The sequence below is a fragment of the Anthonomus grandis genome, chromosome 12 (assembly GCF_022605725.1).
Source record: "Anthonomus grandis grandis chromosome 12, icAntGran1.3, whole genome shotgun sequence".
NCBI classification, from domain to species: Eukaryota; Metazoa; Arthropoda; class Insecta; order Coleoptera; family Curculionidae; genus Anthonomus; species Anthonomus grandis.
The window spans coordinates 22,605,916-22,732,166 of record NC_065557.1 but is presented as its reverse complement, the minus strand read 5'-3'; the positions used below and the strand labels follow the sequence as shown (position 1 = coordinate 22,732,166).

At 31.9% G+C, this 126,251-nt stretch overlaps 5 protein-coding genes and 1 non-coding gene across 10 annotated transcripts; 3 read left to right on the top strand and 3 right to left on the bottom strand.

The window, feature by feature from the left end:
* Nucleotides 1-11,432: 11,432 nt before the first annotated feature.
* Nucleotides 11,433-21,032, bottom strand: LOC126743326 (serine--tRNA ligase, mitochondrial). The gene is made up of 4 exons (XM_050450358.1): nt 20,262-21,032; nt 13,031-13,218; nt 12,031-12,242; nt 11,433-11,716 (listed from the first exon to the last, which is right to left on the bottom strand). The coding sequence occupies exons 1-4, from the start codon at nt 20,910-20,912 to the stop codon at nt 11,439-11,441; spliced, it is 1,329 nt and encodes a 442-aa protein (XP_050306315.1). The 5' UTR covers nt 20,913-21,032; the 3' UTR covers nt 11,433-11,438.
* Nucleotides 21,033-51,387: 30,355 nt separating this feature from the next.
* Nucleotides 51,388-53,582, bottom strand: LOC126743329 (uncharacterized). The gene is made up of 4 exons (XM_050450366.1): nt 53,406-53,582; nt 52,503-52,631; nt 52,272-52,419; nt 51,388-51,558 (listed from the first exon to the last, which is right to left on the bottom strand). Exons 1-4 carry the CDS (start codon nt 53,515-53,517, stop codon nt 51,513-51,515), a joined length of 435 nt encoding a protein of 144 aa, XP_050306323.1. The 5' UTR covers nt 53,518-53,582; the 3' UTR covers nt 51,388-51,512.
* Nucleotides 53,583-59,722: 6,140 nt separating this feature from the next.
* LOC126743325 (uncharacterized) lies at nt 59,723-74,271 on the top strand. Its single transcript, XM_050450357.1, has 13 exons — nt 59,723-59,865; nt 60,132-60,255; nt 60,490-60,636; nt 60,968-61,146; nt 61,785-61,991; nt 62,048-62,269; nt 62,342-62,548; nt 66,927-67,123; nt 67,414-67,588; nt 67,710-67,870; nt 67,951-68,049; nt 73,603-73,843; nt 74,024-74,271. The coding sequence occupies exons 1-13, from the start codon at nt 59,854-59,856 to the stop codon at nt 74,237-74,239; spliced, it is 2,187 nt and encodes a 728-aa protein (XP_050306314.1). The 5' UTR covers nt 59,723-59,853; the 3' UTR covers nt 74,240-74,271.
* Nucleotides 74,272-75,438: 1,167 nt separating this feature from the next.
* On the bottom strand, nt 75,439-82,758 carry LOC126743330 (transmembrane protein 60). Its single transcript, XM_050450367.1, has 2 exons — nt 82,434-82,758; nt 75,439-76,110 (listed from the first exon to the last, which is right to left on the bottom strand). The coding sequence occupies exon 2, from the start codon at nt 76,063-76,065 to the stop codon at nt 75,679-75,681; it is 387 nt and encodes a 128-aa protein (XP_050306324.1). The 5' UTR covers nt 76,066-76,110; nt 82,434-82,758; the 3' UTR covers nt 75,439-75,678.
* A 5,523-nt stretch (nt 82,759-88,281) lies between these two features.
* Nucleotides 88,282-110,718, top strand: LOC126743327 (RNA-binding protein squid). Of its 5 annotated transcripts, XM_050450359.1 has the most exons (9): nt 88,282-88,562; nt 91,048-91,088; nt 91,272-91,546; nt 92,256-92,387; nt 92,451-92,550; nt 98,371-98,529; nt 98,815-98,880; nt 100,629-100,732; nt 102,695-103,159. In XM_050450359.1, exons 1-8 carry the CDS (start codon nt 88,411-88,413, stop codon nt 100,706-100,708), a joined length of 1,005 nt encoding a protein of 334 aa, XP_050306316.1. In that variant the 5' UTR covers nt 88,282-88,410; the 3' UTR covers nt 100,709-100,732; nt 102,695-103,159. The 5 variants fall into 5 exon arrangements, with proteins under 5 accessions (XP_050306316.1, XP_050306317.1, XP_050306319.1 ...); XM_050450360.1 differs by lacking the exons at nt 100,629-100,732; nt 102,695-103,159 and adding an exon at nt 110,048-110,718; XM_050450361.1 differs by lacking the exon at nt 98,815-98,880 and having other exon boundaries at nt 88,284-88,562.
* On the top strand, nt 92,117-92,188 carry LOC126743454 (small nucleolar RNA snR61/Z1/Z11). The gene has a single exon (XR_007662879.1). It is a non-coding gene; the product is annotated as a small nucleolar RNA snR61/Z1/Z11 (small nucleolar RNA).
* Nucleotides 110,719-126,251: the final 15,533 nt, after the last annotated feature.

The window sequence follows — 126,251 nt, the reverse complement described above, 5'->3', positions numbered from 1 at the left end:
GAGGATAAAAATGCACTTGAAGAGACACTGACGCTGATGCTTGTAATATTCCAAGCACTTTAAGAGACGATTTTAAATTAATTACCATAAAAAATCCTATTCTTCCTATCTCTCTAAGACCATCTAAAATAATATATACTAAACATAGTTTCTTGCATTACATAGATACAACTTTAATAAAACAGCAACTTAGTAATATTCGAATACAGTTTAATAAATTAAAAAATCAAATTAATCCAGGAAAATCTTCAAACCCTGTAAGTTTTATAATAGGTCTTACTCACAGTTTAATATTAAGAACAGAATATTTAATAAATATTACACAAGATAAACTATTAAATCTTGAGCCTAATGATATGGTCAAAAGAGGACTATTTAATATAGTAGGCAAAGCAAGTAAATGGCTATTTGGTATGGTACACTTGGTGCAGATGATGAAAAATATTATAATGATGTAATAACAACTCAAAAAGACAGGGACTTTCAAATTTTTAAAAGATTTTACGCACAACTGTAGTCAGGTGTTCCAAATAACCGATTTCCTTCAAGCAATTTTCGTGGGAGGTAGCTCTGAGGGAGTTCATTTTAGGAATCCATGTTTATAGGAAAAAAAGTTTTATTTTGACTCCAACAATGCGCACTTAAAATATTTTCACCAAATTTTGAATACCCTGTACGTGTGCCGTGGCGTTCATAAAGTCTTTTAGTTAGGGTCAGTTAACATTAAAGAAGAATTAACAAATTGATTTTTGAACAATCATTTGTGGCATTTTTTGTCATAGTACCAACAACATTTCGCTCGAAACCTATATGTGTCCTATAGAATCTATATAAATTCGATAATGGTCTCAAGGTCAAGTCTGAAATGGTAAAAATGATATGGTCTCAACTCCATAGCTTGGATGCCTACTAGAGTTGAATCCGATATTCATCTAATATGTAGAGATGCACTTCCCGAGATACCTACTTTAGAACGGCAATAAGGCTATTGGGAAGAAATGTTATAGTGCATAATCTAAGGCAGAGATTTTCGATAAGGTTCTAACAATTTATATTTCATATAATTTTTTTAATTATATGCCTTAATCCTCTAGATTCCTCTAAATGTAAGACAGAATATGTGGCGCTACTTTGAGTTTTCGAATATATAAATAGTAGTGGAATAGATCTATTTCTTGAGGCCTCCTCGCTTCCTATATTCAACGATTTGCGATTTTTTTGTGGGGCTATTTGAAAGAATTGTTGCATCATGATGGAGCAATGAATATTCCGGAAGAACTTCAAGGGCGCACTAAAAATTATTGTGATTTATTTCGTGGACACCAGAATATTATTTTCGATTAACCCTTTAATAATGTGAAGTAATTCTCTTATTATGCAACTTTTATATAGGTGATTTTTGGTATATTTGACGAGTTCTACGTATTCAAATAAATAACTCAACTTTGAAAACACCCTGTATATCCTATTCTAAATATAATTAATTTACTCTATGGAATACAATATAAGCAGCTACAAAATTCGCTGTTAGTATTAAATGGTAACAAGACATGTAGAATTCAAAGCTTTAATTTTCCGATAAATTATTTTTTGTACATTTACAAATGGCCAAATGGAGAATCGATTACTTAGTGGCGTGAGCATTTTAACGAAACGCAATTAGTTTTTCTTCGGCCTCTGATTCCATTTCTTGAATTTGTAAAGTGCTCTCTCGTCCATGACACCATAAAACAAAATGTCAAGTCATTGCTTTCTAAGCATTATGACCCTGAATAAAAAACATCATTTTCAGAAACCAATAGAGGTTCTGTCGATTTATTGAACTAGCAGTAACTTTTAAGTCGTAATAGGTACTGGGCATAACCATACACTGAATAAAGTCAGAAAATTCGAAACCTACTTACCATTAACCAAGAATTACCCATAGCGTTAGGCACTAACACAAGATGGGCAAGATTCAGTAATATCATTGCTCCCTGAAATATAACTAAAACTCTGGAAACAACATATTTATTTTTGCGTTCTACAATTGTGCATATTCCTCCTATAGATGAAATTTGCAAAACAGGCTTAAAACACTGATAGATAGTCTTTTTTGTGTTTTCGGTCCGAAATAAATTTTTAATCAGAATTGGAAATTTGATGATATACATTCTCTAAACGGTCATCTCTTCCAAACTAAGCATAGGAATAAAAATTTCTCAAATATAAAACAACCATAAACAAAGATAAAGAGTCAACAAATGATCCTTTCATAAAAAAACATTTATCTTTAAAAAAAAACTCGCTTAAGTTTGATGTGTGGTCACGAACTACCTTTTAATTGCTATGCATATTTAAACGAGGTCTGCGTTTTCGAAATACTATAATATGTTAGTCTAACTAGCTGATTATAATCTACATGCGCATATATTAACCATCGGTCATCAAATTATTTTACCGCTGTTTTTATTACCAAATATATACTAGCAAAAGATTAGAATCTTCTATAATCATCATATTTATAAATTTATAATTATAAAAAATTTATTTCTTTCTAAAAGGAGAAATAAGATTTTTTCAAATGGATTTAATTTTAGTCGTGCACCATAGGTCAAAATATCATTATTACGACTGTTTTGTATCAAGTTAACGATATGAAATGTGACCGATTTATTGTAAATATATGTTAAAGTAATTCCATAATTATTCAACTCAACATTATTTTAGGAAAAATCTTTTTATGACATTTTAGCAGATTCCTTAGACCTAAAAGATTATCTTTTTTTATCTATTTATATTTTCTTTGGAGTTGCAGATTTGTAGAGTGTAAATGCCAAATAATCTGTCAAGTAATGCTTCTTTAGGGAGACTATAAAAATTAGCAAATCTACAGCAAAAGATCTACCTCTTTATTACTAAGTTTTGTATTAATTTTATTGTTACTTTTAACTTTTATATTTGATATTTGCTTAAGCACATGGATATATATGCCTATAAATGGAAAGGAAGTAGCGTCATCCCAATATACAAAAATGGTGATGAAAAACAAAAGTTATTAAGTATAAATCTATAAGTATCGTCTTTGCGTATTCAAAACTACTCGAAGTAATTATTAGCAATAGGATATATATTTCCATAAGGAACACGATATATCAGTTAAGAGACAAATCAGATCATAGCTTACGAGTAATCATAGCTCGTAATGTCTACAACTCAAAAATATATGAGCATCTTCTTTGACCCTAAAGTAAATTTTAACAATCATGTTATAGTATTTTTACCAGCTACAAAAATTCAAAACCAGCTGCATCCGCTCCACTCTACAATTACGTAACAGAGTATCCCATATTTTAGCACGGTATCTCAAGTTAAGAGAATTGTTAATATTTCGTCTTCGTACGCATAGACCGCGCCCTTAAGTTTTGATTTATTTATATGTTGTTTACTATTATATATGGTCGTTACTTACTTTAGATTTATTGCGTTTAAATGGTTTAGACGTCTTTCCTAAGACAGAATACTCACAACACGTCACCCATGCGACCAAATCGCATTTCTACTGGATTAATTTATTTACTAAAGTAATTTGTGTTAAAGTTGTTACAGAAAGAAATCTGATTTTTTTCGGAATCGGAGGAACTTGTCACAGACAGTGAAGACAGTCCCTCAAAACATACAATAATACAAAACACTGCGAATAATAAGTCCTGCAAAGTGTATTACCAGAATGTCCGAGGCCTAAGGACAAAGACAGAGACTTTCTATACCAACCTTCTGTCAGAGAATTGTGACATAATTGCTTTGACCAAGACTTGCTGGTTGTATGTTGGTATATTTTCTAGAGAAATATTTGATGATAGATACAGTCAGATGTATGAAGTTTGTATGGTGAAAATGAATCGTATGTCGGCCATCTTGCTTGGCAAAATTGACAGGAGCTAACAGAAATGACGTTGTTGACATTGACTAATAGAACATCATTTAAGATTGTTTTTAATTTCAATGTATGCTGGAAGCGTGGGTTGGGATTGTTTTAAGAATGAAGAAAACTAGCATCCTTAAAACAATCCCAACAATCAAATCAAATACTTTCCTAAAAAGTTCTTGTTCAATATCGAGAGTAATCTTTTAAAAGAGTAATGTTTTTAACTGATTTGCAGCAATTGATGTCCGGTAAGAAAATATGATTTCATTTTCATTACTGTTATTTTTTGTATTGTCAACTTTTAGTCTATAATAAAATCAAATTCAGTTCATTCAATCAAGATGCTACACCTTACAAATATTTAATTTTTAATTTGATTATTATCAATATATTTTACAAAATGCCTGGCCTCTCATTTTCTTTTCCACAATAAAAGAAAAATGATTCCTGTAAATATCCTTCAGGTAAAAGTAGGTATATTTTAAATGGTTTTAATAAACATAGTAATAAAAGATTTTTTTCAATTTCCTTCAGTGAGCAATGTATATTTTACACAAAAATATTACCTTAATTGTCTGTTAGCTGAATTATAAACTTTATAAAATGTTCACAATATTTTTTAATCTATTTGGATTGACATAGTTCAGTGCTAACAAAATACTTTTAAACATTTTTAGATTTATTCTAATTTTATATAATATCTCTAATATTGTATATTATGTATATAATTTTAAATATATATTTTTTAATTAAGCATTAAGCAAAATTAAATAATAAATGTATTAAAGAAAAACATTGTTTTATTTCCATTTCGAAATTAGTGATATGTTGTCACTATTGTTTATTTTATCCTAATCAGTATCTGATGCCAACACCTAATCGAAAAGTAATCTTTTTGATTGGATATTGTGATTAAATAGTGAAATTATGAGGTTTCTTATTAAATAAAAATCGAATTTTCCCCCCTTAAGTTTGCCACGCTTTTCTACCATTTTGATTGGTCCAATTAGGTACATCAAACTGTCAAGTTAGTTACAACAGTTTCCGTTGCCAAGCGAGAGAACGCTAGCAGATTTGTCAGAAGAATTTCGATCAGTTTGTATGAAACCACTATTTCTCTATATATTTGTTTTTTGTGGATACAGGGGTAAGAGCGGACCATAATGGTACGTACCCATTCACGTACAGGCGGACTGCAGTCCCGAACTGTAAACGATGTGGCAGTCACTTCAAATTTCACCATAGACGTACAAGTGACCAGCAGGTATGTACCTGCAGTTTACAGAGATTGCAAAAAGTCTCTACGTTAGTGCGTTGATTGAATATTTGGGAAGATACGCAATCCTGTGTTAAAAAGTGTACCCGGTCGACTATCGGATTGCCGTTCAGTTTCGTGCACCGTGTGGTGCTGCCGCGAAGCGTCAAATCTAGGAACGATTTATTTTAGCTGCGTGGACTTGGCTTTTGGCTTCTTTGAGTCAGGTTTATGCCGTTTATGTGGTGGTCAAGTGATAAGTGATATACTTAAGGGTGGAGGCATATTGAAATTTCTTAAAAGTTAAATTTTATAAACAAATAATTACTTACCAAAATTTGTTTTTAAGACAAAAATTAATACAAAAATATATATAAAAATTTTTACAAAATTACCAACAAAGTTTAATACAAGTTATAATTCCAACAAACATTATCTTTCCTCCATTTTGTGTTCAAGAGGGTCAAGTTTTTAAATAAAAAGCCCGTTGCACTTAATTAACTAAAAACTAATATACAAAAAATATGTGGAACACATTTTAAGAAATAAGTAGGTTTCACGTAAATATTATAAAGAATAATTGAAATAATTCATAAGACTTAATACCGATGGTAATATAACTTCTTGATCAATATTTTTTTGTAAAAAGTAACCCATTTTGTCATGTGATTCAATATCTGAAAAATTGTGCAGCGTAGTGAGATCTGTAAAGTAAGGGATTGTGAATGAGGATGTTAATAGAAATAGAAAATAGGCCACATTTTAAGTTTTAAGCGACACAGGAAAATTCTCAATTACCAGTTGTTACAACTATACTTAAAACTATAAAAAGATACCTAGTAACAAAAAAAACACATTTTGTTTAAAGACCCCGCATCACGGTTATACAGGACGTCAATAGAGGTGGTATAATTAGAGGAAAGTTGAGCAATATAGTGTCCTTTTATAGTAAAATCTAAATACTTCCTAAATTTTGCAAAAAACTGAAATTTGGCAAAATCATTTTCTTTTTTTCTAGCGTTATTTCAAAATATATGACAAAAGTATTTATTAAATGAATAAATTATTGTGCCCACTTTTTCTCGCCTATACGATGACACCTTTAAATTTAAAATACGACGTTCTGTCTTTAAAGAGCCATCATCAACTTTGTTTTTCTTTGTCGGCGCTATATTGACCATTTGCAGTTTAACGACGCGGGAATCTTTGGGCGCCCGGCCGTTTCGTTATTTTTTTAAGGCAAGGGCGATGATGATAACAGCGCTTTTATTTATTTTGTTATTGCCGATATTTAAATGCGCTGTGATCTCGCATAAATAACTAGATAAATGTGGTGGTCAAGTAATGTATTGGAAGGTGCTACCTCTTACAACTTAAATTTTATTAACAAATAATAAATGACTTACCAAAATCTTATTATTTTCATATACTTCAATTGAGCTAAAATATTTCAGACCAAATTTTAAGTTATTTAACGACGTGGGGTGTTGAGCAGATATGGGTCGTCTATCAGGATTTGAATCAAATAAAGTTCTACTATTGAGAGAGTCAAATATGGTGTTAATGTTGTTTAAAAAGTTTGCAGTATTTTCGGCAGTATCACTGTCAATTGCATGCAAGTAGAATAATGTTTTTATTGCAACTGCAAATGAATTTGAGAAAACCTGGGCAGCCAGTTTAACCCTCATTTTTTGCCAAGTATTTGGATTTATGTGGATATCTGTAATTTTCGGTAATGCTCTTGTGGTTTTGCTTTCTTTATCTAATAAGTACGTTTTAACAACGTCTTGCCAAGATACAGAAATTTATTCGAAATTCTAACTTTGGATTCATAAAACTATTTCTTAAGCTTTTTAGTAAGTGAGGAAGATCAAATAAGGTAAACACATTAGAATTGTTAATGGTAATAATGGGATTTCTTTCTGTTGCGCCTAAAATTTTAAACGCACTCCTATTGTTGGTGCCCTGATCACAAACTAGAGCGACTGGGAAAAGTTGTACATTTTGTATACCCCGAATAACATATGGTATTATTTGTGCCAGCATATTCTGTTTTATTGTCCCATTTGAAGTAAAGTAGCAAAGCGGAACTTTCCAATTCTCAAACACGCCTCTAACAAAAAAAACTAACGCGGAATTGGCAACCTCGCCCAAGAAATCCCAAATCCTCGTATCCTTCAATAAAATCATAATATTTATTATATTGTAACTTAGGCTCTAAATGAATTTCATCAAAAAGGACTACACATGTTCGTTCTCTTCTAGACATGGTTTCGACCTTTATTTTCAATTTTTTTGTCAAGACATTTTTCAGACCAGTTTTTAAATTTATAACTCGAAGCCATGACTGAATCGTACGAACCGATGGCAAAAAAAAACAACAATTTTTCTCTTAAAAACTTGTAACATCCAGGCGACTTATAATAAAGAGAAAGTGTCAAATGTCGCTCATTGGTCGTCCAAACTTTTTTCCTCGTTGGAGATAACTGCATATTAATTAGTGTTTTTACAGCTGTACTTTTTCCTTTAAGTAAATTTGCCAAAAAGTTTTTAGACACTAGATTTGCTTTCTTTTTAAGGCGTAAATATTTATTTTCTTGAGCTTTAAAGTTTTTTTTAATGAAGTTAACTTAACACTGATTTTTTTTTTAATATTAGATTTTGTGGAAGATGGGGTATCTGGATAATCTACAGTGAACTTTGGAACTGTCTGTGTGCTTTGAGGACTGGGACTGTGACGTACAAGTTTAACTTTTTCATGTTGGTTACCGACAATCTCATCTTCGTGAAGCCTCTTACGAGAATAAGTTTTTAATTGTTTATCTGAAATATAAAACAATTTATCCATCTTTTAAAATATTAAGGGGTCATTCGAAAAAGTTAGCTATACAGTGCTTTCATTTCAAAACGAACCATCCTTAATAACTTCTAAAAAAAAAACTTAAATTTACTTAACAACCTAAAAAAAAACACGTGAATTTAGATATACAGGAGGACGTAATTTTATATTTTAACTAGGAATAAATTTCTTAAATGGAAAAAAGTTTATTAAGTTGTATCATTATATTACAACCAGCCAGTTAAAGTTAAATTTGTTCTATATCACTAGAAATAACAGGTGTAGAATTATTTTTGGACAATTGCTAAAGAATATCATCATATTAAAAACACTAAAGTTTAAAAGAAAATTTTAACTTCCTTTATTTAGAAACATATGGTTTACGGTTGACCATTCTCATATATGCTTACTCGTTGACATATACTTGATCTATTCGAAGACCAGAATAGATGAAGTGTTACCAATTTTACCAATTTTTAAAGAAAATATATCTCCTTAAAATTCAAGTAATTCAAGTCTTATTAAGATTTTATTGCAAACAAAAGCAAATTTGGAAAAATGTACCAAACCCTTACCATTTTTTGGACTATGCTGCAAAATAAAATATCAAAAGTAATACCTTTCCATGAAATTGGTACAGCTGATTTTAAAAGTCTTTTTCGCTTATTACTTACTGCAATATATATTTTGTCAAAATGTTTCTCGCAAACCACTTTGTTTTTTAATAAATTTTCATCCATAACATATGCTTCCGCATTGCCTATATTTTCTATCCACTGGTTAAGCAACACTGGTTTTAAAATCGGAAATTTTAAAAAACTGAGAACATTGTTTTTACATTTTCTTACATTATTGCACCCACGATACGCACACTGATTAATTTTGCCTAAAGGAGCCATTGTCTCACAAACTAAACACATTTACATATATCTATCTATTTGTGTTTTTAATATCCAAGAAAATTCTTTAACAACTACCAAATTGCAATACGGCAAACACGAACCTGTGCAAAAACTCTCCCACACGACACAGGGATGATCGGCCGATTACTAATGAGAAGCGACGGACGAAATTATTTTCGCGCATACTGGAGAAAAATGCCATCTATTTTTCACGCATATTTGCGGTCACGCTTTAGCCCATAAGGTTGCGTATCTTCCCAAATATTCAATCAACGTCTCCAGTCTCTTCTGATTATATTCCCTGTGTCAATAATTTCGGTTTAAACATCATTTCTCGTTATATATGAAGTTTTAGAACGTCTCAAAAAATTATACAAAGCGCAAGCTGCTAGTACATTTTGTCAATTTTTTTAGATTGCATATTAAGTGCAGTATGGAGTACTCGAAAGCAATTAGCTAATATCCCGAACGCGTTCTCAACTGTGCGGCGCACTCGGCTAAGTTTATAATTAGAAATAGATTCTTCTTTTGTTAAATTGTTTCCTGGAAAAGGATTTAAAATATTTATTATGCTTTGTTACGTCATTAGAAGGCAAATTTACCTTTTTTTCTATAAGTTTATCGTAAAATGTTGTATATTCTAAGACCCCTCCATCAGAAACTCGCCCATTACAGCCTACGTTAACATATATGAATTCGTAATCAGCATTAATAAGGGCCATGAGAACTACACTGTGATAGCCTTTGTAATTAAAAAAATATGATCCGCTCTTGGCTGGTTTAACAATTCGCAGATGTTTACCATCATAATAGATCCTCCACAACTAGGAAAGTTCCATCTGGTTTCAACATTACAAGCTATTTCTTGCCACTCCTCTGATGTTTTTAGAAACTAAAAAAAAAATTATAAAATAAATTTTGCATTTTGTTCTTTCAGGTTGAGATGATGATGTCACCCAACATGATACTTAATTTTCACCGCTTAATGAAGATTCGTTGCAAGCACCATCTGAAATATACCAGCTATCACCACCACAAACACCGCATCAATCATCAACGTATTCACGTCCATCAACAAGAGAAAATGATGAATGTGACAGTATTGGAAAAAAAATGTGACCCACAAGCTGCGCCGATGGATAGCGACCAGAAAACATAATGCTGAATTATTACTTTACCGCCTTCTCTTCCTTGGTGTTCAAAAAAAATTATGCGAGAAATCTCATATAAGGATAAATAAGGCACAGTGTTGCATCTCATTATAATACTATGTTGCCAATGCAACTTGAATATAATCAACAGCCACAACTTTTTACTTCTTCTTCTTTCTAACCCATATTAATTAACAAATCAGCAACAACAAACTTTCGCTTCTTCGCAACACACATCAACTATTAGCAACAAAATTTCACTCTTTTACGACCCTCAGCAATTATTCCTGAAACACAAATGCAAAAGGAAAAAAACTCGACACAAATATAAACTATATAATGACATCTTGATAAAACTACCCCTGGAACAATGGAGGAAAGCAACATGTGGGAACGTAGAGGATCTTTAACTGAATTATTCGTTTTTAATCGATAAATTTTCAAAACTTCAATGATTTTATTTTTCAATAAAATAGTTGAAATATTATTTTGAAATGTTACTAAAACATAAAAAAATTACTTCAAATTACGAGAAAAGCGAAAATTTTGGAATGCTAGCATAAAATACATAATTTTTAATAAGTATAATAGCGAGGTATTTAGATTAAAAAATAGATAATAGGTACTATGTAAATGTACGCTTCTTAAAATTTTGCCGCTTTCAATCTCCTTTTACTTTTCTATTCCTTTCTAAAATATGCACTGTTCCAAAATCTTTTGAACTTACCTTCATATATTCATTTTTTAACACCTTGTAAATCTATTCGCAGGTTTCTGGAATAATTTTTCCTAGTGCTTGGGGAGAAATATTGGCAGAAAATTTCAAATCCTCAAATGTACGTCCAGTTGCCAGATACCGCAAGGTCACTATTAACCTTTCTTCAGCACTAATGGTTTTTCTCATTACTGTATTCTGTCGTTTTATGTGGGGTTTAACTAAGGTTAATAATTTTCTGAAGGAAGCTTCGTCCATGCTAAGATAATTTTTAAAATCTGCGATGCTGGAATCTTTCAATCGGTTCAGAAGTTTCATGTTTTCCGCGTTCATTAGTTAATAGCAAAGTCAAAAGTAACAAAATTCAAGTCAAAAATAAAAAAGTTTCTTTTTTCTTTCACCACTGGTTTATTGTTTTTTTGTCAAACCCACTACAAGCAAGAACTATAAAACTTTTGCGACGGACTGTGGATGTATGGCAAATAATGAGGCGGCCTGTAGTTCTAGGACTATCAGGTGATGACCTGCAGGCCGCATGGTTTGTATATAACTAAACGTGTGGTCTATCGCATCCCATGACTCAATAATTAACAAATTGTAAGCTGCCTTTGAATTTATGTAAGGGGAAGTAAGGTTTAGGGCTTTATCAAAACTTCAACTAAATAGCATTTATGATTTTTTATTCTTAATTAATTTTAAATCTGGTATTTTCTTTTGTCTAGCTATGGAGGTTTTACCTCGCATAAAGGGCTGAAGTACAGTTGGGATATTTACGGTTCCATTGGATTGTTGATGCGTCTCAGTAAGTGCTATTAGCAATCTTGGGATTGCACAAGCTGTCCCATTTAATGTATGGACATAACGAGTTGAGCCTTCCTCTGCTTTATATTTTATATTAAGTCTTCTGGACTGAAAGTCAATACAGTTTGAGCAACTTGAAATTTCCCCTAAAAATTAAAACTTGTATATGTAAACAAATTCGTGAAAGCAAGTTAAGTTTAGCTCATAAAACTTAAAAATAATATTTCTTCAATTAGCAAATATTCAGATATTGACGTTTTTTAAGGTTTTTTTTAATAGTTGAGATTTTTATATATTTTTTCTTTGCATCAAAAGGTTTAAAGAAAAAGTAGTACAACTAATTAGTTATATACAACATAAGATTTTGATGTTAGGTGTCGTCGATAAATGTCCTATGATAATTAACAACATTACCTACAACTAAGATTGTTTTCAATGGTTTATGTGCTCATATACTTACCATACATATCACGACCTGGCATCCAAGCTTCTATATCATATTTCCTGTATGCCTGAGCCCCCAGATCATGTGGTGGCATATCTAGTACTTGAAAATGAATATCCAGTTGCTTAAAAAAATCTTCTTGATAAGATCTAATATTCTCAAGAACTTCATCTGACTGATCTGGCTTCGCAGCAATAAACATCTCTACTTTAGTAAATTCGTGAACCCTAAAATTTGGTAGCATCTGGTATGTTATTGTCAACGAGAGTGGAACTATGAAGTGACGTGTACGCAAAATTGAACGATAATTGGCTTGGCCAGGTTTCAAAGCCACCAGGGCTGTTGGTCAGAAATGTACCTCGTTCTGATTGGCACTCTGCACGTGGCAGTATTCTATCCTTTAATTAATATTACTTTTTTGCTAACAATAATACTATGAACTGCGAAAAAATGGGTCGAGCCAATCAGAGTGATGTACACTTCTGACCAACAGCGCCGCTGTGGCTACTTTCTGAAACTAGTTATCTCTAATTTTGGATACAGAAAAAATTTGCAAATTATTTACTTGCTTGTAGGTCAAGGTCTTTTACCAAATAAAAATAAATTTTTTGAAGTTCGTTCTAAGCTTCAATCCAATGTTTATATCTTAATTAAATGGAAAAATCTTTTAAATAAAACATATTCGATTAGTCAGTATTCATTAAATATGTTAATGTACAGTTTTTATGATTGATAATGTATGCTAATTATTTTGATAAACCCTAAAAAGTAAATTGCATCCTATTTGTTTTTTGTGTGGTCTCTTGAAGAAAGAATGGATGATATGTTTCTAGGTTCTATTCAGATTTATAATTTTGATTAATACTTAAAAGTATTAAAACAGCAATAGATCAGTATCTGATTAAATACTATGTAAAGCTTTTTTTATTTCAATTTTTGTTCAATTCTTCTCTTTTTCGTTTTTTAGTTTAATTAGCCGGGTTTTAGAGTGTTTTGATTATTGTGTCAAACTCACCTAAATATACCTCTTTCTTCCAAAACAGATGAACTTTCTGCTCTGTAACATCTACTTACAGCGCACAGTTTTAAAGGTAAATATTTCTGGTCAATCGTCTCACTCCCCAAATATCCCGCTAGGGCTATTTCTGATGTCCCAGAAAGACAAAGATCAGGGCCATGTACGTCTGGATCTAAGGTATATACCTAAAATAAATAAAAAGCATTTTTGCAAAACAGGCTTTGTGATCTTCTTATAGTTACTTTTTCTAATTTTACACACTAGAATGACTGATCTAATAATAAATTCTTTAAAAAATAGGTACTTGGACTTAAACATTTTAATAGCATTTAATAGGCCAGAGAAATGGATAGGAATATGAAGTAAGTTTTTGTTCACGTGCTGACTTTTTTCGTTAGAAAAAAAAGTGAACTTTGTTTAGGTTAGCTTCCTAATTTATTTTTCTGTTCCATAACTTTGAAAGTCAAAACTGTAATTTTGAGAGGAAGCATCTCCCTAGCTTACCCATAATTTAGAGATACATTGGAAGAATTTCAGAAAAATGCACAATTTTCCAGTAATCATAAAAGTAGCATACTTGGAAAAGAATAAACTCTCTAAGCATTTTTGGCAAGGCCTGCGTTATCTAAAAAAAGCTTAATTATTAGTAAGGATATTTTAATAAAATAATCACAAATATTAAATTTGATCACATGCTTCCAGCAGTGATGACATTTGATTGCAAATGCTACAACTTTGTCTACCAAAAATTGTTGATCGTATTACAAACATTTATAAATAACATCTTGCCAACTTGACAGTCTGGCATATCTGGAGATACACAGTACTGCCATTGCTTTATTAAACATCAGTAATAACATAATAAGGGTTCTTGATATAAACTATGTGGTCTTCATGGTTGCCTTGGATTATTCTAAAGCATTTGATGTCCTTTATCATGATTTTTTGATGGCCAAGTTACAATGTTATGTACCGATCTAGTTTTATCTTCTTTTAGGTCATAAACTGGCATCGTACTCAACAAGTACGTGTAAAAATGTTATTTTGTTTGTAATTTAAGAAAATTTGATCATGTTTCCATACATATTTTTACCAATATCAGTGGCTAAAGATGCAATTTTTATTTAAATTTCACTTTCTAACATTTATACATTCCCTCTTTTATACATGAAAAATTTATTCCAACAAATGCAATACAGGATAGAAATATAAGACACTGAGCTTCACAACGAGCTAACACCAAGTCATCATTAATGAACAAGAAGTTCCTCATATAATGCTATAACAATTTGTAATAGTCTTAGACCTAATTTCCCAATTTTAATGTTACAGTTTAAAGATTATTATATGAGTTTATTTGAGGTGAACAGTTTGAAAAGATGATCATAATGCGAACGATGTTGATTTTCTCTCTGCTGTTATCTTGCAACAAATGTGGTTATTTAAATTATGATTTTCTTTTGCTCCATTTTATTTTCTTACCATATTTGTTTGTTTTTTTTTTCATATAAAATCATTGTTATATTATAGATACATATATATTTCTTTATTAAGTTTTGTACTTCAGTTTATATCAGGTTTAATGGTTTATTTTGTTAGGTTAAGAGTTAGAGTAAACTTCTAAAATAAGACTAGAGTCATGATCAGCTGCTAAAAATAAAATACCAGTATTTATGTGTAAAATTAATAGCTGCAATTTAGTTGACTACTGATAATTAGTAGTAGTTAAATTGACCAATGTGTTTAATATTAAAGAAATTAAGAAACTATTTCATACATTTAAAAGTATATTTTTTACACTAAAAATTACGTTAAAGCAGAATTACAAAAAAATCTCTGACTACTTAAAATATGATTAACTCGTGTCTAAATCTGTGAATGAATTTATTTCTTTTATTTATTTCTTAAGTATAGGAAAACCTCATTAGCTGTTACAAAAAACAAAATTAAAGGTTTGATTTAAAACTAAATAAAAATCTAAAAAAGAAAATAACAAAAAATAAAGGATATAACAACGAGAAATCAAAAAATAGCAATCCTAGTGGTGGCAGCCGAGTACATAAGCATTACAAATACCACTAATTAAATTATTGATAATAACAAATATATAATCTAAATTATCATGAGAAAGGTAACTTCTTAACTGATTTAAAGAAATATTAAATACATCAATCTTAAGATTATTTATTGGGGTAAAATTCTATAAAATATAGAATATTGGCTGGTAGCTTGGCCGTATGTACAATATATTAAAACCAATTGAATTTAAAAGGAGTCCAACATGCTATTCACGAGTTTAAACATAAATACAACTTTAATTACAACAAGTTTAATTACTGTTTCATCAAACTGTAATCATGGATCTCCATTCTAATGCCCTCCTTAAAAGCACATACTCTAAGGAATGTATGTTGAACACTCACTAAGGAACCTGTGTGATTTAGAAAATGTGCACAATGCATTTGCAAAATGCGCAGTAGAGCAATCATGTAGTCCTCACAGAAAATACCGACAATTTCTAAGAACAAACCCCAATATCTTTGAGCTTATTACAGATATGGAATGGAATTCAGTTAAAACGCTTCGATAACATTGCTGGTATTATTGTTTACATTTATCCGCAATTTTTGCTAAAAAACTAAGTTTTTCTACAAATTAATTTATGAAAAAGATCTTAATGAATTTAGTTAGCACTCATGTTGATGTGGAAGTGAATAGTTAGTGAGTGTCTTGTGTATAAATATTGGCACACCTTTCTTAAAAACGTGTAGGCATTTCGGCAAATTGGGTGGCAGGCGCTTTTATCAATTCGCGTAGAGCATTTTTCTTACGCATGAAGAGAAGTAAACAGGATGATACCTGCATAAAGTGCAAACAAAAACAAAACAAGAAGGACAAAATTTATGTTTTTGCCTGTGATTCTTACAAAACATATTATTGTGGAGAAAGTGCTCTGAATTAACCACATCTGAAGTAAGATTCATGCCTCTGGGCAGAACGACAACTAAAACACTGTAGAGAAAATGATTTCATAGAATGTCTGAATGACAAACGATAATTGATATGCTACAAAAACAAATAAAGAAGTTAGAAAGCACTAAATCTTATGCAAGTGTTGTCTCCACTTCTGGTCTGCCAAAACCGCCAATACGGCCTCATACTCCTAAGAATGTCTCTCCAGTGCTTACTAAGCTGAAAAATATGTAAAACGCGGAAGCCACTAAGCCAAATCTCAATTAGAAATTAATTTAATCAAAAATTAAGCCGAACGAGTTGAATGTTAGTATTAAATCGGTTAAAACTTCAAGGAACGGGGTTGTAATAATCAACTGTATGACGTTTAAATTATGACAACAAAAAATATGAACATAGATGACATCACAAACTGTTTGAAACAACAAAACCAGTTTATCCAAGATGACCATGATCTTAATATAAGATTTACTAAGGCAAAAAAAAACAACAAATCTATTGTTTTTGACGAATGCTCTGGGGACCTGTTCGGAAAACTAATGGCATGCGGAAGGGTGTATCTCGCATGGGAACGCTGTCCAACAATATACGAAGATACTCGTATATTGTCGTATATTCTAGATGTAAGAAATGCTTTGTATATGATCATAAAGAAATAGACTGTAAGAATAACCTTTCCTGTACATACTGTAGTTTAGAGCAGAAATCTGAGACTTGTCAAAGTGTTTAAAATGTTGCAACTACTCTCGAGCAAACGAGAAGTGCAATTTAAATCAAAATGTTGGGCATGAAGCATTTTCTCCTGATTGTCCTATGTATAAATATTTTCTGCAAAGATATAAATCGTCTATAGACTCAAAGTAGTAGCCTTTTTATTTTTATTCATGCATAGACCATATTTTTGTTAAAACAAAACTTAAACAAAGGCAATTACTTTAGGCAGGCAACTAACTTATTTTCTGCATTTATTAATAATAATACAACAGATAATTTTTTCGTATCTACAAATCTGCAAGAAAAGCCCCCTTAGAAAAAACTATTTTAAATTTTGACCATTTAATTTGAAAATCCAATCAGTCAAAAGTCTTGGATTTCTGTTTTGACAAATAATGAGGAAAAAACAGTGTGGAACTTATTTTTTTACACTTTTATTGAAATATTTGAGAATTGTACAACAACAAAGTGGTAAAGATTAAAAAATATGGTAAAATCAAACCTTGGATTACTAATGCTATTATTACTTCTATAAAACGCCATGACCAAATGAAGAAAAATTAATTAAAAAATAAGAATAATAATCTACTTATTCAGACATACAAGGCAAATAAGAATAATCTAAAAAGGATTATATATGAAGCCAAACCCAGATATTATCGGGAAACACTAAATTGTAACAAAAATAACATAAAAATATATAACATAATCAACGAAGCCACCAACACAAATAAAAATAAAAACAGTGATATTAACATATTAGGTGATAATAATAAACCATTTAAAACTACAAAACATATGGCAAACTATTGTAATGATTATTTTATAAAGATAGAACAGCACCTACTAATAACAGTGGCTCCAAAAATGGGCGCGTCTCAGAGCATGTTTCTAAATCCAGTTCATAAAAACCAACTAATTTTACATATATTATAGCGTCACTAAAAGGGAATTGTTCCCCGGGGTTTGACAAAATTAGTACTAAACTTGTAAAACATTATTACTTTTACATTACTAATCCGCTTGTACACATCATACACTCAATCTTTCTGCAGGGAACTGCTTCAAATGACTTCAAATAATTGGTGGTAATTAGTGGTCCCAATCTATAAATCTGGAAATAAAACTGATATTGGCAACTGTTGACCATTAAGCCTGATTAATACTTTTGCCAAACTGTTTGAGAAATGTTCTTAATGACAGACAATCTAATTTCTTTATTACAAACAAACTTTTAAATAATAATCAATTTGGGTTTCAAATAGGTGTTAGCACAAGTCACACAATATTTAGACTTGTTGATTCTATCAAATCTAAGATCGAAATGCTATACTTTTATAACATTTGTCTTTTTCTATACGGAAACAAGGACTTACAAAAAAAAACTTGATTTGACATACCAAACTGAACAAGTATCCAAACAGACTTTGAGACTATACAATTCCTTGCCAATTGACGTAAGAAATATCGCTAAATATGATACATTCAGCAAAAAATGCAAGCCAATTATTTACAACAATTACAAAACATATCTTAAACTAATGTAATTCTCAGATTCTGTCCTATTGGATAATGTTCCGTTAACACTGTTTATTTTAGTACATACAGGTTGTAAAATAAATTATTTTAGTCCATTATATTTTAGAAACTAATTTAACCTCCTTGGATTTTGCACATACAAATTGCTTGTAATCTAGGTGCAAGAATTTGTTTAAAAGACTTAAATTATAATGTGTTATTTAGTTTGATTATAGTATTTTACAGTTAATATTGTAAACTGTCTATAAATTATCTGAAATAAAGTAGTATAAAGTTATCTGAAATATAGTAGTATGTGGTCAACAAAGGTTAACCTACTATCTAAAAGGACACCCTGATCCTTAATAATAATGGCACACTGAATGGCTGTACCTTTAATAGAATAGAAAGATGAAAACATATTCACTTTGCGAATAAAACTAATAAATAAGCACTTTTTTAAGTTAAGATTCAGCTCATTTTTCACAGACTAAACACACAATCTATCAATATTTTGTTGCAGGAATTCCTGGTTTGATGGACTCATGATAGATCTCCAAAACTTTAAATCATCATCAAATTTAAGACATTTATTGTTCTCAAAATAATAAGTAATATCATTTCCAAATAAAATGAACAGTAAAGGGGAACAACAGTGTTCACCTTAAGGAATACCTAAATTGATAACTATATGATATCAGACAAGAAACCACCAATCTTAATATACTGCATAGGACCAAACACTAAACTGGAAAACAACAACACTACCTGCATGAGAGCCCAGTTCCACCAACTTCCCCAATAAGATAGCAAGGTAAACCTGATTGAATGCCTAGGAAAAGTCTGTATAGATAGAGTTTACATATTCATGCCCTTCTATGATCTTCAGAATATCTGATTGGTAGGTAATCAAATTCGTAAGAGTAAATTTCTTTTGACAAAAGCCTGTTGAAGCCAAAAAAATGTTGACTCTCATATATTACATTCAAAAAAATCAGCAATATCCCGACTAACAGAAGGTGACTTATTATTATAATAATATGTATTTGGCAGAGTATGGCCTGATCTCCTGTTATTGATATACATCTTTCCAAAAGGATTTTTGATACAACATTGTATCAAAACCCCTGATATAGTATAAAAAACACACATTTGAAAGAATTTTACATTCTGCCCACAGATCTGAGAATTTTTTATAATTTGCATATGTGCAATCCTGCATATATACAAAATGTGCTTTCTTTTTGTGCAGTTTTTTCTCAATTCTAAAACTAAACGATGTAGGCCAAACATGTGGCAAATATTTTATAAAATATATTGGTAGCTAGATTCAAATCATTCATTTCTTAAAACTCATGCCAGGAAGTTAATTTCTCTATAGTTTTCATTTTCTAAAAGCATAGTAATACTCATGGTATATAAAGTTGTTGAACCTTGTTCCCTCGGCACAAGAAACACACATTCAAAGCCAAAATGATACTACATTATTGGGTACCTCACAGATATTAGAGAATGCTAAATCTATGAAAAAATTTGTGTATTCTACTATTGTACCTACATTTAAACTACTGTGTATTTTATTAAGTTGAAAAAGCTTACGATAACTAAATGACTGAGCACTTTGAAGAGCCAGTTCCCCCATACAACATCACTCTATGGGATCTGTTGTGCATTCAACCACAGAAAATTGTTGAAATTTGCAGTGGAATACTACTTACTCATAGATCTGATCAATAGATTTGCAGTGCCATTCATACATTCTCTGGATAACTGTGGTAATACCTCCAATAATAAATGTAGTATTGTCTATTTGACAAAGAACAAAACATTGTTATATGCAATCTTCTTAATAATTGCACATGTAAAGAGATATTTCCTAAATTGACTTATTTATTTAAATTTATTTATAGCAATAGTCAGTTTATTTAAGGAACTATATTGATGTATCTAATACTTAATACACCGAAGTGTGACACTCCTAGATACATTTTAAAGGTGTAGGAAAAATAAATCAAAAACTTACTAGTGTTCTATCTCCTCTGGTATTTAAACCACAACTTTCAACTACATTCCTAGGAAGAATATCAGGAACAGAAATCAAATCAAATTTATTTTTTAACAGATTTTTAACAAAGTACTTTATAAGTGCTTGTTCCAACTCAGCCATCTCTCCTAACAAATAATAACTTTTGTTGCCAGACAAATTACCTAGGTGTTCATTTCTCATTAAGTTAAGCCGTTTTGCAATATCATGGAAATCCTTATGTTTGAAGTCAAATTTTGGTTTTTCACCTATATATTTTAGAACTTTTGGATTATCACCATAAGCCATTACATCTGGATGAGTTTTATTAGGAATTAATGCGCACTCATGTTGAAACTCCTGCTTTAGGCTCTCAAAAGTTTTATCACTGGAATCTTTTAACTTTATTTTTGAATATAATTCTTGAACCAAAGCAATATTTCCAATTCCTTTGCGGTTTTCAATATTATGTTTGATAGCAGAGAGGTTATCTGGATTGCATAAATACTGTTCATCAAAATCTATTGAAGTTGGTATGCTCCATGTGGCTTTACTTTTGGTGTGAAGCTTTTGATGAGTTGCTTTAAGGTAAAAAGTTAAGTTTAAAATATTGCATTTTTTTACAACCTGTATCCTTGTAAAACCTAACATATTACGTTTTTATTAATCAACTTTATGTAACCCCATATACGTTCCTGTTCCTGAAACCTGGAATTTAATTAAGTTCAACGTTTGGGTTTTCAACACAAAACACAAATATATAGTTTTCAAAAAAAAAGAGGTTTTGTTTATATTTTGAATTTTGACGTATGCATTAAGGTCCGTTTTCACGTTCATGCCACTTGCGCAAACTAGATTTGCACATGCAAATTTGCGCAAATAAAACTTTGGTGTATTCATTTTCGTTCATTTTAAATTGCACAAGTAGTTACAACAGTTGTGATGTGTAGTAACCAGTGATTAGGGTGTGAGTTTGTAAGCATAAAAACATAAAAATAAAGTAAAGCTATGAATCGGGAAGACGAAGTACTTGCAGTAGCTGCCGTTTTAATAATCAAGAAGTTGAGAGTTGAGAGCTAAAAAAGCGGAGACCAAATAAATCTTGGATTGAAAAGAGAGCAACTTACTCTCATATTAATTTAATTCGAGAATTAGTTAATCAGCCAGACGATTTTCGCAATTACCTGCGCATGGACGAGACGACTTATCGAAATTTATTACATTTAGTTACACCAATAATACAAAAAACTGATACTGTTATGAAAAGTTCTATCACGCCACATGAAAAATTAACGGCGACTTTAAGGTTTTTGGCAACTGGTAGAATCTATGAGGATCTCAAGTTTTCTACGTGTATTTCTAAATCCGCCCCCAGCAAGATAATTCCTGAGACGTGCGATGCCATTTACACAGTATTAAAACAAGAATATTTAAAGGTATGTAAATTATTATATCTATTGTACGCTAGAATTAGTAAAATTCGCTAAAAATTGTGCAGCAGTTTGGGATTCACTGTCTTCGTCTTGTTCAGGAGGAGGTAATTCAGAATTTCTTGGAGCTTTAGGTTGCTGACGATAATTAAATCCTGTTTGTGGGTGTGGAGAAATTTGATTTTGATGATAATCTAGTTGATAAGACGTTTGATTCTGATGAGACACTGGTTGTGGAATTTGTTGCTGATGATGCCATGTCACTGGTAAAGGTGGCTGATATGATGATGCAGGTTGCATTTGGTGAAAATATTGTCTTGACACCTGTGATTGTTGTTGCAGTTGTGTATTTATGGCACAGTGGCGATTTAGAGTTCCTAACTGAGCCTCATAAAAAACATCATTAATTAATTTCTCAGCGTGAAGGCGTTGCTCATGAGAAAGTTCTTTTAATTTTGATGCCCATGCCAATCCAATATGATTGAACTTATCATCAATATTTGAAGGCGCTGCAAAACGTCATCATATTTTTGATTGCGAATTTTAAAAACTATTTTAATAGTAGTTATGGTAGTGTATCGTGGCAACATAAAATGATATATAATCAAAATAATACCGCAAATTAACTAGGTATAGGTATAAGTACATAATATATAGGTAAATACGGCAGCCCTATATACTTATACGAGTATACTATAACTAACAATAAATTGTAAATGTTCTTAAAAAAAAACGGTTAAAAAAGTTAATAAACGAATGTGTTTTTACCTGAGTTTTATTTATTCGTCCATATTTGATAAAGTGCCTCTTGGAGTTTCCTGGTTCTGTAGGAAGCTCAATAACTCGTAGTACCATAAATGTGGAACATATATTTCTTCTGTTCCGGCACCGGACCTCTCAGATTCAAGAACCTTTTTCTTCTATATTTCTTCTATAAGTTCTTTTCTATATGCGGTTCTCATTGAATTCATTTTCTTAACTACCGTATCCCTGGTTGCCTTTCTATCAACCGTTTGCATTTTTTCAACAAGAATTTCTTATGCCTGTGATTTTGCATTTCTATCACTGTATTCTTTTGATTTTACTTTCCAAAGACATGGAAACGATTTATAAAGCTCAATAAACTCCCCCATAAACTCTCTCTCTTTAGTTGACATCATAAATTTACCCAACATATCCACAAACCCCAGCGAAAACACAGAGCAAAAACAATAAAACAATACCGAAATTTTAAACCCGGCGGAAACCTGTGAAAACAAGAAAACGGCGTCCAAGTACATGCGCGCGATCGAAAACTGTGTTTAAAAAGTTGGAGTGTCGTTTATACGCTCATGCATTTGCGCCAACCACATGCAAAATATCGCGCTAGATTCACTCAAGTCAGGCTTTTTAGCTTGTGCAAGAAAACGATTTTGGTTTTCATGCAACAGTTTACTTGCGCAAATTGGGCATGCACAAGTCAATTGGCGCAAATTGCATGAGCGTGAAAACGGGCCATTACATAAGGGATTTTCGACCTTCGAGCAAAACCATACGTGATTTTGAGAAAAGGCTGAATTTTTAGTAACGCTAAAAGTACTATCTTTTTCTTTGTTTTTGGCAGTACATACTATTGGAGACGTCATTAGTAATACATTCTTCTTAAATATAATTTTGAAAAATTATTATTTTTTGAAATATAACAAATCCAAAAATGGACTTATTCGCTTTTGCTCAAAACTATTGGATTTACTTAATTTTGCACAAAATTTAAACCTTTACCAGTAATAAAAAACATTGTTTTGAACAAAAGAGAAAGCTTTGTTTCCCATAAGAAAAAAATAAAAGAAAAAAAACAAAAAAATATTTAACGATCTGTAGGTACTTACAACATTATGGATAATAATATCTTTTTAGTATGTAAAAACCAACATTTTGATATCCAAAAAACAAAATATTAAAAAAGAAGCAAATAAACGTTTCAAAAGCTTTACTTAGCTATTAAAAAAAAATATATTAAAACATAATGCACTTGGTGGATTAAAAAATTAAGCAACACACTGACAAAAAAACAAAATATGAAGTGCGTATTGCTCTTCCAAGCAGTCGCATTGATTCCTAATATTATCTTCTTCCTGAAAAATTTTCCTCGTTATTTTCACCTTCGTCTATGCATAGCAGTTTTCGGGACCATTCAAATTTTTTTCACTTTTCCACTCTTTTCCAAATTATTTTTCCATCAATTGCTTTACTAATGCAATCTGTTATTACATATAAAAAATTAAATTTCCTGGATTTATTCGCTTTTGCTTGATATCATCGATTTCCATTTCGTTGCAAAATTATCTGAAAAAATTAATGACTATTCATATAAATTCAACTTAGTATCTAATCTAGAAATTGTAGCACCAATATTGAATCAGCAGTATCAGCACTCTCAGGATTATATGTTAATAAAGGGGATGTGCCCGACTATATTCCGAACAGATTCTTAAAGGATTGCAGTCATTGTTGGGAATGCACAAATAAATGAACGCCAATGAATCGAATCTGTTGAATTGACTAAATTAATAATATTAATAGTTTAAACTTAGTTTGTTTTTTATCTGCGGGGTAACAAGAAACCGTGCTATTTTTGGACTTTAATGTTTTCTCAAAATTCTAGCCGTTAGCTGAGTGGGAAAATACGCCCGACAAAATAATGTGAGTTCACGACACATTATTTTGTCGGGCGTATTTTCAAAAGTTTAATAAAATTACCTTCGTGTTAATAATAAACTGTGTTTTATTATTCGAACCGAGTTACGAAAGGAAAATCGGGTAGGTTTTTTACATCGTGACGCAAAAGCCATTCACTTAATCAGCAAAAACAATAAATTTAAAAGATACTCCGTAGGACTCTTACTCTTACAGAGTGTCTAACACGGCAGGCACAGTCTTTTTCTGCTTCACATCCTACGGAGTATCCTTATGAACCTATTATTATATACCACTACACCTAATTTTTAATTAATCATTAAATGATTTTGTCAAAGTAAACCATTCCATTCTTGCGTCTCGTCTGCCCAAACTAGGTATTTTTTGTCCTTTGTTGTATTGGATTCCTTATAAGTTAATAACCTTATAATAACTAGGCGCAGAGACCCACTCCATCATTCTGCCTTCTTTGAAAGAGGAGCATATTTCCGAGCAATAAAAACTTCAAATCAAAAGTTACCCCAAAATATTCTAAATTTCAATCCTTTAAGAAAGCAATAATGTATTTATTACTAAAAAGATGTTACTCCTATTCCAATAACTTCACGTAATAATCACAAAATGTGTTGTTGTTTTATTGTTTATATTTTTCTTTATATATTGTGTTGTACACTTACATATTATTTATTATGATTTATTAAGATTATGCAATTAGTATATTGCATAATCTGAGCTGGAGTGAATTGTAGTGAATTAAGGACAAACTTTCTGGTTTGGAAGACATTCGATAGTCTTTTAAAAGGGAGTGTTCACCATTCTGGACGTGGCCACCAGGAAAGTCAAAGAGGTGCCGAAGACTGAAATAATCATTTATTTTGACTTAATGGCCATCCAAGCACCCAGGAACAGCTCCAAACTGGTCCAAGAGTGCAGCGATGCGCTGAACGCATCGGGTAGGAGGAAGACGGTTCGAATATGTTGGGTTCGCATACACAGCGGAGTGGAGAGCAATGCGCGACTCCGCGATGCTCTCAGCTCTCCCACTGATCCCTACCTTGGACTAAGTAAGAGAGACATTTCCCATATCTTAGGCATTACCAACAATTAGGCATCGAAAAAGATTAGAAAAAATTGGAATAGGAACAGAGGTTGTCGGCAGGCTGAAGAACTGCTATCAAAGCCAAAAAAAGTTAGGAAAGCGTGGCTGCTGTCCCGGCATAGAGGGATTCTAGTAGACCTGACCAGAGTCCTAACAAGTCACTGCAGACTAAACCGACATCTGCGTATATTAGGAGTGGTGCCCAGCCCGCTGTGCCGTAGGTGTGGCGTGGCGGAGGAAACGGCATATCATTTTATATGGAAATGCCTGCCACGAAAGGAATTAAAGGACTTTAACTGGGAAGCCTTGCTCTCCTTCATTAGGAGGACGGGTCGCCTGCTTAGGAAGACTAGATTTTGAGGGTGATCAGCAATAATGACGGGATTTTAGTATAGTGTCCTTCAATTATGTATTATGGTGAAAATGTAGGTAGCGGGATTAGGGACAACAAATCAAACCCCAAGTTTTTAATTGGCCGACGTTTCGACGATATATATTTTTCGTCTTTATCAAGGCTAAAAAGAGATAAATTTCCTTTGTTGGTTTCATTAAAAATAAGTTCCTTTCATTCCTTTTCCCTTTCTTTAATAAATATATAGAGTTAGCAAAGACACAAAAAAACACAAGGAACCAAAAAGAGAAAAAATATAAATAATAATAAATTATCCCACAACTCATACCCTTTGTACATTATAAAATACAAATTAAAATTAAACAAACATAAATGTAAATAAATCGGATGCTGAGGTTAATTTTCAACAATATTCTAATTTGCTATGTATATTAAAAATAAAAATAAAAAGTTGATGTTTTATGTATATACACATAAAAAATAAAAAACCACATAAAAACTATCCAATGTTCAACGCTTAGGAACTTACGAGTATGCAACAAAACATACACATTAAAATAAATAAAGAATAAAAAAATAAACATAGATAGGCAAAACATGACCACAATTATTAATAAAATTTCTAGTGAAAACCTGTTGACTTACCTAATATAAAAAATTTAGAGGTTTTCGTAAAACGTATGACTATTTCGAGTATTTATTAATAATTGTGGTCATGTTTTGCCTATTTGTGTTTATTTTTTTATTATTTATCTATTTTAATGTTTTGTTGCAAGCTCCTAAGCGTTGAACATTGGATAGTTTTTATGTGGTGTTTTTTTTATAGGTATATTCATAAACTATCAACTTTTTATTTTTAATATACATAGCAAATTAGATTATTATTGAAAATTAACCTCAGCATCCAATTTATTTACATTTATGTTTGTTTAAGAAAATTTATCTCTTTTTAGCCTTGATAAAGACGAAAAATATATGTCGTGGAAACGTCAGCCAATTAAACACTTGAGGTTTAATTTGTTGCCTAATCCCACTACCTAAATTTGCATCATAATACTATTTTCATATACTACTATCTTTTATATTTTATTGAAGGTATTGTTAAGTTTTATTTATTTTTTTCTATTTGATGTTGCTTCGTCGTCACGTCGTCATTGTATTTCTGTTTATAATTTGCTATTCTCTTTTAAAGTAATATGTATTAAGTAATAAAATGCAAACTTCTGAACCGTTAGACTCCGGAAGCGTTACTCAAAGTGTGCTCCGCAGAACCCCGGTGCTCCGCGAAACCTCCGATAGGGCTCCGCTAGCAGTCATAATAAATGAACGCATATATTAAAGTGGACCTGTATCTTTTTTTTTGTATAATTATTAATAAACAATTCACGTATAACTGCTTTTGCTTTTAGTTTACAGTTTACTGAGATGTTGAGAGACTGTTTAGAGTAACACTGCGTTAGAGAAATCGAGTCTTATCAAGTATACCTTTTATGTAGCAAATGCCTTAATTGATCAGAATTTTGTATCCAAACCCTTTTTGTCTTACTATCTTACACGTACCTTGTTCAAACCTTGACTGACAGTTGCCAGGCGATTGACAGACGAAGGACAAAGACAGAACCAAAAACAGTCAAAAGACGGCGAGAAATGAAGAAAACGGAAAAATCATAATTATAGTGATTTGCACATTTTTGTTGGAGTTTTGCAATTTCCTCGTTATCTGTTTCAGCGAGTGTGCATCTTCACCTTATATCTACCAAAACAACTCCAGTAAAAGAAACCCTGTCGTTTTAAACTAATAAAAGTCCATAATGTCTGATAAACCAAAGTTAGATCTTGGTGTGCTGGAAGAAGATGATGAATTTGAGGAGTTTCCAGTAGAAGGTAAACGAGTTTTAAACATTAACCAAACTCCTTTAGTATACTAGTATTTCTTCATAACTTATTCCATCTAATGGAAAACCTAAAGTATAAGTTCTAATTGCTCAACAGAATCAGTTTTATTTATTGTTCAAGTCATAATTAATCAGAGTTCTATTGAGTGATGCTCTGTATTTTGTAACATTTTTTTTATCTCTAATCTGTAATGTTCCTTTTTTATATAGTGAGCTTATTTTAGTTTTATTTTATTACCATCTTGACTCAAAAATACTATGATATATTCTGATTATCTATATATATTGTTCGTATAATTAATTTTTACTTTACTCTATTGCAAAAATAGGCTGACATATTCCCTTGTAGGACAGGACATATCCCAATTTTCCTTGTTGTGTTGTGTTAATAAATTTTTCCTTGATGCATATTCATAACTCCTATATCACAAGTAATCTCTGTAGGGCCTTAATAGCTGATCACAAGATGGCTTGAGTTTTCTTTGTGACAGATAATATATATAATTTTGGATTTTTAGTTATTTTAATAGTCACATAAATAATATGTTTTAAAGAAAGTGCTTTTACAAATCTATTAATTTTCAATACAAATTTAAAAAGTAGATGAACCCGTAATAAAAAAACATGATGCTGGTGAAGCAAATATTTCTCGCATTTCACAAGAGTCATGTGCAAACTTGAAAGACTGGACTGTTTCAAACAGATAATGTTTCAACCAAAACCAAACAGATTATTTTTTCTCTTCACGATATTGGTTCTTTCCCGCAGACTCACGGTAAAGAGTCTGTATCCACTGGTACTTTATCAGAAATAATGACTCCTTAATTCCACCTTTCCATTGACTCTCCAGATCAAGAACTGGGGTTTTGCACTACGGAGTAACATTTTTTAATGCTCTGCCAGTCTCTGTAAGGGTTCTGCCATTTTGTACATTTAAAAATAAAGAAAGATCTGTTAATCAACAACCCTTTTTACTAATTTGAGGAATTTCTTCACTCCACTATGCCTTTTTAGGAGTATTGTGTTTTTTTATGTTTTTATTATATTTCTGTTAAAGCTGCTCTGTATTTGTTAGTTTTACATTATGCTTAATTCTTGATGTATTTTTACTTTACTTATGGATTATTTTATTGTATTATATAGTTACTGCATGGGTTTTATTATCGTAATGTTAATTGTAATGCTTTTTTTTCTGTATTTTGACTTTTGTTCGAGTTTCTACTTTTTGGCATAGACTCAAGAAGTCTTTTGATTATTGCAGGATCTATATTTTCTCAGGCATCATTGAAAACAACAAATAATTCATCTTTATTTTTATAAGTTTTTGACCTAATTTGTTAATCTAGTATTTCCCAAAAGTTTTCAATTGGGTTTAGGTCTGGGGATTGAGATGGCCACTCTAAAATGGGGGTCATTTCATCTTATATAAACTTGTTTTACCAATTGGGATGTTTTACCATGTTTTAGGTCATTAATATGCTAAAAGTGATGTAATAATGCCATCTTTTCTTCCAGATAAGGTAGCAAAATATTTTGTAATATATCTTTATACATAAACCTATTTAGTTTTTTTTTTAAGCAGTAGTTTCTTTGCTTGTCTTCTTGAAAACGGCTGCATTTCTACTAGTTTCTGCCACTTGCACTTACTGGCTGATATCCCATTTGGTCAATTTTATCTGTTATTTTGCTCAATGACAAAAACCAATTTTCTTTAGAAATTCTTCAAATAACTATTTTAAAATTTTGTCAAAGTCAAAATATACATTGCTTTTGCAACATATTTGCTTGTGCTAAAAGCTTCCTAATCCTAGAATTTACAATACCAGTAGTTATTTGGTTAAACTTAAAACAGGATACAGAATCAGTACAGTTTTGATTGTATATAGGAGCATATTTCATATCATCAAAGAAGAAACTAAAAAAAGAAGAAAGAAAAGGCAAGAACTAACATAAAACAAGAATTAAAAAAAATCTGATCAACAGATATATAATTAATTTTAAATATTAAAATGAGTTTTTAAAATACTCTTCAATGCTGTAGTAAGCTTTTGGTAAGATTATTTACTTTAGTTCCCTCCTAAACTTTTTAAGGTCAAAAAGGAACATGATTTTATTATTTTTTTTGACTAATAACTATAAGAGAGTTTCTCATAAGTGGGGAGATGGGGATTGGAAGAGATAAGTTATTTACTTGACGAATATTGTGACTAGTGCAGGATGGTGGACTAACAGACTTATGTATGAATAAAGCAGTTTCCAATATAAAGAATGAGAAAACTGTTAAAATTCTTTCAGCTACAAAAAGACATTTACAAGAGACTCTCAGACCAACACCACACAGATACATTAATGCTTTTTTCTGAATAGTAAAAATTATGTTAAAGAGTCCCATGGAGCACAAACCCCAAAATGGCAACCCATACCAGATATGAGAGCCCATTAAGGCGAAATAAACTGAACGAGCAAACAACCCCCCTCTCCGAACTCATGCCTGGCAACTCTCACTGCAAAACAACCAGAATAAAGTTTTAGGATTTAAAATTTTATTTTAATTTTCTAGATTAAAGTTTTAGTAGGCCAGCGAGGCCCAAAACATGGTTGTCAAACCTTAAACTCCCATCAATAAAGAGGCCGAGAAATTGACAATAATCCTCACCATGTAGAGGGCTCTGCTCATCAAACAAAAAACTTTCCATATTACACTTAAAGCCCAGAATAAAAGTCTTATCAACAATGAATACAATCTGATTGCAGATGCACCACTCTTTAATTTTGTGAAGGTCCTCTACTATAAGAGATTTAACTACTTGTTGATCTTTTGTATGCCACAGAATTGTAGTATCATCGGCAAACTGAACCACTAGTCCATGCAGTGGTAGAGAGCTTAAGTCATTAACACATAATAAAAATAAAACTGGACCTAACACGGACCCTTGAGGTACACTACATTTAAGGTGTGCTATCCATGAAGAAAATCCAGATGCAACCACCCTCTGGGTGCTGAAAATGGCATCTTGTATGCCCTTAGATGACCGAAATCCATACTGATTAGGGGACAGCACATTGTATTTGGTCAAAAAGGAGACAATTCTCTGTTTTGCAAGCCGCTCAAAAACCTTAGGGAGAGTAGACAAAATTGATGGAAGTTAGAGGGTCGGTCCAAGCTACCACCTTTATGAAGAGGGATAATCATAGCTTCCTTTAAACAGGATGGGAACTCGCCCTGAAGCAATGACATTGATTGCCCAAACCAAAGCACTTAAAGTGCTCGCAGGCAGAAGTGACAGCAGACATGAAGAGATACCATTGGAACCTGAAGACCTAATGGTTCTTCAAGCACTGAATTGTTTCAAGTACCTTGGTGGCATCTACAGGGTGAAAGAAGAATGATTGGTTAATAGCAATTCAATTAAGATACAAGCTACTCTTAAACTCTTAACCTTCATAAAAAAACTAAAAAATAAATTAATTAATTAAATAAATAATAATTGCAACTATAATTATACATTATAGTTCACTATGAGTAACAACAACCAACCTCCATACTAGCAGGCCCCCAATAAACCATAAACAAGATACCTCATCCCATTGATTCTTTCAAAAATAAATTTCTAAAATTTCTTTTAAATGTATAAAATGTCATTAAACATCAGTTTTTGACTATTATAAAAAAGAACAATATTGTACGTAAAAGAACGGGTAAACAGAGCAGTTGAATGGTGTGGCATAGTGAGGGTATTATGTCTAATATTTCAACTATGTACTTGATTTCTAGGTAAAAGTTTTTCATACAAATATTTGAGGCTTCGGGTATTATATAAACGCTATAGAAATGTAGACAATAAAAACTTATAACTTAAACTTATAACTTATAAATAAATACAATATTTTGAGCCATTTTAAATTATAAATGCCTTGAGAGACATGATCAAACCTTCTTAAATTAAAAATAAATCGGCAACAGGTGTTTTGAACACGTTGTAAATGGTACTGTATCTGTTGATCTAAACAGGGAAAATAAACTATTAAACAATATTGGATAATGGATAAAATAAAAGCTTCAGTAAGTTTTTTCCTAGTCTTATAATTTAAAATTAATTTGTTAGCATGAAGCATACGCATTCTCAAATAACACCTTTTTAGCAGAATACTGATATGTTCTCTGAATCGTAAAGAGCTATCTAAAGTCAATTCAAGAACCTTCATATTATCAGAAAAAGAAATTAATGTGTTATTCAATTGAATTTTAACTGATGAAACAATATTTTTACGAGGTTTTTTATTTGAAAAAAGTATCATTTTAGTTTTGGCTGGATTAATGACTAACTTATGCTCCTTTGAGTAGATTGAAATTGAATTGAGTTCAGCATTTAAATTATATTCAACTAAATTATCGTTGGGATCGAAGTAGTGGAGAACCTGCGTATCGTCGGCATACTGGTGAATTTCTGATAAATTTAAAACCTTTGGTAGGTCTGATGTGTAAACAAGAAATAAAAGAGGCCCAAGGATAGATCCTTGAAATACCCCTGATATGTTTTGACTCAGAACAGTTGGCATGTATGCGTACTCTTTGTGTATGATTCCATAGATATGTTTTAAAAAAAGATAAAACTATATTGTTGCACCCATAATACTTCAGTTTGGCAATGAGTAAGTCATGGTCTATTACATCAAAAGCCTTTGAGTAATCAAGAGACACCTCTCAAGCACTTGCATTATATTATCAGTAATATTTAAGAGTGCACTAGTTGTGCTATGTCCAGTCCTAAATCCCAACTGCTCAGCAATATTAGAAAAATAAACTTCTCAGCAATATTAGAAAAATATTCATTGAAATCATCAGGCCCCAAGTCCGGTTCAACCAACCGCCCACAAGAAGACATTCTAGTTTACCAACCAATTATGATTGACCCACTTAAATTCTGTCTGTTACTGGCCGAGTCTAAGCGCTCATTATAATACAGTTCCTTTCTGACTTCTATCAGACGCCGATAAATTTTCCGATAATCCTGAAAATAAGACTTGATGAATTGATTGTCAATAGATTTGCGAAGTCTTGCTAAGAATCGCAATTTTAGGCAGACGATTTTAGTCCCGCGGTGATCCATGATTTTCGTCTCTTGGGTTTAAGTCTAACCAAGGGAAAGCAGATATTTATTTTGTCACGCAATGTATAATGAAATAAACAAAATGGTTGTGGAGTAGCCTGAATTGCATATTCCAGTTAACAGCCGAAATGTATTGAGAAAATAAATTCAAATTGTTCCCACTAAATACTCTCCCAAGGCGGCGGCCAGATTTGTTTTTAAAATCACCAGGGAATTGGACATACACAACCTCATGATCCGTTATATCCACTGAGTGCACTGAACAGGTAACACCATCCAAATTACTACAGAAATAATCAATAGAGGACGAAATACGAGTGGGTGCATTAACACGCATGGTGAGTGCAAATGATTTAAAGATTCCATCAAGAGAAATTCTTTCTGCTAAGGAAACCTCTGAATAATTCATATTAAAATCTCAGACAGAAGACAATCTAACCTATCAAGAAACACACTGATATCCCCAGAGGGCGGACGGTATATACAAATAACGTACATATGAAACAATTTACAAACACACACCAAACACTTAAAAACCTGTTCATTTGAGGCATCACCAAACTTATCAACAGTTCAGAAAAAGTTTTTGAAAACGTCTCCTAATTAGAACAGCAGTCTCTCCATGCCGAGAGTTTTGTCTATAATAAACTGACAGTGGTACATACTCATCAATACAAAAACATTCATTAAATCTAAGCCAATGTTCTGTTAATATAACAATGTCAGGTAAATTAAAATAAGCAAGCAGAAGTTGAAGCTCATCCACTTTATTCCGAAGGGATTGAATATTTAATAAAAATGCACTACAATGCTTTAATTCTGGTATTGCAGTTGAATGAAAGGGAGCTTCAACCTCTATGGTCTCACCTATAAAAAAGAGTCAGTCACACCCTTAGATGTAGTTTCCATGCTTCCCACAAAATAAGGTGATCTATTTAGCTTTAGATACTTAGAATTATGCAGTGGATTTAGAAAATATTTTTTTATGTGACATAATATACAAGCCAAATCGCAATGATTAGCATAATTGCATTCAAGTATTTGACTTAGGTCAATGTTGTTTTTATGGAAAGCTTTATATAATGACAGATTGCTATTATATACAACACTGCAACTTGGTCCAAAACAAGAGCTTGTCATAACAAGGAAAGTAGTGTTTTTACGGGGAGTGATAAAATCGTTAATAATATATGTAGGAGAATATGTTCCGTTTAACCACAAGATCATCAAATCGTTTTTGGTAAAATTGGAAGCTGAAGCAGTTAGTACCAAATCACGAGTCAAGCAACCAGGTTTTAGAAAACATTGAATGTTGTACATATGTCCCATTTTGTTACGTAAAAGCTTAAGAAACAATGTATTATATTTTCCAGCCACAAAGCTTTAGACGAAAATCATCATGTTTATTGATCTCATTTAAATTGACTTTTTTGGGACAACCAGATTTGGGTTTGAGTATAACATTTTCTCTATTATGAAATCTTTTTAAAATGTAATAGACGGCTGATCTTACCATTTGAAATTGTCTTGAAATCTCAGATTGCAGAACTCCTCTTTGGTAGGCCGCAGATCTTCAGAAAAATTAATACTGCATGGCATAATGGCAGAAAAGCTTAACAACTATTTAGTGGCTAAAATGATACTGAAAGCAACACACAAATAAAAATGTCTTAGAAAGTTACAGGTCCTTAAAGGCAGTACTAAGATACATACCAAAATAAAATAAGATTGATAGTTTAATAATGACTAGAATAGAGGATTATAAAATTAATAAGTAGTTTCTCTTTAAGATGGTATTCTCTTTAAAAGTTAAAACATGTATATTAAAAATATCTAGATCACAGAGTTGGATCACTTTATTTCACTTAGGGGGTGATAGACTAGCCAAATTCACATTAAATAATTTAGTATTTGTAGGTCTAACGGCGGCTGCCTTGGGGACATTAAAATCTATTCTATTAATTAAATTTAGATTACTATATTTTTTGTTGTTCACTGTATTATATACAGTGTGACCCATTTGTTTTCGGGTCACTCTGATAAAAAGTTTATTTTTGGTGCGATTTTGCTTGGGTTTTTTTTAAATGTTAGGCCCAGAAAAACTGCATCATTATAACAAAAAAAAATTCTGCCATGCAAATTCCAAGGCTTACTAATGTCAGTTTTTAAGGGCCAAATTTTAAGAAACCATGCTAGGCATTTTTTAGCAAAAAATTGTGCACACCACTGGATTCGGCATCCCTCAAAACGGCCTTATACCAAATTTCACCAAAAAATATTAAATAATAACAGTTTTATGATAAAAAAAAGAAATGCGCTTTACATCTAAATTGTCGCTAAAAATTATTGAAATATTGAATTGTCACATTTGACATCTAACTATCAAAAGTGGTAATAGAACGTGTTTAGATAGTATAAGTAATCAATGGAAAATTTAAATTTAAGAGAAAAAATTGAAATTGTTCGTTTTGTTGGTGGTAACACGCGTTCGATGCGAGAAGCTGCCAGAGAATTTAATATTAGGCATCCTGATAGACCAGTAAGTCTAAGTACTGTGCAACGTGTTAATAAAATTTTCAATGAAACCGGATCTGTTTCGAAAAATCTACTTAAAAATAGACATAAAGGACGGCGTGGGCTCAGAAGAAATGAAAATTACATTTTGGAATATTTTAACGGCAATCCTCGAAGTAGTGTCAGAACGGCTAGTTTGGTCCTTAACATCCCCAGAGAAAGTATAAGAAGATGTTTGCAAAAAAATAACATAATAGCATTTAAGCCAAAATTTTTGCACACCTTAGAGGATGGTGACCAGGCAAGAAGATTAGAGTTTTGCTATTAGCTTCAGGGAGAATATTTAAACAACAGAAACTTTCTAGATGAAATCCTAGCGATGAAGCCACTTTTACCACAAATGGCGTAGTCCCCAGTCAAAATTGCCGCCACTGGTCCGTGCAGAATCCAGAATTTATAATAAATGCAAGGAGACAGTATTCGCAAAAAATTAACGTTTGGTGTGGAATACTAAGCGACAAAATTATTGGCCCTTTTTTCTTTAATGGTAATTTGAATACAATTGAATTTTTGAATTTTCTTGAGAATTAATTTTCGAACGCATTAGAAGATTTACCCTTAAGATATCACCTTAAATTTGAAGTTTCAATTAGATGGTTGTCCTGTCCATAATACTCGTTTAGTAGGAGACTGGTTAAATCAACATTTTCAAAAACTGTTGGATAGGACGAAACAGTCCTTTCGTTGAGTGGCCACCGAGATCCCCTGACTTAACGCCACTCGATTTTTTTCTCTGGGGCTTACTTAAAGAAAAAGTGTACAAATCAAGACCTCAAAATTTAGAAGATCTACAAGTCAGAATAATCCAGGTTTGTTCAGAAATTACTCCAGAGCAAGTCCGTAAAGTTATTTTAAATGTAGGCAAAAGGAATGTATAATGCATAGAAAACAATGGTGGATTAGTAGAAATTTCAAAAATTTAGTAGCGGTTAATTTTTAATTTTTTTGTTTGTTGTTTTTATTTTATTTGTATTTATTTTTGTTAGTTTATTGTTTGTTTTTATTTGTATTTAGTTTGGAATTGTTATTTGCTTGTATTATCTTTGTTCAATTTGTTTTTTTTATGACTATCTACACATTTTTAAATGTAAATAAATGTATAATTTCCCTTTTTATTTTTTGTTATAAAATTGTTATTACTTAATATTTTTTGGTGAAATTTGGTATAAGGCCATTTTGGGGGATGCCGAATCCAGTGGTGTGCACAATTTTTTGCTAAAAAAATGCCAAGCATGGTTTCTTAAAATTTGGCCCTTAAAAACTGACATTAGTAGGCCTTGGAATTTGCATGGCAGAATTTTTTTTTTGTTATAATGATGCAGTTTTTCTGGACCTAACATTTAAAAAAAACCCGAGCAAAATCGCACCAAAAATAAACTTTTTATCAGGGTGACCCGAAAACAAATGGGTCACACTATATAAAGATAATAGACTGAGCATCTCTCCTTTGACTTAAAGATACTATGTTGAAATTAGTCAACATACTTCTGTACATACAAGATGCTTCTAAGACACGATATATGGATACATATTATATTGTTTTACATAACAATACCTTAAAAATCGCTTCTGAATTTTTTCAATGTTGCAATGAACCTTTTATTGAGGTGACCTTATTATAGCAGCATACTTAAGTTGAGGTCGAACTATTGAATTGAACAGTCTAATTACAGTATCTAGTTTAAACAACCTTGAGTTTCTAATAACAAAACCCAGTGCCCATATGTTTTTTTAATAATAATATCCTAGTGAATATTCAGTTTTTCTACTAATTACAATATTATTTAATTTATAGTCATATAATATAGCGCTATTTTTTCGGGTAAAGCTGATTACATGTCACTTGCTGATATTAAGACACATTTGATTTTCCACAAACCATTTGTTGATATTATGTAAATCTTAAAATCAAATTGTTTATTTCCATCGACATCATAACATATCATATAACCAGACTGAATGGCTGAGAGATGTCTATATAACATTTCCCCACTCAGCAGCATGAGCAAGTGGTGAATTTCTGTTTTCTCATAACTTTTTCCCTATAGTTTTGCTGCATGTTAATGCCAAATGAAATACAAAACTAGCTTTATTATTACAAACAGAGTTTTTGACAAAGCCTTGCTATATGCATATATATTTTAGGCATCCAAAGATGAAAATTAACTGAGTGTGCATATAATATTCTTTATTATATTATAGTGCATATACCTTTTTATATAATGTCTTAGAAATTCAATTTCTTCTTCAGATTGGACTGGAAAGGAAAAAGATGATCAAGATATTAGTGTATGGGAAGACAACTGGGAAGATGACAACATTGAAGATGATTTTAATAAGCAGTTGAGGTAGGTGTTCCTCTTTAATAAATTAACAAATTATTGTAATATATAACAGTAGATTTAATAAATATTCAAAAGGTTTGCAATTTAAGCAACTTTTTTGTAATGTAATTTTACTCTATGTTACCATATGTTTAGAAAAAGATGCTAGGTAAAACATTTATTGTTGGTTTTTTATATTTTATACATGTGTAAGACTGTTGAGATTGTAAAAGAAAGTATAATACAGAGCTAAAGAAATAATGATCTACTGAATTATAAATATACTTTTCAATTTCTAACCCGTTTTAATCTATAGGTAAACTTAATACTGTTTTCTTTGTCAGAGATTGTGAAAACTAATTTGCTTTTTAAGCTTTACTTATGTATTGGAATATTCATGGGATAAAAATGCATACCAAATAAATGCAATTGATAGAGGATTGATATATAGCTCTAATATACAAAATACTCTCTAACCTCTAATATATAAAATAAAATGAATCAACTAACTTTAGTTGGATGTAGAGCAAAATAAAAAACAATTAAGTAGGTCACTAAAGTAATATATTAAAACAAATCATATTTGTATTCGAAGTGAGACTCTGATGCCTAAGTTTTTGGAGTGTAGACCATAAAATAAACAGAATTGTATTGTTTTTTTTTTATAAAAGTTGTTTGAGAAAAATAAATGCTGTTTTTTAATAAATAACGTTTATCACAATATGGAGTGGCACATATAAAGACCCGCTACCTATTAATAAAATATACATACTTACCTACAAAATTTTATCTTTCTGTTATATCTTTATTTCTTTTTTTTCAGAGCACAACTTGAAAAGCAAAAAACAAAGACTCCAGCCAAGTAGTATAGTTAGTATTCTAACATATGATTTAATTTTTTTTAAAACTGTAATCGACTTCTTAACGCTAGCAGTTGAGAAAGTTGTATTTTTCATTTAAAAGTAAAAAAATATTTTAAAAAAATTAATAGTTTCATTTAATACTGGTTTTGTAATCATTAGGCAGATATTATACAGTGCTTTGATTTTAAAACGAGCCACTCTTAATAACTTCTTAAAAAAAAACGTTTAGATATACTGGGGGACGTTTAATTTTATATTTGAGAAAGTTCTGTCAATCACCTCCTCACCTCCAGCTAACCTCAGTTTGAAATGCCAAATGGGAACCCCCATCGTGTGACACATCATTGTAAGCAGCATAAAAATGGCAATGTGTATTCAACAGTGCCAACAAAATTAAATCGGTTTTCGCACCTGCGAATAATAAGATTATATTACTAAGATGTCTGGTAATAATGAATATTTTATCGATATGTATGTTAAATTAGGAGTGTGATGCATCATTTTAAAGGACATACAATCTACCACCCAGCGAAGTATAAACATTTTCTTTAAAAAGTAAACAATTTAATCAGTTTTCCCAGAATTTATTTTAATAAGTGCTTAAAATGTGCGCCGTTATTCTCGAGACAATAATAAAGTCTGTTTTGAAATTCCTAAGGAACATTGACAAGTGTTTGTCCGTTAATATCAATACATTCGCGAGTATTGATATTAGCGGACTAAGGCGAGCATTCATATTTTCAGGTGGGATTTTATAAACTTTGCTTTTTAAATACCCCAAAGGAAAAAATCTAGTGGTGTTAAGTCTGGCGACCATGCGGGTCGTTCAATTGCACCACGCCTGCCAATCCACGTCCTCGGAAACTTTTCATTAAGCCACTGTCGGAACTGTCAAAGCGTAGTGCGGGGGACATTTTTCTATACGCCACACGGGATCTCGAATCGGCTCATGCCGAACGTGGTATTCTAAACGCCACTTGCGACCGCAAAATCTCCATCCTAAATAGAACACGTTATTGCAAATCATCTTATACTCGTATCTTTAGTCAACACTGGTATATAATTATTTTTTAAATTATAGATATGAAAAAGGTAATTTTTTATAAAAAGTTACATGGCGCAAAACCTAAAATACAACTATATGATATCAAACTTGTATCAGTTGTATTATTGTATATAGTTCGATTTGGTCAAAAATAAGAGTATTTTAATCTTAAGAAAAAATAATATTTTTTCATAAACCTCGTATATACAAAATCGTTGTTAGAATTTTATAACTAATGGTTGCATTTTAGGTTTTGGACCATACAGAGGTTTTTATAAAAAATATCTTTTTTTCGTAAAATTTATAAGAAAAAAGTTTACCACATGCTGCGAATATAAAAGAATGTGTCCATTTAAATTATATTTATTATATAAAAATATATTTATTTTTTAGAACGTGGAAAGGCTAGAATTAGTAAACAACTTTGTTTGAGTTCAACATGGACAAGGGGGATGTTTTTACAAACGTATTCATCGATTCTCTGTTTTCAAGTTTACACGCATTTTCAAAAGAGGAAATTTTCAGCTATATATTAACACATGTAATAGTGTTAATTTAACTTATTGATTGGAATAAAAATAAAAAGTAGAAATAGACATATGTTATTCTAACCGCAAAAATAACAACTTCATAGCAAAAAAAAAGTTATTATAATTCTTATTCCTAAAACCGCTTCTAAAAAATTTGAAATGGCAATACCGCAGATAAAAGCTGATGTCAACTTGCAAATGGCTTTGTGTTTACATTCGGTATTTGTGAATTTCTGTGTTTTTTCTTTAGTTTTTGATTGATAAAGGAAAAAGGTTGAATCATCTTAGTGTTATTGTTAACGATAGTAAAAACTTGTGCCGCACCACGGGAAAGACGCGATTTAGGCCAATCTTTTCACAAGTAAATACCGATATTGTCATAACATCATATCAAGGGACATCCGTCGTCATAAACGTAGAATAATAAAAACTTTTTAAAAAATCTATAATAATTATAGAATATTTGATTTCCATAAAAATGCTTTTTATTAGATAAGTACCTTTAATGAAGTACGTTAAAAAACGCGGTAATATTGTTTATAATTTAAAGCATATTCTATTAATAATAAATATTTATCATGTACATATTTTTTGACAACATCACTGGTAAAGATAAATTGTGTCGGTGGAATCAACAATGCGATCCAGCGGCGTTGCGATGTTGTTGTCTTTTTCTCTAATAGAGGGACGTTATCTACATTCATTTAACTTTAAATGTTGACTGGTTTATAGAGTATCTTATATGGAAAAAGGCTTCATATTTTATTAAAGAGGAGTAGTATTATTTTGCGCCTGTCCAAATAAGAAAGAAATTTTTATAATATTATAAAGTGGGTTTTTTGCCATTTCTACAAAAGCATTTGGCATCATTACATCAAAGATGTTGGAAGCAAATGAACTGCCCATAGTTGCACGGCAATGCTAATTCTAGCCTTTCAATGTTCTAAGGTTTATAAAGGAAGATGAAAGTAATTCAACACTTTACAAAAATATAGTTTTTTTTATTTATTCAAAAAAACAAATCACTTCCATAAACTACTTCAAAGGTAACGAAAAAAATATCGCTTTGCAATCTTTTGGCCTCCTAAAGCTCGGTTTTGTTTAACATAAATAGCTAAGATCTTTGAGGATCCACTTTTTCGTTTTTCCTTAATTTCGCAGGTTTTCTACCAGGCTAAAACCGTCTTCTGCCGGTAAACTTAGTTTTTCTTCTCATACCTCTTCCTCTTGTATGGACCAATTATCTTTTTAAAGAAGATTTAAATGCTGTGTACAGTCCACTTAATAGAACTTTACTTTTGTAGTTTTGGATGCAAGCTTCAACTCTACCTTGAAAATTTTCAGGATGATCTTGAAGGTTCTTTATTACGTTGTTGTCTAAATCACTTATGAACTTTTCCAGTTACTCAATGTTATGGTAATTACTTAAGTTTACTTCACCCCTTCGTTTAAAATCCGCATCAAGTGTTTCATTTGCTACATTATCTACAGTAAAATGTGAATGACTATTATTTTCATTTGTATCTGATTGAATGGTTTCATTCAAAGTATTTTCAAGAAGTAAAGGGTGAAGTAATTGTAAAGGTGGTTTACTACTTCTAGCAATTTCATTCAAAATTTGTTTTTGCTGCTCTGACAAAATATTGCAAGCACTATTAATATTAAATTATTTTATGGCGCCAGCCTGAGACTTGCATATTTTTCCCGTTTGACACTAAGGACTTTATTGTCTGAACTCAAAACAGAATATCGCAAGTGACCTGTTTTAGTTATTTTATGTAAACCTGTGTTTTTGAGATCTGCGTCTTTTTCATCAGGCATATCGGTGTATAATTATTTTGTTTAGCACTAAGTCCAAAAGTCTTTGTAATACATGGAGAAACGCAATAAAATCGAGCTGAACCAGATTATAGGCTTTGGTTATTTCCAAGGGAATATGAGAATATCTTAAATAGTCGAAATATAACTTCAATGATATTATTAGTGTTAGGATTTCCTAGTTACAAATTGCTTTTTATAAAATATGCACCACATGTGTTTGCGTTAAATAAGTTTTAGTACGTAACTTTTGAATAATCTATACGGGTCACAATTTTCAAATAATATGGTAATATTCTCATCAACTTGTGACTTAACCGCTTCTAAAAAATATTAAATAATTTTATCTTAAACTCTTCACGGCTAGCTGAAAAACTTGCACCCAATAGAAGATTGCGTCACAAAGAAATACATTTTGTGATTTTCCACATCACGGTTACCTGTGGCATCAAAGAACGTGTTAAATAAAAAAAATAAAAAAATAAAGAATTAATAATTATAATTAATAAATAAAAATTTATTACTTTAATATTGCTTTAATTATACTTGGATTAAATGAAATTTGAATGGACGGATGGGTAATAACAAGAAGGAAAAAGGAGAGTAAAGGTATGGGAAGTGAGGGTTAGAAAATGGGTACAAGGGAACCAATGGAAGGAGGGAGACTTACTATAGTCTATAGAGACAGCTCAGGGGATCTTCTCAAAGGCAAGCCGACTAGCACTAACCACTTTGGTAGAGTGGCGTGGATTCAACAAGAGTTAAATAAAATATAAGCGCCACCTGTTTTATCCCAGATGGATAAGAAAATCCCGATGACCAAGAAAACAGGAAATTACTAAAAGCACTATACCTATAAACCTGAAAGAAAATCTCACAAGGAAGAACAGACAGTTTTAAGTGAATCTATATTAAAAGAAAAGTTAATATTCAAACTTATTATTTTAAAAACAAGTTATGTTGCCCTTCCTAAATATAGTGTCTATATCAAGACTAAAATCTCACATTACGTTGTTTGGGGCTAAAAGTTCGCGTGAGTACTTTCGAAATAGGCCTATTTATCCAGTTTACAAGATCTATACGGTCTATTTCAATAAAATAACTAATATGCACCTAGTTATTCTTATGAAACTATTCAAAACAACGGTGTGGTAGTAAAATCTAATAATGAGAGTGATAACAATGTAATTTTAAGGTTAGTACTTAGTCTAAATATACTACAGTAAAGCTAATGAATGTTGATAGGACTTTGGTTTACTGGTTAGGTTGTTTTACTGACTGCATGGTTCACTATACGTCACAAACATTGATCAAACCTGGCTCCAAAAGGGCTGCATGATTGCGATGGGGGACCTGGGTGGATCAGTTTAACAGTGAAAGTCAATGTAGATGTTGTGGACGTTATTGGAGTAGATGAGTGGAGATTTCTACCTCTTATAATAGTGGATAAAGACCATACCGGGGGATAAAAGAAAAAGCCTGAAAGTGGAAGAATACCCAGATTGAGGAATCGCCAATAGAGTAAGTAGATATAAGCATTGATGGTTAAACTTAACGGTATGCGTGAGTCTACTTATATAAAATTACATGTGTTATATGTAGATTATCATAAACCAAGATGCCAAATGAAAATATTAGGACTTACCAATGGAATTGCCCTTTTCTCGGGAACACAAAACTGGACACTTAAAGAATCTTGAAAAAGTTGGGATTTAACTACACCACTTATAATCCTGCACTATTGCAGTATGGCATTTAGTATCCACAAACTAAAATACCCAAAAGGTGAGTTTTCAACTTTTCATTGGAGTAAATTCATTGGTAAAAATACCAAGAAACAATCTTCTTCAAAGGCTTGTTCTTCAAGACTCCTAGAGGTCAAAGATTTTCGCGCCAGAAATGGGTTTAGTAGGGATATAGGAGAATGAGCTCGGATCTTATTGGCTAGGATATGACTTCTGACATTAGTGAAATCAAAACAATTAAAAAAATTAATGTTATGATTAATAATTTGAGTTTTATCATAAGGGTTGAAAATTATTGATAGAAAGAAAGAAAGAAAGAAAATGTGCTATATTACGTAAGACAACAAAATCTTGTGTACAAGCATCCTAAAAACTAAAAAATTCCAAATTCACTTTAAATTTTAAACAAACATAACTTCTAAAACACTTTACCATAAAATTCACACACATTACCAAAATTAATCATAACAAAACAGATTGAGAAAAAAAAGAATCTTTTTGATAAATTTCATTAAAAAATAAGTAAAGCTGTCAATAAAACAGAATTTAGAAGAAGTAAATTATATTATTTACCAGGAAACAAAACTAAAACACTAAAATGATGTCAGAGCACAGGTTAAAAGGTATCATTAAAAAAATCGTCAAGGCTATAATATGCCCTGGATAATAAAAGTGATTTTAATTCCTTTTTGAATCTCTTAACTTCTTAAATTTGTCTGATACATAGAGGAACATGGTTGTAAATTTTTTTGCTGAGGTATATAAGTGAGTTCTTCGTGAGGGAGGATGTAGGGATTGGTAAGGGAAAATCGTTAACCTGGCGAGTCATATGACCAGTGTTAGAGGGAGGTTTAGGACATTTATGAATAAGAGTAGCTGTTTCTAAGATAAAAAGAGTTAGGATTTTTTGAGATATAAAGAGAGGTTTACAAGAATCTCTTAACCCAGCGGAACATAGGTATCTAACTGCCTTTTTTTGAATCACAAAAATTATGTTTAATAATCCCTTGTTGCTTAAACCCCAAAAAGGCAAGCCATAACGAAGGTGGGACTCAATAAGAGAAAAGTACACTGAACGTGCAACTACCCCTCCCAGCTCATGCTCCGCCATTCTTACTGCAAAGCATCCAGGGGATAATTTTGATGCAAGATTTAGGATATGATCTTCGAAGCGAAGGCGACCATCAATGGTAATACCAAGGAACTTACAGCTTTCTTTGTTTTGCAAGGGGGAGTTTTCACTAAACATAAGGCCCTGAACGTCACACTTAAATCCCCTAATAAAGGTTTTGCCCACATTAAATACAAGCCTGTTTGCAGCACACCACTCCGATAAAATCTTAAGATCCTTTAAAACCTGGGCTCTAACATTATCAGAATCTCTATGATTCCATAAAATGGTGGTATCATCAGCAAACTGAACCACTTTGCCCTGCAGTTTTAATGAACCCAAATCATTTACATAGAGCAAAAATAATAGTGGTCCTAACACTGAACCCTGAGGTACTCCAGTTTTAAGGGATCTGGAATCGGATAAACATCCAGATACTGTAACTCCTTGGGTACGATTAGACAGATAGGATTCCAGCCATTTCAATGCCACACCTCTAAAGCCATAATTATTGAGCTTAGACAGCAGTATTCCATGATCTACACAATCAAATGCCTTGGATAAATCGCAAAACACTGCCGCCGCGGACTCTCCAGAATTTAAGGACACATAGACACTCTCCAAAAAGCTGAAAACAGCGTCATGAGTCCCTTTTCCCGTTTGAAATCCAAACTGATTTGCAGATAAAATGCAATTATGTTGCAAAAAAGATAAAATTCTGATTTTTGCAAGTTTTTCAACTATCTTGGAGAAGGTAGATAATATAGAAATTGGACGAAAATTACAAGGCTCACTCACATCTCCACCCTTATAAAGAGGGATAACCACTGCCTCCTTCAAACATGCTGGAAAGATGCCATTATGAAAGGAATTGTTTATGGCAGAAGCTAAGGCATTCAATGCTGAGTCAGGCAATCCTTTTGTAGTAATTTTGATGATATTCCATCAGCTCCAGCTGATTTATGGTTTTTTAAGCTTTTAATTGCATCTCTAACATCAGTAAGGTTAACAGGATAAAAGAAAAAAGAATTTTGAACTGACACTTGTTGAATATAATGCAAAGGATCAATATTAGTATTCACATCCTTGAGCAATAAATGAGGAATATTACAGTAATAATCATTTAAACTATTTGGTCTTACTTCTGGTTCTGAAACTTTCTTGTGAGAATGCCTGAAGTCATTTATAATTGACCAACATTCTCTCTGCTTATTTGAGGACATATTCAAGCGGTCACTATAATATTTAACCTTAGCTGCTTTTATCGTCTTTCTATATAGACTACGGTATTTCTGATGATAAAGAATAATGTTTGCATTAGTTGTAAACTTGCACAGCTTAGCCAAAAAACGGAGGTTTTTAGCTGAAGTTCTGAGGCCTGCTGTGACCCATGGTTTTCTATTTTTCATTTTAAGCCTCTTTTTAGGAAAACACTGATTGATCTTGTCACATAGCACATGAAATAACAAAGTAAACGGGTCAGGAGCCATTTCAACTGCATTCCAATTAACCAAAGCTGCAGTAGAAGAAAAAGCATTAAAATTTGCTCTGCTGAAAATTCTTCCTATATAATGAGATGAAGGAAATACAGTGTTGCATGGAATCCTAGCGAGAATGGTCAGAAATACCAGATGAGAGTACTCTACATGACACATCATTTAAATTTGTACACAAATAATCAATAGTAGTTGCAGATGAGGATGTTATACGTGTGGGTGAAAGAACATGCATCTTCAAGTCATAAGATTCCAATATACTTAAAAGGGATGTATGATATGATGGCAAGCTTACATCAGTGAAGTTAATATTAAAGTCACCAGCCAATATAACTATGGAGTGTAGAGACAATTGGGATAATAGAGAATCAAGTTTGTCCAGGAACATACCATTATCTCCTGTGGGTGGTCTATAAACACAAAGATCATATAAATTAAATCGCTTACAAAAACAAAGGGAGAATTCAAAAACCTTCTCCAACAGAAAGCTATCATACTTATTAATTTTACAGAAAAAAGCTTCAATTGTTTGTTTAACTAAAATAGCTGTTCCTCCATGTATGGAGTGTTGCCGACAAAAAATTGATATAGGAATATAATCAGATATTAAGAAACATTCGTTAGGCTTTAACCAGTGCTCAGTTAGTAATACAATATCAGGAAAATCACATGAATCAAGTAAAAGATGAAGCTCGTCCATTTTATTTCTTAGAGACTGTATATTTAAAATAAAACTACTGAAACTTTTCGCATGCTTATTTTCAATGTTATTTATAGAATGTGAGTGAGCTTCATCTTCTGTGTATTTATCTATAAAAAAGAATCCCTATCACAGTCAGTATCTAGAAGTCCAGATTGATTACTTGGTTTTATTGTGGACACATTTTTTGATGAAATGCTACTTTTGAAATGTTTTAAAATATGGGTATACAGTAATGATGCCAAATCTGATCCAAAGTTGCTGGCATGATTAGACTCTAAAATTCTATTTAGATTAATATTATTTGCGTGAAATATTCTATAGAGAGCCTTATTGCTATTATAAATTACATTATGGTTTGGATACATGTAAGGGCTTGTCATCACTAAACTATTGCTGTGTAAATGTATAAATTTTTTTTAAATATCGAATGATGAGCAAATACCATTTAACATTAAAATCAACATATCATTTTCTGTAAATTCCTTAACCATAGATGATGCAGTATAAATCAGTTCATTGTTTGTACTTCCTGGCTTCAGGAAACACTGGACTTTGTAGTTAGCTTCAAACTTCAGACGCAATTTCTTCAGGAACACTCTACTACAGTTTCCACCCACAAAAAGAAGCCTAGGTCGATTATCAACGGGTGAATTTGGCCTACATGGCAACTGTGTTGGATAATTTATATTAACGAATTTAGATATGTTTTGCTGTTCCTTTAATGCACAAATATCGAAATAGCAAGTATCTTTTTCAACTTCCAACACCTTTATTGACTGGATCATATTCTTATTCATCTTGGTTAAATCATTAACTTCCATTTGTAACATATTTATTTGCGTCTTATAGGTTGCAGATTCATTTTCTAATGTTTTTATTGTTACAATTAAATTTTCATTTAAGGTATTTAACTCATTGATTTCTATATTGAAATTTATTTTTTCCTCATCACATACTTTTAATAGTGACAGTAACTCACATTCTTTAGTTTTTAAATTTGTTAATTCAATTTTAAGTTCATCATTAAGTTTGTGTAGATTATCTAGGGAGGAAGAAAACTTCTTTTCGGCCTCTGACACTTCATCTTCAAACACCAAACTGTTTCGTCTCATTCTTTCTATATGCCTATCCTTTTCTTTTAGTTCAATCAATAATTCATGAATCTTCTGCTCGTAAGACTTCTTTTCATTCTCATTTTCATTAAAATTTATTTGACATTTTTCTGAGCATAAAATTTTGTAGCCTCCCATTTTTATGGCATCAGAATTTCTATCCAAACAACTTGGGTGGAATATAGACATACAAAAGATCCAGCAATAATTTGAAAACTCCTTTTTTTGACAGCATTTGAAATTACGATTCATTTTAATAAATTAAGGAATATATAAATACGGTTAGACAGGAATTGCTAGCCAAACAGGAACTTGAGCCTGAGCGTCACCAGGAACACGCGTAAAACAAACACACTAGCACGTCCTAAGGTTGAAGTTCTATGGTTTCAAGTTAAGGTCAATGCCAGCAAAACAAGTCTAGTTAGTTAAAACAGGAAATATTTATAAAACAAAAAAATATTGACCTGTTAATTAGGAACACTTGTACAGAAATATAGCACGTCGATGTGGTTGTAAAAAAAAATCAAAACAAAACAAACAAAACTGAGTACCGGCGTAGCCTCCTACGAACTTAAACACGACCGTCACGTATGACTGCTAAACTGATACTGAAATGATAACTGTTTATTTTATTAATTTTAGCACCAGATTAACTTAAAAATTGCCTCTTAAACTTCTATAATCGAGCTATGCTTTCGCTAACATTCTAGATTCATTTTATTTTCTTATTCTTTATGTATCTGACGAAAATAAACTGTAACAAACGAAAAAAAAATTACTATAGTTAAAATTTATTTATTTATTCCCTTATCGGCAAAATTTAAAAATGAAAAAATGTATGACAAAGTTGTAACTCTTAGAAATCCGATTATGAATTATTGCTTCGAAATTTCAAAAAAATACTTCCAAATTTACCTTCGGCCGAAAATTTTCAGCCGAATTATTGCTGATTATAGTTAACAATAATTTTAAAATACGTTTGCTTACTTTATGGGTTAGGCTTAGAAAGTCATCAGCTGTAATAAAAAAATAAAAGTTTTTTTGGTATAATTTTTTGGCGTGTAGACGGCTCTAAGAGAAGCCATATAATGAAATTAGAATGGGGATATATAGAACTAAAATATATAATAGAACTAAATGGGCATTCTTTAAACATTACATTAAAAATGATGAAAAAACCTAATAAATATATATACCTATTGCGAAAATTGTTGCTTACATATTAAGAACACTTGTTTAAACTGAAACTAATTAAAGGCCATTAGGCAGTTAACTTACCTCAACTTGTTCTTTGGTTTTTAAATTTATTCTGAAAGTTCTGAAGTTCTTTTGTAACTGTGACAATCAGGGAATTCTGCAAAAATATTTATTATTATTTTTATATTTTGTATCTATATGTCTTTTTTTATTTAAATTAAAACATATAGCCTATAATTAAAACATAACTTCTGCCACATGGTTTTATTAAAAATGCGTGCGGAGGAGCTCCGTCTTGTTGAAAATACTAATTATTTTCGTTTAGTATCACCATTTTAATCCACTTGATTTTCCAAAGATTGAACGATTGAATTATTTTTTTTTGAGTAGGTCTTAATAAATTTGTACAGTTAAATTTTCTTTAAAAAAAATGGCCCGATGATTTTGTATCATAAATTCTTGCCCTTCAGGATAGTGAGTGTGGATTTTCATTATCCCAGTATCTACAGTTATACTGGTATACCAGTCCATTTAGAAAAAAAGTTGACCCCTTACTGAAGCAGATGTCCTTTACTAAATGGGAGTCCTCGTCAATTCGCTGGCACATCAGTTCGCAAAATTCAATTCTACCAAAATCGTATTCTCTTAGTGGTTGAAGGAATTGAATTTTGTAGGAAAATTTTTTTTTTCAATTTTGTGTACAGCACCCTCACCTACAACAACCCTCCGCAATATTGAAGATATTGGGTCACAAACACGAAACTGAGAATAGGTAATCTTTGATTCATTGTAAATTGTCCCCGTACCTTACCTTTGCAGGCTTCATTAACCTTTCCTCAGTACACTTTTTATTGCAAACAGATCCCATTTCCTCCAATTTCTTATCAATTCTAGTACATATTTATGGGTTATGTTCTCTTCTAGTGTCTATCATTAAATGTCCTGGCGGTTCTACGAGGTTTCTTGTCCATGCCTCATTTTAAATGGCCTCGTATTTTTGTCGTTTTTACGGAATTGTTTTTTTTTTTGTTCGTGATGCTGCTTTAACTTTGTTAATGTTATATTTTGTCACACTATTAATAAATGGTCCAAAATACCAAGATGTTTTTAATATATAAAAAATCTGTACTCGAGACACTCCCTATACAAATTCAATAGTAAAATGAGTCTTTTTATTATGCGAGCCGTATCTCAACTTTTCAGAAGTCACAATAGCAGAAAAAATTTATTCAAATACATCCGGATAGATGATATGGGGAATAAAGCGATCCGTTTGCCGCAAAAAATATTGCCAAAATGTTTTTAAATTCGCAGGGGCGGCACAAAGATATTTGACTTTTTTTTAGCACCGACCTTCAGGGCCACAAAGAAATATAATTTCTATTCTTTCGGCTAGCAAGAATAGAAATTATATACCATTTTAAAGTATTCGCTCTTCTGAACTTTTATCTGAGCCTCAGAATGACAATTTTACCAATAAAATTCAACTGGTCGTTAAACGTATTAAAAATGCTAGTTACTGCAGTCTTATTTTTGTACCTATTAGGCACTGCAAAAAACACTAATAAAATAAATATGTCAAATATTAAACTGCCAGAAATGTTGGAAAGAATATCAAAATAGCATTAGTTATTAGTAGTATCTCCGACCGTTATCAAGTGTAAACTAAAGCAATTTCCTATTCTGCAGGCTTATACCGGGTGGTGCGTCGCCGAGCGGAACATAGGAACTCCCATGTAAATTTTAAGGGGGTCAATTATTGGCTTCCCTGTACATTTTACAGAAAAAATGTAAGATAACTTTTTAAAGAGACCAATCTGGCAAACCCTTGTGCAAAGTTTCAAAAAATTTTAATAAGCGAATCTTGAGTTATTCAATTAAATGTAATTACAAAATTACCGAACCGAAAATTTGGTAATTTTGCATTTTACTTACTATTGACATATTATACTTTTATTTAGGTTTTTGAAGAGAAAAAGTTCGTTTGGTAATTTTTCTAACTGTGACATATTTACTGAATAAATATAGAATTGATAAACAAAATGTAAGGTGTACATAAATATATTATGGTTGTTACATTGGTGTATATAAATATATATATAAAATTGTAGAAATTTTAAAATTTTTTAGTATTAGATATACGATTTCAAGAATGATTGGTTTTGAACGTTCACATCTTAAAATATTTGTCCATGGTCAGGCAATAATTAATAAATCTAAAAATAAATATTATAGTTAATCAAATTATTAGGCATTGAGGATGGATAAAATCTAAATTATATTTTTAATAATAATAAATAAATAACAAAAATAAATGATAAATTAATATTTTTATATATCTTAGTTTACACAGATCTTATAGCCTACTTGTTTTGCCGTAAAACGTTTTAACTCTTAAGTGAAAGTTTTTAATTTGGTTAATATTAATTTTCATAATTTTAATTTTTGTTATAATATCTAGAATGAAGAAGAGTAGTAATGTAGTAAAGTTAATGAAGATAAATATAGTTGAAGCAAAAAGATTAGACTCGATTTTTGTTATAATTTCTATGTGCAAAAACCCCTAAATAAAATGACTTTCAAAGGATTGTTAATATTTCTAAACATGATTAATAAAAAACTTTAGTTTCTTAGATTTCGCCTCCAGAAAATAAGTAGTATATCACGATACACATATATCAGATATACAAAAAACTTAGTAGTTAAAATCAAAAAGATTTTCAGGTTGCCTATATTTTTTAGTAAATAGAAGGTAACATAACCACCCTTGGACCTATAGTTACTTCCAGTTAAACCGTATGGCTCAATATCTTCCTAGTAACTATTTTGAAACCACTTCTTTATAAGTATGGCAAAAACACTTATAAGGATCATATTTAAAAAAAAAACGTTCTACGCTTTCGCATGCATCTAGTGTAATAAATGTTACCGGCTCATTTCCGAAGTTGTTATAGAGTGAGTAACTCTGGGCCGGTACCAATTTTCTTCAGCAGGCAAGCATGTTAAGGCCGGGTCGTAATTCCACCAGCCATAATTCATGGAGTTTACTCCAGGATACTTATGCATTTCAAATGGTCCTGTAATTTTAAATTAAATCAATATTTTTTAAAGGATACAATATAAATATTATTTGGGATTAATTTATATATTTTTGATTTACCAACTGGTTTCCACATGTATTTACGACGCATTCGTAACAGCCTGTCAGAAGATCCGTAAGCAAAACCGTTTGCAGTACCAATGTAACAGTCAAGTTCCTTTATTTTTTCACCAAAGCTCTTTTTCATTTCTGAAAGTAAAATGGTGAAGATACCTGAAAACTAGCATGAGCTTGTATTTCTTGTCAATATGAAAAAAAAACTAAAAATAAAACAAAAAAATCAAAAAACTCTACAAACAAATTACACCTGAACAGGTGTAGTAAAGAAAATAAAAATACGAAAAATAAGATTTTGAAAGGCTGCCAGTTTGCTATGAGTAGAAGTAATGACTTAATATTCTATGACCATAAAGAACTCAGAACTTATTTCATTTAATTTTCAAGTTTAAAATTTTGCAAACTGAGGAATTTCAAATTTTTATATAAACGCATTCAAAAGATAAGAGGGAGGGAGGACAATTAAGCGCCGCTTTGTATTATATGGGCACGTAACTCAAAGAGCTTGTAAGTTAGTTGCCATAGTCAGCTTAGCAACGAAATACAAGTTTTGCAACTTTTAACGTAATCAGAATGATGACATCGTTTATCATGTACTTTTATATGGGTCTATTATGTAATCGAATAATTAATGCAAACAATGGTAGTCAAACAAGTAGTCAAAAATAGTAATAGACTAAGGACAAAAATATAATTTTCAGTTTACTTATAACTGGAATTGGTTGACTTGGATTGCTGGTACTTGTTGTATCTCTCCTTGTGTAGGTTATCTGAATGAAGATGATCATAAAAACCATAATACTCATAGCAAATTAATAATATTACAAAATCAACTAAAAATCTATCGTTTAAAAATAATAGACATATGTAAAACAAGTAATATTTAAAAAAAAATATTTTTTTTACTTTCACTTTCTGCTTCCCCTTCTGGTGGTTTTTTAGGTTCTTTGTAATCATCTCGCATCATATCTTTTATAGGGTTACTAAATCCATATTGTGTTAAACCAAAGAACTCCATTAGAGCTACAAGAACTTTAAAAACAGTCGGATCTGTTAAAAGTTGTCAAATTTTACATTTGACTTATCATAAAACCAAGGCCATATTCACTAATTACGCGATTCTAAAGCTTTACAGAACCAGGTTTTAGAAAGAATGCGAAAAGTTAAATATATTTTAGTCTATAAACTAGTAAAAACTAAGATATCCATATTTAATTAGCATAATTCATATCGACGAGCGAAAAGCAGTAATTTCTTATAGGACTCTTGAACATGCGATTCGTTGGTTTATCCTGGTAGTTAAATATGTATTAAATAATATGTATATACCGTAGATAGAAGTAAGTTTTGACACTGTAAATTATTGTACCTTTGAGAGCTCTGTAGGATTAACTCCTGACACTAATGATAATACTTCCTTTTCCTTCTCTAACAGTACTAATGATCACTCACTCCAGTTTATTAAATCCATCTAACATCTCTTTGAGCAGCTCTACAGAATTAATTACTGATAATGTTAATAATCATATAGTCTCACCATCTGCCAGTAACATTTCTCACAGCTCCAGTAAACAAAACCTACTTAATATATGCTACCAAAATACAGGTTGAATACGATCTAAACTCACAAATTTTCTTCATACATCAATTAATCATCTGTGACTACGACATTCTGGCTATCACTGAGTCATGGCTTGATCAATCAATTTCTACTAACGAATTTATCTTTTCTGTCATCTTTGATGCTTATAGGCAAGACCGAGATCAAATAGCAACCGGCCTGGAAAGAGGCCGGGTACAGCAGTGCAGCAGTAAACCGGAAAATAACTTATTTTCCTCTAAAGTTAAATAAATAACTGACGGTTTATTATCCCATATGAAATAAATATCACTGGTACTAAATTATCACTAAAACATATGACTGTCTATATGTTTGTTGTCTACATACCTTCTCCACTGATCCTCTGATCGACTGATCTTGAATCGGTGTGTGACTATCTGGTCTCACAAAATATCTACATGGTAAAAATGTCTTGCTATACTGGGTGACTTTAATGTGACTGATTATGCCAATTATTTTGATAACGGTTCTCTGGTAAGTAGCCAGATAAACTCTCTTCCTAACATCTTTAGTACCTTTGAGTTTACGCAATACAATAAAATCAGAAATGAAAACAATCTGCTTTTAAACCTTGTCTTATTTAATGCGGGTCACTATGATGTTGTGAGATCTATTGACCTTCACACTCCACCTACCCCTCTATATTAGTGTTTGCTTAGGAAAAGACTACTTGCCTGGACCTAAAAATATTGAAAATCACCTATTTTCAACTTCAAAAGAGCAAATTATAATGGTATGTATAGTGACTTACTGTATACTGATTCGTCTCCCCTTTATAGTTCCATAGATATAAGCCCCACTTGTGATGCATTCTATTAATGTATTTTTACAATATTAAATAAATGGGTTTTCAAGTATACTCTAAGGCATAAAAAAATTTTATCCTCCTTGGTATAGTAATGAAATAATAAGAAATATATATCTGAAAAATAAACTACATGGTAGATATAAAAGATCCAAGGATAATACGTCATACCATGTGTTTTCTACATTAAGGACTAAAATAGAAAATTATATCATAGCAACACACAAGGAATATATTAATCTAACTAAAAAGCAAATAAGCGATGATCCGAACAAATTCTGGACTTATATAAACTCTAGACGCTCCACTTTTAGTTGTATCCCTGATACCATGATTTATAATAACGCACAGATTAACTCCACAACTGAATGTGTAAATGCCTTTGCAGATTTTTTTAGCAATCTTGTAACGCAAGAAGTAACCCTGATGCAATCTTACTGATAAGTCAACAATAATTTATCCTATTATTAATATCCAATCCTTTTCAGAAGACGATGAAGTTTTTCGCACCTTAAAATCCATGAAAAATAAAATGACAAGTGATCCAGATATCTTACTAGCTTTTCTTTTAAGAGATTGCGCTGCTATTCTTGCCAAGCCACTTACTTTTCTTTTCAACCTTTGTTTGTTAGTAGTAGTAGTAGTAGTAGTAGTAAGGGGGAGGGGGGGGAAGCTAGAGCTCGTCAAATAGGCCTAAGGAGTCCCTTTTCGTCAACTTCAGAATCACCCACCCCTACGCCTCCACTCCCAATGTGCGATCTTCACTGAGTCGGCCCGTCCTTTTAATAAAGGCTTGCACGTTGTCCCAGTCCAGACCTTTAAGATCTTCCCGTTCTCCTTGTTTTCTCCCAGTTTCTCTATCTTTCTTCTTTCTTCCTTGTTTTTTCTACCCGTCTCCGTTGTCCGGAGTTTCGGGAGTGGAGTTCAGCCTTGGTCCTCCTTATCTCAGAGATGAGATGAAGCCTTCGGCGGTCCGCCTCCTCTTTGGTCACTCTCCCGCCTTCACTGTCCGACCTAAAAACGAGCTGGTTTGCCCTGTTGACTGCCCCGCTGTAGGAGCCGGAACTGGCTTGGTCATTTGTTTCTCGTGGATGTCCTGACTGGGTGTCTCCCTTAGGAGAGGAGACGCGCCTATCTTGGCATCCTTTTGGGGATGGACCTGCCCTGTTGCCTAGGCTTCTTATGCTGGCGGTCGGGTGGGATGTCTTTTTGTGATATGCCTCTTTCTGCTAGAGGCGCCTGTGCTGGGTGTCAACTTCCCTGATGGCCCGGCCTGGGCCTCCTGGGTGGTTTCCTGAGAGCGGCGAGAGCCGTGGGAAGGATGATTGGCTTCAGCTTATCTGCCTCTTGCCTTACATCTCTTGCCCTTGGTGCACGCCCCTTTACTAGCTGGCGACTCCTCTGGTATTGCCCGCTGTTAGAGGCTTTATTGGGTTCCTTTCCTGCTTCTTTTTTTCCTTGAGCCGCAGCAACTTTTCGGCTTCGGTAGCGTTAACTCCCACCTGATCAAAACCTTTTGGTTCTGTCCCGGTCGAGAAGTTTTCGCTTACCTCAGCTTCTGACTTGTTGAAGACTGGTGACCTTAGTAGCTCCTCCTCCTGTATAGATAAAAAATCCATCCATCCTTTTTCGCTGATGTTCCTTTATTTATTTATTTCCTGTAAATTCATAATCTTTTGGGTTGATGACATTGTGTTTTGTTCCTAGTGCGTGTGCATATGTATGTAAGTGTTGTGTTAGGGTGATGTATATGAGGAACTGAAGAAAAGCCGCACCGACAGTCGGCTCACTTACAAGTTGACGTGGTGGAGACTTTTCCTTTTAAGAGGATCCGGTAGCCGCAACTGTATCCCCCCGATGGCTGTAGCAGAGTTCTACCACAGGTGCCACCTGGCACAACTAGTGCATCTAGCGAGATTTTTCGTCAGTTGAAAGCTATGCAAATGCAATAAAGTGGGTTTTCTTCGAGCACTTGACTAGGCGGAGTTTTTTTGTTTGTTAACTCAATCTATTCAAAGCGCTCAAAAGTAAGTGTTAATAAATAACTTTACAAAAAATCTGAAAGGATGGATGTCATCAACTATAGACCAATAACAATTATTAACAACTTCGCTAAATGCTTGGAAATTCTTGTTCATAATAGAATCATTTATCAAGTAAAAAATAATATTTCCCCGCATCAACATGGCTTTCTCAAAGGACGTTTAACAACAACGAATCTCGTAATTACATCTCAACTGATCACTCAAATCTCAACTGAAACTTCGACTCCTCTTCCCAACTATACGTAATATAATACCTATTTTATATGACCAACCTAAAACCTTTGATAAATTGGATCATGACATTTTGTTGACTAAACTCGAGTCTTTTGGTTTCTCTAATAATCTGCTTAAGCTTTTGGAATCATGGCTTTAAGGACGATCTCAGTTTGTATGTGTAAATAACGTTTTGTCAAGCGACTGTCTCTCAATGTCCGGCGTTCCTCAGGGATCGGTTCTTGGTCTATATTCTTCGACATCTTTATTGATGATGTGTGTGGGAAGCTTAATTCAATGGTATTATTGTACCGATTACCTCAAGCTTCTCCTTCGTATTGACTCTTCTGACGACTATCTCACCCTTTAAGAAGATCTAGATACTCTAGTCACGTACAAACAATTTGAAAATTAACATCGATACATGTCAAGTACTTTCTTTCACATCAAAAACTAATCTAATTCTCTTTAACTACTCTATCAATTACACAGCGCTAACTAGATCCGACTCTTTCCATGACTTGGGCATATTCTTTGATTCCAACCTAACATTTACTAAGCACTACGAAACAATAATTGCTGAAACAACTAAAACCCTCGGTTTCATTGCCAGACTTTCGAAAAATAGAGACACTTAAAACATTATTCTTTTCATATAAGTTGTAATTCTATTATACAATAGTATTTTTACAAGAGATGGTCTTCCAAATTATGGTAGGTTAAATATTCAATTGAACGATAAGATTAGCTTATATTTCAGCAGTACCTAGCACAAAAAATATTAAGGAAGTACCATCGATGAACAACTTAAGAGGAATATTCATTTACAAAACGTTGCAAATACCTTAAGATCTTTATTAGGTTAGCTTTTAGCTGGAATATTAAGCATTTTGCGTTTAAAAATAATTTGCTATGCCTTGGTAGAATCTTGTCGTCAATACGGAATTTTAGGATCGGGAGGGGCTAGAGGCGTATTTTTAAAATGCCTATATAGAAATCGTTCAGAAAAAGCCTAGACTATATTCCTCAGATCTACTGTACAGTGAAACAAAAATTTTCGATATTCGTCAAATATTTTTTTATAATATTTTAAGATATTTACACAAATATAAGTCAAACATTTCATTAATTAGCCGTCAGTATAATACAAGAAATCGTCAACAGAATTCCTCACAAACCACTACAGCTAGGAATAGGACAACACAGTTTCACTTATCTTCTTACCAGATGTTATAATTTTTTATTAGTAGAAATGAGAGGTGTTATTCTAGGCAGCAACTCATTGGGCTTGGTTAAAAGCAGGATCAAAAAATTTATTATCCTTTAAAATAGACAGCTTATTGATGGTTTGGTAAATATTAGAAATTAACACGTCCACTTATATGGTCCTAATCTTAATCTGTGTCTTGCTTTGATGCAGTACGGTAAAAACAATTTTTTTTCAAAGAACTACAAAATACAGTAGGTCTTTAGTTTAGTAATCCTGTTAAAATTAAAAATGTTTTGTTGAATTGTTTGATTTTTTTTTTGGTTTTAATTAGTTTTATGAGCTTTAATTAATTTGTATGCGTTGGTATATAAAATAAAAATAGGATTTAATTTTTTTTTACTATGCAATAGATTCATAGTGTAGTTTAGTTTGTTTTGTTTAGCAATTTAGGTTTATATTAAGGCGAAAAAAAATACCAGCAAGTCCTCGCACAGCATACTAGCTCCTGAGGGCTTGGGGAATTATGTATTTATTGCCGAACCAGCCAGTTTTTTAAATTACTTTATATTTTTTTTCTTATATTGCATTAGAAAATAAACATTATTATTATTATTATTTGTTAGATCGAAGCTAGGTATACCTCGGTTGTCTGGTCTCCGGAATATAATACACACATTCAACAACTTGAAGATTCTAAAGCTCTTGTATTTCAAAACACATGGTCAAAAACCCACGCCAGAAGATGATTTGCTGAAAATTGTTGCTCTGCCATCACTTTCTACCAGGCGAAACTATTCTTCGCAAGTATTCTTGTTTAAGCTACTGAACGGCCATGTTGACTGCCCGACTCTTCTGAATAATATAAATTTCCTGGCTCCCCGCTTATTCTCTCGTCATAATCACACCTTTGCTTTATCAAGAGCAAGAACAAATAAATTATGTCTCTACCTCTTACTGGCGACGGGACACCATTTTGAAGTTTTGCAAAATAGGCTAGGGACGAAAAAGTAGTATTTAAGTTGCTAATAATGTGTGCTAAATTTTTATATAAACGCATTCAGAAGTAAGAGGGGGAGGGTGTACAATTAAGAGCCGCACTGTATATACATACATAGTCGTACTGTACATAGTGATAAAATATACTCAAATTTATGAACGGCTTCCAAATAATTCTTCTAAAATAACAGAGGAACCAACGTCGCACAATCCTAATGTTACCTCTTGCAGACTCGCATTTTAATACCAGAATCTTAAGGTATTCTTTTACGAAGGAAACCGTGTGATTAGAGAAGACTAGTCATTCACTGTACTTATGTCGAATGCATCCCATGTATAAGTAACAATTACCTGAAGTGTCAAAACTACCTTTACATTTAGATTTCAAATTTTGTTATTCTAGTTATGCCATTACTATAAACTTTTTTTGAATATTGGGAAGATAGGAAAATACAGTTTTCAAAATGCATTGTAAGGTAAGACTTATTATTAGTTCAATCTTACACTAAATTTAGTATAAAAACATTTTACTATCTTAACCGTTATACGTTCAACTACTTATAGCGAAATATTTTTAAAGAAATATCTGCAATTAAGTAATTACGAACGACAAAAACTTTTAAAACTTTTTTATGGCGAAATTTTAAATTAAAATAACTAATCCAAAAAGCAGCCTACATCGCAAAATTTTATTTAATTAATGTATTTATCATTTTTAACTTTTAACAACAAGGTTTTTTAGCAATTAAAATTAGGTGATGTCTGGAGAACCTGCAACAAAATCCGTGCTGCGATTTTCCGTATGGGAATAAACCTATCGGAATATTTTAAACCCTTAGACCCCCACAAAAATTGTCTTATATCAGGTATTTATTCAGCTTTTTTTATACTTTTAATTTAAATAATACATCTAATGTTTGTAGATATGTAGATGTAGTTTTTATATTAGTGTTAATTAGAGCTTATTTTATCTTATTGCTACTTATAATCATAAACATAAATATGGCCAATAAGAAAAATTTAACAGTGTCTAATTATCTAAAAATTAGTCAATAATAAAGTTTAAAAATACATGTTATTTATTGCAAAATTTATTTTAGAATCACAATTTATTTCTGTAATTCATGGACAATTGGGAGGAACAATTGGTCTTTCCGAACAAGAAGTCGCAGAGTTAGCAGACTATTTTCGAGTCCCCGATGGTCGCATTTACTATACCCAGTTATGTGATGTCATAAACGATAGCGGTATGTCACAACTGATTTGTTAATCGTTCATAATTTAGTATTTCCAAAATGTACCCAGTGTACTTCGTGGTGTATAAAGTAATTGACTCTTGCAATAGCTTGAATAATGAGTTGGACATGAGAAAAACGGTTACATTGAAGAATATGGGTACAGAGTTTATATATATCCTAGTGGACTTTTAAACGAAAGCGCATAAAAAAAAGTTGGTAGTTTTCATTTATAGATACTGCGTGTATATTTTAAGGATCATCTATGATTTACTCCTCTTTGTTAAACAGTTGTTCAAGATATTATTATCTAGTACTCACTTTATATTTTATTTGTTTTTAGTGCCAAAGTTTAGCCAAAACAGCTCTATAGTGACGGGTCTAGAATGGGAAGATCCTCTACATACCAACAGATTAAGTATTTCTGAAGAGAGGAGGTTAAACGTACTCCTAACTAAAATTGCTTCACTAGTCAACATGAAAAAACTCATACTTCGGCCGTATTTTCAAGACTATGAATTAGTAAGTAAACTATTTGTTTTATATGCATAGTACCCCGGCTTTAGTAAATTTTCATAGTCTATTATCATTTCTTAACAAGTCTAAGTAAAATGTAGCAAATGACATAAATCATAAAGTAATTTACGTCAAAGAGTGTCTACTGATGCTTTGATTAATTAAATCCAGTGAAGGCCAATAAAGTTTTTGAATAGAAGGATTTAATCATCATAAATGAGGGGTGAACAGAATTGAAGTAAAAAAATCTGTAACTAAGATAGAACTAATTTAGATAGCACTAATTAGGATGTTAGAGAATTGAAAATAAAATGTTTGTCAAGATAAGAAGCGCAAATGTAAAGATACAAATTCAGACTTTTTTTTGGTTATGGGTTTGGCAATAATTATTTTTGATTTTTTTAACAACGGTCTTCGTAAAGAGAGCGGCTCAAAGTTGGTCGAACAAAAATTGCTTTGTTAGTTATATTAAGAAGGTGACCATAATTCTTGTGAAAAAACTTCAGAGAATGCTTATGCGACAAAAGTTCTTAAAATGTAATAAGTTTATTTGTCACCCTTTTAAACGATGTAAATAATAGAATTTTAAAACATTGGCCTTAGAATTCAGATAGAAAAAAATTAAATATATTTTTGTTTTACAGGTTTCTAAGAATAACGGGACCGTTACAATAGCACACTTTGCAAGAATTTTGGCATATCTAAATATATTATTGTCAGCAGATGATTTTAACTTATTGGTCAAGAAATATCTGAAGGATAGCTATACTCTGAATTATATAGCTTTCATACACGCCATCGATCAAGTTATTCAGTACCTAGACAGAAATGGAATTTTGGATCTCAGCGGGGTAAAATCACGAAGGGCTTTTAAAAATAAAGTACATATTTTAATATTTCTTACTAGGATATAATGGCAATATTTCCTGGACGTGTTATTAATGCAGAACTTCCAAAATTGCCTCGTCCAGAAATAGGAAAAATAATGGCAGCTAAATTATTTGGGAAACAAACGATCTTTCACCCAGCTTTAGAGGATCCAAAGAAAATTGAGCATATTCTAACTACAGTATCAATGATACAGGAACATGTATTAAGAAACAGACTGAGAGTGGAAACCTTTTTTAAAGTAGGTTATCCGTTTGGAGGTTTTATAAATCAATAAACTACTTTTGTCATAACTTCTAAATATTACTTTTAGCATTTTGATCTTCTGAATTCGGGAAGAATCACTGTAGATCAGTTTCATCGGGGACTAGATGCATTAGCTTTAAGTGGAAAGCAGAGATTTTTTTTATCTTTACCTGATGTTCAAGCAGTAATCAATCAGTATAGAGATCCATGCGATCCAACCAGAGTTTGTTGGAAAACTTTTGAAGATGACATTGATCATATATTTACTGTAAAGGTAAGCGACTTTTTCTTAATGTTTAAATCAGAAAGCTGTATTAAGCCAACAATCCATTGCAGTTCTTCAAATATCTATGCTGTATTTATTGCTACCGTACATTTCCACTAATATTATTATACAAAATACTTGACCTAATATAAAATCACACAACTGCTTGTCAAGATTGCCCTAGAAACAGAAACCGTCTTTCACAGAAACCAGTTTTCACACATTTACAACATTGGTATTTCATCTTTGGCATATTTCATAAAATAGTGGTAAGATAATGATAATATAGGAAAAATAAGCTTTAAAAATAATCTCCTGCATGAAAATTGAGGATCTGTTACAATCTGTTGCAACAGATCAATATCATGTTCAATATCAGAGACATCTAGTCCCAGCCTGAATGCCAGCAACCTAATAAACTTTAATGATTTGAAAATTCGGGGAGTGGAAATATACATACACTAAACTTGGTATAACAGGAATATTTAAGTGCTTCAATATATGACGAGAAAATTAAGCGAAACTGCCGGTATCCCTTTCTCGCTATTATTGGAAGTAATCTGAATGTTGAAAACTAATCAGATCTAACCCTAAGATCTTTAAAGCTTCAACTTTTTCAGGTTATCTCCATTTACATTGCATACAAAATAGTTACCGTTTTTGTTCGTAGAAAAGGACGTTACACAGTTCAGTTGACACGTTCAAATTAAGACCATTCTAACTTGTTACAAACAATCCAAATTCTGATCCAACGGCCTTAAGAGTCTAGAACGGTCAAAAGCAATATAAGCAGTTTAAGGTCGTAATTAAAACTCTTCTCTTCCATTTAAAAAAAACAATACAACAGTCCGTCAAAGCCGATATGTTTAAATTTATTAACGTCATGTTTACGCTTAGCCTTTGGAGGATAGGTTGTGTACAAATTGGAGTCCATATTTCATAGATCTAATTAGCAAATTTGGATACCCCAAGAGGTTAATAAATGGTATCAATTAATTTGCCAATATAAAAAGCATAATTATGGCTGAAGTAATAGCCAATTAGCTTAGAGCTATAACAAGCTTATCAAAAATCTTTGCCATAACTCACTAAAAATATAAACACACAAATCATTCTCCAACTTTACCCTTTTATTCTCTTTGCAAAACAGTAAGGTCTCAGTTTTACTGTCATTTAGTTTTAAGTTGTGATTATTCGAGTATTCCACAATCTGGTTGAGAAGATCTCTTGCAACATGTGGGTTTGAAGAATTAAGTTAATGAAGTAATTGCGTATCATCTGCATAAGATTGGACATGAGAATTCTTGCAGCCTGGAATATATCAAAAGCATAGACAAGTAAAAGCAGAGGAACATGAATTGATTCCTGTGAGACCCCCGAAACAATATCCTCTGGTACAGAAAAAGAATTATTTCTTCTAACTATTAACTGCCTAAGGCTGTTGTAGTACTGTGTCCTCGCTCTAAAGATTGGTGCAATGGGAGAAGTTTATTTTCCTCAAGGTACTTTAATACCTGAGAATGAACAGCCCTCTCAAGTACCTTTGATACAACAGGTAACAAGCTAATTGGTCTAAAATCTTCAACACGAGATGATTTCCGAATTTTGGGTACTGGACATATGATTGAAGTCCTCCAGAGTACCGGGAAATACCCATATTCCAAGCAGACATTTATGATGTGAGTTAGATAGTTAATAACCCAGGAAGACTCATCTTTAGCATCTGCAATAAAATATTATCACCTGCAGCATCTGATTTTAAGCCACACATATGCTTAGAAATCGACTCTGGAGATTCCATTGAAAAACCAAAATGTAGCTCTCGGTTCAGATTATTGCTTGCGTAATGCTGCACTTGATCCTTACAGTTATCATTCTTTTTAAACCCACTTAGGAAATAATTGTTAACTATGTCTGGGTCATGCAAAAATGATGGAATATCGATCAAGCAGCTTTTCTTTTGGCATATATTTATTTGTCTTAATCCTTTCGATAGTTTTTTAGATTTTTTGATTTTCAAGGAACTCCAAATATATCAGTTTCTCCCTACGGACCGTCGCCAGCGTCAGATTTCGCAATTCTTTATAATTCGACCAATTTTCTTCACTTTTATTTAATTTATATTTCCTATAAACTCTGTCCCGTTCATTCATTATGCCTTTGATGCATGCAGGTGTTAGCCAAGGTGAACAGGGTTTATTCACTCTAACAGTCTTAAAGGGAATGTGTTTTTCAAATAGGAAAGTTAGTTTAGAAATGAAAAAGGCCACTTTATCATCAATACTCTGCTTATAATAAAGATCATCCCAACGGATGTGATGCAAATTCATTATTAATTTGACCCTCATCAAATTGTTTGAACTTTCTAAACGTAACGAGTTTTGAGATTTTTTTCTTCGCCGGTAATTTGATATGACAGTATGTTAACCTGTGATCACTAAGGTTGTCAGCATTTAAGGTACCTACAGAAGTTACAATATCAGGATTGCTTATGAATATTGGATCCATCCTCGATAATTTCACTAAATCCATAGACATCAAATAAGTCATTAATTGGGTTTGACACACTAGGAGACAACATGTCAATGTTCAAATCTCCCAGAACTGTTATACAATCACACATAGGCAATATATCTGGAAAGGAACTACCCAATGCTAGAGCAGATTGTGGTATGTTATTTGTAGTTATATAAATAACCCCAACCACAAGTGAGCACTTACAATTTACTTTCATTTTAACCCACATGTTCTCAAACCCATTTACACTTTCTTGTATATACAATCTTTCACACTAAAACATGTTTCTCGCATACAAACCTATACCTCCTCCTCTACCTTCCGTCCGATCACATCTGTAGAAAGAAAATCATGGAATAGAGACCACATCCGATATTACGTTTCCATTTAACCATGTTTCTGTAACTGCCACCACATCAAAGTCGTCTGACTTTGTAAATACCATATTTACAAAATTCTGAAACGTAGTAAAAACCGATCTAAGATTTAGATGTGCCATTCAAAAAACAGAATCTTTGTTATAACTTTCACTCATCCTAGTAGGTATAAATATAATGTGTATGCTCTAAGTTGATAATACAGGAAATTAAGCGTCACAAAAATATTCTACCTTATATTTTGCAAATGAATTGCCTTTAATAAACAGGGACAATTTTTGTCGAGGGATGAGTGATTTACATTTAAGTTTTCACCTTTTCTATTTGTTAACTTAAGACAATTTATAAATGCCAATGCCTGTGAAGTGCAGTTCTTATATATAGATGTTCCTCAAGAGCACCCCGAACATATTTGTTTGGATTTACAGTCCTAAGCAAAATGACCGAAATTCATACATTTAAAGCAATGAAGAACACTAACATAATTGAACACAGGGCATATGGACCAATAATAAGAGTCAAAGTAGGAGGACTTTCTCTAGTTTAAGTAACATATTGTGTGTTTTAAGATCTAATTCTAAAATAATACATGTTTTTGTTTCGATTTGAAAGTACTTTCATGCCATTAGTGACATCAATATTGTTTCCTTGCGCGATCTTATTTACAACTGATTCATCAGACTCTTTTATACCAGTATCATCCGGATTTACATGTATAATTTTTAATTTGGGTCTTTTTAATTTCGGTATTTCCACTGAGTAATTGCTACCAAGACTTACCCTGAACTGTGATTGCAGTGTTTTAACATTCTTTTTATTATCACACCCTACCAGAACAGCGCTCCTGCGTACTTCTTAAAATTTTGAAATATTCAGGGATGTTAGATCACCTGTAGTACGTTCGGTTCCTCGACGGGAGCCGGCACCTAAGCCATCACCTTGCGTAGTTATGGGCGTTTGCTGACCTCCGACCCAAAGAGTTGGTTAGTGGTAAAACTGTTTTGTGATTCGAGTGTCACACCAAAGGTTCCAATTATAAGGATACTATTATATCTAGTTTTATTAAAATAAGTGAATTATTGTACCAGGATAGAAAGATATACCAAATATTTTATCCGGAATAAAAAATTTCATAGCTGTTTAAACACATTTTAAGAATCTGTTTCCAAAAATCTGAGAAGCAAAGAAGAAATCCTTACCTATATAGCTATTGTGAAATTTATTATATGGTATCTCACATATATAACTTCCCATCGAAGTTATATATTTCTGTGGAAAATTTTTATTTTATTTTATATTCATACTGTTAAGAGATGTTATATGACTATTTTTAATTTGTCGGTAATCTTAACAGCTTTTAATAGATACTTACTAGCACTATTATCAAAACAATTTCCCTGATGTTTTCCCACCTAGTAATACCAACAACTTCCATATCTAATATTTAGCACACTCCTTTTCATTCTTTTATTTTAACATGATTTTTTCCTCAGGAGTTAGAAAAACATCCAGACTTAAAAGTAGAATTACCAAGGAGCGAAGAACTGGAGGCTACTAAACTTGGTGGAAAAAATTGGCAAAGTGTAAACACCGAACACAGAAACTTATGTGAGGATGCTGTTTATAAAGTAAAGCAAAAAATTATTCATAGACGGATTCTCTTAAAGCCCATGTTTAAAGATTTTGACAAGTAAGTGATTTTTTTAGTCCTTTCTTAAATACATTTTAATCGCATTCAAAAGCAATCGTTGTTAACATTCTATATGAATATTATAAGTATGCCATTGAAATACGTAAAATAAGTTTGTTCGAATATTTTATGAGTGTTACAATATTAGGAATAACTACGGCAAATTATTAGCAGAAATCGTGATTTTTGTTTTATTTATCCGTTTTACAAATTAATAGAACCCCGCACATTTAAACTCGTTAAATATTGAGTTTTAATGAGAATTGTTTTTTAGTCTACATTTTTTCTAGACATAACAACGGACATGTCAGTCGATCCCAGATGAGACAGGCATTGAATTCTAATGGCATATTATTGTCAGATGACGAACTGTTTGCATTAGAAGAAAGATTTAAAAACGATATGGGATTTAACTATGTCTGGTTTTTAAGAGAGGTTGAACCTAAGCCGACAGATGAGCCATTGGTATACATGCCTTATTTTTTAAGCACTTAGGTTTTATATTTTTTAAGGTTATAATTACACAGCCGTATACATAAAAACCTGGATTTACATATTCTTAAATTTATATGATTATTATTTATAGTATGTCCGATTTCTGGAAGACATGAAGAGACTTAACGCAGAACCCACTAAAAAACCTCCAAGCAGAGAAGAAAAGGATATTGTTCATATAATGGCTAAAATTAAGGGAAAGGTAGTCAGGGAAAGGATCAGAGTGTTGGAATTCTTAAGAGACTTTGACAAGTAAGAACCAACTGTGTAGCTGATGATTTATAGGAATAATTAACATCAAGCAAAATATTATAAGGTCTTTCTTTCTACAGATGCAATGAACAAGTTATAAGCAGAATAAATTTCCATCGAGCATTAATTACTTGTGGTTTCGATCTAACGTGTAATGAGGTGGAAACTCTAATGGACGTGTAAGTACTATAGTAAAATAATTTTATTTAATGTGAAAAATAACGTGTAAAAAGTAACAGAATTTCAGTGCCAAATTCAGCAAATTGACAAATAGGTGTTTTGTCAATTTGTTATTTTTGGGGCACCTTGTACACATCGAACTCGGGTATTTTTTGCCCTAAAATCTTTATACATTACTATTTAAAAAATATGCCACTAAATTGAGTGACACTTTAAAGATCCCAACTCATTTTAGATTGTAAATACGCCTTGAAATAGCGGTCTGTGCATGAAACGTATACCTAAGAATAGAAATGTTTAAAGTTACAATACATCTAAACTATAACCGATTTTAGGCGAATAAATAAAGCGTTTTGGTTTTTACCAATTTCCGATTGGTATTTACCAAAACGTTTAGGTGCTGTTGGTTTTTCAAAAGTGGCGTCATCAATCTACTGTCAAAGTTGCCACCAACATTAGCGGTAAATACCCAACTGCCTAGTAGTTTTTCATTTTTAGTTAAATGGTTATTTGAAAATCCAAAACAATCTTAAAAAAAAAATAAAGTCTGAATTTATATACGTTGTACTCCATTAGCCGAAGTTCTGTTAAAGGCACTTTATTAAAAGGGATATATTTCTCCTTCAAAGCAAGAATTATTTCTTGCGTTTCGGACTAAAGTGGTTGCCGTAAATATTATATAAAACCAACACGAAATTTTCATAAAAAAAACGACAGCCAGTAAGCACATAAGTGTTATTCTTAGATTAGCAATATCAGCATTACAAATAGAGTTGGTCATCATGGACAATCAAATTAATGTAACAAAAAATTCTTCCAAAACAACAAAGATGTATTATTTTAGAATTAGAAATTATAGGAACTACAAACACAAAAAATAAATACAAGAGATTAGGAAATATGATTATTTATAAAGGAATATTATGTAAGAAATGAGAATGCAGTACACAAAATAAAGTTGTTTCTGTTTATTATTTACTATTTATAATTAATAAACACTGGTTATACCAAAACGTTTACACGAAAATAAGTTGTGACGTCGATGTAGTTGTTTGGCGTGTAAAAACCAAGGATAACCGCGGTAATTACCAATAAATTATGGTTATCCGCCTAAAATCGGTTCTTCACAAGGCCACTTGTGAAGTTTGGCCTTGTAACATCGGTGGATATATCTACTTATACACAAACATTTGTGTTATTACAAGCTTTCAACATTATGTATGTACGCTACGTAGCTGCTGTTTAACTTTTTCTTACAGTACACTTTTTCGTAAACTCATCAGCGCCTACAAAAATTAGCAAATTTTAAAACAAGTACGCCTTGAATTTTGAATAAATGTTTAATTATTGAAGTATTGTTTAAAAATTACATTTGCGTACAGGTTTTCGTTTTGTTTAGAGTTTTTTATTAAAGATACGAAATATTTTTTCCTGCAATAACAACATTTGTAAATATCGCAATTGTAAAAATGGCGTTATTTACAGATGTTGAGTATGCAGATCCTAACCTGATATTTTGATTTTCTTAAATTTATATAGTAGGCCATGACAAAACGACATTAGCCGGTTAAACTTAATAAAATAAAAGGATACATTTTCATTGAATTGGTTAAAAAAAAAACTATATTAAATACAGAGTACTTTATAGCTTCAGTTTATATAAAATCAATTTATTTAGAAATCCCATTGATATATCTTTCTCTCTTGCACTCATGGAGTTCTTATGGGAAGTACTAGAAGGAGAAATGGGACATGCAAGTTGAATACCTCATTTTAAAGGCAATTAAAAATACTTTTTAAAAATGAGAACATCCAATATGGCGCCCATAAGAAAAAATAAAATTGATGATGATCGAAAAAAAACGAAACGTCGGATTATTTTTTTGCGTCATGTTGTAGGACATAAAAAGTGCCAATGAAAAACTGTTTTTAGTTTTCCGATGTCTCTTTAAAAAATAAAGTCGGTAGAAGGTAAAAACGATTTTGACAAATTTCGGTTTTTTGGATATCTCCGGAAATTTAAAATTTTTTAAACGTCGTTTTATTAAGCTTCAAATTGCGCAATTTTGCCTCCTTTTTAACCGACCCCGTAACTCTTACAGTTTCCGAGATCCCAATGGTCACGCTCGAATTTGGGACAGTTGTACAGGGTCAAGGTGTCTCACAATTAAGATGCCTTTGTGAATGTGGCAAAATAATTTGCATTGTGATGATTTTCCATGTTTTATACTTAAAGTCTTGTTTTGTTCATTGGTACGATCTCATTTAGAGTATTCTTAGTCAGTATCTGTTAGAGATCTCAGATTGATGCCATTGAAAGTGTACAAGATATGTTTTAAAGAAATTGTTCCTTTAAACTTAAAAGTTTCTAAATTTAATAGACATACTGACTATAAATTGAAAAATTACAAATTTAAAATTAAGTTTTTTCTTTTGTTAATTGGTTACTACTATTAATAAAGATAAGTAAATATAAATTTTAAAAAACTATATATTTTTATAGCATACTACATGCAATAATTGCTCCTTAATTACTTCATGAAATTGACAGAACTATGACTTTGCTATTCCCATTTACAGAACAGCTAAATGGATAATCAACATCAAAATATACATATTTCTTTTAGAATATTTCTGAATAAGTCCTGCAACTGTGGTACTAAATTATGACCAAAATAAATCTAAAAATTAACAATTTTTATTTCATGTATTTTAATATTCATTACTTATTTGAACAGATTGTTAACGACAGTGGCGGATTTACCTTACAGGAAACATAGGACATTGCCTGCGGCGGCAAAATTCGTATTAATTTACGTAGGTAAATTGGTAGAAGTATATTTTTTGCATTGCATTCAGAATATTTTCTCAACTTTCTATTTCAAATTGTAGGGCTGAAAGATCATGTTCTGTCGAAACATGTTTTAATACTATTATCAATCTTAACTGGCGAAAGATAAGTTAAATGGTTCTGCGTCCTTGACAGTAGTCAGATTAGTTTCTGTCAATAGATTGTGAAGAAATTTTCCATGATTTTTCATTATATTCCTCTGAAAATAATTAACAATTTTATTAGTTAAGCACTAACAAAAAAATGATCAAAATTGGATAAGAGCGGCGAGTTACAAATCGCCTAGGGGCGGCAAAAGTAAATCCGCCACTGGGTCAAAATGTTTAAACCTTTACAACTTGTCAAGAATAGGAAGAGACGTGGATCAAGCTCTACCTCCGATGCGCACAAAATCGCGGCCAAATTCTACAATATTCCTTCATTATTTCATGCATTTTTGAGAACGAAATATTTGTACCTACAGTCCGAAACAAATGGTTAGTATTAATCTATGGTGTTTAGAGTGTTCAGTTTTTCAAGTGTTAAAGTTGTTGATGTTTATAAGATAGTTTTGGATAAGTGTTTTTTAATAGTTAACATGGAATTTCATTCGAAATTAAACAGAAAAGGCTTGTCAGGACAAACGAGAGAGGTGGTAGCTAATGTACTTTTTTTATGCAAAAAGAGGCCGCACAAAATCAGCCTCTAAAAGATTTTAAAAAAGTTCAGGAGCGTGCTGCTTTAGCAACAGGAGTAAGTCTGGCTACCATCAAACGTATCTCTAGGGAAATGAAAAATATTGAAGAGGGTGCTTCAACATCATTTACAACGTCCAACAAAAACAGAATTAAAGCTGCATCAAAATCCAACTTGGACGATTTCGACCGCGGCCTTCTCCGTCGAATCATAATAAACTTTTTATGTTACGGAAAAACGAGTGCCTACCTTGCGACAAATAACTAAAAAATTAAATGAAGCAAATAATTACGCAGGGTCCTATGAAACTATAAGAAAAGTAATGAGAGAAATGGTATTTCGATGGAAAAAGGCTAAAAATAACAGAAAAATTTTAATGGAAAAGACATACAAGTGCTCAGAAGTAATTTTCTTAGAAGCATGAAGCAATATAGAGAAGAAAAACGCCCCATAATTTATATGGATAAAACCTACATTCATTCTTCGCATACCCATAAAAAAAACACGGGGAGACAATACTAATGAAGGCCTTCATAGTCCAGTATCAAAAGGGCAAAGAATGATTATTGTTCATGCAGGCGGTGAAATGGGTTTTATAAAAAAAGGGTATTTAAAATTTAAATCTGGAACTAAGTAAGTCGGGTGACTACCATAATGATATGAACTTTACAAATTATAAGAAATGGATTCAAGATAAACTCCTTCCGAACATTCCAGCCAATAGTGTGTTAATTATAGATCACAACGTTCAAGTGGAAAAATATCCTACTATGGCCTCTAAGAAAGATGTAATGAAGAACTGGAGACAACGCAATATTTCATTTTCAGAACAAATGTTAAAAGCGGAATTATATAGTTTAATAAAAATATATAAACCTAAGTATAAAACCTATCAAATAGATAAGCTTGGTCAAATGGTCGATGCAGGTCATTCAGTCTTAAGACTACCGCCCTACCACCCGGACTTAAATCCAATTGAGTTGGTATGGGCTGCTTTAAAACAATATGTTGCTGATAAAAAAATAGATTTTAAATTTGCAAATGTCGATCAGTATTGTGACGAATTTTTTTCTGAATATTTCCAAGAGAAGTGGACAAAATGCTGTGATCATGCGATTTCTTTTGAGCGTTATTTTATGCAACAAGAACCAGCTCTGGACCTAGTTGTGGATGAGCTACTTATAAATTTGCAAGAAGATGACAGCGATAGTGATTCGGATTTTTTGGAAAACAGTAGTGCCGAGTCAGAAGACGAAATTTAGCCGTCAATTTAATTTTAATATTTCAATAATTTTTAAGATAAAGTAAAACGGTAATTTTTGTAAATAGTGTTCTAGTGTTTATTTAAGTAATTAAGCTAAGAATAAAATAGTCTTAGTATTTTTTTTGTTTATTTGACCTTTTTAAGTTAAGATAATAATTATAATTTAAAGCCGTTAGCAAAATTTCATAAGAAGGTATCATCATTTATTTCCATTTTAATTTTATTCTAAATTTTTACTCTTTTTAATAGGTATACAGGCCTACAAGTAATACCTCCTGAAATATAATATGTATGTGCCCATCAACATCAATGGGACATAACAAAATGACACATAACAACATTTCTTTACGTTTATTAGGAGATCGTATTATAAAATTTACTTATTAAAAAAGTGTATATTTTCTTAAATAGTTTAAGATTATCTATACTATTTATAAGTGGGTATAGATACTCTAACATGATATAATAGTAGGTATTAACTATCTACCTATTAGAATAAATTAAAACTAATAATTTTATTATTAGTAATAATTTACGAGCGTATAACACTAGTAGTTTAGACCCAAAGCGAAGCTCCGAATGCGTTCTCGCTTTGGGCTCTACGCAGATTTTTTTTTACCAAGTATCATCGTATTTTTGACGAGTAGTACCTTTAAAACTTTACCTTTTAAAAGGTAAAAAAAAGTTTTAAGAACAAATAGTATAAGAAGAGTAACTTATATCTAATTTTAAAAAAAATTACATGATATATTGTATGATTAGATTTGCGTCTCCCCTGCGGCGTGAGTGTATTGACTATCAACGATTCGCAAATGTTGTGGAAGAAGCATTCACCCAATCTTGTTTGGAAAGAGCTCCACTTATAGTACCGATTCAGCATGTTCCAACCAAGGATTGTGAGAAAAACTTCTTGAACTTCGACGAGCGGTTGGTTCTAGGAGTGGCCATGCAGAAATTGTCCAAGAAACCTGATTTGCAAATGAACCTATCATCTGTTCTTAAGGTATGGTAGCAAGTAGTTTTAATATGTTTTTCAAAAAGGAACTGTCGAAAAATTCATTTGTTTTAAAATTGTGTTTAACCTGAAATTCTACAATATTGCTGATTACAACACTATTTTACGAAGGAAAATTTTGACTTATTTGTCAAATAAATTATAATTTAGCTTTTTTTTTCTTTTTAGGACTTTGACAAAACGAATTGTGGTACAGTATCAAGAACACATTTCCTAAAGGCCTTAACACTACGCGGAATGTACAACTTGATATCAAACAAAGAGTTTGATGTGATCTGTAAATGTTTTGGATTTGAGAGAGGAATGCGGGACGAGGTTGATTATAGAGCTTTTTTGAAAGCTTTGGAAATACTTTATGCAACAGACAAATACAATCCGTTTTAAAAACTGAAGGAAATAAATACAATCTTTTAGAATGTCTTTTTTTTTAATTTACAATAAGGCAGAATAATTATGTAAACGCGAAATCTATAGTTGTCTAGAAAAGTATTTTAAGTTGTACCGGTGTATAAATTCGTGATGTACAAAGGTGAGCCACTATAAAAATACTTTTAAAAAGCATTTTGAATATTTTTCATCCACAGATAAGAACTGCAAAAGTATATGGTATTTCAGTAATGGTGGCGAGGTACCATATTTCAGCTATAAACAATCTAGGAGCTTTGGAAAAAAATCGGTTAATAAAAGTGATCAAAAGAAAAAGCTGTAAATAATTTTTCAGTTTCAACTCGATTGCTAGGTTGAATAATTGATATCGTCAGGAAAGAAAGCGTTTTTTTTTGAAGACATCACTTTTTGTGTGTTTTGAGTTTTTTAAATGACGTTCTTTGGCGGAGATCACAAAAATCAATGTAGTGATTATTTCTTTTCTTCAAAAAATTTAATTAAAAAAATATCAATTTTTGATTGTCGGTATATTTTAGTAAAATTATTATCGCAACATTTTTCTTCAACAACGCCTTTTTTCATGACCATAGCAATTACGCCTCTGTAAATAAACCAAGCAAATGAGAAGGACAAATATCTCAATTTTTATATTTTTAAATTAATCCAATAATATTACAAGTGCTTTCTTACAAATCAACAGCTTTTACCTCCTTTCATATTCATGTAACTATAGTTCCAAGAGTAACTATAGTTTTAAGAATTAAAAGTTGACTTCTAAACTTCACCAAATAAGGTATTTTATATTATATCATTACTGATTTTTTTTACACTAACCTGCTTTGAAACAATACCAAGTACTTTAAAACCATCTTCGATAGAAAACTCTCTTCGGGTCAATACATACTAGTCTGTAAAACCTCTCGATGATTTCTTACACCTCATCGACATCTGTCGACCAAGACAATCCTTCGGTCTAGATACTTTAGAATAAAGTACTTAAAATTTGTATTTTCTTTTTTATAGTAGTGTGATAATAACATCCTGAATCGGGAACTTTGACCTTTAAGAGTCTTTCTCTAAGGAAAATCATTCGTTTTTCATTAAAATAAATTAATTTTACGACCTATATAACTTTCAGTGGCAAATTTTATCCGGCTCTTTAATGTAAGGGATTCATAGCATATAATCTTATTCACTTGTATGCTAAATATATTTATTAGCTTTATTAAAAAATCTAAAATAATTTACATATCACAGTATTAAAATCTTGTTTTTCATGCATTAACATCATATTAAATCATTTAGGATTCCACTCTATGAGAATACATATGTTCTTATTTAAAAAAAACATTTTGAAATAAGGAATTCAACTAACGCTATCAAGTTGCGTACATTTTAAACACATTTTTTACATTTACACTTATGTGACTTATTCATTAGTAAACCCCATTAAATAATGTAGCAGATATTCTAATTATAAGCAGTGGTAACAAGATCCAAAATGGTATTAGTACATGAGTAATCGTCAGTCCTAATGCTTTGTATTCTAGTTTTAAGCAAAGCATTATTTCACCAGCGATTAAAAATAGAACTATAACTAAAGGTATCAGATTTTTGTTTTTTATAAGCTCTATAAATTGCTCATGTAAACATGCCGCAACAATGTGGAACAAAGCATCTATAAGAATTATTACATTATACACCCACATAGGTAAGAATATTAAGAACCAGTTCCAATGAGTTCGCCCTTCCAATTGGAGGCATAAAAGAATAAAAAACAGTAGAAGGATGAACCACGTGAACAAAGCTCTATGCATGACCATATTTCAGTCTTGGTTTTTCCACTTCTCCACTCAACTTGCTGTGTCCTGAAACAGAAATAAATTCTTCTGAAACTCTTTTTGTACCTTAAAAGTATCATTTTAGGTTATGCAAAAAGATTTTCTGATATTACAAATTGATGAGTAAATGAAAAAAATGATTAATAGACTATTTCACCTCTTTCTCCAGAATTCTTTCAATATTTTTTGCTATCATCCCAAATTTGTTTTTTATTTAGTATTTATGTAATAATTTAAATCATGTGTTATAAAGAGTATAACATTAAAATAAAAAAGGCATTTTTTCACTTTTTAGTTTAATTCAATTGGATTAGAGTTAAGATTAAAACCGTAATTTTTACTTTCTTTAGCCAGACCCAGACCTAAATAATTGGTTAAAAATTATATATTTCAAAAATTCTCATTTCGCTATAGCATACAGCTTACTAAACCGTTAGGATTAGGTAATATACCTTTTATTTCAAAATATATCTTTACAGCAAAGTAAAAAAGAATTACATTATATATTATATAAATATTAAATTATATTTTAAAATATTTTGAGACGACACCTTAAAAGATAGGATATTTATTTCGTTAAGCTTTAAGGAATAATTCTATTTTCCTACAAGTGTTATTTTTCTATCTACTTTTAAAAGAATAATTATGGTTTTCAACAAATGAACCAAAAAGGTCTGTATTATATTTTTTGTCACACAAATTTAGTCTTCATATAAGTATTGTACAAAATTATAACAAAAAAAATATATGTAATGTAAACCAATCTTTGATTAAAATTATATATAATATATTTGTCATGAAATATTAAATATTATTTATTTACCAATTCAATATCATTGCCACTACATATAATTAGTGTAGTCTGAAAACGGATTAATTATTCGATCCCTTTAGCATAATTAATATTATTATTTAAAAAATAAATATATTATTTATTTTTACTTATTTATTTACACATTTCTAGTACAAATACTTAACTAACCTTAAATTAGTCTCAGCAAGAGGCTTAAACCTATCTTTGGACAGATAAAGATCTATAACTAAATAAAATCTATTTATATTATAAGCTATACAATTAACAGGACATTATAAGGTGAAGTATTAAATGGAAGAGAAAAAGGCAGACATGACTTTGTGCGTTGCAACTTAAGTTCTTTTAACAGGTGCTTAAGCAACAGAACCCAAAGATTAAATGAAACAAGTTCGCCTAAAAGGAATGGAATTCGACTTGCCACAGGCCAAAGTTTGCGATCAAATCCTGTTTTTAATTTACACGAATGAATTACTGCATTTTGTAACACCTAATGACTGTCATAATAATTCCTCAGGCCCATGCAGCTAAATAAACAAAATATTGTTAAAAGATTATATTTAGATCAAATAAAATTCGTCATTACAGTGTACTGTGCAATGCTATACAGGTTGGGGTATTAAAAATTACGCATTTTCCTAAATAATGACACCTCTCTCACCGTTGATCGGCAGCTTACAGTCGTCTGGTAAGTATTTGCTGTTTTTATTTTTTACAGCATAACAATAATAATATCGGCATGCCTCATTGTGCTGTGAGTGCAGTTTTTTTTCTCAACTTACTACGGCTGTTTATAGTCCTTCCGATTGAGTTTAAATTATTAAATAATAATAATTGACAGTTTATATTTCCTCATAAGATATTACATATGCTCATAGACATAAAAAAGTTTACAATATAAATATAAATACAAAGAAAAAAAAATCCATCAGTGTGTATTAATTCAGCATGTAACCGTAGAGGAAATAAAGGTCATGTTTCAGCTACCCTCAGAAGAAGAAGCTGCTAGAATCTTGCCAATCGCATTGTAAACTGTACGAATAACATGCATACCTTACATCCATAACTAACCGAAAAGAAAATAAATCTAAACTCTTATAGTAAAAAAATATATAAATATAAAAATTCACATTTCCAAACGCGCGCCAGATACAAACACGGAATCCTGACACAAAAGAGAGCAGAACCAGGGCTACAGATTTACCAGAGATGTCAGTATTAACAGGAAATAACATAAATTATTTTTCATTGCACTAAATATTATTTTGTTTAAATGAAAGAACCATTTTTGTATTTATTAATTTTCAACAACTCAGTATCCCCAAAAATTGAATGTTTGGGCTTGTGTTTTGGCTGACCATATTATAAGGCAATTTTTTATTGATGGTATTTTAACCGCCCAAAATACCTTAAGTTGCTCCAAAATTAAGTTCTTTCTACCATTCAAATCCTCCCTGATTTAGCACTAGGATCAGTTTATTTTCAACAAGGCGGCTGTTTTCATGAATGGGAAATCTGTCGCGTGAGCCGTAGGCGAATGCAATTCCCATAAATAAAAAAAGGGGATTTTACACATAATTCACATTTTAAAGATAAAGATTTTTTTCTACTACCAAAGAAAACATAAAAAAATAAAAAAAAAACAAATTACTTTATTCACTAGTGTGTAAAAAATATGTTACGCACAGTAGTAAAAAAAACATATATTAGGATATTCCATCACTCAGGAAGCAGAAAAAACAAGGATTGTACTTTCCAACAAATAGTTTCTGCTTAATTGCTTTATCATTTCAAGGCAAGAAAAGGAATACAAAAAAAAGAATTTTTTTAGATATTGTTTAATATTAGTTTTTAAAATTTGTACAATTGTTATTGAAAAAAGTTTTAGTAAAAGTTATTCAATTTTTTCTTAAAGAGACTTATTTATTACAAAAAACTACAAGCCTTAAACTTTCAACATGGATTGACAAACAATAATTGTCTGATTTTTTAAACACTTTACACCCCGCGATAAAGTTAACAATGGAGAGAGAGAAAATACTGGTTGCTTTTCTTGACCTATTATTGATATGTAAAGATGTCAAACTTGAAATCTACAGAAAATGTTTACCCACTGACAGTATCATACAGTTTTCTTTCAACTCTTTTCATTCCCATAAAATTTCATTCTTTAATTCCTTATTTTCCAGGCTGTTCAATTTAGCTCTATCAGAAACTAGTTTCTTCAAAGAGTTTAACACAATAAAAAACATCGCTTTTAGTAATGGTTTTTCCCTTATACAGTGAAACTTCTCTAACTCGAATCTTCAAGGGACAGACTAATAAATTCGACTTATGGAAAAATCGACTTACAGAAAAAAACGCCTAATTAAGGGGTTATTGTTTATTAGTACCAAAAAAAGTATTTTCTTCGTATAAAACTAAAATTTTGTATGTTGTATGTGTTACATAATATGTATGCATATCAATATGTTTATAAATTTTTTTTAAAGAAGTCAGTTTATTTTGTGTGTGAAATTGGTCCATTTTTCCTTATCTATAAAATCTTCTAATAAATGTAAAGAATTGTGTATTTCATATGGAATATTTTCTCTGGATAAAATAAAACATCTTATCTTTTCAATAGCAGAAATCGTCTCGTCAATTGTAGGTGTCGGAACAGTCTCACCTTCGCTTTGGCCATCATCTTCATTTTCTTCAGGGTCTGAAACAATACAAAACAATTCTTACAATCTAAAAAGGCATAATCTAGACTAGCCTACCTTTTTTATTTAGAACAAGATTTTCTATTACGCTTTCTAGGATCTGTTCATCAGTTGGAAAACCTGTTGTTTGTACATTATCATCAATCGTCACATAGTCTTCAAATGAAACATCACTCATGTTTATAGCCCTTCTGTATGAGGTCCACAGGGGTTTTAATTCAGATAATGGAACAAGGTCATCCTCGTCCCAGTTATCAGCATCTTGTTGAACTTTATCTTTAACAAATCCTGCTTTTCTAAAGCAATTAGCAATGGTTTGTTCTTTTACGTCCAGAGTCCACGTTTTATTAAGATCTTGAATTGCGTCAAGTAACGTCACAGTTGTAGGAGTTGCCACTTCCATATGGGCTAAAACTTTCATAACAATCCGCTTCCTATAATGTTGCTTCAAATTTTTTTATAATTCCTTGATCCATGGGTTGTAAGATTGACGTAAGGTTAGGCGGAAAATATTCAAGTTTAATATTTTTTAACTTAGATTCAACAGACTTGGGATGTGCAGGACAATTATCAACGAATAGTAAAACTTTTCTTCTTTGGGCTGCAAATTTCTTATCAAGCTTTAATAGCCATTTTTCATAAATCTCACTTGTCATCCATGCTTTTTTATTAAACTCATAGTCCACTGCAAATGATTTAATGCCCTTAAAACAACGTGGATTCTTTGACTTACCAATGATTAGCAACCTAAGCTTTTCAGTCCCACTCATATTACTTCCAACCATAACTGTAATTCGTTCCTTGCTGTTTTTGCCACCATGGCATTTTTGTCCTTTAAATGCTAGTGTTTTGTTGGGTAAACACTTAAAGAAAACTCCTGTTTCATCAGCATTAAAAATGTCATCCTTATCATATTGACCGATTAGAGTGGGCAATACATTCTTTTGCCATTCTTCACAAGACACCAAATCTGCAGAAGCACTTTCACCACATAAAGACATTTGAACGATGTTATGCCTAGTTTTAAACTTATCTAACCATCCTATGCTAGCTGCAAAATCGTCCCGCCCTAAAGCAGTTGCAAACTCCTTAGCTTTTTCTCTTATAAGAGTTCCAGAAAGAGGGAGATTTTTATTTCGTGCCGTAGTAACCCACTTAAGCATTGCTTCATCAATATCTTCATACACAAGGTGTAAGCCTTCTCCTCTTACAGTTTGAAGCATAATCATCTTTTTTTTCTAAAAGTCTATCCTTGTTTTTTAGGATCGTTGACAGAGTATTGGGTGGTATCCCAAACTGTTCGGCAATATCCTTCTTTTTCTTTTCACCTTTTTCCACTTCAGCAATTAATTTCATTTTCTCACATAATGGTAAGCACTTTAAATTTCTCTTAGCCATAGTTATTTTTAATAAAAACAAATTGTCTTAATTCGCATACGCACCAAAAAACTGTAACCACAAAACCACCACGTCGCGATGAGAGCCTTTTTCCGTTTGAACTAATAAAAAGAAAAATGATGCAATAGCAAATCCATGTAACAAACAGATTTTTTCCTAGAAAAATGTCTGTACTTCCCCGCAAAATTCGAGTTAGCCATCGGCAATGCGTTAAACGTTATTTCGACTTATAGAAAAATTCGAGATAGAGAAATTCGACTTATAGAGATAAAATATCATATAAACTTGATGATACCTTTTTTGGTAGTATAAAATATTCGAATTAGAGGAGTTTTACTGTATATTACTTATTAACAAAAAAAATTCTCAAACAATATTATACATCTCCCAAAAAATACTAAAATTTTATATGTATTTCTTCCTTTGGAGATATATCTCAAGGTCTAAAAAAATATTTTAAAAATATTGATTTAACCATTTTCTTTCCAGACAACCAACATTCTAGAAAAACTCTATACTGAGCATGGAATCCCACACTACTGAGATTTTTAAGAACTACTGGTGTTTTAATTTCTTTGCCGACAAAACAAAAACAAAAAAAAATCTACTTTTGCTAACCATATCATAACACCAGTGTAAAAGAGATGTTAAACTAGATTTTTTGGAAAAGTTACAAATCACTGTAGGAAGTGGATCAAAGAGAAGTTTCACATATTGGGAAAAACATTGGTGCAAATTAAAACAACATTTATAAATATTTTAGATACAAATAACATACTAATAAATATAAAGGAATGCACAATATTTAAAAAAGGAGAGACATTCTTACAATACTATTTAAATGTTTTAATTTGTGGTAATGTGTTTCTGGCACTGTGTCTATGTGGAACCCCTGTGCATAACTGACAGCGCTGATGATGACTCATACCCCAAAAGCTCTAATATATAATAAACATTTTACTCTGCATATATCTGGTTTGATTATTTCATACTATCCTGCGAGAAACACAGCCATTTTAATTCTTTAATTTCATTAAATAATGAGACTCTATAAGAAATCAGTATGTTCTAATTTCCAAAACATGTCCCATGTGTGTGTAAAAGCACTTGCCAATAGAAAATATGCTGGTTTGACAGATTGTAAGTTCTGGCCCTGTAAATTACTTTGGCTTGTTACTTTTTTGTTTTCATTTTACTTGTTTGTTTTTGTTCTTGTACAGCTAAATAATAATATATATTATAACAATAAAATATTTGATTTATATATATCTAAGTGCACATCTTAAAGATACAGTTAAAAAAGAATGTAAAATTTAGAAGCTGTTGATCAGGTTCTTCTTTTATTATATGTTATTTTAAATGGGTTGGGTTGGGTTAAAATACATGTAAGCAACTCTTAATCTAAATAGAAGTTTGAGATTTTTGACCAAACTTACAGTTTTTTTGTATAATTTTTGCTATAATTTTCTCTCTATCTCTTTTCCCTCTGAGGGCCTTTTCATTTATTCAACCAGTATCATGTGGTAATTAAGGTAAGCATCTGTATGTACCCTGTGGCCTGTAAACTAAAAGTCTACTCTATTTTGTCTCCTACTATATCCATACCAGGAAGTCTTTTAGGATTGTTAACTTCATGAGTTTAAAAACTTCCATAAACTGTTAATATTTTTTTAAACCAAAAAGCATACCAATTACATAAAATGTAATATGTGCTTATTTTAAATAATTTTTTATTTAGTACATAATACTACATAACTTTGTTTATTTTGTTATGTTATAAAACTTATAAAAGAAAATGACAAATGTGCCAATGTGTGTTAAGCTAGCGTCCAATCGATACCCAGCAATCAAATCGAGAACGCAGCATATGTCGGTTGCCAACGACCAATTTCTAGTCCGCGCTCGCTGTTATTTAATCAGAATAATGGAATAATATTTCCAGAAAATTCCCAAGGGATTTTAATAATTTTTTTTCCTAGATATTAACAATAAATACCAAAATCGAGTTACGGTGGTACCAAACGCCTACAAACTAAGATTTGTAAAAATTAATTAAAAAGTCAAATGTTAAAGAAATGAAAAAGGCTCTAACTCCCAAAATTTCCAATGGATTTGGATAAAACTTTTTCCTATAATAGATAATATATATCTAAAACCATTTTAGACAGTTGCAAATGTGTATAAACGAAAGTTTTTTGGTGAAAATTTATTGAATTTTTAGATGTAGAAAAAAATTTAATAGCTATAACTGCCAAAACTCCCGAATGATAATAAAAGTTTTTTATGTAACAAGTAATAAATATCTTTACCGATTTCAGATAGTTGCAAATCTCTACAAACGAAAGTTTTTTGGTAAAAAGGTATTAAATTGTTAGATGTTAAAAAGTATAAACGGCTATAACTTCCAAAACTTCTAAAGAATTTGAATAAAATTTTTTATGTAATTAACAATAAATATCTAAACCGATTTCAGATGTGTTTTTGAAGGTAGTAGACAATGGTACAGTGAAAACATCTTGTCGAACTTGCATTGTCTTATTTATTTAATGTAACTGTAAATTGTTTTCGTAGGTTTCCAGGTCCATAATCACAGTTGCATTGCCCTTATCTGCAGGAAGAATTTTGAACAACAGAGATTTAGAAACAAGGTTGAGGAAGTTTTGAACAAAGGCGAATACAGGCTACTATCTAAGGATCCGACGACAACCATAGAAGATCGAATTTACAGAACACTTAAAAAGTACTCCTCAACATTGTCGGATGCGGTACGCTCTAGGCTGACACCACATTATAGCAAACCTCCACACCTATACGGACTACCCAAGATTCATAAGGAGCAAATGCCTCTGCGGCCCATCACGAGCTCTAGAAATTCGCCGACATCAGAACTCTCGAAATTCCTTTTGGAGATCATTAGACCGATCCAGGGAAATGCAGCGTCTTTCGTGCGAAACTCTGCCCACTTTGTAGACCTTCTTGGAGGGATCGAAGTCGAGACCAATGACAGATTGGTGAGTTTTGATGTCGAAAGTCTCTACACCAATGTACCCATAGGAGAGTCTCTTAACATCATCCGAGACAAACTAAGCAAGGATGCAGCTTTCTCAACTCGGACCACACTGCCTCTGGACGGGGTGATGGAACTTTTGGAGATCTGTCTTCGTAATTCTTACTTTCAGGTCAAGGATAGATTCTACGCTCAAGACGAAGGACTTCCGATGGGTTCATCTCTTTCCCCAGTAATAGCAAACATCTTCATGGAATGGTTCGAGGAACATGCAATAGATGCCTCCCATTGCAAACCCAAGCTCTGGCTTCGATATGTGGACGACACCTTCATCATCTGGGACAAAGAGGAAAAAGCACTTCAGGAGTTTCTGCTTCACCTCAACAACTTCAGACCAACAATCAAGTTCACGATGGAGACAGAGAAGGACTCAGCTCTACCTTTCCTAAATGTCCTCGTTAAAAAGGTCGGTGGAAATCTACGAACTTCAGTTTATAGAAAACCAACACACACGGGCCAGTATCTTCACTATGAGTCCAACCATCCTGCAACCACCAAAGTAGGCATCATAAGATCCCTCTACAATAGAGCTCGAACCATCTGTAGAAGTGACGAGGATCTCAAGACTGAAGTGGATACCATCTACAAAGACCTACAACAGAATGGATATCCAAAGAAGCTAATAAGTAGGACCATCCAAAGGACGCGTTCAAATCAAATCAGAGACGAGGCCACCACGACAACCAGACTTCTACCCATACCTTACATTAGGGGTACATCCGAACAAATCCGACGCATTGCCAGCAAGTACAATATTAGAACTACCTTAAGATCTAGCACCACTATCAGAAGCGTGATATCAAAGACCAAACCAGATGGCCTGTTGGATACCAAAAATTGCGTCTACCACATCCCATGTGAGTGCGGTGACTCATACATAGGTGAAACGAAGCGCCCCCTAGAAGTCAGAGCGAAGGAACATCGCAGCTGGACCCAAAGAGGAGAGGTTTCCAAATCCGGAATAGCAGAGCACGCGTGGCATAATGGACACAATATCTATTGGTCAGAAGCCAAGATTCTGCACAAGGAACAGCACTAGCGGAAGAGGAAGTTCGTAGAGGCAGTTTTCATTTCACAGAATCAAGGGATCTTCAGCCAGCCAAGCGTCGATGTAACCAACATCTGGAAGCCTCTACTCTCAGGACAGTGTAGGATCTAGAGAGAGGCGTGCCCTCCCCCCAACTCTTTTCACGGATGACTTTCCTTTCCACATCGCTGCACACATCTAGTATATAAGCCTATAGAATAGTAGTTTGCTGTCAGTTTACACTTGATAACGGTTGGAGATACTTACCAACCGAAACGTCGTGTTACATTAAATAAATAAGACAGTGCAAGTTCACGATTTCGGATGGTTGCAAGCCTCTACAAATGAAAGTTTTTTGATAAAAAAATTATTGAATTGTTAGACGTAGAAAAAATGTATGGCTGTAACCGCCAAAACTCCCAAAGGATTTGAATAAAACTTTTTTATATAATTATTAACAAAAATATCTCAATCGATTTCAGATAGTTGAAAATCTCTACAAGCGAAAGTTTCTTTTTTAAAAAATAATTAAACTCCTGTACTTTACCTATGTTTGTTCAATTTTGGAATATTCTTCTCAAGTCTGGTGGGCATACTATCAGAACCATATTCAAGAACTTGAAAATATACAACTAAAATTTCTTAAATTCCTTTTGTTTAAATGCGAAATAGTGTTACCGGAAATCGGCTTCTCAGGTGATCGTTTGCTTAAAAGATTTAACGTAAAATTTTTACAGTAAAGAAGGGATTCGGCAGATCTACAGTTCTTATATAAATTAATTAATGGCTTGATTGACTCGCCAGAGATATTGCGACCTCTAAATTTATACATTCCTCGGCTGTCACTTCACAGTCTTATTGGGGTATTATTGGAGTTTTTCTGTTGAGTGATGTAAATTAAAAAAAAATGTCTACATCAAATGATCAATCTCATATGATCATTTTCCCAAGGCTTCACTCCAATATATTTTTATATAATGTAATATATACCGTCCACCTTTTGGTGATAATTTGAAATTGATGTCTTAGAGCGTGCTGTTGCCACTGCTTTTTTTCTTAGTGATGAACTGATATGTTTGGGGGATTTTAATATTAACATGCTGAATTTTAACAGCTCAACGAATTTTTTATTCAATTTTTTGAATACATATTTAGCCTTAAACTTCCTTCGAAACTAGTTAAACACGTAAATTTTCGTGATTTAAAAAATTTTGATCTTAAAAAATTTAATTCAGATTTATATAATATTAATTCATTTGCATTTGTTGCACGTTAGCACGTAATAGAATTTCAAAAGACACACCTTTGAAAAAACGACACCTTTGATTATAGTTTTTTAATAAGCAAACTAAAATCTTACGGTTTTTCTGATGAGTCGCTGACAATTTTTGCAAGTTATTTATCCAAAAGATCCCAGGTTGTTAGACTTGATAACAGTTTACCTGATGTCGTAAGCCTAACTAAGGGAGTTCTTCGAGGATTCATTCTCGGACCGTTCATTTTTGTTAAATATACATGCGACATGGATACTATTATTACGATTGCATGTAGTATGCAGCGGTATACTGACGATACTCAGCTTTATGCCAGTTTTTCAAAATTAAATGCTAATGGTATTATTAATAAACTCAACACCTGTCTCCAATAAGTGCTTATATATCAAAATCTTCTGCAAATTTCTTGGTTCAAATAGTGAATGAGACACTAAAAACCTTCGTATTAAAATCGACCAAGAAGTTTTGCAACTTGTTGTCGAAAGTCTTGGTTTGATTCTAGAGACTAGACTTAAATTTAGATCTCATTTATCACAGGTTCTTCAAAACTCATATATATCACTCAGGAATCTCTATAAGAACAAAGACATGCTGCATACTGACCTCAAAAAATCCTCTTTTATCCAAGAGAGCCTGGATTTTCACATTTAAATTATTGCAATTTTGTGTATGGACCTTTCTTAGACTTTGTTTCCAGGTAAAAACTGCAACGTGTACAAAAATCTTGTATTTTATTCGTATATAATCTTAGAACGCGAGACCACTGCAGGTATAAACTTTCTGAGGTCGGTTCGCTCAATATTTAACGCCAAACCCTGCATTTCACTTATTTTGTATACCGCCTAGTAAGAACCAATTTGCCTGCCTATCTGAACAATAGATTCTCCTTTCGATATACCACACCCAATCGGCTCACTAGATTTAGCAATTTTATAAATATACCAAAATACCGTACTGCTCTTTTTCAATATAGTTTTTCTTATATAATCTGGGAAGTATAATTACTGTAACTATTGTAATTTTTTACTATTACGTAAGTGCTCTATTTGCTCTGTTAACAGCCTTAGCTGCCCTTCGCAGAGATATTCACTCCTACAACATATGGAGTGGGTCCGATTTTTTGTCCACATAAGGGCGGTCGGGCCAGAATGGCTCGGGATCCTGGACAGTAAAATTTTTTATTGTTAAATAGTTGAAGATCTTCCTCCATTCTTAGCTTTCAACAAAAAATGTATTTGAACAAAAACATTTTTTGTTCATGTTTCTTGTTTCCTCAAGAAACAAAACACGACATCTGGTTTTAGTCTGTTATAAGTTAATAGTGCCTTTTTTGCGGTATGTACATACCTAAATTTTAATGTTTTTAAATTGTATTTTATATTTTAACTTAACTGTTATGTACATTTATTTTATTTTCTAAAAGTCTATAAATATATAAGCTGAATTTTATATATACTATTAAACTTTCCGTGACTTATGTAAACTCTCTTGTATTAACCTAAATAAGCAATTGGAATTTAAATAAATAAAATGTAAGTTTTTGACAATGCGTAACAGATAGAAAACAATTATACATATTTTAATATTAAGCGTTGTTTTTTTAACATGATAATGATACTATATCGCCTAAAAAAACATTCTTACTCTAAATGAAAATTAGAAAAATTCTTTCTCTTAAAATACTGTAAATTACCACATTAAATATGTATGATTGGCCGATTTTGAGGCACAGCCAGAGTGGCAAAATGTTTTAATGCGAAACGTATGGCCGCACCTTAATATCTAAAGAGGTTAAAATCATAGAAAGGTCGGCGTTGACGGTTAAAAAGTACATTTGGCAACTGTGTAAAAGTTACAACCAATGAAACCACGTTCTAGGGACGCTGGGTTGACGCATGACGAATGTCCAAGGAGCCTCTTCTGTTTTCAGTTTCCGCCGTTTTCTAGATCTCTTGGTCTTTTCCTGTTAGCTTTCGTGGAGTTTCGACGTGTGGCGTGGGTGCCTATAAATTAAAAACTTTTGGTAAATTCTAAATTTAGTTATAATGGCAAATCAAGACTCCACTATGGAAAATGGTGAGGATTTCTCACAAGACGTTTCTACTGATCAAAATCAAGAAAATGGCCATAATGGCGGTGGAGACGCTCCACCCGCCGACAGCGGTTCTGCAGATAAGCCCGGAAAAGATGACGACAGGTATGTGGTTTATATATAATTTTCACTGCATTTTATGAATTCTTGTCGAATTCTTATTCAATTATGTCCAAACAAATCCTTGTATAAAAATAGCCGATCCGCCATGCTACAAAGTTACTATCAGCCTTAAAACCGTTTTAGCCGGTTTTTTAATCTGCTATCATCCAGTAAACGAGAATATCCTGAGAAAATTTATGTGTTAATAATAATTATTTAGCATGTAAATTTAATTTTCCAATTAATATTTTTAATGCTGTAGTTAGTGTTCTTTGTAATGTTGTCATTTTATTTATATTGTTATGGAAATGTTTACCAAAATGGCCGATTACGTTACGCGAATCGAAATCGATTATCCGAAAACGCAAGGTTAAATGTTATTTGCAAATTTTATTGTAAACATCTATTATAGTATTAAAAAGTAAAGACCCTATTGATTGTTGTACATTTATAATGCAAGTGATTTAAAACAGGTCAAGCTAAAAGGATTTTGCTAATTGTAGCATTTTATCAAATTAATACATTGCTAAACAGTTCAGCCAAAAGTAAGATTTTGTTCATAGTAAGTATTGAAAGTTCAGATTTCAAATCAATCAGCTGCCCTCAGAAGCCACTAAAATTCAAGTTTTTCATGCATATCGGGTAGTAGGCTGCCAGTTAATAGGTTTTCAAGATGCCATTTTAAACAAGTTCCTTTTCTCCAGGTGAATGAATACTCAGCAGTGGAGAAGAATGCAGAATATGGAACAGAGAAGGAGCCTTCCATGGGACCCATGGTATTTATTCCTTGGGCGCTAAATCTGCAAATGCCAATCTAATAGTAATAAAAAAAAGAACTATAGTAACTAGGACAAACTTAGGTCTTTTGTCTTTTTGTCAAAGATAATTTTTGGAGGGTGCTGGGTTATGGCTTCCTTGGTTTGAAACAAAATCTTGTTTATTTTGGTGTATTGTATGAACAGTTTTTTTCTACTACTTCTTTGGTATATACTTTTCATTTTGCTTATTTTATAAATTGTTGGTCAAACAAAAATTCCATTGTACTGGAGTTTGGAACTAGCTCTTCACTATGCTATATTAAGTAGGTTTTATATAAATCCTTTCCAGTAATTCATAATTATTTAGTTTAATAGTAAAATTATTTTTCTCATTCACTTATGTATTTGACATCTTGGATTATTTGAATTCAAAAAACTTTTTACTATCTCGTTAAAGAAAAATACAATAGGAAAGAGTATGGATTAGAGCTATCTGATAAACAAAAGATTACTGATATTTTATGATTTTCATGAAACAAGCTCAGTTAGTTTTTGTGTGAAATTACAAATACAATGATTAAAAAACAAAAACCTTTATAGTTATTCACTTTTTAATGGTGCAACTTAGTAATTATTGCTTAACATAGTTTGGGGTTTATGGGATTTTATTTGGCCAGTCAGTTCAAACATACCACTTCCACATCTATTCCATTATATCCATGAAGAAAATATAGCAGATACTTTTTTAAAGTCGCATCTAAATCATAATATGAATTTCTCACTCCACAGATTACATAAAGGGCATTTTTAATGGCCCAGTAAAAAATGCTTAAATTCCAAAACATTTAGTCCATATTACAATTAAGCACTATGAAAGGAAGAATATTTATCAAAATTAACTGACAAAAAAATACTTCTTGCTAAGTAACTTTTAATCTAAAAGTTGAATTAAATCTTAAATGCATTTAATCAATCTTTTAATAATAACTACATATTCTCATCACAACTTACAGCATTTCTTTTAATTTGCTGATATATATAATTCATAGCATGTTTATGAAAAAATATTTTTTCATATTTAAAGAAAAAACATACTAAATAAACTAACTCATAAGGTATACCCAAAAAGCGGTAGAAAAAAACTTAAACCGTAAGTATAGTCAATTATTTGTATTTTGAAGTTTATTAGCTGTAAGTTTATGTAAGTATAGTCAATTTCAGATATTTGTTTTAAATAAACATTTGCCACTAATGTTTAATATTTTTTATTTTCAGAAATTCAATTGTGCATTATCCTGTTCAGAGTTACACTTTCAATTTTATGATGAATTTGATTCTTGAGTAATATTTCCCTATGTCAATTGATTTGCTTCAATAAAATTGGTTTTTAAATTGTTTTCCTGTGTTTTTTCTTGTTCTTATTTAGCTGAGGAGATTTGGAACTTTTGTAGTCCTTACAGTGCACCACAATTTGCAAAACATAGATTCCTTGGAAGCCATAACTTTACACCCATCCTTCAGTCATTTAAAATTATTTGTTGCATAATAGCTTTGAGAAATTCGGAAAATAACTTTCATAATTTTATTGAGATTATTTTACACTTAAATCTTCAGAGTTATTGTATTCAATTTTTTACATTAAAAAGTAAATTTAATTTAATAAATCACTTAAAGTTTAGGAACTATTTCACAATATTAATTATACTGATTCGTTTATTTTTATATTTCAGAAAATTGTTTGTTGGAGGCCTTAGTTGGGAAACAACTGACAGTAAGTATAATAAAGTTGATTTTCAAAATTATTTGACCATTAAAAAAATGATGAAACATTCTGCCAGTTCTGCTTCTGATGGAACAGAGAAGAAACATTTTACCACTTCTGAGTCTTCCAAATATTATTTACTTAATTCATTAATTTATATCAAAAATTATATGTGGTCCTTCATCTTTCCAGAGGAACTACGGGAATATTTTGGCAAATATGGCGAAATTGAGAGCATAAACGTTAAAACAGACTCCATGACTGGTAGGTCACGGGGTTTCGCCTTTATTGTCTTCAAAGAAATTGAATCCCTTGAAAAAGTAACCTCTGCTGGAGAACACACTATTGGCGGAAAGAAAGTTGATCCTAAAAAGGCGAAGGCTAGGCATGGAAAGATATTTGTAGGAGGGCTGGTACCTGAATTAACAGATGATGACATTAAAGAGTATTTTGGACAGTTTGGAAATGTAAGTATAAAGAGTCAATCTTTTTCAAGTTTTTATTAAAAAATATAAGTTTTTTTTTCAATTCATACTTATGATTAGGGTGTGAAAAGCGTGCTCTAAATGTACATATTGTTTGCCTTATCAACACAATTTAATAATTTAAAGAAAAAGTGCAATGTTATATAAATACTTTTTTGCATCAATAAATTAAATTTAATTTATTTATTAAAATTGTAAGATACAAATTAAAAGAATAATTATTATTCAACATTGAAAACAGGTAAATAAAAAACAAATATATTGATATAGTAAATTGTTTTAAAACTTTTTTACTGCTATTTCACATGCTTCATGTCTACTTAATTTATTTAATTTTAGTAATATAAAAAAAACAAATTAAGTTTGACATTAATGTATATTTATATTACTAGCAAGATGACATTTCTCTATAAATTAAATATACATTGTATAAGTTATTGAAAATTTTTTCACATTTATCATTGTTTCATACAATTGATACTTAATTCACATAGTTTTTAAAGTAGTAAATGTAAGTTTATAAAAAAAATTGAAATCAAGTTCTGTTATGTTATATTATGATGAAAACATTTTGCCAGTTCTGCTTCTGATTGTTCAGAGAAGACACCTTACCACTTCTGAGGCCTTTATACTTCATATTTTCATAAGTATGGTCTTTAAATAGAAATAAAAGCAATATTTTTTTCTTCAGATTATTGAAGTTGAGATGCCTTTTGACAAACAGAAGAACCAGAGGAAGGTTTTCTGCTTTATTACATTTGATTGTGAACAAGTCGTACAAGATCTTCTAAAGAAACCAAAGCAGATGATCAAAGACAAAGAGGTTAGTTATTTTGCAATTAAGAGAATTATTGTTATATTTTAATTCAATTTTATTTTTCCGCAGGTTGATGTTAAAAGAGCTACACCTAAACCTGATCAGATGATGATGATGGGAATGGGTCGAGGTGGTAGAGGAGGCAGAGGTGGACCTAGAGGACGTGGAGGTAATTTGTTTTTAAAATTTTTAATTCATTTATTTTTTTTGGAAAGATTTTCAATAATACTAAAAACAGTCTCAATGGACTGAAGCAAAATATGGAAGAAGTCTAGTGACCAAATTTATTTACTTACAAACAGAATCCATTTACATTGTAATTATAAAGATATACACTATCACTCATATATAGAGCAACTTTTAAAAAAAATCTGTTTTTTTTTCTTTTTTTATCTCTTTTTTGAAAATAAGTCTGCTTACCTTTTATGTAATAGTAAAACAACTTTATTTATATCACAATTTTGTATGTATGTGTAAAAACTAAAAAAAAAAAATTACATTTTATTTAGTATCTGGTACCATATCCTTTATTTCTAATAACTGCTTCACACCTTTTTTTCATTGATTTTAATAGTCTATCAATATAGTCCTGAGAAATTGCTTTCCAGATATTTTGAATTTCCTGATGGAATTCATTTACATTTGATGGTTTTTTTATGAATTCATCCCACAAATTCACAATGGGGCTGAGATCTGGACTTTGGACTGGAAAAGGCATAACATCAAGTTTATTACTATTTAACCAATTTTTAATTAATTTTGATGTGTGTTTTGGGTCATTGTCATGTTGAAAAACCCATCTTAAGCACATATTGTCTTCTGTCCATGGTAGCATATAACTATCCAATATGTTTTTGTATACAAAGCAATCTATAAAACCATTTGATTTTCCCCAATGGGCCCATACCAAACCCGCCAAAGCAACCCCAAACCATAATAATAATAATAAGCCTTTATTTCCAACAGGCAACTTGCCCAATAACAGGAAACAGTTGCAAAACAATGAAAAATATAGTTAAAAAAAAACACACACAAACAAACCTAAAAGAATGAAAAGAAAAGAAAAAGAGTAAAGTAAAGTCACATTCTCAAAAGTTATCCAAAGAATTAGAACAAATAACTATTAATATGATATAAAAACCCAATTATAAAAGTTTAACAAGATAATCACATATTCAACAAAATTAAATTAAATTAAATTAACTGCAATATACCTACTAACTATAACTTAAACACATGGGTCTTAATCCCAAGAGTAATGATCCACCAAGATATCAACAATCACATGAACCGGAGAGAAATTTATATCGCACATGTGACAGATCCGATTAAATATAGCGCATATTGTATATAGTGGCGATTTCAACAGGATGTTAGTATGAGGCCTTGGCAGAAAGAATGTTAGGGGATGTCTAGCATTAAGCCTAGGCACCATGAAACGTACACCGGAAAGAAGTACAGGACTATCAATGAATCCATTCAGTAACATATGCAGGAATTTTACAGAGAAGATCATTCTTCTGAGTTGTAATAGATGTATATTGAAGCGTTCCAATAGTTGCCGATGATCAAACCCTCTTACCGGATATATGCCACCATTATGAATTTTTGGAGTCTATTTAAATAATAATATTGATACAAAACATTTTTATTTTTCAATATTTATTTTTATTTGGGACACATTTTATAAATAAACCAAAACTACTTAATATCTTTTTTGATAATATGGAATAAAAAATTATTAATACTTAGTAAGCGCACCGTCATTATCAATTACAGCTTCTAAACGTTATACTTACATGTTGCATACTTAAAATTAAGTTTTTGGTATATTCTTTGGTTATTTAGTCCCATGCGTCATCTATCTTGAGGCGTAATTCATTCTGATTTCTAGGCCTAAAGTTATCTTTATACATATATTTTGCCATTTTACCCCAAACGTTTTCAATTGGGTTGATATCAGGGCTTTTCTAGGGCCACGGTAGGTAAAACTTGAATTCGTCTTTCGTCTAGATAGTTTTGAACTATATGGGCTGTATGTATAGGAGCATTATCATGTTGGAAGATAAAATATTGCCCATAGACTACACCAACCAATGGCATCATAACATTGTTCAGGATATTGCAATATCCTGAGGCATCAAGCCATCCCTGCACTATTTGACAAACGCCTGGTAGAGGACCAACTAATCCAGGCCCAAACGTTTATGCTAAAACGTCCACTTTGATTAGTCTTATGTGTATATCTTTCATCACATCTGGTATTAGAAGGCCTGTAAACGCGAACTTTGCCATTATTGCAGGATTGAAAGGTTTTTTCATTTGAAAATTACCTTGTCCCATATGTTGTTTTGGTGTGCATATTGATGGACAAATTCCAATCTTTTCTGTTTACTTTAGTTAAAAATATTTTATTTGTTGCACAGCAACTTTTAATTTCCGAATTTCTTATCCTACTACGAGCTGTATTAGCAGAACCAGGAAAATGCATGTCTTCTTTCGCCTTTATTGCTGTTTCAAACAGATTGTTTCTTAGAAGAAAATAATATTGAAAATATCTGGAGCCCACATATAGTGCTTTCACCTCCAGGTAACCTCACTTTGATATGTCAAATGGGAATTTAAATAAGCTTTTTGTCTGAATATCAGGAAGCCGCTATAAAATAAAAGCATGCCTGCCTGTTGGAAGGATTCAAATTTATCAAACTTCTGACTGAGTTTGTTCATCGTAAATTAAACTTCATTGTTATGGAATGAAAGTCCTTTGTTAATATGAGTGCCAGAATAATGAAATAAATAAAAATAATCTGTCTGCAAGGAATATTGCCTTTATTAGTGTGAATCATACATTTGAAACCTTTAACCTAAAAAAAGTAATTTAAGAAAATAAATTTAGAATAAGGTACTTTGAAATTATAATAGCCACAACATAGTAGCTTCTGTTTGCTGATGACACCATTGTCTTGTGGAACAATACATCAAAGGAGGATCTGCATGTAACTATCGGCTGGGGTCTGAATATACTTAGAGATTGGTATAAGGCTAACTTGCTAGCAATCAGTGTTTCTTTCAAATATACTAGCCTTTAATGTCAGTTGCCGGTCTCCACTTTCAATTCTGAACTTCTGAGGTTCGCAAGTCCTTGGGTATTTGGATTGACACAAAATTAAAGTTCTCGATGCACATCACTGAGATAGCAAAGAGGGTGGCTTGTGGTTGCTATGCTGGGAGGATGGTTGCTTGTGAATTGGGTGCCAGGATTGCTAGAGAGAGTGAGCTTTTTCTAGTCTGATGGTGGCAAGAACACTTGTTAAAATGCATCTTTCCTGACATTAGAATTGCCATTTTATTTGTGGAAAAAAAGACATTTTCTACCACTTTTCTATTTTATAAAATGTGTTGAGATTTTAAGCATGATGCAGTTTTCCTCAGCAAAAAAAAATATACCAGAGCTTCTACTACATGTCAATCAATGTGAGTTTTGAAATGCTAAGTCGTTATGAGGAATCAAAAAGGAAAATTTTGTTTGCAAACTAAGTTTTAGTGTCCTGAGGCACTGTAAAAAAATATCTTGCTACTTAATTTTTTTAAGTGGGAATTGTTTTTGCCATGTGAAATCTTATATTGGGGTCACTTTATGGGCATGTGACATTTATGTTATTTTTGGCAAAAGAAATCTGATAAGTTCGTTTATTTAATTTATACCACACAATGCTACTGGTACAGTAAAGCATAGTGGCTTCAGGACAGCAAGGTTCCTTCTTAGCATAAAGAATTTCCAATGAAGAATTATTATAATTATATTTGGCGGACGAACTACATACCGGGTGGTGCGTCGCCGAGCGGAACGTAGGCAATCCCATGTAAATTTTAAGCGGGTCAATTATTGGCTTCCCTGTACATTTTACAGAAAAAATGTAGGATAACTTTTTAAAGAGCCCAATCTGGCAAACCCTTGTGCAATGTTTCAAAAAATTTTAATAAGGGAATCTTGAATTATTCAATTAAATGTAGTTGCAAAATTACCAAATTTTCGGTTCAGGTAAAACCAGCCACCAGCAAACAATTTGTTATAAGGCTTTGTCAAATCTGACGTACAGCCGAATACAGGAAATGTTTTTTTTTTCGTTTTATCAATCTCACAACCATACATTCAAAGACACGTTAACATTACTTTTTTATCTAAACTTTTATTTAATATAACAATGAAGTTAAACCAATAATTATTATTATCGATTATTAAAAAAATAATTTTATCATACTTAGAATTTAATTAAACCAATAGCAGTATCTGAAATATTTTCAATTTATTTTCCCATCAAGCCTATCTGGTCCATTTCAACCATTAAACCTATTGTTAGTAAATTCGAGTCCAGAGACATTGCAATAAATAACTGTAAATGTTTAACTCAGAAGATTGAAAATAGATCCGAAAAAAGAGAGAACAGCACTGTTAATATTTTACTAAGTGTGGAAAAATAAAATAAAATACAATAACTTTTTTAAAAATAATAAAGAATTACATAAAAACATCAATTAATCAAATGTTCAAACAACCCCCCATTAACAGCTAAACAATATCCTAACCGATCATAAAATTCATTTCTAACGTTACTAAGTTGATATTGGGAAATTTTATTACATTCTAACGAAATAGCGTTTTGTAACTGGTTTAGATTCTCAAATTTTACACTTTTATAAATGACACTTTTTAAATGACCCCACAAAAAGAAGTCATTCGGTGAAAGATCAGGTGACCTGGCTGGCCAAAGTATCTGGTACCGTGAACCAATATTGCCATTAAAAGCATTTTCCCAACACCCTCTAACCATATGGGCATTATGAGCTGGGCAACCATCCATTTGGTACCATATCATTTGATCTTCCTGAACAACTTCTTCCAAGGCGGCTCCAATTTGATTTTGAAATAAGTCCAAATAGATTTCAGCTGTTAGGTTATAGTCCATAAAAAAGGGTCCAATGATATGGTATCCGATAATTCCCACAAATACATTTGTTTTTTGGGGATATTGTGTCCGAGTATGAACAAAGCGATGTTCATTTTCTTGGCTCCAATACCGGCAATTCTGAACATTTGGTTCATTGTTGAGAGAAATGTACATTCATCGGTAAAACAAATATTTCTTAAAAAATTCCTATCATTCTTCGCTTTTTCCTTCCTGCAGCTCTTGATGTTTTTCGAATTTATACCAATATTTGTGTTTTTTTAAAGTGCGCAATACCGTTGTATGATGTTTATTTAATTCTTGCCCAAGAACCCTCATACTAACCATCTTGTTTTTCTCCACAGAATATTAAGATCTCTGTTCTCTCTTTCTTCGGCTCTATTTTCGATATCCTGAGTTGAACATTTACAATTATTTATTATGGTACCTTTGGACTCGAACTTATTGACAATACGTTTAATAGTTGAAATGGACGGAATGGGCTTGGTGGGGAAATAAACTGAAAACATTTTAGAGACTGCTTTAATACTGTTTCCCGCATAATGCCACTTAATTATGGCTATTTTTTCGTCGATTGAATCTCTTGTTTTCAACAACATCGACTGTCACTGATTTATTAACACTTTTTCTCACGTCAGTGACAATATTCATTTTACTGGTGTCCGTTTGGTTTTACCTGAACCGAAAATTTGCTAATTTTGCAATTACATTTAATTGAATAATTCAAGATTTGCTTATTTAAATTTTTTGAAACTTTGCACAAGGGTTTGCCAGATTGGTCTCTTTAAAAAGTTATCCTACATCTATAAAATGTACAGGGAAGCCAATAATTGACCCCCTTCAAATTTACATGGGTTTTCCTATGTTCCGCTCGGCGACGCACCACCCGGTATATTCAGTTATTCACAAATACGTATTTTTGAGTAACCTAGCTGTTTGAAGTAACCTTGCTAGTAACGGTACTAATAAATATTATATCATTGCTCTTTTTTGTCCTTTCTCATACAAATGTTTTGTTTCAGGTCGTGGAGGCTTTGGAGGTGGTTGGAATCAAGGTTATGGTTACGGTTACAACCAAGGATATGGCTATGATGGGTACAGTGGAGGATATGATTATTATGGTGGCGGATATGGCAGCTACGGCAACTACGACTACTCAGGGGGCTACAGTGGAAATTATGGTAAATACAATAATAGAAAGCAAAATCCTAATTACACTAATACAGCAGAGAATAATGCTGATGCCTAGAGTGCAGTCTTATTTAAATGTTAACTATTTACTTGTGTACCATATATACTAAGAATATTTAAAATTTTATTCTTAAACTGAATGCATGAGTTCCATTTGTATACAGCTACAAAAATATTTGTAATTTAAAACTTTATTGAATAAACTGGCTTTTTAATGACAACAGACCTCTTATGTAATTTAAAGATTTATGATTTTTTTATTTACAAAAATGCAGATCAGGGATATGGGTATGAAGGAGGCTATAGTAATAATAGTGGTGGAAGGAATGCTCGCGGAAAAGGTATATGACTATGTAACTTAACTTTTGTTATTGTGAAATTGATATTTTAGTTACAATCATTTTTGTTTTTAACTTTTTTTGAACTTCTTAGTTTCTGTAGCCGCTACTTTTATTATCAACTATTATTGCATGCTTTTTTTTAGCTCTCAATTTTTAATCCACATTTATTGGTATCAAAAAAAACTTTCCACATAAACTATAAGTGAATCCACTGCTTATTCAATAGTTCTTATTCCCATTGTCTCTGATTATGATCGCACTATTTATTTGTTTTAAAAGTATATTTTAATGTGTGACAAATATGAAATTCTGCTGAAAATAACTTTATGTAGTTCTTAGCAATAGCTAAAGTTTGAAATGTATGCAGTTAATGATTAATAATTAACTGGCTAGGTATTTGTTTTGAAAATAACAACCCCCTGAAATTTATTTAAATTTGTTGGAACAGCTTGTTTGAAAGTATGTATGCCATACCATACTATCTAAAAAAGTATAGTAATGTGGTACAATAATACAGCAAAAAGACTAAAAATTTAATTTTAAACGAGTTCCTTATTGAAAAAATAAGTTTGTCTATGCAAAGTCACTAATAGTTTTTTTCAGCAAGCAAAAATTGTTATGGAATACCTTAATACTCATTTAATATAGTTTTTTTAAGAAACCCAGGGCATACTATACCGGGAGTCAACAATATTACCAAGCAAGCAATAACTCTGGATAATATTAAAATAAGGCGAAGTTTTGATGGTTAAGATGTGGCTATAGTTTGACATATCAAAAAATTGAAAAGCACTAGTGGTTATTTAAAAGTTATTTAAATATGAAGTCTCTTTACTTAAAAAACAATATACAGAGTGTTTCATTTAAAAAGCAAGTTGGTAACCAAAGTGGAATAAATTTTTTAGATTTTTTTATGTCAAAATAGCCGTAAATACCTTTACCAGTTAGCTCAGAGTTATCGGTAGTATTGTTGCCATATTGTATTCAATTATGGTTTGCGATTTTAGTAAAGATCTACTATTTCATACCTACCCACTTTAAAACTGACTCAATTTCATTTTTAAAAAAATTAAAACTTATTATTTTGTATTTTTTTTTGCTATGCCTCCTAGCTTTCTCTTTATTTGTAGTGCTCCTTAAATTGAGTAACATTAGTAAAACTTTTTATGTGACTGTGAAACTATATATAATTTTATAATATTTGCAATTTAGTTAATACTTCATAATAGGATGTGTATAGTATTAATGCTTTCAATTTAAATAATATTTATAAACCTCCATCAAATTAAATTGAGATAAGTTTAACTCTCACTAGTATAAAATGAAGTACACACATTTACCTCCTAAATCATTTAATATCTTTTTTAAGACCTGAATTTACACCCAAATCATTAATAGAATAAATAGATATTAGATTTATGCAAAATAGTTTAGATGTTTGGCTGCAACAATTAAAATTCCATTTAAAAACTATTATAGTCATAGTTATTGTCCAAAGTTGTAAGTAAAAAAATATAAGGCGTTATCAATGAATATTTAGGCACGCAGGTGCAAATTTATTGATTTAGTTCCAGCAATCAGCTTGAGGATAGTCTTAAAAAATATAATTTAAAAAATAACGGACTTGGACGATAACAGGATTGCGTGGACCTGTGATGTGTGTGACGGGTTTAGTGCAAAGTGACAAATTACTATAGTGAGTAAATCGAATTTAATATTAAAATTTTTATACTGCTTTCTCTTTTCAGGTAACAATACCGGTACTGGTTTCCAAGGCAAAGCGAGAGGTACTGGCAGAGGAGCTAGCCAAAGGCATCAACCTTACTGAAGATGAGTTGTGAAATAAATATAAGTGAGTATTACTGCTTCGGTCAATACAATTTTCATACAGGGTGCGTTAAAGTGTACGACAAAAAACTGAAATGATATTGAAATCTGGTGAAAACACTTAAACATGAGAATTAATAGATGTTTGTTAGCCTTTAAAAAAAACTTCCGCGGGATTAAAAGGCTCATCTTCAGAACAAGATTTGGCACACTAGCAATGTTAAATGAGATAGTTTACGTTGTTTTTTAAAATATCAATTTCAAAAATATCCAATTATTCAAATCAAATATCAGATTTTCTATTTGGATCAAATTTATGTATATATTATCAAATAACTATCAGTTTTGACAAAAGCGGCCTTCTGCTTTTAAGTCCAACCTACTTTTTTAATTTTTTGGTCTTAAGTAACTGTTGACAATGGGTAATGAGTATTTTCTATACATTACACTATACCTGTAAATTTAAACTGTCCAATTGTTTTTAATTTTTTACATACTATGAGTACAAAAAATCCATCTAAACAGTATTTTATTTTTTTTAAATCTGGTGAATGTACTTAATTATTAATGTGAAATCTCACGTTCTAAAAGATCTATGCAGCCTTTGTCTTTTCGTCATACTTTAGTGATCTATAAGGAAAGTTGACAACTAAGTGTTGTCCCAATCTTGCCTTTTTTATTTTGACTTGATCTACTGGATTAAGTCATAAGGTTTATATAAACTCATAGAACATAATGTATGCTCTACAATTCGTCTTATGAGAATAAAGCCATACAATACACGACGACAAATTTAGAGCACGTCAAAAAAAAATCATTTTGATGCCCTTTAACTCTGTTCCCGTTGATTGTATAGCTTTGTTCCGAGAAAGTAAATTGTATTTAATTTTAATTATCTTAATTTCTCGTTTTATTCATTTTTGTGTACGACTTAAACCGCAAGTTGTAAGTCAAACAAAATAAAATTCAAAAATGACGAGAATATATATATATAATTGTCTTTTTTACGCTATCAATCTAATTTCGAATAACGAGTAATGAATGACGAGATTTCAGATGTCTTGCGATCTTGTAAGTGAGCCATTTAGAATAAAATGGAATGTAAGACCAGATGATTTGATAATTAAGAGATAATACGATTTTTCCAACTACTACTATATTTTGAAACTATTATGCATTCTTTCGCGAAATGATCGAGATTTGTTAAAGTTTACTCAATTACATTTATAGGTTTTTTGATTACTCAGATTCTATAATATCTGATTTTATAATTACTCTGTAAGGGAAATATAACTTTAATTTACTTACAATTAAAATGCCAATCTCTAACTCGCAAATATTTGAAATCATACATTAAAAATAGTTTTTTGTGTACTTTTACGTCACCCTGTATTTCAAAAGCAAAGATATAGAAGTAAAGTTATCTTGCAAGCATAAAGATTTTTTTTGTACTTTACAGATATGTTTAACTAGATCAATTTTTATGAGAAGATTTTACTGTTCTTTGCACTTTTGTGATAGTTAATTTAATTAATACTACATTTAGACTTTAATGAATTTGTGATTTGTTATTTAACTATATTTTACTGGTGCTGTATATATAAAACACATTTTATGGAAATTATTTAGTTTATTTCGCCTAGTTATTAATAATAAATAATGTTCTGGAAGTAAATACCATTTGTTTTCATCAAATTGCTGTTTTTTTTTACTAGTTATGGGTGGATCACCTGTTTCCTTAAATTTAAATTAACACATGAGTGCAAAAAATTGTAAAAAATGTGTTTATTATGGATCCAATCTAAACTCTTTCATGCTTGACCATACCACACCCTTTTTTCGGCATATGTCAGCTTTTAAAAAAAAATTTTAGACTAGTTTTGTATTTCCTTTTCTCAATAGTCTCGCCAATGCTAGACTAATTTATAAAAATGTTCATTACTGTTGACGCTTGGCCATATTTATTAACGAACTTTTTCTGTTTCAGGTTTTTCTCAAATATCAACAAAAAAAGTAAAACTAGATGAAACTACCCCTTAAAGTCATTCCACATTATGGAAGAACTTTGTACAAAAGTTAACGATGATTTTTCGTGTGATTTAAGACTGTCTGCAAAAAAATCTTTTTATTTTTTGATATTAATAGAAAGTGAAAGAAATTTTATTTTCGAATGCTGGAAATTTAGTATAGTCATGTTCAATTTCAGTATGAATACATAAATTGCTATGTACTCCATGTTTCTTTCTTACTTGCATTCGCGTTTATTGGTAATAATTTAAATGGTGATTTTTTAGTAAGTTCTGGATAGCAATTCAGTGTATGTTTTTGTATTATGTTGTAATTTTAGATATTTGTAGTAGTACCTTAGAGTAGTAATATAAGTAATGTAAGCGAGTGTACTTCGTTTGGATGACAAGGAAAAATGTTAAATTAATAAAGAGATGTAAGTGAATATGATTTTTTTATTTGGATTATTTAGGTGAGAAGAGGTGTCAAGCTGGTGGCTTTAGGTAAAACTGGTAATTTATGTGCAGGGTTTTTTCATATTTGTATTTATATCTACAGAGATTACCTTAGTATTAGAAACATGTTATAAAAAATGATTGGCTTTACAGCCTATACATATACAGGCTATACAGCCACAAACCATTTTCTGTTTTAGTAGTGGTACTAATATTTTGCATAATAATTATTTTAATTTGTTATGAAGAAAATGTAATTTTTAGTTTACATATGTATGTAATGTATATATTTCAAAAATAAAACCTATTTGGCGACCTAGCAGCCCTGATATAAAACCTTTTAAATATATTGAATGATAGATAAAACGGATATTTATCAAAAAAATGTGATACACCGCCAATTTTCTCTGTATTGCCTGTGCGTATTCAAATCACAAAAATTAACCTGGTTCTTATTTTATGGGTCTTAATTGTCCTTGTAACAAGCACCTGGGACTTATTTGAATTCTCCGCCTTTTACCTCACTCAGCGAAGGACTAGTAGGTCGTATGTTCAACAAAAACAACACTCTGGAGTTTGCACTTCTGTATTATAATAATAGCCTTCCACAAACTACAAATACTAAATTAATAATACCATAAAAGGGAACGAACAAATTTTAAATGAACGAATAAAATCAAAACGCAATTTTTACTAAACAGTGTGACGCAGATCGAACGCGTTATTAGAAGACGTGTATCTTAGACAAACGAGGTAAATGTCGTTTTAAAGAGTTTTCTACTATATATATTTTATTTTATGAAGAATAATTTGCATTTGACAGCAGTGTAGTAAAATGCGATGGTATAGTTCCATCAATATTCTATTTCCTGGGTTATTAGAAGAAAAACAAAGAATAATATTAAAATATACATCCTAAAAGATTTCATATAAAGCTTTTCCTGGAGGTGCTTAGAATTAATTACCTAAATAAAAATCGAAAAAGCGGTATCTAAATAGTTGGTTATGAAATAAGTGTGTAAAATGATCCCTTTTTATGAATGGGAATTTTGTAAACTCCCGTAAATAAAAAAGGAGATTTTACATGCAACCTTATAATGTATTGCATGCAAAATTTTTTCTACTACCAAAGAAAACATGAAAAAAATACTAAATTACTTTACGCACTTGATATTTTCTTGTATTTTCTTTGGTGGTACAAAAAAAAAATTTCTTTCTGTGTGTAAAACCCCATTTATTTTATTCATAGGAATTGCCGGGAATCGACGAATGTCCTATTCATAAAAAAAAGAATTATTTCACCCTTGTTACATAAATAACTATTTTTAATAATTTTAATGTCTTATTAAATTCATTAAAATTACATTTTATTCATTTCTGATAACGAACTTAGGTTGATATAAAAAAGCTCCTTCAGGTCAGCAAGCCATAAAACAAAATTCTAGTTAAAAGAAAATACTGCATTAGACTAAAAGAGTCGCTTAATTCAAATTTGTAAAGCTTCTTTAAAATACATTTACAAATACAGTTAGATTTAAGTTAATTCTTTTATTTTAAATAAAACACAACAATGTAAGAAAAACACCCGGTAGGTTGATTAAAATTATATTTATTTAAATTGGTACAAAACAGAATCTCAGCTTTAAGTTACTTTCACGGTCTTTTCTCGACTGCCAAAAAAACTACCTACCATGCCTATTCAAAAGGCTCAAGGGGATATCACTAATATGATATCTACAAACAGACTCTTATTTATTGGTTCTTAGAATTAGACGGTCCACTTGTGAAGAGTGTTTTGCTTAGGCATGAAATTCAATAATTATAACAACGAATTGCCTCAAATTGCTTTTATTACACGATTTATCAAGTGAAGAGCGCTACGACTACTGACTTCGTAAAATCTAAACAAATCAAAAATTAAACTAAATGCAACCTAAACATAATCTTGGCGGTTGACATCATCATCGAGAGCCCTTATACTAAAGCTAACACGACATTTTCACTTTTTACTAATTTATTAACTTACACTGAGAAAACTGCTGTCTAAATGGTTAGAAGATCTCAAAATAAGCACACTCATCTCTTAATGTGCTTGCCTAAACTATTGTCTAGGGATCTCAAAAATGTTTGTTTTAATGTATTACAATTTTTTTTAATGCTGATGCCTAAATTTAGTTATTTAAGAAACTTGCCTAAATCCATCACATTTAGGGAACTATATTTAATATAGATGTCGTGCCTAAAATAAAATTTAAGAAACTTAAGATCATAATAATTTCCTTTTTTTTGCGCTTTAATAAATTTGCCCTAATCCAATTTAGGGACCTACATTCAATTATACAAACACCTTTTATAGGTACTATTTATTTGTTTTTACAAGCCAGGCCACATACGTAGCTGCTTATGTGCTGCCACTGTTATTTTGCCTCTACCACCTTCATGTCGAAGTGGATATCTGTCATTCGGCAAACAATGAGTGACCTCATCGGCACCTTTAAATTTTTGTTTTAATTTTCCACCACAAGCGACTTTACTATTTTCAATTACCACTTTATCCCCAACTTGAATGAACTTTTTGCTTCCTAAGTTGCTTACATTCGTTCGCACCGTCTCCTCGTCGGTGACCTCATTTTGATATGGAATATTGGTCAACAGCTGCGTAGTTGCTTGGAAACGGCGATTTTCAGCAAACATTAATAATACTCCTGCATAACCACTTGATTTATTAATAGTGACGTTCATATCATCTTCTAAATCGGGTAAAATTGTCAATTCTTTTCATTCTGATCATTCAGCGTAGTTCTCATACCATTAAATAGGGTACGCATTACACGTTCCACTTGTCCATTACCGCGTGGTACACCAGTGGCAATTAAATGTAATTCTACTGAATGATCATGTAGAAAATCTTTAAATGTTTTTGACTGAAAGGCGGTTGCACGGTCAGCTATAATGCGCTAAGAAGCCCCAATTTCGGTAAAAACTGCAGATAAAGCATTTAATGTACAGTTAGTGGTTTTCTGTTTAATTGGACAAAATCAAACATATTTTGTAAAAGCATCAATAATCACCAATATTTGTGTACACTTCTTCGACTTGACAAGTGGTCTAGCATGATCAATGCGCCAGTTTAGTTTTCTGCTAAGATATGTCACTTCTTTTTGGTATGTGACTTTCCTAGAGCACAGTCATATTTACGTATTTATACAGTTACGTATACAGGCATATTTTGCATAAGTCTTCTGACGTTTATCACTACTTTTTAAATACGCGATACCAAAATTCTCTTTTCTGGAAAATTTCTGCTATGATAGCCAATATGTGCCATTTTATAGCCTTGCCTATATTCAATTTTGAAGTCACAATTCTGTAGCTTAATCCACCACCTTGCAATTCGAGGGAGTAACTCTTTTTTTAGAGCTGTGGCACGTACGGAATTCGGAATTACAATCTGTGTAAAATCTCGAATTTAATACCATACAAATAGGCACGAAAATATTGTGTTGCTGATGTTGACAATTGTCAGGGTTTCGAGAAATCATATGAGTAATTACGAGACTTACACTCGGTAGTGCGCCTGCTGTAATAAGCCACTGGATGCATAAGGTGATCTGAGCCTCTTTGCATTAACACTGCCCTTAATCCGAATGCACTTGCATTTGTATGAAGCTCAGTTTGCAAACAAGAATTAAATATTTTTAAAGTCGGGTATCCGGTTAACCGCTTTATTAAATCCATACGAATTGCCTCGCATTTATCTGTCCACGCAAGTACTTCTCCTTTCCGTAACAACCTTGATATTAGTGCAGTTAAAGCCGAAAAGTTCTTAACAAAGTGGCGAAAATGTCTAGCTAGTCCGAAGAGTTGCCGTATGCCTTTTACATCTTGGGGAGCCATAGTGTGTGCTAAGGTAACAACTTTTCTGGCACTTGGTTTAACCTTGCCACCTTCAATGATGACATCCAAATATTTCAGAGATATTTAAATAAAAAAGGTATTTGCTAAGTTTAACACAAATCCGGCCTTCTTCAATTTCAACCTGATTTTATGTCAAGTGTACAAAAATAAACAGCGTCTGCAAGACCGTTAATCTGATCTTGAATACGGGAATAGGATAATTATTACGTAATACCAATTTGCTTACAGCCCGAAAATCGACACACAGTCTAGTGTCTCCGTTCCTTTTCTTGACTAGCACAATTGGGCTAGCGTAAGCAGATTCACTTGGTCGAATAATTCCGTCTTGTAATTGTTTGTTTATAATTTGTGTTTAACTAGAATTCTTTCACTGAGCACTTTTAAAAATTAATTTTATAGTAGCTCTTCCACTTCTGACAGATCTAAATCTTGTTCATTATAAGCCACACGTGTGATGGTCAATGTGTCAAATACCACCTCTACGTTAACTGGTATTATTTCTATGTTGATACCTGGTCGTTTCAGCACATCAAGACCTATAAGGTCAATGTGGCCACCCGGAATGGATCCATCTGGAAGAACCAAAAAGTCTACTTCTAAAGTCATAGTCGGTGTGAACATTAAGGCACTAGACCTAGTAATAGTTTTTGTAACACAGCTTCCTATTCCTGTCAAACATTCAAAATCCGGTTGAATCTTTAAATTTAAGTTATTAGCAACACTTGCATGTAATAGAGACACATCAGCACCTGTATCCACTAAATATGATGTTTCGGATATCTTTATTTGTTAATGTTGCTAGAAAAAAAGATCGGGTAAAACGGGTCTTTCGAGTTAGCATAACTTTTTTTAACATTTCATGTTTACTGTACCAAACATCTTCAGTATGTCCCAGTTTTTGAGAGTGTGTAAATTTTTTTATTAAGGTAAAAGTTTTGTGATTGGGTCTTATATACTTGTTGCACAGACTCATTGAGCTGAAATGTTTTTTTAATCATGTCTTTACAGTCTATTTCCTTGTGACCATAACGATGACATTTTCGGCACTTTCCTTTAAAAGTTGTGTGATGATCATCACGAAAGTATAACTTCTCATGCTTGCTAATTACATACTCGTAAGTGTACTTCATTATTACGACGAGCATCACAGGCAGCCAACGATTTTAGTAAATCTGCTTGACATATGGGAGACTACAGATGCCGGATTTTACATTAATATTTCGTATGTCGTATTCGATGATACTTAAAATTACATTCCAGGGAAAATCAGAATAAAAAATCGTCTAATAGATGCTAGTTTGGCATTTCCATATTCAACCAGAGAATCAAGGCTTGAGCTGACTATTGATAGGCATGCACGCACTCGCGTATTAGATGTTCCCTGTTCCGGAAAAACAATGTCAAAATCGCGCCGAAATAATGCCCAATCACGGACAACCGATTTCGAATGTTTATAAAATCGCGCAGCTCGTTTACGCAAAGCATCTGCTGCTTTCAAAACAACTACGGTATCTGATAGTCCAAGGTTTTGTTGAGTTCTTGTGACGTCATCCATTCATTCTGTCATTGTAAATGGTCCGTCATCGGGATCAAATGTGCTCAACCGAGAATATGGGCTAATTATAGGCAGAGAATATGCAGCATTTAGTATATCGGACCCAGAACTTACCACGTAGATGGCGCTACTCCGACCTGCGCCTGCGATGTTTGCGTTGCTTGGGCGTTGGCCAGGGTTGACAAAATTTCATCTGCATCATTTTCTCCTTATTGAACTTTCTTGGTTAGTTGGCAATTCACCTGGTAGAAGCCGAATTACGAGAACTTCCGTCAGTTATTTTTTTTAACTCAAAGTACTCGCACTATCACAAAAATCACAGATTTTGGTAGGTCTTTCTCCAAACACGTCGAGGTTATGGAGAGTATCCCACTTCTGATATTAGATTTTAAGTTAATTCTTTTATTTTAAATAAAACAAATTTACTCAAATTCCTTTTATTACACGATTTATCAAGTCAAGAGCGCGACGACTACTGACTTCGCAAAATCTAACGAAATCAAAAATTAAATGCGACCTAAGCATAATCTTGGCTTCAATGGATTGCCGAGAAAGCGATTTAAGGTTGACGTCATCATCGAGAGCGGGAACCCTTATACTAAAGCTAACATACATATATAGCTCACGCCTTTAGGAAACATATTTCACTCCATAATGTTTTCCCTGAATATTAATGGGATAATCTTGACTAATTTACGACATAATTTTAAAATTAATTACAAAAAGAAAAACTCCTTTTAGACCACAATTTTTAACAATAATGGCAATAATCAAATAATTTTTGCGTTTCATTAGAGCTTTTAAAGGTAAGGCGTTGAATCATAATGATTTTGTTTCTGGCTAAATTACATATTTTTGTTGGAATCATTCGGGTAGTACAACAAATCAATCATATTGGGGGAAAAAGGCAGGGGAGGATAGGTTTATTAATTCCTGTTTGTATGAACTTTATTATAACTAAAGACTATAATAATTAACTTTATTGTAAGAAGAGCATCCAAAGTTAAAATTACTATAATAGGTATCTTCAGTTTTGCCTGGTTGTTATATGTTAGCATCCGGTTGAGCCGAAGTTTGAACGATCTATCTGAAGTGTTGCGACAAGAGGCTAATATTTAAACATTATTTTCTTCTAGATCTGCCAGTTTTAAAAAAATACACCTTTTTTTAGGACTTTATATGTTGGTTACTAAGTTGTTTAAAATGGGTATTAGTGATAAAATAGGAATTAGTCAAAAATTGAAATAATTATCGAAACAAAAAATAGTAATATTTTTGATCATTCTTCCTTTAAAATTAGATAACATTTACATTTTCATTCATTAATCATCATAAAAGTCATATTAAAAGCTCCCAAATAATTAGACATTTTATAAAACTATATTTAATATTATATGTATTTCAGGAAATTCGTCTCGTCCTCCAAAAAAGCAGCAATGGTCTCAACAACAGTAAGAATACCATCAGACAGCGCAGGGTAAAATAGAAGACTGGACTAGACTAGAGGTTAGTCTAGACCTCTAATCCAACTAGTGGGGCTGTGATTCCCTGTCTACGGGTGATCTTTTATGTTTACCTCATTTGTTCCATTTTATACTATTATAGTATATGGTAAATGAGTTAAGGAAAGAGCACTTTCATGCAGTTTTTAGCAATTTGAGCGTACTATTTACCCTAAAAAAAGTATCATTAAAAAATCAATAATCATTCAATATAATATTTAACAGTAGGTATTAATTAAATATGAGCTCTTTTTTTGACTCGAGAAGTTTATTGATAATACACCATTCTATATTGTGGCTGTCAATCATTTAAATTGTCTATTCATGTTTATAATAAACGTAAATTGAAATAATTTTTAACATATAGGGTTCAGGTGTATATTTATCAATAAATAAAACGTGTAACTATTTTGATTATATATTCTTATTATTTATATTCAAATGTTACACCATGTATATTGTATATTTACTGAATCATTACAATATATATTTTATAGGACTAGACTTATATTGTTCAACTGAATATAATATTTACTGTATTAAAAACGCCATTAATAAAAATAATGAAAAGAAATGTCTCTTTTGTTCAATACAAATTATATCTGATACTAGCGGTTAACAACACCTAATAAAAGTACCTTGACAATACCCTAAAAAAAATAATTACTGAATATATCTTTGACATTGATGATAAAAATATATAGACTGCACAGCATTCACGCGTTCAAATATACTAAAATTAATTAATCTGTACTATTAGTACTCTATCTAGTAAAGTTAGTGTATTACACCTAGCAAAATATGAAAAGCTACATTGTTAAGTGTTTTAATTTTCGGCCTTAGAGGGTCTGAAAAAAACTTTCGAACCCGTCAACTAATTTGTAACGTTTTCGTCTCAAGGAAATAAAAGCAGAATTTTCATAATATACATTATTTAAAAAAAATGATATGGTAAAATGGTAAATTACTAATATATGAATAGGGAGGAAAAACATTGAAAACGCTTAATCTGAATATAATTTGGCATCCAAGGCTAACCCGAAATAGCATGCATTCTAGGGAAATGAAGCATCAAGGGAAAATAAACTTATAACGTTATTTAACTTAAGACATTACGAGAAAATGTTACTCTTGGAATTATTAAATTAGTTTTATAATCGCGAAAATGTCTAATTGCTATTCACATAAAGAAGCTGCCAAAACAAAAATAAAAACGACTTCTTAGCTCCAACATAAATGTACCCATAGATTTATCAAAAGAAAACCAACTTATTTGAAATAAGGGCATCAACGTCTCTTCTTTTTCTCGACTTTTCTGCCACTTCGGTGATATGGCCTTCTAGGGGTATTCTGAGGAGTACTTTGAGTGGAACTATCATCCTCGCTCTCCTGCAAAGTTAAATATTTTAATGTATGTGTATTTTAAGCTCAGTATTATATGACTTTACTGTTAACATTTTATATAAGGTTAGTTAAAATTCATTCCCCTCAAGAAACAGCCAATGCAAGTTGCATCAAAAAATCATATTTTTTTAAAGGGCTACAATTGTGCCTCAAACGTAGTTAAACTTGTAGATTTTATTTTTTTGTGAAAGTTCTAGGTACTTCTTACTTCAAAAATGTGGCAACTCAGGTTCAAGGGGGTGAATAAATAAATAATCTACAGCTAAGGAAAACATTTTCTGAAATTTAATTTTTTTAACTTTTGCTAATTTTTTTTCATTTTATACACTACGATTGAGTTCCCTAGGAAGAAACCTCAGATAGTTGCCTCTCGCATTTTTTTTAAACAAATAAACGTTTTCAAGAAAATCGATAGTAAGTGAAAACGAACTATTATTCAATTATTAAACTAAAAGCGTATTTAAATTGTAAAATTAAATTTTTATTTGCATAGTTTGTATTTGTTGACGTTTGACAAACATTTTACATCTTTTTCTGTTTTTTATTTGGTGTAAATTTTCTGTTCTGTGTCTTGTACTAAACGTTAAAAAGGAAAATTATTCAAAATAACATCTTGCTGATATTCATTCTTTTCATGTTGACGCTAATGGCAGTTGGTGCACAAAAGTTTTATGATTTCCTAACGCTTTTCCTTTAGTTGTTATAAAAAAGAAGAAAAAGAAACCTTGGTATACAAGGGGAATAAAAGTTGCAGCCAAAAATACGAGATCTTTACATTCCATAAGAAAATTTTCATAACATAATATTTACTTTATGAATTACTTCAATAACTACAGGAATATTTACAGATCCACTCTGAAAGGAGCCAAATCTCTTTATTTATCGGGGAAAATTAAAAATGCTTCTAATAAACTAAAAACATCAATCACGTCAATTCTCTGCGGGGTAAGCGCGACCACATTGCTATACCTAGTATCTTAAAAGGCTGATCATCTAAATGCATACAGAATACTCTGTAAATCTGTGCTTCTGCTCCATGGCATCTAACCTCTCAAACAACCTCCCACATACCGTGCCACCTGAGCATTTTCTAACTCATATTAATGTACCAGAAACGTATTTTTTTTTTATCCACTGATGCTGGGGAAATTAAATCCATATTCAAAGAGATAAAGAACAGAATGGGACAAGTTGCCATTAAGTGTCATTAAAACTTTACCTACACCGGCCCTAGTTTGTTTAGCTCATGTAATGAATAAGTCTTTTACAAATGGCCTATTTTCTGCTTGTATTAAGAGAGCTAATATTGTTCCAATTCTCAAGAAAGGTTATCTGAATGAATCTTGCAATTTTCGTTCTATAGCATTGCTTTCTGTGCTAGGAAAGAATGTGGAGAAGCTGGTTAAGGTGAGGGTCGTTTCACTTCTCTACACTCATAAACTGCTTGATCCGCATCTGTTTGGATTTCTAAATTCTAGAAACACAGGTAATGCTATGTTTGGGGTTCTTGGTGAGCTGTATCTCAGGCTCAATACAGTTGACATTGTAGCTTCGGCATTCTGTGATATGTCGACAGCTTTCGATTACGTGCACCATCCAACCATGTTAAGTAAGCTGGAAATTTATGGCTTCTGAGGACTCGGCCTGAAGTGGTTTTTCTCTTACCTATCAGATCGTAAGTAGAGGGTTTTGTTTAATAATTCATGTTCCTCGTATGCATTACATTCTCGAATTTCCTATTTCTTTTGGTGTCAGACTTGGATCCCCTTCTACCTTAATGATTTGCCTTGATTGAACATTAGTGGAGACTTCACGGTTGTTGCAGATGATACCAATACGTTGGTATGACAGGGATCCTCAAAGGTTGAAGTGTGCAATTGTTCGCGATATGCAGTGTCTGGAGGAACGGTGTAATTCCAACAGTCTCGTGCTCAATATTTCCAAACTAATATTCTGAACTTTAAGTGCGACTTAGGTGACATATCTTTGAACAATAAAACATTGTTCCATTCATGTACTGCAAAGTTCCTGGGTCTCTACATTGCTGAACCCTTAAAAGTAAAAAGTAAATTCCTTGTTTCACTCAGTATTCTCATTACAAAAAACGGGTACTGAGTGCGATGTGTTGTGCAAAAATTCGACAGTCGTGTAGACCACTGTTCCTTAATCACTTTGTTCTAACATTGTATCGCATTTTAATTTTGGAGACTGTGTGCCTTAATAATAATGCCTAGAAGAAAATAACACTGTGCAAGGAAATTTCGAAAAACATTAAAGAAACTATTATTAACAAAATCATATTATTCCTTGCAGAAACATCCAAACCACAAATTACACAACCATGTGTAATCCCATGGTCTTAAAACCTCATCAACTAATTTAAGATTTCTACACACTTTCAGAAAATATACCACTAATCCCTAGTTTCATACTTATTTTAATACATACAGAAAGATTTATAGGAAAACAAGACGAAATCCAAGCAACTTTATTATGAAAATAGAGTCCATAAAGCAAAGGAAAACTGGAGTATTATTAATGAACTAAGGGATAATAAAAATTAATAAATAACTAATATTATTAATGACCGGACATGGCAGCTTTAGAGACTTCACACGTTCTATTGGAAAGACGGACGACGACGAATGCTTCTACTGCGGGGAAAACGATACACCAGAGCATACCATTTTCTACTGCCCAAGATGGACCGATCAAAGAAATAGTTGTTACCGCGATATAGAATCTAGTCTAGCCCCTGAAAGTCTAGTTGCAGAAATGCTCAAAACCCCTGAAAAATGGTCAATGATTACTCAGATGATACATGAAATAATGGAAATAAAGAGCAAAGACGAGAGGACTCTAGAATAGAAACAGGACCTCCCCCCATTTGAAGTAATGCTGAACGCAGTCCCAAATGGGAACCGGGAAAGAAAGAGGAAAGGGTTTTAGTGGGTCGGGGCCACGCCAGGATCGGCTTCCCCATCCCCACACTCCTTTTTATAAATAATAAACTCAATGTCAGGTCAATTTCCAATCAATGCAGATAATCTTAATCAGTTCTACTGCTCAGTAGCGAAAGAGACTCAAAAATCAAATAAATCCTCAAATCCCCTATCATTTACTCAGAATATCTCTATACAATAATCGTTTTATTTGACACATACATATGAAATCAAAAAACTGTTGAACGAAATAAAAAAACATCTGAGATTGATAAACTGTCCATCAGAGTTTTGCAAAGTTAAACAATATAAAGTTCTGGGCTCATTCATGCTATAAATGCTTTTGCTGATAGTGCATCATTTCCAAGTAATCTTAAGGTTTCCCTTGTGACACCTCTCTTTAAAGGTGGCAAACCAAATGAGCCCATAAATTTTGCCCTGGCTGTCTAAGGTGAGAAACTGGTCAAAGTAAGAATGGTAGCTTTTCTAACTAAAAATAACATAATAAGTGAATGTCAATTTGGTTTTCGAGAGTGCAGTAGCACAAGTGATACAATGTTTCAAATTCCTGGAGAAATTATACTTGAGCTTGAATGATGGTCAGTTTGCTGCAGCGGTATTCTGTGACTTCTCTAAAGCCTTTGACTGTGTCAACCATGGTAGGCTGCTCGGTAAGCTTTCTAAACATGGGTTTAGGGGAGTTGCTCTTCGAATCAAATTGAAATCTTTTTTGTCAAACAGAAAGCAGTCTGTTCGATCAAAGGGTACTTTGTCTGAACTTTGTGTATTGAGCCATGGAGTTCCTCAGGGTTCAGTTCTCGGTCCCATTTTATTTCTATTATATATAAGTGACCTTGGGTTTCTCTAGAAGAGGAATCTTCACTACTTTTGCAGATGACACCACCATCTTATGGGCAGACAATAATAAAAGCACATTAACAAGAACAATTTCTGAAGATTTATTAATGGTTAAACAGTGGTGTGATGCTAATCTGTTGTCTTTAAATATAGATAAGACTAAATTGTTAAGTTTGTATATTCAGACCAGTTAATGATTCACAACGAAGTATTGGAAATGAATAATTTCAACAGATTTCTTGGAATTGTTAGTGATAAACTGAAGTTTTGTGACCATATATATCAGCATTGAGGCAGAAACTGGCTTGAGGATGTTATGTTCTTAGAGTGATTTCAAATGAAGTGGGATTGGAACCTGCAAAATCGGTCTACTTTTCTTTGCGCTTCGCTGTAGTCAAGGGCTTTTTAACTAGGTGTTTGTTTTTGTGAAAAAGAGCCATTAGATATATCTGTCATAAATGTACACAGCACTAATATAGACCCTATTTAAACATACTTACCTTGTGTTGCTTGTTTAGTGTTAAGTCTGCTTGCATAATATATAAAAATATAAATCGTATCTTGTAAATAATTGCTTCTCAAAACATTACAATACCAGACAATATTCCAATGCCCATCCCGAAAAGTGAACTAACATGGAATTCCCTTATATATACTTGAGCATACAATTTTTAACCATCTTCCAAATTGCATCAAAGCCTATAAAAGTCCTTAACGGAACTTCTTAAAAGCAAGTATTTTTACAGCCTAATAGACTTTTTTGAAGATAATTGGGAATAGGCCAATAAGAAATAATTAGTTTCTAATATTGCACATTTCGTCTTGAATTTTACATTAAATTGTGTTATTATTGTTTATGCTAGTATGTTGAACCCAGTATTCTATTTTTTTTTTAATTTTGTGTTAGTAAATGTTGATTTATGTGCATGTTTTATATTATATATCAATCAATAGAAGCTTCATTATCATAAGAAATACTGTTGACAAGATGAAAAAAAAACAAAAAAGTTAACAAACCATAATATATATACATATATTATATATATAGTAAGAATAAAATAAAACTAGATTTAACATATAATACAAATGAACAAATTACAATATTAAAATTCAAACTTAACTTTACATATACATCGATAAAATATTAAAACTTTAACATTAAAAGATGTTAAAAAGGGACATACATTTAAAATCTTTCTGCTAAAAAGTCTCCTATTTCATAGTACTTTTGCAACATGCAATCCTTTTACACTTTTTGGAAAGAGCTTTTTATTATGAATCTCTTTGATATCTGCAGGAAGATTATTATACAGCTTTTTACCATCGAAAATAAGATTGTTTTTATTGATGTACTGTTAGGTATTGATAGTTACATCATTGGCCCTTCTACTGCTATATTCATGTCTTTCTGTTACATTGCTGTGGTTTCTATATTTTTTATGAATAAGACAAACGAATTCGAAAATGATTAAAGAAGGCAGATTTTGTGTGAAATGAAAAGTTCTTCGCATGAATCCCTTGCTCCAATTTTGCAAATGTATCTGAGCCATTTTTTGCAACACAAAAACACTTGAAAAGTTGGTCAAACATGCACCCCAGAAACATAATCCATACCATAGATTTGATTCAACTAATGCAAAATAAGTATTTTTGGCAACACTAAACTCAACCTCCTGGGACACCACCTTAAGAGCATAACAATTTGATTCTAGTTTTATGCTTAGTAGCTTAATATGGCTTTCAAATTTTAATTTATTGTCTATGCCTATTCCCAAAAATTTTATTTTCACTCAAATTATTTAAAGCACTTGTACCCAAGGATACTTTACTTAAACTGCATTTAAAATTTATAATACTGGTTTTGGCAATATTCAAAGTTTTTTACAGTCACACCATTTTTTTATCACAGCAATGTCCTTATTTATTAATTTATTATTTTAGATATGCAGCACTAAGATCATGCCACAGCATTGTTGAATTTATTTTTTTGCAGATATGATGCCATGCTGCTTTTTACTAATTTTTCAATAATTTTGGACAGGGTTGAAAGCAATGCTATGGGTCTGTAATTAGGGGAATATTATAAGTGGCTTTATCAACAAATACCATGTATTTATGATAATAAAGCACATTTTGAATTTGATTAAATCTTATACGTCCTACATTGGTTTAAATTAAGTTTACCCTCTATTATTTTATATGCAACTTAAAAGTAAAAGAATAATGAATGTGCTTTGTATATTGATTAACTTAGAAATTAAGAATTAAAAGATGAGACTCTGTACACATTATTTTGTTAGTAACAAATAAAGCAACTTTTTGATTTTGACTTAATCTCTGCCTACCCAATGACTGAACATTTTAATATGTGAGCATCTATTGTTTATGTACGCTAGTGCTACACGTTATTTTATTTTAGTACAGTGCATAATTAATTAGGCAAAGCAGGTGCAATAACTTGATTTCCCCAATCATCAGATTGCACCCAGTGGACTTCTTTTTCCGCGAGTAATTGATTTGTAAATTAAAGAGTATAACATGCAGAGCAGTACCTTCAACTGCTGATGTTCTTTTAATTAAATACTTGATTCAATCAAAGTAAAAGCCTGTAAATGTTCAAAACATTTAAGACAAATCTGCAGCTACGATTTTTAATTCAACTTGCAATAAATGTTGCTTGGAGGTGGTGAATTTTAGAATGCAAATACTTGCAATACAAAAACACTCTGTGTAAAATGTGCATAGAAACATAAACTCAAAATGGGAGTGAAACTCTTGGATTGGTAGTATTAGTATTCTTGATTCACATCAGAAAATATTTTATGCAAATATATTACTACCTTAATAAAATATTAAGGGTTAAATAGCCCATACAGATGAAATAAATTATGAAGAGAATTAATAAAAATTAAACTTATAATTGTAAATTATTTTCAATACAAATAACGTGCTCTACATTTATTACCAACAATTAAGTTAAAAAAAAATTCTAAATTTATTACCCTTGGTGCCCAATTACTATCATTGGGAGTTTCCTTAACAAATATGCACGCTCCTAGGCAGACCATTTGAAAAAGTGCTCCGAGGAAGAGTAGAATCTTTACAATAGTTGCTGTCATATCCTCAACACCAACATTAATAGCAGAATTCATTTTTTATGAATCAAAAAGCTTCAGCTTAATTTGAGGTTTTCTGCCGTTAAGGACAAGTATCTAAAAACCAACAGATTTGTATAAATTACATACAAAAAAGAAAAAAGGGACATTTTTACTAATAAGTACACACAGCTTTTTATTTATTTATTTATTTATTCATCAACGTATATAACATTTCAAGTACTTATTAATAATTAACAGTAGTCTTAAGTAAAAACTATAATACTAATAAACAATACTGTGCTAAACATAATCCAAAGAGTGGGAGTAGGGCACTATCCCAAGATAGTTGCCCTAGCTGACGACTTAAATTTATTTAAAGATGTACCGAAAAAATCAAGATCTTTTGCAAATCTATTCACTGTAGAAGCTATTCTATTTATAGGACTGTTTAGTAGATAGGATGTTCTGCAAAAGGGAATGTGGAGAAGCGCCTGACCTCGTGTTGTGTAAGAAGATACATGCAAAGAGAAAAGGCACAGACATTCCGGACTTCTAACAATACCATTCAAAACCTTAAACGCAACGCAAACATCAAAGAACTGCCTTCTACTTGATAAGGAGTTTATGCTCAGGTAGGACATGGTCTCTGAACAGGTAAGATCCAGGCCTGACTTCATAAGAGTATATCTGGCAAACCTGATAAACTTGTGCTGGATATTTTCAAGACTCTCAATGTGAATCAGAAAATGAGGTGACCAAACAATATTGGAGAATTCGAGAAGGATCTCACCAGGCAAATATATAGTGTCTTCAATGCTGACACATTAGTAAAGTCTTTGCAAGATCTTTTGATAAAACCAAGCAGTTTATTAGCTCTATTTACAGTATTTTCGAAGTGGTGGGAGAAAGTAAGACTCGGGTCCAGAAAGACACCCAAATCCTTGACTGAGTCAAGCTCCTTCAAGGGGATACCATCAATAACATATTGACAAGGAGGGGAGAGCCTTAAACGAGTAAACCTCATAAACCCACATTTCTTAACATTCAATGACATTTCATTCGACTTACACCAGGAAAACACTCTGTTTATATCTCTCTGAAGCACCAACTGATCCTGAGAGGAGGAAATCCGCCGAAAAATTTTCAAATCATCAGCGAAGAGCAAAAACTCAGACTCCAGTAGGGTGCCGAGGTGATTGATAAAGAGACTGAATAACAATGGTCTCAAATGGGAGCCCTGAGGGACCCCTGAAGTTGTCAAAAATGGGTTGGACAAAAAACCACCAATTTTAACACTCTGCTCTCTATCCATCAGATAAGACTTGATCCAAAGTAAAAGAGATCCGCTGATGCCGAGATCTGAAATATGAGAGATAAGAATAATATGGTTGACCCTATCGAAGGCCTTACTAAAGTCCGTGTATATCGCATGTGTTTCATTACCGTCGGCAAAAGATTTGAAGATATAGTTGCTAAAAACAAACAAGTTTGTATCCACAGAACGACCTCTGGTGAATCCATGCTGCTGAGCTCCAATTATTTCCTGAAATGTGCCAGATAGAACCAGCTCTACACAGTGCTCGAACAGCTTAGGAATTGCAGAGAGGATACTAATGGGACGATAGTTAGTTATGTCACTCTTATTCCCAGATTTATAAATAGGACATACATGAGATAGCTTGCACAGATAAAGTTTAAAATACAGTTTAAAGAGTAAAGTTTAAAGATGAAAGTAAAGTAAATAAAATAGAATAAATAAGATAAAACAGAATAAGTGTACAGAGGAATATAAATACTTGCGGGGCTAGAAATGTAAAAATAGTAGACTAGAATTATGACGAATAATAAAAAAAGTTTCTGGTTCAAGATCTCTAAAATTTGATATATTAACTATTTTATAAATCATATATTAGTTCTGAGGGCTGAATCTTATATCTTCTCAAATTTTTAATTTTATTGTTTGAATAAACATATCAGAATAATTTCATTATTCCTATTTGTATTTATTATATTTATTTGAGGTGCTAATGCATTAAATGAATGTGTCTGAGGCAAATATAAGTATGTGGATAGTCCCATAGCTGAAATCTCCAGTGTGACTAGTTTTATTAAATAAAAATATATTGTATTACACAAATATTGACAGGCCAACAACAACAACAATACATACATCTGCACAATATAGGTGATACAGCAGGTAAATACAGTCACTTCTTTGGCATAAGCAATTTACATTTTTTTAGAAAGTAAATGTAAATAAAATGAAAAACATTTCTAATTTAGACAAAAAATTTCAACAATATGTTCAATGTGTTTTTCAAAATCAGGTATAATAAATTAGCATATGTAATATTATGTCTTAACATGTAAAAAATGTAGCTACTACCTGTTATTAGCTATAATAGACACTGTCTACACTAAAAATTTGATCCTCATTTTGAATGATTTCAAATGCTGCTGTTATTCGTCCAATTAAGTCTAGCTCTGATTCTACTGGAGTTTTCGTAGACTAAAGACTTTACATGTCCTCACAAGAAAAAATCAAGCGACGTTAAATCAGGTGACCTAGGAGGCCAAGAAACTGCTCCACCTCTGGCAATCCAACGGTGCCCAAACCGCTGAGCCAAATACTCGCCTACTTGTAGAGCAAAGTGAGCCGGCGCTCCATCATGCTGAAACCACATTTGCTGTCTAACGTTTAGTGGAACATTTTCAAGGAGTTCTAGGAGAACTTCCTCCAAGAAACGCAGATAAATAGGTCCTGTTCACCGTTCCGGTAGAAGGTATGGCCCAATTAAATAATCATCAACAATGCCTGCCCATACCTTGACAGATTAACGATTCTGATGTTTTCTTGGAAAAATTGCATAAGGATTTTCTTTGTCCCAAACATGTCTATTCCTACTATTAAAAATACTGTCTCTTGTGAAAGAGGCTTCATCGGTCCACAAAACATATTGTAAAAAATTTGGTTGTGCAATGATCCAGAAGCCATCGACAAAATTGAACTCTAGGATGATAATCGGCTGCAGTCATACCTTGAACTTTCTGGAAGTGGTAAGGATGGAGTTGTTGCTCGTGTAGTACCCGCCAGACAGAAGCGTTACTCGTATTCATATTCTTAGCGACGTCACGTGTGCTATTTGATGGTTCATCGGCAACTCACTGAAGCACCTCTTCTTCAAATTCGACCGTTCTTACGGTTCGAGCAACACCAGTATTATGCATCTTGGTCTTAAACATGCCTGTCTCAGCGAGCCGCCGATGAACCGCAATAAACTTTTTGTATCCAGAATGCTGTCGTTTGGGATAACGTTCATGATACAACCGCGATGCTGCTCGTGCATTGCAGTTTGTTGCTCCGTATGCCAAATGCATATCCGCGAATTCTTGATTGGTAAAGTTTTCCATTAGCAATAAATGTTTAAAAATTGTAAGCTATAAAATTTTTAAACATGACATTGAGAATTGACATTGATAAGCGTTGATTTTAAACAATTGTTGTTATGGTACCATTTACGAAAGGTAAAAATAAATGCAGCACATCCTATTTAGGTAATTAATGTTTTTTATAAAATTTCACGCGTCTTAGGGCCGTAGTGGCGTAGTGACGCATTTTCGGACATGGGTTCCTATACTCAAATGGATTCTTCTGTTGCACTGAACAACCCCCAGAAGTTTGATCCCATAGTTCTGAAACACCCTGTATTATTAATGAAGATAGGAGTTTTGAAAATTGTTCACATTGTTCTTTAAATTTGAAGTAGTATTTAATTTTATTTCTCAATAATAATTATCTAATAGTAAGTTGATACAGTCTCTGTCACCAATATTGCTTGGTACATCTTTAAAGTTGGAAATGCTTATGACTATGATTTACATGTTTTTTGTGAACATATTTTTAAAAACATATTCTTTTGTAAATAGCTGAAAAGGCAATATTAAAATGCTTTTATTATTACAATTTCAGCAGAAAAATCAGTGAATTTTCCATTGAAATTAATACTAACTTAAGTGTTGTACAACATAATTTTCTAGAATTATCCATCATATGTGAAGGAGTTTCCATAGTGAGGCACAATCTTTTACAGTAATTCCCAAAAACACTCAAATGAGAATTTCTCCAGAGCCATCAGCGTAGCATAATTCAAATTCAGAGTAAATTTAAAATAGTGCAGTGCTTATCTTTGGATTCTGTTCTAACAATTACAAGTTTGTTTTATTTGTACTTATTCTTATATTTTCAAATAAATTTAAATCAATGAACTTTTTGGCATTTTATTGTGATTCCAAATAAATTTTTTATTGACCATTAAGTCAAGATAAGTAGTTTTATACAACCAAAAGTAATCAAATGGTCTATAAATTTCAAAAATGTATAGACCAACAAAATTTTATTAGGTTTGCAAAAGGACTATAGGACTACTCAACAATCACTTATGCCACTTCCATATTTCTATAAATTAGTTAATTTCTTTAGAGGTATAGTTGGCACCAGATATTTTATTTTGGACAAAACTGCTTTTTTCCTGTTACATCTATGTTGTCACCTGCTATTTATGTTGTTAGGTTCGAGCAGGTTCTTTGGTAAGTGACAAAAATAAATTATGTTGTTTACTACATTTGTAAAAGGAATATAAATTTGACAATATTTAATATAATTATTACAACAATATTTAATATAATATAATTATTACATCACTTCTTGAATTATTATTAAAAAATTAAATCAAGATTCCACATCACCTTCTCCTGCTCAATGACAGCTTTTGCTTTTCTGCAGTTCTCTGGTGCCACTTATTTAATGGTTTGATTAAAGGGTAGTTTAATATATTTTATCTTATGAGTTCTATTTTACCTTCTAGTAAAAATGCTTCTACTTGTCTGTTCACAAGGATTTAGTCTACAATTATATGGTGGTAAGGGAAACACAGTTGTATGAGATTTTAATTATTTATGAATGGAATCAATTTACAAGACAACTCAATCTTAATGCAACTGGTTGTCTCTGTTAATACTTTACTGAAATACACTATAACATTGCAGAAAAACAAGGCATACAAATGAACAAACATCCCTACAATCTACAGTTATTTCACACACCTAAAACCAACTTACCTCTAAATCAAAACAACAGCATGTTTACGATTATTAAATTATAATTATCTCCACAGACTTGTAAAAGGCAGAAAGGGACAAACAGGCAAAAGGGATTTATTTATATTTTTAGGAAAATGTTGGGACTGTCTACCGTCAAGTCAAGTGAAACGGCTTAGGCTCTTGAACCTTATTTTCCCGTACATACCGGAAATATCAGCAATACATTGTCTTTAGTCTCTCTTCAGAAGTAGAAATCCTCACCGTCCGACCCAATTATTATCTAAGGTATTATCAGTGGTAAACCTGCGTATTCGTTTCCAGTTTTAATTCTGAAATACCTTGTCGTATGTTTTTAATAATAATATTAATGTCGTATGTATATTTTCATGTGGCATCTTCGAATCTGTTTTTTAAGGTAGTATTCCAAACTAGTCTAATCGGGTTAAATCCACAATCATACATAGACAATCTTAAAATAATATGGCCATTACTTTTTATAATCTTGACATTAATATAGTTGTTTTTTAAGTGGTATCTTTTATTTATAGTTAGTATTTCCTTTTTTAAAAAGATAAAGAGAGGCAGAAATGTTCCTATAAATCATAAACCTTATGATGTCAGATTATGTAAAATTACTGTTTAATTTTAAATTTTCAGGTGCATTATCCGTAACAACGACTGAGTTTGGAGGAACATTTGGTAAATTCTGATATTTTTTTGAATAATATATTTTTGAAATAATGCCGCACTCATATCTCCTCAGTAATCGCCCAGCACTAAGATATAGTTATATAGCATATAAAAAAAAACGCATATTTAGCAAATTGTTCTGTACTGCCGCCTTAAAGTATAATGACTCGTTTCTCTCTTAAATTTACCTTAAGGGTGTTCAAAGACAATTCATAGAACAACTCAAGAAAATTGTGTATCTAACCATTATACATTTCTTTGTATTTAAATCCACACTTTTTATCATACGCCAAATGAGCCGCTCAGAGGAAAAGTGGTATATGTCAGTATTTTTTAATTTTTGAGTTATACCATCAATTATGTTTCTACTGGTCTAATATATTCAGTGGAAAATTGGTATAAGTCAAAATTTTAACTTAGCTAAGATAAGAGCTTCCTAACGTTATTCCTCTCAACATAATGGATTCGTTCGCTGGAATAGTGGTATAAATCAAGGCACCACGCTGTTCCGATGTCGCGCCAGGTCCTATTAAACTCGCTTTTTCTTGTTTAGTCAGGTTTTTTTAGTGTTATGGTACGTAGTGTGTAGATCAGTTACTGTAGCTAAGAAAAAAGATATGATAGAACTTCTTCAGTGGATTCCCCCGATTCAGCGTCAGTTCTTCCTGGACTTACTGACAAAAGAAGATGCTGTTGACAGTGCTCCATTATCCGATTCTGATGAAGATTAATTTGTTTAATAACTTGTTCTTACTCTCCTTACTGTAAGTTTAGTATGTAAGATAAGTAGTAGTAATGTTTTGCTCCTTAAGCTCTATATTTTTTGAACACTTTTATCGGTTAGGGCGCAATCAGTAAAAATGTTTACCATATGAAATTTTAGTACAGGGTTATTATAAATATGTACAAAAAAGTAAAAAATATGTTACTGTGATTTTTTAATTCATCCAGATGCAAAATATTAATTTTCTAAATTTCTACTTTAAGGGAGTTAGACCACTTTTCCGCTGAACGGCTCAAATAACCCTTTGATAACTTCCTAAAGTGTTTGGGAGATTCTCTTTCACAGAAAGATCGCCAATGAAGCCGAAATAAAAGTTCATAATTAAATACGCCTATTTAATACATTTTCTGAAACATCTGAGTTTCTTGCCTAAGACAAATAAAAAGGTTTATAATAATTCTTTAGCAATGAACATGTGTTTCTATATGAACAAACTCTGCCCGCAGGGAGGAGTATTGTCCCCTACCTTGTGGTGCCTTGTGGTCGACAGCCTGATAAATCTTTTAAACAATGCTGGCCTATAACAGGCCTACGCTGATGATCTGGTAACCTTTGCCCAGGGAAATACGCCGTCTCAATGCGGGGCCCTATGATGAGAGCCCTGCGTATGGTGGACATATGGTGCCTTTCGGAGGTCTCAGGATTAACCCCAAAAAAGCAGAGCTCCTACTATTCACGAGGAGACGTAACTTTGGCACGCTCCCTGTTATATCTCTAGGTGGCGTGCAGCTGCATTACTCCAGGACAGTTCGATTTCTGGGAATCAAGTTGGATCCCAAACTCTCCTGGCACGATCATGCAGACATCAGAATGAAGAAGGCCACCTGCGCCCTATGGGCCTGCAGGCGGGCTTTCGGCAATACCTGGGGTCTGTCTCCTAAGATCCTCCACTGGATCTACTCGCGCATTGTGAGACCTCTTCGCACATACGGAGCTATCGTTTGGTGGCCATGTACGGAGAAAGCGAAAATTCGTGCTCAACTGGACAGAGTCCAACGTCTTGCATGTCTCAGCATAACGGGTTCCATGCGGACGGCGCCAACTAGAGCGCTTGAGACTCTGCTGAGCCTTCCGCCTCTGGACGTCGTTGTGCAATTCGAGGCAATGAGGACTGCGTACAGGCTATACGTCCTCGGCGAACTACGTGCTGGCGAGACCGGTCACGAAAAAATTTGGTCACGGGCCATACAGGAATGTCCTCTCCTTCTGATGAGCAGTGACTGCATGGCTC

Coding starts and splice junctions, on each gene's coding strand:
- LOC126743326 (XM_050450358.1), bottom strand. CDS start 20,912: ATGTTAGGTTTTACAAGGATACAGGTTGTAAAAAAATGCAATATTTTA. Junction 12,243..13,030: donor GAAGAAAGAGGTATATTTAG/GTGAGTTTGACA, acceptor ACCAAATTTTAG/GGTTCACGAATTTACTAAAG. Junction 11,717..12,030: donor GCCAGGTCGTGATATGTATG/GTAAGTATATGA, acceptor TTTAATTTTTAG/GGGAAATTTCAAGTTGCTCA.
- LOC126743325 (XM_050450357.1), top strand. Junction 62,549..66,926: donor ATCATATATTTACTGTAAAG/GTAAGCGACTTT, acceptor TTTTTTCCTCAG/GAGTTAGAAAAACATCCAGA. Junction 67,589..67,709: donor AGCCGACAGATGAGCCATTG/GTATACATGCCT, acceptor TATTATTTATAG/TATGTCCGATTTCTGGAAGA.
- LOC126743330 (XM_050450367.1), bottom strand. CDS start 76,065: ATGGTCATGCATAGAGCTTTGTTCACGTGGTTCATCCTTCTACTGTTT.
- LOC126743329 (XM_050450366.1), bottom strand. CDS start 53,517: ATGGAGTTCTTTGGTTTAACACAATATGGATTTAGTAACCCTATAAAA. Junction 52,420..52,502: donor ATACATGTGGAAACCAGTTG/GTAAATCAAAAA, acceptor TTAAAATTACAG/GACCATTTGAAATGCATAAG. Junction 51,559..52,271: donor ACAACTTCGGAAATGAGCCG/GTAACATTTATT, acceptor ATTTATTTTTAG/ATTTATTAATTATTGCCTGA.
- LOC126743327 (XM_050450359.1), top strand. CDS start 88,411: ATGGCAAATCAAGACTCCACTATGGAAAATGGTGAGGATTTCTCACAA. Junction 91,089..91,271: donor TAGTTGGGAAACAACTGACA/GTAAGTATAATA, acceptor TCATCTTTCCAG/AGGAACTACGGGAATATTTT. Junction 91,547..92,255: donor ATTTTGGACAGTTTGGAAAT/GTAAGTATAAAG, acceptor TTTTTTCTTCAG/ATTATTGAAGTTGAGATGCC.